This window comes from Dipteris shenzhenensis, chromosome 6 (genome assembly GCF_047967505.1).
Source record: "Dipteris shenzhenensis isolate YYH24624 ecotype China chromosome 6, Dip_SZ_1.0, whole genome shotgun sequence".
Lineage (NCBI taxonomy): Eukaryota > Viridiplantae > Streptophyta > Polypodiopsida > Gleicheniales > Dipteridaceae > Dipteris > Dipteris shenzhenensis.
Window position 1 is genome coordinate 48,338,416 of NC_141601.1, and position 144,179 is coordinate 48,482,594.

A 144,179-nucleotide genomic window follows, 5' to 3' on the forward strand; every position below is an offset into this window, starting at 1 on the left:
AATTTGGCTACTTTACGACAGAGAATACTTGATGTAGTGGATTAGTAAAGGAGATAGAAATAAAGTTGTTGATTTGTCACACACTGTGATTGAAGAGGCTAGGATACACTCTCCAGATATGAATAGACTGATGACAGAACCGATGAGTAGGAGAAGAAAGAGGAGTTCTACATGTTCGATAGCAATCCATGCACTTAACAGTCATCGCCCTGAATACATCACAGTCATGACAAAGAGAGTGATTGATAAAAAATGACACCTTGATTTTACAAACCCAGTCGTTTGTAGAGAGACGAACATTCATGACACTAATTGGGAAAGCAAGAGAATTGAAGCACATAGTGTAGTCACATGCTTTGGTTACTTGACAGAAAGTCAGAGACGATGTGGGGCAATGATCAATGCTATTTGTAGAAGTGCAAGCAATGGTGCTCCAGCACCTTGCTTTAAGGAAGAAGGCAACACTCTAATGGACTGACAGAGCAGCTTTTTTGGTTTTGCAATAGTACTATGACCCATACATAATTCCATTCAAGGTGTTCCTAGGAATTCTCCAAGTGTTTGGAAGGTTGCATGTGGAACATCGACTACTATGGATGAGAGCAAGAGCCTAATAAGGGCAAGAATTGTATTTGAGGCTAATGATGCTATTGGTGTCATTGGGCCCTCCATCTCGTATTCAACAAATCCATACACCAAGCCATGTGCGCCCATCTCGTTGTGATGGAAAGCTAGTGTCATGGGGAACTAACTTGAATACAAAATTCAAAGAAAGGATAAGGCAGTTACAGAGAATGGGGAGGTTGTAAGGTGCATGTATTCCATGTTCATACACTAGGTTCAATTTCGAAGGGGCTTACATATTCTTTCTCAATTTCAGAATTCCCATGGTGTACATGTCTTGGTTTCACGCAAAGGGAAGCAGGTAAAAGTCCTTATTTACTTAGCAAGCACATATACTTTGTATTTATTGTAGTGCAAGGCTTGAGTGATACAGTGCATCACTTTATGCATCAAGCAACCATGACAAAGATTAAGTTATTTCGAGCTCTAGATGGCAAAAGAAGCCCATCTTCCACAGACTAGATGATGTGAAAGACCTTCTGTTGTGCTTTATTGAACATGCGGATTATAGAGATAGGGCTCCTTCCATGTTTTTGTAATGGATGTGAGGATATAATTCTACAAGCATTGGAGGCAAGATATGTGAGCCTGTAATATGAGCAATCCAAGGGGTAGAAGATGTGGTAGATGTAATGTGCTTTTTGCTCTACATGTTTATTACAAAGTTCATTTTGCTTCCATGTTTTTGGATCAGGTGTTTGGAAGATGTGCCTTCTACAAGCATGGAAGGCATAAGTAAATGTAGGATACGAGCACATTTTGGCTATTTTTGAACCATCTATTTTACTTGCTCCTTTGTCATTCTCTCTCCATAAGAAGGACTTTAATGTGTTGTGTAGTCGGCATACAATTCCAAGACCTAGTGGAGCGAGGCCATCAGGAGCAAAGTATGCTAAACGGGGCCATCGAAAGAACAAGGGCCGAAGGAGGAGCCAAGGTAATGAGAAGGAACAGACTCCAGAGGGGAACATTAGAGCGAGGGCACCTCAAAGGAGCAACTAGCACTGGAGCATTCTACTAAGGAGACAGATAAGGGTGATACCTCCAAGGAACAATGGGCAGCTGATTTTGCTTAAGGCGATAGATAAAATTGAGCAAGCTAGTCAACACCTACAAACAAACTATGAAAAAAACCAAACGATAAAATCAAGCACCAATCAAGAAGCACGAAAAAAGATGGAGCCACAAACATTGACGTAGCATGAACACCAAAGTTGATCCAATTCATTACAAGAATACAAAGGAAAGGAATCAATAACTAAGCACAGAGAGCAAATCAATGAAAGTGTATGAGATCCAAAAATAGATCTAGGTTCAATCATGAGCAACAATACAACAACACAACCAACTGCAAGTCACTCCCCCCACATTTGGACAAACACAAAAAAGAAGAAAAACCTAAAAACCACACATACCCTAAAATTAAGACAAAACTAGCAGGTGAAGGAGAACCAACCACAAAGTATGGTTCAACAACTCCAATTCAATGTTAATGGCTTGTTTCTTCTCCAATTTCAAGCCATAGGCTTGAGCATGCCCAACAATGGGAATCAGAGGCACTTAATAGGCTTAGGAAGTTGGAGATAACAATAATAGAAGGAAGAAATCCTTGCATACAAAGTTTGCTTGTCCAAGGGAGTATGCTTGTCTTACCAACCACGGGCATACGAGGCATCCCTCACTAGCCATATGTAAAGAGGTAAGAGAGAGGCATTGTAAACATCAACCAAAACGAGCCACAACTAAAGAGAGGAGAGGGTAGAGTTGAGGAGGAAATCAAGAATGCCTAAGCCATCTCTCCTGAGCAAGGCTATATGCCAATGGTAGGTAGGCCCTTGGCTCCTTGCCATGATGAGCCAACTAGCCTCCATGGGCAACAACGCCCCAAAAGGTGTAATGTGGAGCAATGAATTCCAAAGACACATAGTAATCAAAATAGAAGCTTGGGAATTTTGACACAATCTTTTCCAACACATGGAGACCCAATCCTAACCCTTGCTCCATGTCCAACAAAACAACTTGACGATGAAGAAAACATGAGGAAAGCTTCTCACACATGAAAGCAAGCTATAGCATTTGATTTGTGCAGCAAAACAAAGCAAGCAATCATTAGTCGATGCTCATGAAGGTTGAGGTTATCAAAGCAACCAAGTGACTTAATGAGAGAAACACATACTATATCAAATAGAGGAAATACTCTCCCTATACCCACAAGCAAATTTTGTCATATCCGTTACAGAAAAGAATGTCAATAGATCGATAACAAGCTCAAAAGTTCAAGCTCTAATGTTGCAAATCATAGACGAAGTGCCTTGCAAGTGAAAGGGGTTATATTATGCAAAGCAACAAAGGCAAAGCATCGAAGCTTTCAATATCAAACCAAATAAATGGGGCCTCGAAACTGTCATAAAAGTGCAATCAAGTTAGATAATATTCAATATCTTGGTCTGCATATAATGGCTTCGTGTAGATGGTACAAATACAGCAAATTCAAAACATTTACTTGTGAAAGCTGCAAGTTTTAGTTTTTCCCAAGCTGAAATGCTCGCACTCAATGGAGGAGTATCTCCATACATTGAGATTTAAGTTCAGGAGCCTCAGAGAAATGGGACTCATGTCATCTGAATAGAAGAACGTTCTGTACTCTTGCCAAAGCTCCAGTACCCAAGCACAAACAGAAAAAATGTATAAATCCCAGTTCCCATCCAGACAAATCTCAAGTACCCCTAATCCGTACAGATTGTCGAGCTACAAAAGCCTCATAAATGTGCTACATGAATAAGAAACAAATACAAGAATGCCACTACATTTTGTGCCTTGCCAAAGCTCCGGTACCCAAGCACAAACAGGAACAAACGTTACAATTCCAATTCCCATCCAGACAAATCTCACATACCCTACCTACATAATATGTCGACTGCTAATATCAACCACTATGAACACGAAAGCTAAAAAACACTTGGAAAATAGATTGAAAGGCGAAGTCTGATAGGAACTTCCTTTCCCTCTTCCTCAATTAAGTAGAGATTTCTTTCACTAAAGGAAAAAACGATTTTGGCACATTCTCACGCCGATTGCTATTGATACAGCAAAAAATTGGGGGGGTTACACAACAGCAATGTCCATCATGGGACCAAGTCTCAAAATTGCCTGAAAATATTTGCAACTACAGTGTGACAAGGACAGGACGTAAAGGAAAAACTGTACATTTTTAAAAGCCACAACACATGCTTCTGGGAGCGTGTTTGCACATGCCTGCTTCTGACATGCCCGTGCAGAGAATCCTTTCTCGCTGAAATACAACAAATTTAGTTAGCTTCCAGTATGAGAACCTTCAATCAAGAATAGAAAAGTTTGGAGTATAGCATAGCTATCATTCTGAATTTGAGAAGTATACCAGCAATCTTCTAGAATTCCTTCAAAGATCACGTGTTTTGGACAAATTTAAAGTGTCAGCTAAAACAAAAACAGATCTATCTCACCTTGCTATCTTGCTGCGTGTTCTCACAGCCAAGCTGTGTCATGTATGGAACAGAAATCAAATCCCTTGAAAGTCCCCGTTCCCCAAATTTTGCTTTGCAAATACTCCTTAGGCGGGCAAGGAGCACATGACTTGTGTGCACCAATGACCCAAGAGCCCATAGAAAGAAGACCTGGTTACTCCAAGCCAGGCACATGACACCAATGCCGGGAAAAAAATCAATTGCACATCCAACCCTAAAAGTGTAGAGCAGCAGTAGCATTGCTTGACTTGCTTTTCCTTTCCAACTATAATTTACAGGATGCCCCGTTACATATTCAATTGTGAAATCCTTTGAAGGATTTGAGCGGCTAGCTTATGTATCTACTCACAGAAATGGATGATTGCAAAATCGTGTGCCTGGGCTAACCATGTGGCAGCAAGCCAATGACCACAAATTGTCAAATCCAGGATCAGTGATACCTCCAACAGGCAAGGTTATTCATGTGAGAGCTGGCTGTAACATCTGACAACTGTCATATATCCAAGTCACAAATTCACACGAACTGTTTTGGATTGCTGTATTTCAAAATCACTTGCAAAGCTGAAGCCCTTGGTCTGACAGTACCATGGCCTACAAAAGCATTAGCCCATGCCTGCAGAAGTCTCTGCTGTGCGCTGTCTCATCATTTCCATTACAGCAGCTCTACGGCGAGATTCCATCTGCCGCTGGAGTCGCCTCAAATGTTCTTTCAGATCTCTATATAACAGTTTCCACATGTTAACAATACAGAATATTCAAAGACAAATTTTGTACATACAAGCAGTAAGGTATAATTATGTAAATAAAGTGGAAAACTCACTTGCAACGAGGTACTCGACATTCAGATTCCTTGCAGGCACGAGCATGCAGCTGCAGGAGATACCACATCTTCTTGCATAAATGGCACCCTCCTGATGCACGGGTCTTACAATTCATGCCATGCCGAAAAAGCCCTTTGACTCTACGGCAATTGGGATAATGACATTGTGAAGAGCCACACTGTGAAGCGTGAACTAACAGATCCAACATCTTGCGAAGCTGTCCAAAATTCAAGAGCCACAACCTGTTAGTCTCTCTCTCTCTCTCTCTCTCTCTCTCTCTCTCTCTCTCACACACACACACACACACACACATTGTGAAGCATGTACTAATAGATCCAACATCTTGCGAAACAGTTAAAAATCCAAAGCCACACTCTGTTAAGAGCCTCTCTCTCTCTCTCTCTCTCTTCTCAACATGGGGAGACAGATCACTTGAGTGATGATATCACTTGTCAAACAGCGGGCCACATCACGGAGATTACAGAGGAGGGATGAACTTTGACAGGCCGAGCACCAGCAGTGACCTATCACTGCCTTTCTTTCTCCACAGCCAAAAAACTCGGAAGCTACTTAAAAGAAGCCTTGGAACACCGCAACAAAGTACTCAGAATAGTGCACAAGCTAGCTCAAAAAGTACTCACTACATAACAAGTTTGTAACATTTTTCTTTTACCACATGTAGAAGGCCACTATTAGCTCATAGCAGCCACCAGTCCCATAGATCCTGGAGGGTTTCATGCAGACTTTAATACAATCATATCATATCATCTGATCCTAGAGGGTTTCACATGGACTTAAATACAATCATATCATATCATCTCTCTCTCTCTCTCTCTCTCTCTCATATCCTAGAGAGAGACCTAATAATCAACCTTGGGAAGACCAAGGTTATAGTCTTCAACGCCTCACATGCAATGCTCCGTCGACTCAGCTTCACTTATCGAGACGAGCCAATGGAGATAGTGCAGCCCTACACCTATTTAGGAGCAGTCTTCACAGGACCCCTTTTCACTATGACACATGCAGCCCGTGCACGACTCACACACGGGCGAGGTGCTCTAGTCCGATTGGAGAGACAGTGCTTCCAGGCACACTTTCAGGATCCACCGACGAAGTGCTGGCTCTTCGATACACTAGTGCAACTGACTGCCATGTATGCACAACCCTTCTAGGGATGTGACCTACCGATAGCAGAGTGGAGGAGATTCGAGTGGCTACAGGTGACTATGAGATCTAGGATGATTCGTAGCAAACCCTCAGTCCCGCATGAGATAGTACAGGCAGAATTCGCCATGATACCACTTCAGATTGATGCCATCTTCCAAACAGTGACATTCATTCACTGAGTCTGGGACTTACCCCAGTGGAGACTACCGAGGTTGGCTCTGGAGTCATACAGATGACTAACATGGTATGCACGTATATCCACATGGTTTGCCAAACACGGGATTCAGATGGACAAGCTCCCTCCCTATTAGTACAGTATGGATGCATCCCCTGAGTCGATCCCACGAGATGAGATTAACGTATCATACGGTCAAACCTCCTCCAGCTCCACACATCTCCGGCTTTGGGGGGAGATCAGGAGCTCCCCACCAAGACCCAATTCTACCGCGACCATTTCTTGAGTGTCTCGAAGGAGGGATTCATCATCAGACCCTCGTATCTAGAGGACAGAGGAGTCTCACACGCACTGAGGATCGCCATTGGGTAGATGCGGGTTTCATCCCATCAGCTGAGGATTGAGGAGACCACGCCCTCCTCCGCCACCACAGCGTGAGACGGCCAATAGACGCAGATCCGAGACATTTTGTCGCTCTTAGACGAGCCACCAAAGTGCCGGGTTTCGGATTCTGAGTTCCAGTCCCAGTTCCAGATCTCTTCCTAGTTCAGATAGTACATGATATGACATGACATGATATGATATGATATGACATGTCTTGTATTTGATTTTGCTTGAGCTATTGAGCCCTTTATTTCAGCATAGTACTCAGCAAGGGCCTTTGCTCCTTTGTGGCTTGTACGAGTTTCTTTCCCCTTTTGGTGTTTTCCGCACTTTGTCCCATAGATCCGCGAGGCTTCTGCGGACGTTAATATATCTTTCTTTCTTTCTTTTCTCTCTCTTGTGTCCAGATCCATTTTAAGCATGCTTTGACACTATATAAGTGAGTCACTTGGCCTGTGAGCTTCCGGCTTCACTTGGAGACGATGCAGACCTCATCCGTGCCTCGGACACTCTTGTCTCAATGGTACAAGACGATGCTACTAGATCTTTCCCCATGACTCGATCCGCAGCACATGTCCCAGCTGGAAGATGCCTCAAAACCCTTGGTTCGATGATAAGTGCAAAGAGATGAGATCTCACCTCATACGTGCCTGAGCCTTGGGCCATCTGACAACAACTGAGACACAGTGGATCCCATGGCGGCTATACGTCGTAAGAGGCGGGCTTTCCTCACACACAGGATGGATGAGGTGATCCAATCATTTTGAGAGGGAGATCCTACCATTGGGTTGGGGCTTCTATTTGAGGGAAAGCCGCCTATTTCCATCACAGATCCACGTGTCTACCGCACACATGCGAGCTCACTTTATGATATCTCTATGCAGGCACCACCCAATATGTTCTCTATGCCCAGACCCACTACTTGTCATTTGTTCACTGCACAGAATGTACAGATTGCACTCGATTAGCTCCATAACCACAGAGCCCAGGTTCATGAGGTGCTACGAATTGAGCATTTCACACATGGGTAGGAGGTCATGACTCCAATTTTAGCGCAGATGTTCAACCACGCAATATGCCACAGCTTCCCATGCTTGGAGTACTACCACTATTGTGCCGATACAAAAAGCAAGGGATCCCATAGACACTGGGAACGACCACACTCTTATGATTGGCCATACTTTGGCCAAGATTTACAGGTCGGTACTAGAGAGGGAGAGCACATGGACAGCGGGCTCTAGGACAAGCGGAATTCCAGAGAGAGCACTCCACTCTAGACCACATATTCATCGTGCGGGCTATCATTGAGGTGAAGTCGAGATCCCAGAAAGTCTATGCTCACTTTGTAGACTTCCGGAAGGCTTTCGACACTGTCATACGATGGTATATGATCAGGAGACTCTAGGAGATGCAGATTCCAAAGATCATGATCTGGGCGGTAATGAGCCTATACGAGTTCATCAAAGGGACAGTTCATGCCCCAAGAGGCCTATCAAATTAGGTTGAGAGCACATCGGAGTGGAGTAGGGATCTTCCCTTTCACCGACTCTCTTCAAACTCTACATTGAGGAGATCACATCCTTTATCGACTGCCTAAGAGGCGAGGGATCACTGCTGGATGATTTGATGATACAAATATTTCTATATGCGGATGGCATAGTCCTCATATCATCTTCAGCAGAGGGACTACAGGGACATCTAGAGGCCCTAGAGGTGTTTTGCACAGAGAGAGACTTGAGAGTTCATCTTGAGAAGACCAAGGTTATGATCTTCAACACCTCATTCGCAGTCTCGACCGACATAGCTTCGCTTACCGAGGTGAGCTAGTGTAGTCTTACACATACTTGGGGGCAGTCTTCACACGGTCAGTTTCACGATGATCCATGCAACCAGGGCACGACTCACATGAGGACAAGGGGCTTTGGCCCGACTAGAGAGGTAGTGCTTTCACGTGCACTTCCAGGATCCGCCGACAAAGGGCTAGCTTTTCGACACCCAATGAGGCTGATGCCACGCATGCAGCATCTTTTTGGGGGAGTGATCTCACGGTGACAGACTTGATTATGGAATCTAGGATAATTCAAAGTAAGCCCTTGGACCCCCATCAGATAGTACAGGCAGAGTTCACCATGACATCCCTTCATATTGATGCCATCTTGCAAACAGTGACATTCCTCCACAAAGTTTGAGCCTTACCCAACTGGAGACTGTCAATGCTAGCACTAGTCATCCAGACGGTTAGCAGAGAGCGGGGTCAATGCAGCATGGTATACATGTGTATCCACACAGTTTGCCCCAGTCAGGATATTCAGATGGACAGGCTTTCCCACTTTCACTACAACATGGATGTACCGCCCAAATTGATCCCACGAGATGAATCATACGGTTACATCTCCTCCAGCCCCATACCTCTTGGACTTTGGAGTTTCCCACCAAGATCCAGTTCTATCACGACCAATACTTGCATAATTGCATCGAAACGTGTTTCAAACCCGTAAGAAACGGACCCAAATGTTTCTAAAACGTTTTGCTTTTTGAAATGCGTTTTTATTCATCAAGTTTTCCCCCCAAAAAAAATATATTGCTGTTTTTTTTTTTACATCAACAGCTTTATCTCCTTTTAAGATGAGGGAACTATCCCCAATACGATTCAGCTCAAGTGAGCTGCGAGCAATATCAGAAAACAATCTCTTGAAGCTCAAGCAAAGTTCCTATTTAGGAGCTCATCTACAAAATGATAATTGGCTTAAGTGGCCAGTCAGCAAGTATTGCTTTATAGGTGTTGGTTATTGATTAATCAATATGTTCTCCACAACTTTGAGTGAACCTTATGATGAGAGCCTTCACTCCTTGTCAACACTGTTGTCCATCATAACCCACCGCATTCTTGAAAATCATGTTGTTTCTTACCATCCAGATAAGTACATCACATCTAAGGGTGGGTCACTCCTCTTGTAATGTAGAAGAGTAGGCCTTGTCATCTCCCAGTAGTGCCATGTTCCAAGAGATGGGGCATCTCTCGTGTAAGCTGAAGCTTGCTTGTTGTAAGTCATAGTCCAAAGTTCTTGAGCTTGGTGGCACAATTAGAGACACTTGTATTCTACCATTCTAACATGTGATTGATGGGAAAGGAAGGAAACCCCATTGAGCCTCACTAGGTCAATCATCAATCCACATAACATTGACATTACAAAGAGCGAAGAGATTCCTAAGATCCCTCATGAAGAGAGTAATATCTACTCCATGCTATATGAGGAGCTCATGACAACTCCTTGTATCACTCGATCCTAGTGGAGCTCCACGTTCATACATGGTACGATGACTTAGATATATATGAGGATTGATCCAATGGTACAGAGGATGAGAATGCTAAGGAGGAGGATGCTTAGGACTTGGAGGCTTAGACATTAGTATTTATTAATTTAGTCCGTGAATCGTGATTCTTTGAGAAATTTGGATGGCTATTGAATGGTGTCTTAGTCATAGATTCTAGGTACTTTCAAAAAGTCCTAAGTGCTTCACATGCGTGTACTGTCACGAGGACGTGATGGCAAAGTGATTAAACTAACCGTCACTGAATTTGGCCTAGGGGTAGTTAACATGTGTGCATGGATAAGTGGACCAAGGAGGAAGGATTCCTTTTGGAATGGTCCCAAGTGCAACTATGCACCAGGCTAGGGGCATTAATTAATGTCCAGACTCCAAAGGGTACCTATGATTAAATGTGCAACAAGTGCAACTCCTAGTGCTATTAGCTTGGTCCTATTCATTAGGGTCATTGGTTTTGTTTACTAGGGTCGTGTTTTAAAAAGTGATCCACTAGAGGTCCTATTTACTAGGGTCACTAGTTCTAAACACTAGGGTCATGACGTAAAAAGTGACCCCCTAGGGGCATTAATTTCCCACGTCCAATTTGCCATGTGTCCTGAGTGTGTGCATGCTTGGGCTGTATGCTTGACTTGTGGCGCATGTGTGTCCCATCTGGAAGCACCTGGAAGGTCTTAGAGCCCTACCCTATCCTACCCTACTGTTTTGGGTCTTCATCCCTACCAGGAGAGTCTTTTGGAGAGTGGCGGATTTTTGCAGCTCTTCCTTTGCTGGCTGAAGACGTTTTTGAAGATTTCTCCGCGACGGGCTGGCATGCTCCTTGGGCCTGGGCGTCCCCATTCTGGACCTTTCCTAAAGCTTTTCTCGACATTCTTCAAGACAGAATGCTTCCTTTTCATTGCCTCAGGCCATATTCCTGGACGCCTCTCTCTTGGCTCCTGTCTGGTGCTATGCGCACTGAATTCTGAGGTTGCTGTGAGCTGGAATCCTCACTTTGGTGGACAAATTCATGGCAGAATTAATGCTGATTGCTGGACAACTTCTCTTGTGACCTTTTCTGGTGTTGGAAGGCAGTCTAGGACAGCTCCCTCCTCCCAGAGTCTCCTATCTGCTGGTCGACCATCCTTTGAGGCTGTTTCGAGCCGAAACAGGCTCCATCTACTGGGTCTTCTTCTTCTGCTTTGCTACTCTTGCTGAGTTTTGGAAGGTTGGATGCCCTGCCATTGGCCCAGAACAGGATTGGGGCACTGGCTGTGATATTCTCTTCCCGGGGAAGCAATGGCAAGCCTTGAACTCAGTGATGGCCTTGATTTGTGTGGATGCATTGCTTGGCATGATGTTGGGCTATTCCGCTTGTGATATGCTTGGCTACTGAAGGGAACCAAGAGGATAGCACTGGGAGTTGGTCACTCGCACAACCACGGGTTGGCATTGTACTGGGTTGCACCTGCGGGTGAGTTCAAGGAGGAAGTCCCTTGTAATTGAACTAATCAGTGAATAAATAAATACTGCAAGGGGTGCCAAGTGTTGGGGCCAACACGTGTCACTGTGTATGCTTATTGAGTAGGGGCATTCTAGCCTCCCTTGTTTTTATGATTCAGTGATGCTATGCTGTGGAATTGTATGCTCTAAGTATCGTGTTTGGGCAATGGGAATGGAACATGGTGGTTGTATTTTGGTGTTGTGAGAAGGTAGAGAAAGATATACTGCCCTTTGTCAGTCAAAGGCCGGTTACATGTAGACCTAGATGAATCCAGGAACATTCCCAAACTCATCCTCTAAAAACACAACATAGTGCAGTTTCAATCTCACGATAGTCACTCATAAGATTGAAAACCATAACTCCATCACGCATAGCAGTGACTAGCTACTATGACATCCCCACTGATGTCATCAGCACCCAACAGTGGGTGTAGACCATAGTATAAAAGTATGCTCTCACACATACAAATTCACATACCCACACATACTTGAGCATCCATTTATGCAAAGTCTTCGTACTGAGTTTCTGTCGGCACTCCGGAGGTGAAGGGCAAACTCAGCCATGACGAAGGCTAGCACTAACGGAGAAGGCTAATCAAAAAGTAGTCCAAATCTCTTCATTCAAGCTACAATTGCTTGTGAAGTCTAAACGATTTCATTTTAGTCTCTCCCAAACGAGCATCTAAATCAAAATCTAGCTGATAGGGCAACGCATCATTAAAGATAGAAAGAATTATTGCAATACCAGCAGGCCACAACTTGGACGAAAACCTCACAAGGTGAAATTTGCATGTCCGCTAATACGGCAGAACCATAGACCTTGATGAATCCACGGACATTCCTAAACTCATCCTCTAAAAACACAACATAGTGCAGTTTCAATCTCACGATAGTCACTCTTAAGATTGAAAACCATAAACTCCATCACGCATAGCAGGGACTAGCTACTATGACATCCCCACTGACGTCATCATCGCCCAATAGTGGGTGTAGACCATAGCATAAAAGTATGCTCTCACACATACAAATTCACACACCCACACATACTTGAGCATCCATTTCTACAAAGTCTTCCTACTGAGTTTCTGTCGGCACTCCGGAGGTGAAGGGCAAACTCAGCCATGACGAAGGCTAGCACTAAAGGAGAAGGCTCATCAAAAAGTAGTCCAAATCTCTTCATTCAAGCTACAATTGCTTGTGAAGTCTAAGCGATTTCATTTTAGTCTCTCCCAAACAAGCATCTAAATCAAAATCTAGCTGATAAGGCAACCCACCATTAAGATAGAAAGAATTATCGCAATACTAGCAAGCCGCAACTTGGATGAAAACTTCACAAGGTGAACATTACATGTCCGCTAATACGGCAGAAGCATAGACCTAGATGAATCCACGAACATTCCCAAACTCATCCTCTAAAAACACAACATAGTGCACTTTAGATCTCACGATAGTCACTCGTAAGATTGAAAACCATAAACTCCATCACGCATAGCAGGGACTAGCTACTATGACATCCCCACTGATGTCATCAGCACCCAACAGTGGGTATAGACCATCGTATAAAAGTATGCTCTCACACATACAAATTCACACACCCACACATACTTGAGCATCCATTTATACAAAGTCTTCCTACTGAGTTTCTGTCGGCACTCCTGAGGTGAAGGGCAAACTCAGCCATGACGAAGGCTAGCACTAAAGGAGAAGGCTAATAAAAAAGTCATTCAAGCTACAATTGCTTGTGAAGTCTAAACGATTTCATTTTAGTCTCTCCCAAACGAGCATCTAAATCAAAATCTAGCTAATAGGGCAACGCACCATTTAAGATAGAAAGAAATATCGCAATATCAGCAGGCCGCAACTTGGACAAAAACTTCACAAGGTGAAATTTGCATGTCCGCTAATACGGCAGAAGCATAGACCTAGATGAATCCAAGAACATTCCCAAACTCATCCACTAAAAACACAACATAGTGCAGTTTCAATCTCACGATAGTTACTCATAAGATTGAAAACTATTAACTCCATCACGCATAGCAGGGACTAGCTACTATGACATCCCCACTGACGTCATCAGTGCCCAACAGTGGGTGTAGACCATAGCATAAAAATATGCTCTCACACATACAAATTCACACACCCACACACACTTGAGCATCCATTTATACAAAGTCTTCGTATTGAGTTTCTGTCGGCACTCCGGAGGTGAAGGGCAAACTCAGCCATGACGAAGGCTAGCACTAAAGGAGAAGGCTAATAAAAAAGTAGTCCAAATCTCTTCATTCAAGCTACAATTGCTTGTGAAGTCTAAACGATTTTATTTTAGTCTCTCCCAAACGAGCATCTAAATCAAAATCTAGCTGATAGGGCAACGCGCCATTTAAGATAGAAAGAATTATCGCAATACCAGCAAGCCGCAACTTGGATGAAAACTTCACAAGGTGAAATTTGCATGTCCGCTAATACGACAGAAGCATAGACCTAGATGAATCCAGGAACATTCCCAAACTCATCCTCTAAAAACACAACATAGTGCAGTTTCAATCTCACGATAGTCACTCATAAGATTGAAAACCATAAACTCCATCATGCATAGCAGGGCTAGCTACTATGACATCCCCACTGACGTCATCAGCGCCCAACAGTGGGTGTAGAACATAGTATAAAAGTATGCTGTCACACATACAAATTCACACACCCACACATACTTGAGCATCCATTTATACAAAGTCTTCGTATTGAGTTTGTGTCGGCACTCCGGAGGTGAAGGACAAACTCAGCCATGACGAAGGCTAGCTCTAAAGGAGAAGGCTAATCAAAAAGTAGTCCAAATCTCTTCATTCAAGCTACAATTGCTTGTGAAGTCTAAACGATTTCTTTTTTTTTTTTTTTTTGCAAAAAAAGACTTCTGTTAAGTATTAAAGAAAACCCTTAGAGCAAGCTCCATACGGGATACACCATGCAATGTATGAAAAGCTCAAGAGCCAAAAAGAAAGGATTAGGGCTGATAGTGCCATCTCAATCTGGTAGAAACCTCCGAGAAAAAGGGAGGACCCCTCCAAACTCGAAGAAAAACAGTCCTCCTAGAAGAGGCTACCCGTGAAGGGCCCTACATGCTAGCCCTAATGGCTATCAACGTGTGAACCGTGTCAGTCCAAATACCCATGAACACCTGTGATGGGTGTATCTGGGTGCCATCCAAGGCCTCTGTACATCTGGCTCTCCAAATGTGCCAAGAGGAAATGCTAGCCAAAATCTCCCAAGAGGTGTCCACTGAAGCATGGCAAGCTCTGAAGGGAGTAAGTGGTACATCCTGAAGAGAGCAGGGCTCTATCACCTGCCGGCGGACCGAGAGTGCCCAAGAAGAAGGCTCACCCTCATAAAGGGCCCAGTAAGGGATAACCATGCGACCGAGCCCCAAGTCATGAAGAAAGGGGTAACGATCTCTCCCAAACGAGCACCTAAATCAGAATCTAGCTGATAGGGCAACGCACCATTTAAGATAGAAAGAATTATCGCAATACTAGTAGGTCGCAACTTGGATGAAAACTCCACAAGGTGAAATTTGCATGTCCGCTAATACGGCAGAAGCATATACCTAGATGAATCCAAGAACATTCCCAAACTCATCCTCTAAAAACACAACATAGTGCAGTTTCAATCTCACGATAATCACTCATAAGATTGAAAACCATAAACTCCATCACGCATAGCAGGGACTAGCTACTATGACATCCCCACTGACGTCATCAGCACCCAACAGTGGGTGTAGACCATAGTATAAAAGTATGATCTCACACATACAAATTCACACACCCACACATACTTGAGCATCCATTTATACAAAGTCTTCGTACTGAGCTTCTATCGGCGCTCCGGAGGTGAAGGGCAAACTTAACCATGACAAAGGCTAGCACTAAAGGAGAAGGCTAATCAAAAAGTAGTCCAAATCTCTTCATTCAAGCTACAATTGCTTGTGAAGTCTAAACGATTTCATTTTAGTCTCTCCCAAACGAAAATATGTGCTATAGAAAATATCATTTTTTGAATTTTTGTATGAGACTTTATTGAAACGTTTCAGAAAAATATGGAGCTTCTAAAACATTTTTGAAACCTGTTTCCTACGAGGCGTTTCTGAAACGCCTGGCAACTACGATTAGTTGAGAGTATCGGAAGATGGACTCATCATCAGACCCAATACCTAGAGAACAGAGGAGTCTCAGATACACTGAGAATTGCCATTGGCCAGATGCACCTACATGAATCCAAACCCTGGCTGATACCGCAATGTCAGCTCCTTTGGCCATATCTAACGGTCACCATTTGAAAACAACCTTTCTCCAAGACAAACAGCTCTGCAGACTGCTAGCCGAGCAAGAAAAGGGAAAGGTGGAAGAGAAAGGAAGTGAAAAATAGAAATAAACGTTAAGGGAGGTCTAGGGTTGCTAAAGGAGTCGATTGGAAGGGAAGGGAGGAAAAGAAAGCAGAAGGGCTGATGGATGTGGAAAGGGGAAAGAGAGGGAAGAAGAGGGAGGCTAGGGTCTACAAACTCCAAAAGAGAGCCCAAGCTGACCATGAAAGCCCCGCTGCTGAGAATAGCAAGGAGAGTCCAAACAGGCCAGCCTCATGAGCACTAGTGTGACAGTGTGCATGACTCTGTGTGTGTGCATGGGCTGCTGCTTTGGTTGTGGCTGTGGTACGGGGCAGGCTCAATGTATGTACCAATTAAGTAGGATTTGGAGTCAGGAAGACAATTACATATGTGTACAGACACCGACACATACAGACACATGCACCTACATGAATCCAAACCCTGGCTGATAGTCATTAGTTCTCATAGCACATGTATCCTCATTCTGCCTCTCTGTTTATGTACATGTAAATACATACACAGAGTAGGGACTGATGAGTATTTGAATCCATGCATGCATAAGTGCCTATACTTGTCATAAACACACACGTGCCTACATGGATCCAAAGCCTTGATAGTACCCAGAGTGTCCATCATTGTGAACAGCAAGCTTAAGAAAGCATTCACTATCCATACCTGCAGGACTCGCTGTTGCCTTGCCTCTTTACTTTGGGCCTCACGTTCCGCAATAGATGGATGAGGTGAAAGCTTGTGTGGATGCTTGACTGAATCATCCTTAGAGTAGCAGGAACTGCACAGGTCAAAGTCAGGACATGTCTCACAACGCCACCCTTGGCCTGTCTCAATATCACGGTGACACATATTGCAGGTGGTCACAAAGGCTGGAGCAGTCGGATTGTGTAAATGATAAAGGACCATCATAGAGGAGTGCTTGGCCCGGCGCAGCGTATCATATTGATAATGATTTCCCTGACAAAGGCTTAAAAAGGCTTGTCGAGTGTCAAAAAACTCACTTTCCATAATCTCATCCTTGTCTTTTGTATCACCCACAGCATCAGCTATTTCTACCTGTGATTCCAACCACAAGCACATCAATGCCTGGACATTGAAACTCCTTATCATAAGAGTAAAAGAAACATTATTTTAAAACAAAAGTCCTCATAGAACACAGCTCATCTTGGACTTTCCAGTGTCCTGCACGTTTTCAGATTGTGATGGTTGGGGGCTTTGTAGGTCTGTTCGCATGTAGCCACAGTATTACAATTCGACGATACATATCCATCTTTCAAGTTTGAAAACACCCATGGTTCTCATACATAAACAGTAGAACACATGCACTACTTTATATTTAGATACTCATGATCATCTAAGACAGGGCACCAAGCCATCCCACATCCATACCATGAAATACATGCTATCCAATTCTTTCCAGTAATATGCATGAAAATACATCACCCACATTATTTACAACCAATATAGACCTCATGGCTTCACAAAGAAAGCGCCATGCCATAATCCTCGTTTCCATATGTAAAAGGCAGACCCAGCTAATACTCTGCTATATACAGGCCATCAACATACATATAAAAATGCACACTACAATTTCGCATGTATGCAATTGCATGCAGGGATGCATTTATCTACGTACATACATACATATGTATGTATGCGTGTGTATGTGTACGCGCATACATATGTATGTATGTGCATGTGTGCGCGCATATATATGGAACAACAAAGTTTCCTATCCCAGTCAAGGAAGTATTTCAGATCAAAACTGTGGCTTTTGAGGTGCATAAGTAAACCATTACAGGCATTGGACTTAGGCTTATTTGTGCATGATTCCCTCAAGAGAGGGACTACTATTCTCCATTATGGAGGCAACAAGTACTGAAACATATGTATGTATGTGCATGTGTGTATGCATGCATATATGCATGTAAGCATAGATTGAAGGATGGATGTCCATATGTATGTATATATGTACTATAGATAGATAGATGGATATGTATGTATTCTTTGTGTGCATCCGTGCATCTCTCTCTCTCTCTCTCTCTCTCTCTCTCTCTCTCTCTCTCTCTCTCTCTCTCTCTCTCTCTCTCACACCCGCTCCGCCCTCACCCGCTCCGCCCTCACCCGCTCTGCCCTCCGCTCCGCCCTCACCCGCTCCGTCCTCACCCGCTCTGCTCCGCCCTCACCCTCACCGCTCTGCTCCGCCCTCACCCGCCCGCTGCTCCACCCTCACCTGCTCGCTCCCTCCCTACCCGCCTAGCCTCCCTACAGCTGCCTCTCCCGCCCACTGCCTCCCCCGCCCGCTGCCTCTTCCGACCCTCCGCTCCTGCTGCTCCCCCCACCCTCCTGTAACCCCTCCCCCGCTTGCAGCTCCTTCGCCCACTGCCCCCCCGCCTGCAGCCCCTCCGACCGCTGCCTTCTCTCCCCCATAATGAAGGACAAAGGGGGATGAGGACAGGGGACTCACGTTAGGCGGGAGACCCTTCGGTCCAAATATACATACACGAGGAGATGGGGAAGGGGAAGGGGAACGGTGACAAGGGAAAAACACAAAAGCAACTCAACTTGGAGGACTTCAACAAACGCAGCAACCGAAGCGGTTTGACAGTGGACAGCACCGCGGCCCAGAAGAAAGGGGCCCACCCAAAGCCCATGCCACTAACCACAGCCTCGACCACTATGATTACCACCACCACCACTTCACCCACCATCATCCACATCCGCCTCATCATCTACGCCACCTCTCCCCTCCCCCTCTCCTACATCATCATCACAGGCCTCCTCCCCAGTAGCCCCATCAACCACGGCTCCACAGTACTTCTCCCTCGTATCCCCTCTACCTCTCAGTCAACCACCCTTCATCGCCTCGTTCGGCCTCGCTACTCCTACACACCACTCCCCCGCCCAGATCACGTTGTCCCCACCCTCAATACAACCTCTGCAGCCCACCTAAATTCCAACCCCTCTCAAGATCCAGTTCCCACCCGGACCAAAATATCTTAGGCCCCCACCAGATGCTTGGGACTCCCTATTGGCTGAGATACATAGCATCCGGGCCCGTCAGGCAGATTTGACACATTACGCTCAGGAGCAAGCCTAATACACCCAGGAGCAGGCCTGCATTATACACGAGCAGGGCACCCTTATCCAAGGGCTCAGACACGAAATCACACAGCTCCGAGAGGAGCTCCGGACCCTGGGAGCAGTGCCTGGAGGGACCCCAGTCACAGAGATGGAGGCACATATAGCCACGATACTACCGAGACATACAGTTTGATCACAGCCTCTCCCCTGCCTACTCTAGATGCCTAAATAGACTCCTCACCTACATCGATCACATATCACTCATAGAGGACCGTGCTGCCCTGATTAGTCGCACACTCCATGAGGCTGCCCTCCAAGTCTTTCCCCACACCACACGGTCCACTAGACTGCCACCTCTTGGTTCTGTACCTTGCAACAACTGGTACAATGCGGAGTGCAAGGATACAGGAGGAGTTCGAGGATCACACGGGGTCGCAGTATTGTACGGGTCTTCCCTCGTTGGAGCCATCTCCGTTGAGAGGAAGGATAGACACTCCCGATTCATGTGGATCCGGATCCGACGCACAGCCACTCGTGACCTTTTCATAGCAATATGCTACTTCCCGCCAGACACATCCCACTTCGCCAGAGTTGCGCGAGAGGAGGGAGAGACATCGCCATATGCACCCTTACATCCGGATATCCTAGACCTTTCAGCTCGCGGGAAAGTTCTCCTTGTTGGGGACTTCAACGCCAGGATGAGCACGCACCAAGCACCACTCCTGGACTTCCGAGACGACTCCATCATGCTACCAGAAATGGACCTAGATGGAGCAGGTATGACCAGGATCTCATCGGACCAACACGGGCCCGTTACACCATATGGACACGCGCTCCTTGACTTGGGCAGGATGCATGATCTCATCATCTACAACGGGCTTGACCTATGGCCCTCCTCAGGTGGTTTTACTTGCTTCCCACATGGGGAGGGCACTAGTGTAGTAGATTACATCATGACATCCCCTACCTTCACCTCACGTATCACCGACTTCACCGTAGCACCATTCCCTCCAGGAGCTGATCACACATACCTATTCTTCACTATCACCACCTCACGCTTAGCCACACCAACCACCACATATGACGCACGACACCTACCACGACATACACTTTGATCACAGCCTCTCCCCTGCCTACTCTGGACGCCTAAATAGACTCCTCACCTACATCGATCACATATCACTCATAGAGGACCGTGCTGCCTTGATTAGTCGCACACCAACCTACTCCAGATCTCTTACGCACACCTCGCCCCACCACTTGCACGTTGTTCACCACAGGGGGAGTCAAGGACGCGACATTGAAACTGCACAATGGCCGAGCTAAGGACCACGAGGGGCTATGCACTAAGTTTATCGCATATGGGATCGACACGTTAGCCCCGATCCTAGCAAAGCTATTCAATGATGCTGTTTGCCTTAGCTTCCCTCGTGGCGACGGGGCTTGGCCACACCACCAGACACCTCTCAGAACAAGATCACAGAGTTCTCCCCATCGAGTGATATTGATCGTCCAGTCTCTAGCCGCAGACGTGATAGAGACCCCGACCCAACAATCGCAGCATGACACACGAGGCATCGAGGAGACACACAGATCACTCTAGGGGACCTCCCGTCATTGTTTAGACCCGGGACACGTCCCACGAGAGTCACGATGGCTCTGGTCTTGCATCGAGCCTCCTCCAAGAGACCGAGACGCACGGCACCCCTTGACAGACGCCAGCGCCCCATCACCGGCTATGCACTAGCCAGGGCGACATGACATACGGAGGATTCCGCTCCGCTCCAGTCTTTTTCTTTTCATTGTCACACCCAGATGTATTTGATTATGTATGATCACACTTAGGACTCAGCACGGATGATGATGCTCGTTTAGTAGCTCCACCCTTACTGTGATTTGTATCAGGTTTTCTTTCAGTCTCATAGACCCATCGGTCTTCCGAAGACTCCAATAAACTCTCTCTCTCTCTCTCTCTCTCTCTCTCTCTCTCTCTCTCTCTCTCCCCCCCCCTCACACACACACACACACGCGTGTGTGCGCACGTGGGTGTGTGTCGTTGGTTTGGGACGGGGAGGGGAAGAAGGTAGAGATTCAATAGGAGCTAACAAAATTTTCAAGAGAAGAGCAAATATTCTTGCCAAATCAGTCAAGACTCTTGCTTGGTCGAAGAAGTAGCATTTGTTCAAGAGGAAGCCACGTGTATGAGACCGGTATCGACCTTGAGTCTTGCACCTCCTTTAGAATCCACAATAACCGTAGAGGGGAAAGGGGACAAGGTAGTGTTAGGAAAGGGGAAATGCCCAAACAGAGTACAAGTGTGCACTGTGCTCCCTGTTAGGAAGTAGGAGACGATTGAAGCTCAACCAGTAGCGGGGAGCTTACCATCACCAACAAGCAGAATATTAGTGGGTGATCACCATTCAAGAACCAGAGACGTAAAAAACCCTTCAAATTTTAAAGTGGATAGTTGTTTTTTTTTGCAAGAAAGCGGATAGTTGTTACGCGGCAACCCTTTGCTAACTATGAGGGAAGTTACAAGAGAGTTAATGGTGCAAAGGAAGAGGGCAATAATATACGAAGGGATAGCTATGAAGGTGCGTCAGGAGTGGGACTACTAAATAAAGACTAAAAGTGACATGATAGCCTGCCTGCAATCATGAATACTAGTGCATTCTCATCTGACTGCTATAGGGCAACTTGCGCTTTTAGACTAAAGAGGGTAGATTATTAGGAAGTAAGCTAGTTGGTTTAAAACTAGAAAAAGATAATGCCATGTGTTATCAAATCAAGTGACAAACCAAAATCTTTGTTGAGTTTAACCTCTACCACAGGTGTGGGTGTAGATATATATATCTCAATGTGTATACCTTTCACAATTATATTACATCTTTCTCCTCTCCCTAACATAATTTTCCACTAGGAGGATCTTACAAAAAGAAAAAGAAAAGGTATTCAGACACTTACTGAGACTAACTGATGTGCCTCTTTGCTATTTATGGGATGTCGATCCAATTCATCACGGTTCTGCTCTGCGTCATAGCACCTGAAAAATAAAATACAGAACTTAGCAACCCATCGTGAGATTACGCTCCTTTGTTCTCGCAGAAACCAATGCAAGCTCATCTGCAACTTAACCCTGTTGATGTGGTGGATGCAAACTCATACATCAATGCCCATCTACCATTTAAGATCAAGTGAACAATGAATAAAAGAGAATGCAAAAACCAATGTGTACTTCAGAAGCCAAGGGAAGCCCTGCTGAAAAAGAGATTAAGATCTATTCCATGAAAAAGAGATTAAGCTCTATTCCTTGAATAAATTCCTATTGTCCTTTCGGATGAAGATTTGCATGGTATGACAACTCAAAGGAAAGGAAACATACTGGCATCCACACCCCGTGGCGTCCTGTCTACAGGCTGCAGACAGCCTCACCAGCCAGTGCAGGTTAAGAAACAGAGTTGACTTTTTGGTCCAAAAGTCAACATGTGGACTTTTGACCGACTTGGTCGATGGACAGAATTGACCAGCCAACCAAGTCGACGGCCAGCATTGACCAGTCGACCAAGGGTCGTCTAATCTTCCCTAAAAGCCTATATAAGAAGCACCCATGGGCCTCATTCTTCATCCACTTCCAGGACTGGTTTGGAGCAGCAGGGATCAGCAGCATACTAGGTCAGCATCAGGGAGCAGCAGATCTGCCCCATACCTGGCACCTATAGGTTCATCTACAGGTCCCAGTTCAGCTCCGGACAGCAGCAGCAGGGGTCTGCATCAGAGCAGGCCCTTTATTCCTTCAGCTCTCTGGTCACATCAGCCTGGTTCAGTCCGGTACAGCAGCAGACAGGGACTGCACCATAGCATCCCTTGGTTCCAGATCTACAGTGCCGGTTATTCCCCTATACAGTATTCTTTATGTCCTTTTTGCATTGAGGGTTATTCCGTCCATACAGTATCTACTCTTTCAGTTGTATTCAGCCCCATTGGGCATACATTTATTCAGCGTTTATTTTCCTCTTCAGAGGCCCTTATGTTCCTCCCTCAGACTCACGCCACAATTCCACTTGTGGTTTGAGTGCATTATTCTATCAGTTCAGGTCGTAGTGAGCAGGAGAGAGAATGAGTGAGGCTTTCTCCCTGTTATATTGGTATCAGAGCTTCAGATTTCCTTTCCTGGGATAGGGAGGTTCAGTTTAGGGACATCCACTGTTTTATGGTCCAGCCGATGTCCGAAAAAGACACCATGAGTTCCAGTGACAAGTCCAACACCAGTGGGGAGGAGGGGTTCGCTTCCCAAGCCTCACCACCACAGAATTCTGTAGAGGCCCTGATGCCAATTTTTGCCATGATGGCGATGATGCAAATCCGCTGTTGACTTCATGGCTCAATCAGAATGAAAGCTATTTTTCAATTGTACCTACGAACGACAACAAGAGGTGCATTTATGCATTGATGCACCTCCGGCAAGGCGGTCACCTCGAGTGGCAAAAGGACCACTATGATGCAGATAAGGACGCACCTCTTTATAAGTGGACGGAGATCGTGAAAGATATCCGAACACGGTTCCTGCCACCTCAGTACTTGGACTGACTTCGGAGTCAGTTCTAGAGCTATGCTAGAGGGACACTGACACGGTGAATCATTATGCCAATAAGTTTCCTCAGGTATTCATACAATTGCAGCTGGAAGAAAACCAGCAGCTGAGCAAGTTTCTCCATGGGCTTCGTACACCTATGAGAGCAGCAATGAAGGCGAGTTGTGGCGGTAGTAGGCACGCTGAAAACGGATGCAGAACTAAGGAGGATGTGTAGAAACCCTAATTGGGTATAGCAGCTGAAAGGAGGCAGCTAAGGACAAATTGGCATGGCAGCTATGGCAAGTTTAACCTAGCTCTGATACCCTGTTAGAAACATGGTGTGAGTGAGAGAGAGAGATAGGCTACGGAGTGAAGAAATGGTAGACAAATGTAGAATCCATGAAGGCTTTCATTCATTCATCATCAGTAAATGAGACAAGTGAAGTACAAGCCTTATGCATTCACACACTTGCACCAAGTGCATATGTGTAACATGCAACGGTTATTTGATCGTGTAATTCACAGCAAGACCTTCTTTAAACCTTTAGTCAGGAATGAGCGTTGTTTACCATAGAAAGAAAGAAAGAAAGAAAGTGTATTATTGTCCACTAGAGGCCAAAATGGGCCCATGGGACATCAAGAACTCTGCATACAAGATAGCACAAAATCAACGTGCCCCAAAGAAGAGGCATCGTCGAATATCATCTAAGTGCTACGCAATATAATGCAAGTGAAAGTACATAATGTCAAATCTGAGCCTAAATACAGAGTAAACTAGATGCAAGGAAACCGCCCCCGGGTGCAAAATGGGGGGATGAGCACAATATGCCAATGCAAAGATACAAGTCCAGGTGTCACGGAGTCTGAGAACCAAAATAATACTGGAAATCCTGTCCATCGACTCTGCCTCCTGCTATGAGAGTACAAATCTGGGCAAAGGTGAGGTGAGCGGCTGGTGGGGCGAGATCTCCATGAGTAAGTCTCCTCCGAAATGCTGCCATCATCCTGGATCGTCTGGAGATGAAGCGGCGAGTACGTCCCCTATGTAACAAGATCCTGCGGCGTCTACAAACCATCTCATATGTACATCCACATGGTGGAGGCATGTGTCCTGTGTGGGCTCTGCCGTCCTCGTGCTCCTCCTGGTCTCTGTCCTCTGGTATGGCGTGTGCCTGAGCTCTATGAGGCTGGGCTCTATCACGCTCCGGTCTGTGCTCTCTGAGGCAGTCTCGCCGAAGCATAGTGGCCTCCCTGACATAAAGGGCTAGGCAATGCTGATCCTCGTAGTCCATCACTCGTGAGAGAGGTCCAAAGCCATCCGTGAAGAGACAGTGGAATCTACCTCTGATCTCATAATATAGCGGGCATCTGCAAATGAAGTGCTCCTCTGACTCCACCTCTCCCATGGTGCAACAAGGGCAGATCCTGGTCTCTCGGCCTGGTCGCCGTCCATCCTCCATGCGTCGCATCCTACCAGCCTCTATCTCGAGCTGATGCGAAGAGACTCTAAGCTGGCCGAGGGCAATCCTCAGTGAGTGGGACATGTGGGTACCTGTATAGCCTGGTGGGATGACAAATCCATCCTCTGAGATCCGAAGGAAGTGGTCACGATATGTGGCCATCTTCACCGGAAGCTGCGTGGGATAAATCCAAGTGCGATACGTATGAAGCTGCAGCAAGTCTGCTCTCGTGACCTGGCTAAGCTCGTGGCGAGTCAACTCGAGATGAGGGGCATCTATGCTGTATCGGAACGGAGGCAGTCTATCCATGTCTAGTCCAAGAGATGTGAGCCACCTAGTGAGTCTGAAGTACCAGCAGTATCGGGTCCCTGATCGTGCCAACTCCATAGAAGATGTAAGTGCTAACCATGGCAACCGAGCTCTGCCTGCTGCTGAGTCTCCAAACTCCCTGACCCTGTCCAGATACATGACCGACTGAAACGCTGCATCCAATGCAAGGGGAGTAGCTCCAAACTCTGCTAGCATGATCTCGTGCGGAACTGTAGCCTTGGCCCTAATGAGCCGAGAGAACATGATGATCTGTAACCTCTCTACTCGTCTCCAATCTGCAGCGCCGAGGTCTCCTGCCCAGAAAGGAGCTGGTCTCACCACTGTATCAAAAAGCAAGGATTTCGTATCGGGATGCTGAAAGTGGGACTGAAAACACTGACGCTCAAGATGAGCCAACGAAGCATACCCTTTACTAATCCTATCTCGTGCTGCATATGTCATGGTGAAGACCGGTCCCCTGAAAACTGCCCCCAAATAAGTGTACTCTCTAACAAGCTCAATGGGCTGTCCGTCATAAGTGAAGCAAAACTCATCCGTGCTGTAAATACGATCAGAGGTGTTGAAAACCATAACCTTGGTCTTGCCAAGGTTTACGGTCAACCCCCTGTCCTGGCAAAACCTGTGGAGTGCCTCAATATGTGCCTGGAGGCCCTGAGCAGTAGAGGAAATGAGAACCACATCGTCCGCATACAGGAGGATAGGAATGGAGGATCCTGAGAGAGTAGAGCCCACACCGCCTGTCATCTGTACAAACATCTCTAGCTCATCAATATATAATCCAAAGAGAGTAGGAGAGAGCGGGCAGCCCTGCTTCACCCCAATCGTGTTGCATACCTCCTCTGAGAGCCCCTCACGTGTCCGAGCCCGACCAGTGACCCTCTCATACAAAGCCATGATAGCCCACTGTATCTCTCCACTAAAGCCCATCTGGCAAATCCTCTGAAACAATCTGAATCGCGGAACTGTGTCAAATGCCTTCCTGAAGTCCACGAAGCAACAATAAAGCCGTTGCCTTCGTGACTTCGCCTCCTCCACCAGTGCCCTAAGTGTGAGGATGTGGTCAAGTGTCGAATGATCCCTACGAAATCCAGCCTACCCTCTGGCTCTGAGTCCTGTCGTCTCGGCATGGTCATTTATACGGCTTTCCAAAACTGATGCAAAGATCTTGGCCATAACGTGGCCGATCATGATGGTCCTGTAATTCGACGGCTCCATAGGGTCCCCTGACTTGTGGATAGGTACTATGGTATTGCCTAACCAGGACTGTGGTAGGCCTGTACAAACAGACTCATTGAAGAGACGGGAAAGAACAAAATCTAAGGCATCAATCCCATGGATTACATACTCCGCTTGCAATCCATCATGATCCTTAGCTCTCCCGTTCTTCAATCGGTGGACTGCTGCACGGACACTCTCTGGTGTGAAAAGACTAGATGAAGCTGGCCTAGGGGAATGGGATAAATCGATAAGGGTAGAAAGGAGAGAGGAAGGAGATAAGGGTAGAAAGAGAGTAGAGTCGACAACCCATTGGGTCCCTGTACCCACTAAGGGCCCCCTCCCCCAATCAGGGGAGAATTTGCTTTATACTTGGAGAACTGAGAAATACAAAGAACACTCTTCAAGAGAGCACGGAACACGCTTCTGAAGAGCTCACTGTGCACACGTATAGCGGACCCAAAGACCTGAGAGGCAACGCCGACCAATACCGAGACCTTGATGCTGTCCACACTGACGATGTAGGACGCTTCTGCAAGGCAAGGAAGAGGCTTGTGCTGTCTAGCAGAATGCAGGGTTACTGCGTGAGTGAGAGAGTGAAAAGCTAGAAGTGATAGATCCTATGAGAGAACTGAGAGATGACGGAAATATAGAGCTGAGAGTGAGCTGTGTAAACTGTAAAAGAGAGCTAAGAAAGCTGAGGAAACAGTGTCCAAACCTCTCTCCGTTTGCTGGTCCAAACCTCCGACTGCTGTGCTACATGGTCACCTTCAGATCAGGCTGAACTGATGGCCAAGGGACTGAGGCTAGAGCAGGGCCAGATCTGAGGATCTCAGGGGCTGCACAGGAGGCTGAAGTGGAGCTGTAGGACGACTGAAGGCAGGAGCAAACTGAATGAGAAAACAGGGCAGCCAAGGGGCCCTTTTATAGCGCTGGACTGAGCCAACCCAGTCTGTAAACAGACTGACTCAGTCTGTTTTACAGACTGGCTGGCCTACAACCAGCCTATAAAAAGCCCTCCCTCGCTCATTTGCCAGGGGAGTTTTTGGGCAGCCATTGCAGGCTGCCTTCCCTGCTTACCTGTCCAGCCTTTGGGGACCCTAAAGGAACTCCTAAGACCTAAACTATAAGATGGAAACACTTAACCTACTATTCTCCAGTGGGTACTAGTGAACAAGAACTGACTACTGACTTGACCTAAGGCTGAGAGACTGACCTACGTAGCTTGTGCCTGACTGTCCCTGGACGAGGGGTCACAGCATACGACAAAATCTCCTTATCTGGGAACTATAATACACTTGTCGATGTAGCCAGTGTGTCACCTTGCACCCAACTGCAGGGGTGCATGTGACAATATGGGATAAGTCCCATAGTACCATGTGGCACTCACACATGACTCACACAAGGACTAGTACTAGATCTCCTAGTACTACACACCAAATCATCACAACACACTATTTGGCTATGATATCTCCAATAGGATCAGCTGGGCCAACTCAGTAGGCTTCCTTATGATAAGGAGGTTCAGGAGATTCGAGATTGGGGACGGTCCTTGATTTCAAATGGATCCCCTGGGGCAAACAGTGCGGTATCTCACGTGCCAAGTGGGCATAGATATCTCAGTGGAGCAACAAATAGCCCTAGTCTTGGAGAGTGTGCAGCGCAAGCTTCTCAATAGGAGCTCAGCCAAGCTCTCTCTAGCAGGCAAGGCTCTAGTGGTGAACCACGTACTCCTCGCCACAGCCTAGTACATAGCTTCTTGCTAGTGCTTTCACAAGGGGGGCTGCATGGGGCAGCTAAGGCGACTGGTACGCAATTCCTTTGGGCAAGTTTGGACGGCACCCGAATTACCCGACCCAGAGTGGCATGGCAAACTGTGATCTTGCCACTAGCCCAAGGGGACCTCGGCATTATATTAGTAAAGCAAAGAACAATCTAGGTTCCTAGCACACAAGCATGCTTGTGTGCTCCAATGCTGTTGTATCCAGGTTCATTCTACCTTTCTGTTGTGAAATAAGGCACGCAATGTCCTAGGATTAGTTCATAACAACATTTTCATGGGGCGCCCTCATAACTATTGTCTTTCACATTGTCCACAAGCACAAAATGATGTTATATCCAGGTTAATTCTGCCTGTCTGTTGGGAAATAAGGCATGCACTATCCTAGGATTAGCTCATAATGACCTTTCCATGGGACGCCCTCAGAACATACATTATATTAGTAAAGCAACGCACAATCTAGGTTCCTAGCGCACAAGCATGCTTGTGTACTCCCCCCTCATCTTTCATATTGTCCACAACCACATAAAATGATGTTGTATACAGGTCATGGTTGACACGTACGATCACGTTCGATGCGTACCGTTCGATATTAGTGCGGTACTAAACGAACTAAAAAATCTTAGGCGTACATCCGATGGTACGTTCAATACCCCAAAAAAAAGACAGATTTTAGAGTTTTGGAGTAGGTACTTGTACAAGATTTAAAACTTGTACAAACATGCAATATAGGTGCTTGATGGAGATAAAGAGGGAGAGAGATGAAGATGCTTGATGCAGCTTGAGCCTCGTCACTTGTTGGAGATGGAGAGGGGAGAGTCGAGACTCAGAGTTGGAGGTAGATGCTTAGTGTGAGATCATAGTGGACTCAGGAGAGAGGGGGTTTATATGGAGCCTTGCCATTTGGGAGGCCCAAAATCAGTTTGGCAGAACCACCACCAATAACAAAACCAGTCATCCAAAACAAACGAACGCAAATAAATAAATTTTAAAAAACAATTAAAAAGAACATAACATACGGATCGTACGGAACAGTACGGAACGTCCCATACGTTGAATGAGGGCAACTATGATACAGGTTCATTCTGCCTTTGTTTTGTGAAATAAGGCATGCACTATCATAGGATTAGCTCATTACGACCTTTTCATGGGCCGTCCTCAGTAGTAAGTACTGTTGTCCTTTCACAAGCCTTCACAAACAACTTTACCACCACTCTAATTTCCAACAGAAAAAATGGTGATATGCATGCAATTTTTTTCCACACCGCCAGATTTATCCAATGGGCTTAAATGACCATTACTGAAAGGCAAACATGTATTGTGTGCTGGAGAGAACATTCCAACACAGAATGATCGAGGGTAAACTTAAGAAAAACATTGTAACATACCGGTCACATAAGTGGACGTTCTTGCACTGTTTGCAGACCCAACGACGGCCAGAAATGATAAAACTACAACAATGAGTGCAGGCATAATGCAAATGAACCATGATGAAATCCTCCTTCATTGGAAAAATCGACTCCCCTAGCTGCAAAACCATTGCAATTAGGCATTGACAGTATCAGCATAAAAAGTATATCGGAACTACAATCCTCTACAGTACATATTTTTTCCTGTGCAGAACAAAATATGATAACTAAGTGTAATAAAATGCATCTTTCCTATAAAAGCATTGCTTACCTTCTGCATCAGCTGCAGGTCTTTGGAAGCATTACTTGCCACCTCAGCCTGTGCAGCCGTCTTGGTAGCTCTCTTAGGTGCAGTCTTTTTTGTCTTTCCTTTTTTCTGCTGTCTGCGTCCATCTTCCTCTTCCCGTAGTTGCATAATCATATCCTCAGCCGCACCTGGCCAATAATCTCCATCGAAATAAGGTAAACGAGCTGCTGTAATTTTCGTCTTTGCCTCCCCAGTGCACGCAAAAAAATGATCATACATGTTTGTGACTTCTACAACAATATTTTCACCAGCTGCCTTGCGAAGCATGGTGAGATACCTGCCAAGCAGAAAATGATGTCATCATGTGCAAGCTCCATATCATGCAAATTCCTTACATGTCTACACTTATTCCCTGAATAGAACAAGCCATAAAGATCTTCTTGGTACTTCAGAACAACATTCTAAATTTTATACTAATACGGTTAGTATGTTTCATCTCCAAACATAAGGTCTTCAAATACTCAGAGCCACACTTTCAAGAAACTGCATTTAACATTTCAAACCACAGGTCACTTTATACATTCTTTGCAAGGCAACTTCTTCATCTCTCAGACTTGGTATTAAACAGAGGGGACCACCTTACAGAGCAAAGGCATTGAGTAGAGCGGATGCCTGGTAGGTCCCAGTTTAGACACTGGATGGAGGCCGAGTGTGGCCTGATGCTCAGAGATATCAAGCGTTAGCTGGGGTCCGGATCAGGGATGGATTCCCTATAGGGAGGCGGGGGTTTGGTCGGCCACCGACTAAGCACCAACCGACCTGAGCACCAGCCGACCTCCCAACAGGACTTATAATGATTGCTCACATAGCCCATTGGGATACACTTTCTATCACCCTTGTATTCACCCATCATACAGCCTATTTCCTCTAAAATGCCATCGAAGCTTCTTCACCGAAGCACACGGCTGGGAAGCCGGGTGCGATCTATTGTACTGATTTACGGTAACTAACTCTCTCTCTCTCTCTCTCTCTCTCTCTCTCTCTCTCTCTCTCTCTGTGTGGCGCGCACTAGGAAGTTATCTAAAAGAAGTTTTAAAACTCCACAACAAGGTACTTTAACTAGCACAAAAGCTAGCTCAACAAGTACTAACTACATAGGAAATCTATAGTATTTTCTCTCCCCGAGACCTCCCACTTTGCTCGAGATGTTCGAGAGGAGACGGAGACATCACCATACGCAGCTCTTTACCAGGACATTGTCGACTTCTCGAGCCGCAGGGATGTCCTCCTGGTTGGGGACTTCAACGCGAGGACAGGGGTCCGTTAGGTACCACTTCTCGATTTCAGAGACGATTCCATTTTATTGCCAGACATTGATCTTGAGGACGCAGGTATGATACCCTTCGTCAAGTGGCTATGTACTGTATCTCCTTTCATATCAAGATTGTAGAGTTGATGCTGAAGAAGCAAAATCCGGGAGGTGTTGTCCGTCTCGTACAAATCCTTCAGAGTGACCCACGTCTCTACTGACGTCTCGGCCAACTGGATATGCGGAAGAACGGAGTCCGCCGTAGTCCCTATGATTAATGCCAGGGCATGGGCATCTCTGTCTTCCCAAGCTTCGAGCTCCTCTCTGTCTATTGCCATGACTATCTCCCCTTTCCTGTCCACCATGTCCTCCGGCTTTGACTCCACTCCCGTGGTCAGCTTCCACAACTTCCGAGCCACTAAATGACTCTGGATCTTCACTTTCCACATCGGGTAGTTGGTCCCGTCCAGTTTCCCAGACACTCTAAAGTTAGGGATAGTGAATGAGAGAAAACTGGGGGAGGAGGAAGGGAAAGCGAGGGCTGAAGAGGCTGTTGAGGTTGACATCTCTCCTGTTTATACCACACAGCAAAGTCAACCAAACTCAATTTCAGTAAGCCAGAACTCTGAATGCACCTGACTGAACCTGAGTCACCCTCCTTCTCGAAAGGGCACAATCCTCCAGTCGTGGAAGTCGATTCCCTAGAGCTTCTGAATCAGGGTCGTCCTTCAGCAAGGTCCCTGCCTTCAGGCTCCCACACCCGTGAGTCTCCTACTTGGGCTCTGATACCATGTTAGAAATGACCCAACAGAGGGTACACACAGCGGAAGACTTATAGTAATGCCCAGGAGCTCACACAATGTGGTGTGGGTGTGGAATCACAAACTTCTTTACTTAATGTGCATAAAATAGGTGTGCACACTCATCAATAGACAATGAACCAGCCAAATAGAGAAACCACCAAAATATATATTTAAGTCCAAAACTATGGACACAATACAAAAGAGATAGATCCAGAGTCACACCAATGGTGTGGTACAAGGTCCTTCTCCTATCTGCTGGCTATCTCTAGACTCGAGCCCGCATGCTCCACCTCGAGCGTAAGTAGACTTTCCGTCCAAAGATCTCAGCACCTTGCTGTCCTAGTAGGCAGCCTAGGCTTCAGCCCCAAGTGAGCTCAGTCTGCAGCAACTCTGGCCCTGCTTTGCCTCCTGGATGTAGGCCCAAAGATCAGGTTTCTGCTACTCCTGCTGCTCCTATGTTTGCTGACTTGCTGGATGTGAAATGAGGCCTGTGGCCTCTGCTTTTATAGGCCCCAAGGGCCCCTTGAAGTAACCAACCAGCCAACCCTAAATGGGCTGACTGGCTGGTCTGTTTGGGCCAACCAGTCTGCCCCAAAACCAGCCCTTTAAGGGCTCCAAAAACTAGGGCCCTTTGGCCCACACTTCTAGGGCTTTTGGCCCTCCAATCTAGGCAAGGGCCCAGCCTATTTAAGGCATGCCTCTGCCCACTGGCCGCCCCATTTGCTGCTCCACCAGGCCCCAGCCATGTCAGCGCCTGTTCACCCTGCTGCTGCTGGTTCTGCCCTCTGCCAGGCTCTTCTCCAGCCACGTTTGCAGCGCTGTACTGAACCGTACTGCTGCTGATATCATCGTGCCCTGCCAGGTCAGATCTAGGGCTTGCTGTCCCCGCCTTCTGCTCCTTCCACAGGTTCCGTCCTTTGCAGCATTCTTCTCTTGTGAGGTGCTGCCCATGTGGCAGCCCCCTCTCTCTCTCTTCTCTGGGCATCTTCTGCCCTAGGTCTCCCTCCCCCACGCTCTCCTCATTTGGGGGCTTAGAGATGGGGAGGTGACCTTTCCAAGACTCTTGTACCAAATCTCCCTCATCCATGCTCATGCTGAATAACTCTATCTCGAGGTCTAGAATCCTCGCATCATTGCTGATCTCATACATTTCCTTCACAATGGTCCATGCAACAAATGCAAGCTGTATGTGAGGGGAGCACTAAGTCAGCGCTACACAACTACCGAATCCAGCGGTGTCACAACTGCAACTTGCAATGTCCGAGTTGTAGCCTGTGAAATCAACTCTACTCTAGTAGCAATATCCCATGCTGCTCTCACCACAAGATGGCTTCTAACCTTCATCTTCCATAGCAGATAGTTGATCCCATCCAATCTACCCGTTTCCCCAAAGTTAGGGATTGAGAACGTGCTAACAGCCATGACAATGAGCTTGAAAGAGAAATGGAATGAAGTACATGTGACTGAACCCGATCCACCCTCAAGGGCATCATCATTCACTCGTAGACGTTAATTGCTACAAGCTTGTATTGAGGTCGTCCTTTGCCAAGGTCCTCGCCTACGAGCTCAACCACATGTGAATCTCCATTCACGACTCTGATACCATGTTGGAAAGCTTGTACCGAGGTCGTCCTTTGCCAAGGTCCTCGCCTATGAGCTCAACCACTTGTGAATCTCCATTCAAGATTTTGATACCATGTTGGAAAACAGCAACAAAGTTATACGCGGCAGAAGCTTCTCAAAGAGTAGAGACACATATAAATATAGCACATGCAATCACATAGTGGTGTAGTTAATCTCCTTCTTTTGTACTCAACATACATGTGCAAGCAAGTAAATAGACAATGATCATGAGAGAGATGTAGAACCAGCAATATATATTTCCGTCCTAGAGATGGACACAATACAAAAAGACAAGTCTAGTGTACCACCAAAAACGTGAACCAGCAACATATATTTCCGTCCTACAGATGGACACAATACAAAACGACAAGTCTAGTGTACCACCAAAAACGTGGACCCTGTACTACCAAAAATATGATGTTCTCCTACCTCCAAACCTCCTATGCTAATCCCAAATGCAGAGCCTCTAAGAATCCTCTGTGCAACCACATCGTGAGCATGTAACTGGAAAACGACCAAACCCAAGCCATGTACCCACTGCATGGGCTCTGTGTGCCAATGGCAAAAGGAGGTGAGAGATCTTCCTTGGCCTATAACTGTCCCAAAACCTGCACCAAAAGTCCTCAAGAAACCTCTGAGAGTCCCCCTGTCTATGCCGATCCTCTTGCGGCTAGCGTGCCATCAACCCTCCCCATCAGGATCCTCCTGCCCAATCTCACTGAATAGCTGAAAAAAGGAATATCGGGGGCGTCCTAGATCAATCTCTCTCTCCAACATCACTCTCATGGGTCCCAGTGAAGCCTCTGCAAGGGCCTCCTCTCCCAAACTCGCAACCTCCAAGCCTCCTCCTTTGCTTTGCATGGATCCAGATCAATGTACCACCTCCTCTGATACTGAACTACTATCCTCACTCTATGAGGCGTACATCCTCCACCAAAAGTCCTCCATTCTAACCTCCTCTCTCTACATCCTAGAATTTAGAAAAGTCAAATTTCATTATAGCACCATAAATGTAAAGAGGACCGACTTGAGATACCCACTACCAAAAGCAAGATCTTGTGTCTCGTAAAATACCAATCCATGAATGAGCCTAGAGCAACATGTGGCTCCTGAACTACTCTCCAGTCCTCAGAGACTGCACTCTAAATCTCCTCTACCACAGCTTGGGATCCTCTAAGTACCTATACTATTTGTCTCTGTGCAAGTGGGTGCAAAAAATATCTCTCCCACTGTATTGGCCACGGTCCAAGCAAAACCTCGCTAGGAAAGGTTGGGTCTCTACCATGTGGTGTGTCTAGACGCAAATCTTATAAGGTCGTTGAAAAGGAGGGGTTGTGGCCCCCTCTCTTTAAATGAAGTGGGACTCCTCTACCATGGCCTGGGATCCTCTAAGTACCTAAACTATTTGTCTCTGTGCAATTGGGTGCAACTCCATGGAAAAAAATCACTCTCCCGCTGTATTGGCCACGGTCCAAGAAAAACCTCCCTAGGAAACCTTGGCTCTCTACAATGTGGTGTGTCTAGACGTAGATCTGATAAGGTCGTTGAAAAGGAGGGGTTGTGGGCTCCTCTCTTTAAATGAAGTGGGATGCCTCTAAAAAGGCGTCTCCTTCCCTGCATCCCAAGCCCTGAGAATAGTTGCTGCAAATCTCACCTCTAACGTTATGCTCAATTTGAGATATCATGATCTCGTGGTGGTCAATCGGCATTATTCTTTAAGAAGAAAACATACGTATTCTCTTTGTGTCGCACTTCATGTATACAGTCATAAGGTTTAATGCCAAGATTGACCGCTATCGGTGAATGGCATGACTAGATGCCAAAGGCATTTGTGCACCGGAGTGTGAAATGTGCCTAGGGGCAAGGATTAAATGTTATCCTAAGAAGGGGTAAAAAGAGTACATCAAAGAATGGCCTCAATTATCGGACATATGGAATCTAGATCCAACTGGGGAGATGGGGCTCTACATGAGAAAACATGGAATGAGAATGAAGGTAGATTTTTTATGAACGTTTTTGTATAGGTTGGCTGGGAGAATAATCTACAGCCATCACTCACCATGATGTTTTGGATAGTGAACTCGAATTTGTAATTTTCATGTTTCATTCCGTATTCATCACCAAGGACTGGTGATTTACTTGTTGGAGAAAAGGACCCAAATTAAACATGAACGGATCACTTTTTTTTCCGTCCATAGACGGATGAGACCTGGATGGAAAACCAAATTGAGGCGCTTTCGAGTGAAATGTCTTACATAGAATCAAAGCAATCTGGAAGCTATGCATGTGATAAACCGGACTAGGAATCTCTCTATGCCTTTCTGAAGTCAGCTTTGATTTAAGTTAAGTTTGTTTTGCTTTGGTATTTCACTTATTTAGAGTTACAGATATTTGGCTAGTATAGGAAAATTACTTTATTTAGCATGAACTTATAGATTTATAATTAGGGTACACCTGTGTAGCTGTGATTTTGACTGGTTTAGACAAAATTGTAATTTCAACTTTGGATAGTGCGTGTTAAAAAAGATGATAACTTTCGCCTTTGTATAGATCACAGAGGATTGAACGATATTACATTAAGCACCGGTATCTGATGGCTCGGATTGACTATTTGCTAGACACGTTACATGGAGCCATAATTTTCAGCATGAGAAATCGGCTATCATCAGATCTAGATTAGATGCATTACATGAAGCCATAATTTTCGAGGGGGTTTTGACATTATTGGTTTTTGGTAATGTCATTTGGGCTTGCCAATGCTTTAGCTATGTTTGTCATGCTTATGAATGTGCTTATGAATGATTTACTACGCCCGTATACCGAAAAGTTCGTAGTACACTTTATTGACGACATTTTATTTACAACATAAGTATTCCTGAGCATCGCGAACACTTAAGGAAAGTATTCAATAGTTTGAGGAAAGCCCATCTATTTGTTAATAGAAAGAAAACCATGTTATGGTTAGACTTGAGTATCTGGGATTCTTATTACTCCAAAGGGGGTTCAAATGGACCCGAAGAAGGTAGCTACGATATTAGTGTGCCAATTCCTCAAAACGTGACCGCGTTGCGATCATTCTTAGGATTTGTCCACTTTTATCGAAGTCATATCAAAGGATATTCTAAAAAAGTATTGCTTTTGACTAAGTGGGCCTCAAATAAAGTATCTTTTGTGTGGGAACAGAATCAACAAGACAATTTTAACTATGAAGAAGGCAGCAGCCTCAATTCCATGTTCAAAATCATTGATCCCCAAGAACTGTTTTTCCTAGAAACAATGCAAGAGGCATTGCAATAGAAGCGGTTGTCCTCCAAGAAGGAAGGCCAGTAGCCTTTGAAAGCAAGAAGATAGCGTAATAGGCCAAATCACGAACAAGAGTTGTATGCTATTATTCATGCTCTAGGGGTTTCTCAAGACAACAAGTACACTTCCCACCACTGACTTTGGTCGGTCTCGTGGATTTCTCGCTCCTTCTTGCCAAATAGCTTTCCAAATCAATGGGCAGCCACATGCCCTCCTCCTCACATCTAAAGCACTTGCCTTTAGAAAAAATCCACCTAGTATAAACTCCCAAGGCTTCCTGAAAGAAATGGAGATGAGAGCAAGAGAGTAAACCACACGAATGCATTGACAAAGATAAGGAAAACAAGATACAAGCCTAAGGTTTTGTCTTACTGACAAAAACTTATCCTAACTACTAACTGTAGTTAGGGGTCCTAACTGTGGTAGCGGGAAAAACCTCTAATGAGGAAAAAGTGCCCCTAACCCACTTATTGGTCATACATTGGTCACTGCCATTAATTATGGTGATAATTCCAACACCCCCCTGTAGTGCCAATATGATGAAAGGATCAATCACCAAAAGGAGATAAGTTCAGGGCATCAAACTTCTCGCGTGGAAGTGCTTTGGTGAAAATGTCTGCAACATTGTCATGTGTGAAGACATATACCTTTGTATGACTAGAATAAGTCCAATCATACAAATTTAGATTTTTTGATGTTCTAAAGACCAAAATCGACACAAAAAATAAAAGGAAAAATGAAAGAGAAGAAAAAAGAGGTAAACAAAAACTTTTATGAAAAACAAAAGGAAGACATACTTAGCAAGCAAAGCAACACTTATGTTGTCATCAGTGCCCAAGCATAAGCAGCTATACTGGGTTTCTACAGACCCGCGGAGTCTCTTGGGCAAACCCAGTGCTTACTAAAATACGTCAAATAAACAAAAGAGAAAGAAAACAAGAAATAAAGAAGAAAGGAAGAAGGTGACTAAGCAAAAATAAACAAGCGAGTCAAGAAACAAAAAACAAAATCTTCCAAAAAACTGGAATTAACTCTCTCTCTCTCTCTCTCTCTCTCTTATTTAAAACATAAAAAGCTAAAAGGACCCTTTACACTTATGTATCGCTTCCTACAAAGAGGCAAAATTACACTCCTAACTTAGAAAGCACAAGCATCTCAATTAAACTCTCTTTTGAAACTAAAAGAAAAACGGGCTATTCAACTCTCTGCTTTTTGTTTTCAGCTTATGTTCGATCATCCTAAACATACCTAAGACCGATACACCATACATAAAAGACTTCATATCTAAGATTGTGCATACTTTTTTCATTATTTTCCTTCGATTATACCTCTTGTGTAATAGTAAAGTGATCAAATTACTACATTGAGTGATAAAAGACTCCTTAGTTGTACAAAGGTGGGAAAATCTATGGAATTGGGAAGAAATGACTCCATATTTTGCCAAATCAGAAATGTTTGAGTCAATTTGAAGCATTTTTATAATGTGTAAACCACTATATTCAGGTTGTTCACGTTTATCATAAATATAAACCTCTAATCCTATGGTAGATTGAGAAAGTCTAAGATCTAAGAAAACACAAGAATCCCCCCTTGAAGTGCAGTTCAGTTCACAAGAGTCACGAGGATAGATTCCTTCTCCAAAAGCACAAGCGTCTTTGTACGTAAAGTCTTGAAAGTTAGGAACATCTGGTACAAATAAATCATCTATAAAACGCCTAACTTGGCTTTCATGAAAAGGTCTCTTAAGTTACTAGAAAGAAAAATTGAGGTATCAACTGTGACTACATGTCCTAAATCAGCATCAATAAAGCTTTGGAATCTCTTACTTTTACAACAACAAAGTTCTCTAAGGATAGAAGATTTTGAATGCTCTGAGAGCCGTTTACCTATCTCTCCAAAGTTGAAAACCTTTTGTCCTAAAGTTTTTACATACTTCCAAGCTACTACTAGATGCTTCCAAATTCTTCTCACAAAATGAGTGAGAGAATCCATTACTTCAGGAGACTTCAAAATTGAGTTTAAGCCTATCTTGTCAAGAGAGGAAGAAGTAAAAATACAAATCAAGAGTTCCTTATTTAGATAGACTTCTTTGCTTTGAAAGGAAGCTTTTACTTTTAAGAAGCGATCCAACGAAGTTTTAAGTTGTATGTAATGGAGCTTATTTAGATTCAAATCCTCAAAAGAGAAGTTTTCCAAGGTGTATAGAGTAGTCTTCTTTTATAGTCTCGAGAAGCAAAAACTCTTGGAACTGAGGAAGTTAAAGGAGCTAAAGGAGGAGGAAGTGAGGGAGGCAACTCACGAACAACATGTGAGATTGCAGGAGAGCTAGGACAACCCCGTAACATAACTTTAGGTTTCCATACAAGATAAGGTGTATGACTATGTTGGTAAAGAGGAATGTTAAAGGGCTTGATATGAGTTCTCCACATCAAAGGGTTCTTTCTAGAGGTTCTTTTATTTCTACAAAGAGTTGATTTTCCTTCCAAATTAAAACCTCTTGGGAAGAAAGTGTGTAAAGTTCTCATCCAAACAATTCACGAGGACGAGCAGCTTACGCAGGTACTCTTCTTGATGAGGAAGAGCCTGATACTTTTGAAGAAGCCAAGAACAATGTGCATTGGATGCGTGCTATGCAAGATGAGTTGCAGTCTATTGTGGATTTGCCACCGGGAAAGAATGCCATAGGTACCAGATGGGTTTTCAAAGTAAAAAGGAAGTCAGATGGGTCCATTGACAAGTACAAGGCACGGGTGGTTGCAAAAGGCTATGCTCAGAAGAAGGGCATTGATTATGAGGAGACAATTGCTCCTACTTCTAGGATGACCACTATCAAATCACTTATTGCTATGGCTGCACATTCTTGCGTGTAGCAGGATTGTAGAGACGATAACCTTTGTTCTCTGCACTATATCAATGGCTTAAAATGCATCAGCCCAAAGGCATAAATTCTTCACCAACTCTGCCAAATGTGCCTGTAAAACACTTGCAAATTGGCCAAAAGCCCCAAATCCTGCAAAATGAGTGCCCAAGACCAAAAGCCCCAAATTGTAGGGTGAAATCGACCCAAAATTGAGGCAAATCCATGAAAAGCCCCAAATTTTGCAAAATGCTCAATGCTGAAATCTGCCCTCAGAAAAATTGCTTAAAGCTCAGCCAGACATTGGCTCAATGCAATGCCAAATGCTGGCCCAAATGCAAAATAATTCTACCCAAAAAAACCAACAAAAAAAAAAGAAACAGCCAAGCACTGGCTTACAAAACTGTAGCAATTTCTTGCTAAAATGGCAACCAATCCCACACTGTTCCTACAATTTTCATCAATTACAAGAGCTGGATCCTGCAAATGTGAGCTGTTGCGTGTGGGCGCCGTGCCGCGTACGGCAGTAGGGTCAAGGCAGCAGATCCGTATTGTACAGCAATACGGTCAAGGCAACAGATCCGTACTATACGGCAGTATGGTCAAGGCAACAGATCTGTACTGTACGGCGGAAATGAGAGCAGGCCGGCGTGAGCAAAAGGGTATGGGCGTCGTACAACGTACGGACGTTGTACGGAGTGGTGTACGGACGCTGTATCGAGCAGCTTCCTAGCCCGTGCAACATACGGACTGACAGGAGCTATACAGACGGGAGGCTGAAGTAGACGAAGATGATGGCGGGCTGGAAAGGGCAAGAGTGCTAGTCCAGGAGCTGCTTGCTCTAATAGCAAATGAAGGAAATGGAGATGAGAGCAAGAGAGCAAACCACACTAACCCACTAATTGGTCATACATTGGTCACTGCCATGAATTATGGCGATAATTCCAACACTTCCCCCAACTCTAGCCTGATCTCATTAAGTCTGTGAAGGAGTAGCCCTTCCATAGCTCACTGCCAAGCAGCATGCCAAAAGGTGGGGCCACAAAAGCAAGCATCCACACCCAAAGCTGATGTTTGAGACAAGAATATCAAGAGAGATACAGTCTCTGCAGAAGAGTACACAAATGCCTAACTGTCTGAGAGCCAAAAACACCAAAAAGAAAAGACGAGAGAGGGAGATCCCTGCCAGTAGGCCAGCCTATCAGCTGACCATCTAATTGAGGGAATATATGTATGCTTTCTAAGAACCTATGTTTGTTGTGGTGGCCCAACATACTAGCATCAGTTTTACATTAGATAAAACATATTGGACTTACAATCTCTTATGATTCCTGTTCGATCACAATAAATTACACATTCCCTTTCTTTATTGGCTTCTTTGACTTTCTCCAACTCCATCGGTTCTGCTTCAATTCTCTGACATTCAAATCTTTGTGCCTTACTTTGCTTGGCTTGTTTGAGAAATTCATTCTTCTGTACAGTGATTCAAATATAACAATGGCACACATACCAACTTGGTTAGCTGGCTATCTGATCAAAGCTCGGAGTTCTCTCTAGTATAGCTTCCCATATATTCCTAATGCAAGAGTGGAGGCATCCTTTACTATACCAGTCTCAACTGAAAGGCCCAATATGTTGACATAAAGTGCTTTCCTTTTTCTCTCCGCCTCTTCTGTATAATCATTGTATATCTTCACGTCCACTTCACTGTGAGTTACCTTAACCAGTTTCTCAAGGATTCCATCTTATTAACTCAAGGCTCTCAAGGCGGACATCAACAGGGGTGTTCGGGAGGAAATGGACTCCTAGACCACTTCATGAAATCCTTCTTTTGATGGCTGTAACAGCTATCTGCTCCATTTTCTTCCCTAATTGTTGCAAAAGTGTTTTAAGATAAACAATTTCTTGGCGTAGTGAAGATATATATTCCTCCATGTCTAGTAGAGTGGCATTGGTTTGTAGGACTGCACTAAGGGGCTGAGTAACCTTCAGCATTAAGAATGATACGTGGATACATATGTGGATGCCCATACCTGCATGTGGTCTATTGTCCACCAACATGTCAGCTTCGTGTAGAGAGAGAGAGGCAAAAAGATCAGAACAGTACACAACCTGTTGCCTTTTAATCTGTCGTCAGGAATCCTGAAAATGAAAAAGCTGCAAAACCCAATTTGGAAAGCGAGACCTCCTATCTTTACTATCCAAGTATTTGCAGTTTCACAGAACAGTAAAATGAGAGAAAAATACATTTGACAAACAAGTCTATGCATCCAAGTATGTACTCAAACCCCAACGATATAAATTTTGATATAGAGGGGGAAACACAGGAGGCCAACTCTGCTTCCAATATCATGATTGTTCGAATGCAGTCAATTTTGAAAGTGTTTGGGCAGATTCCTAACTCACATCTTGAAAATTATGGTATTTTGCTGCCCCAAACTTCAATTTGAAGGTTTTTATCTGTCACTACATCAGCATTTCCTACAATGGATAACTATTTTAACTCAAAACAACTCCCACCTCATCTTGAATCAATTCATGGTCGCCTTAAATTTTTTGTCTGTTCTTGACATCCATGGATTAAAAAAATCCCAAATGCCTTCTGATGCCTTGCTGCAGTATCAGCAAGCTGTTGATCAAGCACAACTGTATACTTTCATTCCCAAGTATAAAAGCAGATACAATAGAATCTTGATCAAGCTTAAACCTGCTATACTAAATTTTTTAATATAAAAATTAGCAGTAAAATGGACCACCCATAAAGAGCACAGCTAAGATCAAGAAGAAGCACAGGACACTCATATCAGAAAGCTATGGACCTTGTAGCGAAATTAGGATGACAAAGCTCGATATGGGAATGAAAAACATACCACTCCCGCAGTTTGTCTGATTTGGGTGTTTTCTGTATTTCGGGATGACAATACAGAATGTAATCTTCTCCTTTCAGAGGAGGACATGCCCAGATATAGCAACTGGTGAAACCCCTCTTCTTGCAATAATCCAGGTAACCTATCTGCTTAGTACATAAAGAGGGCGCATAAGATGCAGATTTTATCCCCAAAGTTTACTTAAAACCCAAAAACAAACACAAGAATCCTGGAAACAGCATTCCTTTCAGGAACAGAAATAAGGGATTTGTTTGGTTCCTCCTACTCCCATACCAGGATTTCATGATATACAAAGGTGCGCAGAGCTTCACCAGTGACCGTCTTTACATCTGGTCTAAAATACTTTACAGAGTCCAGATACGAAAGATAGACACGGCGTTGATTTGGTTGAGAACACTCAGCTCCAAACTCTTGTACATACATTCCAAAAAGGCACACCTCTACACCTTCAATCTTCTGGAACAGCAATAGTACCTGTTACAAAGTATAGATTTAATCAGAAATACAAAATTTAATGACTTGGAGAGCATAAGCTAGTTGAAGCTACTGGATTCGACTGTATGGAAAGTTGTGTATGATTTGTTCGTGTTATGCCACGGTTTATCTCCAAAATTAGCATGATTGAAACTAGTAAATGCATCAGCACTTGGCAAGCTATGTGCTTTATAAAACATCCATTCTTAATTATCTGAAATCTGCACCAGGAAATAGGTGCAGGTATCACAGGTTCAGAGACAGCCACTATAATTATCAAATATTAATCAACAGAGCAACATGCTGTGCTTCCGTTACCAAAAAACCAACTGTCAATGACACAAGCAAGTAGTCAAAAGCACAACTAACTGAACATACTCCTTAGAATCCCTTTCATCCACAGTGACTGTTGACAAACATGAACCTTGCCCCTTCAGCACGTTGACTAACAAAATTCCAAGAAAACTACTTTCAGTGGAGGGCTGGTTGGCCAAATTTGTTTTGTTTTGAGACCCCGCTTTGCTGTGTGAGACACTTACACCCACCAGACATCTCATGGAGAACTCTTTTGCCCCACCTTATTTATTCGGTGTCACCTCCAGTGTGGACTCTGTGGACCAAACGAAACTCAGAGAGCAGAGAAGATACCAGGATGCTCAGGATAGGAAAAATCATGGCTGTGCCTGTGGGCCATTCTATGGGCTATCCATAGGTGCCACTTATTCCTTGGTATGTGCCTTGTAGGCCTGGTTATAGTCAATTAGGACTATTGGTACAGTTAGTACATGTACCACCTAGGTTAGTTAGGACACTTAGTCCAGTTAGGGCAGTTAGCCCTAGGGTTTTGTGATGTTGGCTCCCTCTTGAGCCTCGACTTTCAGTTTTGCAGCAATCTATTACAGCATCTCGTTTTTCTCCTTCTCTCCTCCATTTTTGAGCTTCCATTGCTTGCCATAGCCAACAGTGGTATCAGAGGAGGTCGGGAATCCATTCCCTCAGTCATTGACAGCTTTCCCAAGCTGTCAAGCAGCCTCTGGAGCCCTCATTCCTGCTGGTCTTGCTGGTTTCTACACACCCGTGAGTGTTTGAGGCCTCTCCAAGCACTTTTGTCGCGAAAACCATAATTTTGACGCGAGAAGATCACATTTTGGAGTAGCTACCGCGAAGGGAGGCACATTCGGAGCATTTTTCAGCCTGCAGTGGCAACTTCGCCTCACACGTGTGGAATATTGCTGCTGTACGGACCTGCACAGAAGGCATTTGTGACCTGAACTGCTCTGTACGGAAGCATTTAATGCAGGCATTGGACTGTACGGACCTGTCAGACCTCATAATTGCAATACGGACCTGTCAAACCTGCATCTAATGCAGTACAGAATCAATACGGACCTGGCAGCAAGCATTTAATGCAGTACGGGGGTGCGTGCCAGCTAGTTTGAAGTTTTCCCAGCACTTTGGAGCTACTTCGTGAAGCGTGCAAGTGTTTTGGAGCTGTCTCGTGCTGCGTGCCGGTTGTTGCAGCCATTTGGAGCTTTTTCTAGGCACATTTCTTCATTTCGAGGTTCGTGCTTGGCACTTGGAGATACTTGGAGCTTGTTGAAGTGATCTGGAGTCTACTCCCTGAGCCCATTCTTCCTCTTTTGGCTGTCCTTAGCCTCAGGCTGCGAGTACCTCTCCATTGGATCTCTCTCCTCTCATTTCTAAGTGCTCTCCTCCTCATGGGAGCACTTTCTCTTGCTGTAATTCACATTTACAGCCCTCATTTGCTCTCATTTTCACCTCTCCTTCAAGGGTGAATCTCTCTACTCGCATTCAGAGCCTTTTCACTGCTGTCCTTTCGGGCTACATTATTGGGTAAGCTGTTGTTGCATCGGTTCTTTCCAATTTCTGCTTCATTTGCATTTTGAAAAGGCCCCGTGTTGCCTTGAAAGGCCTCATGTTGCCTTTTGGGGATTTTTCTTGCAACAGGTACACCTTGGAACAGCAGAGTCTCTTGCAGGGATAAGCTTTGAAGCTTGAGCAGAATTTTGTCACTTGATTTTGAAAGGTTGCCTTTCTCTCATTTGCTTTGCCAATTGGTGCATTTGTCTTGAATTTCAGCACCATGACTAGCAGCAAGGATGATTTGTTTGGGATGCTTGGGGCTGATGACAAGCTTGATGGTACCAATTATCCCATGTGGTCATACATGATGGGACATGTATTGGTTGCCAAGAATCTATGGCATATTGTTTCAGGTTCTGAGGCCAGGCCTACACGTAATGTTGCTTTCGGTGCTGCACCTACTGCCTCACGTTCTTCTTCAGGTGATGGGTCTTTAGATGATGGTTCTAATGCTACTCCTGGAACCCTTGCAGCTACTGTTACAGGTGCTTTGCCTCCTACACAGGAGCAAATTTAGTGGGATGGTCGTAATGCCAAAGCACATGCCTTGATTGCTCTTTCAGTGAAACGGGTTATTATCCCTCACATCCAGTCTTGCAAGACAGCTAAACAAGCATGGGATCAGCTTGCATCTTTGTATCAGGTACGGAATGAGGCGAGGGTTGCCTATCTCCACAAGCAGTTGAAAGATTTGAAGCTTGATGAACGTGGTAACATGGATGCCTATCTCACTAATGTGAAGGATTTGAAAGAGCAATTGGCCAACATTGATGAGAATAACCAATAGATGCCTTTGCTAGACTGTTCAAAACAGCCCGTTGTTGATGCCCCAGATAATTTTGACAGCTTGATGCCTTTGTTTCCATCCGATGCTCAGGATGATGTTCCATCTGAGATTGTACCTCCTCCATCTACTGGTTATTTGCAGCCACATGTGCAGCCAGATATTCAGCCTGATATGCCTCTCATTGATCAGGACCATTTGCATAGGGCTCTTAACCAAGAAAGAGCTGAAATCCAGGAGCCCAAAAAGGTACCTTGTTGGCTCCTTGACACATTAAAAGACAGCAAACAAGATACTCCTCTGCCAGCCCATACTAGAGCAGCTAGCTGTCCGGAAAGAGCATGCTAGTTTTGTTGCTTATGCTTTGGTTGCTACAGCATGCAATGAAGAGCCCTTATGCCATCAAGATGCCTTTCAGAATGATTGTTGGTTGAAGGCTATGCAAGCTGAATTGGATTCTATCCATCAGAATAACACTTGGGAGTTGTGTGATTTGCCTCCTGGCAAGAATGCCATTGGAACTAAGTGGGTTTACAAAATCAAACGAAAAGCTGATGGTTCAGTGGACCGTTACAAAGCCCGTCTTGTTGCTAAGGGCTATGCTCAGCAGCATGGCATTGACTTTGAGGAGACTTTTGCTCCCACTTCCACGATCACTACTATTCGCATTGTTATTGCCTTTGCTCCCCACTTTCATTGGGAGGTACATCAGCTTGATATCAAGACAACTTTCCTTCATGGGCATTTGCAAGAAGAGGTCTATGTTTCCCACCCTCCTGGCTTTGAGGTTGAAGGTTCTGAAAGCAAGGTACGCCGCTTGAAAAAAGCCCTCTATGGATTGAAGCAGGCACCTCAGGCTTGGTATTCCAGAATTCATACTCATTTGCTCACACTTGGCTTTCAGAACAGCCCTTCAAAGGCTACCCTTTACATCCGCAAGTGTGGGACAAATTTGCTGATTTTAGTCCTTTATGTGGATGACATGCTTGTGACAGGGACACATGCTCAGCAAATTGCAGATTTTAAGCTTGATTTGCAGAAGACATTTGCTATGTCTGATCTTGGTCTTTTGCATAATTTGCTAGCAGTGAGGGGGATATTTTGATGTCACAATCCAAGTACATTGGACACCTTTTGCAACGTTTTCAGTTTAAGGATTGCAAGCCAGTATCCACACCATTAGAGCCTGGTTTTCACTTCTCTTCTGAGGATGGCAGCGGTACATGTGATGTCACTCTCTATCAGCAGGTAGTTGGTTGTTTGATTTACCTATGCCATACGAGACCTGATCTACAGTATGCTGTCTCACAGTTGAGCAGATATATGCACAACCCATCTATGCACCATTGGCATGCCGTGAAGCGTGTTTTCAGATATCTCAAAGGCACATAGCATTTAGGCCTTCTTTATGGGACTGATACTTCACTTGTCATGCATGGATTCACTGATAGTGATTGGGCTGGTTGTTCAAACACTCGTGTGTCACATAGTGGCAACTATTTTATGCTTGGTACTTCATATGTTTCTTGGTTCAGCAAGAAGCAAAGTACAGTTCCTACTTCATATGTTTCTTGGTTCAGCAAGAAGCAAAGTACAGTTCCTACTTCTAGCTGTGAAGCTGAGTACACATCAGCTTTTATAGCTACAGTGGAGTGTGTTTGGCTTCAGAAGCTACTTGTAGATCTTTATGCATCTCAGACTACCCCTACCGTCATCTTCACTGATAGTCACAGTGCTTTGGCTATTGCACGGAATCCTGTTTTCCATGCTCGCACAAAGCATATTGGGGTTTACTATCACTATGTCAAAGAGCGATTATCAGCAAGTGATATTCAATTGTCTTATGTTCCCACTGAAGACAACTTGGTAGATCTTTTTACGACGGCTCTACCTCGACCTAAGTTTGAGGCTTTTCGAAAAGCTTTAAACTTAGTACCTTTTGTAACTTGATCCGTTGTACTCTGTACAATCATAGGTTGCTATATCCCTACAGGACGAACATGTGCAACCATGACATTAGATATTTAGGTATCCTGAGCCATGTCCAGGATACTTCAGCCCATACCATGGAGGGGGCCATTCTATGGGCTATCCATAGGTGCCACTTATTCCTTGGTATGTGCCTTGTAGGCCTAGTTATAGTCAATTAGGACTATTGGTACAGTTAGTACATATACAACCTAGGTCAATTAGGACACTTAGTCCAGTTAGGGCAATTAGCCCTAGGGTTTTATTATGTTGGCTCCCTCTTGAGCCTCCACTTTCAGTTTTGCAGCAATCTATTACAACATCTCGTTTTTCTCCTTCTCTCCCCCATGTTTGAGCTTCCATTGCTTGCCATAGCCAACAGCGCCAACATAAAAAAAGCCCCAATTTAGTTCCCAGACTGGTTTTCCACAGAGCCTAAAGCATCCTAAAAGGTCCTAATTCGTCATGTTTAAGAGAATCTTCCACAAGGCAGTTTCCTATTGACTGTGAAAGATGGAGACGGAGAACAATGCATGGAGCAAGCAAAACATGAAGATCCACCAAAATGAAGTTGCAAGAATGAGAGACTTTAATTAAAGAGTACATGTTGTCAACATGACAAAACCCTAGGTCAACCTCGATTAGGGTTAAAACCCACACACCCCTAAACTCCACCACTAATTATGGTTTGGGAGGAGACCTTAGAAGGAAAAAATGCCCCTAACCCTTCTAACTAGTTATTACACTGTCCATTGCCTGGAATATTGCAATATTTCCAACACCACGCTACAGTGACAATGATCTCAATCACCAAAAGGAAGTAAGCCCAAATCTTGTGAAGAGCTTCAAACTTTTCTTTGGATAGAGCCTTGACGAAAAGATCTGCAACATTACGATGTGTAGGACAGTAGATCCAATCTCTCTCTAATATAATGATAATGGATCTCAATGTGTTTCCTGCAATGCAAACACAAGATCCTATGCCATTGCGATAGCACTCTAATTGTCAGTGAGAATGGGAGTAGATGGGTGCAAACCACCCTGAAGATCTGCCATCAATCTCCGAAGCCATACACATTCTACTGTCGTTACCACGGCCCAATGATGTGACCTCCAAGATGCGGCCTCCCTAATATGTATGGAGGTTTGGAGCCAATAAGCTGCTTTGTACTCAGCTTCCACATGACGATGTTGCCTCCGTGCTGGTGGAATGCCTGGTATCATAATTCCAAACCAAATTTGAATCACTGAAAGCATGCAAATCAGAGGCAACACCCCCCCCACCCAGGCATAGAACAAACCAAGAGACTGAGTACCTACAAATATCTGAAAAACACTTCAATGACGTGTCTTTGGGCTGTGCATGTACCTGCTCGACTAGGATACACTAAACTAAATATCCTGATTGTAGGGATAAATGAGACATCCAACAGCCTGGCTGTATATAACAGCATCAGAAAGGTTCACTACATCATGCATGGACAGCCTCAGCCCTTGCTCCATGGGAGTAGCAATAGGCCTGCATTTTGAAAATTGGACCTCTATAACAGTCCCTAAATGTATTTTGATTGTTTGAGCACGATGCCTTCATCTGATTGCATAAATCGAATACCCAAATAATAGTGTTACAGTCCCAAATCAGACATCTCGAATGAAACCTCAAGATCATTCTTGAAATTTGCAATTTTCTCTTCACTTGGTCCTGTGAGCTCTTGACATAACGGGTACTCTCACTTGGACAATTATGTAAACCCTGGCTGGTCAAATATGTATGAATCTTCTCATACCAAGCCTGTGGAGCTTGTTTCAGGCAATCGAGTGCCTTGTGCAGATTGCATACTTTGACTTCCTGACGAGGCATTTGGAAACGCACAGGCCGACTCACATACACTTCTTCAAGCAAGTCCCCACGCTGTTTGATATCCAATTGATGTACTTCCCACCCAAAATGAGCAACCAATGAAACAACACATCTGATGGTCTTCTTCTTGGAAGAGGGGGCAAAGGTTTAATCATAATCTATCCCCTTTCGCTGAGAATAGCCTTTGGCAACCAACCTTGCCTTGACCTTGTCAATGGTACCATCAAGTTTTCTTTTTATTTTGTACACCCACTTTGTCCCAATAGCTCTCTTTCCTAGGGGCAAACCACCAATTTACATGTATTGTCTTTCAGAATAGAATTCAATTCTGACTTCATGGCTCTCATCCAATGGTCACTGCCTTTAGCATCCTTGAAACTGTTACGTTCATCTATATCATACAGTGAGCTCATCAACGCTGCATCAGCACAGTTGCTCCTCGTGTTCCTCTTGAACCAGCCATTGTCCTAGTTGGAGAAAGGGGCTGAAAGTTTGCTGCCCTGCAAAGTTTGTAACAGCAAATCTGATTGGGAGCACCAAAGGTTTCTGTGCATCAGCATCCAGGCTAGATATTCTGACCTTCTACTGGTGACTGCTCAAAAGTGCCTTCAATTGCCACTGGAAGTAAACTTTCAAACTCGTCCTAAGAACCCGTATCCAGCTGTCCACAACTCACTCATGGATTGATCAGAGTTTTCTAAAAAAATTGTTGGCCTAGCTCAAGTCTTTGCATAAGATTGTATCTCACCCATTGTCCTAAAGTGTCCTACATCTCTCTTGATCCCTTAAGACCTTTAAGTGTTCTGAGAAGCATGGTCTACATTTTGAGAATGCTTTGCCTATGAATGTCACACTCTATGGCCCAATGGAAAGGACATCAGTCTTTGCAAAGTAGTAAAAGATTAGGTCCACTATGACTATGTTAACCATTTAGGAATGCTATGGCTCAATGGAAGTCACCCTTAAGGATCATAATGAATGCAACACGCTTTTGACTCTAAAACCCTCAACTCAAAAGCTTCCAACCATAAGCTTCAGCATACAAAACGTGGACTAGGATCGTCATAACTCTACTTCAGTCACCATATTTACATATAAAAATACATCCATTTGAAAAGGAAACCAAGCAAGGAAGCCACTAGGGCCAAGCAACGATGACTTAAATGATGCTGACCATCAAAGGATCATCTTGACATCTAAAATGCAAGTGCTCCAAATATTTTGCCTTTTTAATTCAAAAAACAAAATAGTTTCAAAGAAAACTGTTTGCCTAACATATATAATATTACAAGATGTATTTACGTTTCAAACACTTCGTATGTAATATGTATGCAAAAAAGTAAATATAATATATATGTATATGTATGTCAAACACTTCATATATTTTAGACATTTCATAAACTACACACACACACATATATTTACATTTCTTGTATTATATTTTCATATATAATATGCAGGTAGGAAATATGCCTGATACAAACACGCATACATACATGTATCGAATGTAAGTATATATGTTACCTAATTGGCACCTTGACCCGTTTTGAAACTCTGAAACCATTTTAGTGAAACGTTACATTGAGACTATGGATTGTTGACTTCTTGAATTCATCAGAGCAAAAGGGAAGACTCAGCCATGGCATAGGCTAGCACCACAGAGCAATGCTAATAAAATAAAATCCTTACCCACATATCCAGATGAATCCAAAACATCCCCAAACTCATCCTTTGAAGATAGACGAAATAGTGTGTTTCAAATACATGAGTCACCCACGAAGAAGAAAACCATAAACCCTACGCATAGTAGGAGCTAGCTACTATAACATTCCACCAACATCATTAGCACACAATAGTGGGTGTAGATAGAGTAGTATACACATATGCCCTCACACATATATGTCAACGCAGCGACGCGCACCCACACATACTTGAGCATTCATTTACACAAAGGTCTTGATACTGAGTTTATGTCAACACTCTGGAGATGAAGGGAAGACTCATCCTTGACAAGTACTAAAGATGAAGACTAATAAAAAGGTAGTCCACATTCTCCTCACCCAAACTACGCTTTCTTGTGAAGACTAGAGTATTTCATCATAGTCTCTTCCACAAATTATAACCTAATGAATCCAAAAGCATGCAAAGGCTCACCCTATAAAAAGTAAAATATACAAACTCAAGATAATCGATAAACCATTAGCTCCATTTTGTATAGCAAGGCTAGATACATTTTCCAACATTGGGTGTAGACCGTAGTATACACACATGCTCTCACCCTGGACATGGTTGTTTAGAAACGAGTGTCTTACGAGTAAGACACTTAAGACCTGTTAGAAAACATATGCTTCTCTAAGATATGCTTAAGACACATGTCTTGTTTTCTTTTCTTGGGAGAGGGAAGGGGGGTACTTTTATATAGAAAATTTAGAAACTAAACATGCCTGTTATTTTTTAAAACCCTATTCTTCAATCTTCCATGTCCACCACACTTGTCATGGCTTACTCTTGACATGTGACTTTGAGATTTTCATTTCAATTATCATCTTGATGTTTGTTTTATGATGTATCAAACTTCAACTATAATACCTATGATCATTGACCTATCATAGGTTTTCAGACTTTAGTATCTCATGATCATTTTGGTAGTAGCCACTTGCCTTGCAGGCTAGCCCTCTTGATTTTGGAATTTCAATTATAAAATGTGACTTGCAAGCTCTTGACTAGAGTCTATTATCTCTAGGATCTTTGATATTAAATCTTGAATGTATATTGTGCTAATGCTTAGATCCAAAATTAAAAGTTTACTATGTGACATATTAAATGTTATGTAATTACTAGCAGATGGCAGCTTCTGGCTATGGCCATGCCAGTAACCAAATCTAAATATTTGTATCCTTTTATATTTTTTAAATTAAAAGTTTGTAATTTAACAAAAGACGTGTCTTAAGTTTCTTACTTTTAAGATGCTTAAGACACCCATGTCTAAAGTGTGTCTGACATGTCATGTCTAACAACCATGCTCACCATACATGTTAATGCTCCCAGACACACTTCAGCATTCATTTACACAAAGGTCTTCATTCTGAGTTTATGTCAGCACTCCAGAGGTGAAGGGCAGACTCAGCCTTGACAAGCACTAAAGAAGAAGGCCAATCAAAAAATGGTCAACAGTCAAAATACAACTACTTCGAAAGACGAGACTATTTCATCAGTCTCTTCCACATGATATATCCAGATGAATCCATGAACATGTAGAGACTCATCCTACAAAAGCACGCTGAACAACACAGTTATAACCTCAAGATAGTCCTCAAGGTCAAGGTATAAATCATCACCTCCATCATTCACATCTGGGCTAAACATAAGCCATTGGAGAAGAAGATGCAATCCCTTATGCTTTAACTTAGCACCATACATATGATGCAGGATTCCCATCACCCGATATTAACACGAGCTTCAGTTGAAGGTCAAAGTGAATCTACCTCCCTTTTAAAAAGAGTGCAACTCACCTTTGACTTGTAAGAAAACTCAGTGGGATAATCCTCCTCCTGAAACACTTCCAGAAAACGTTGTTTCACTTCAAGCTTCTTATCAACAGATGAGACAACTCTAATCACTAAAGAATCTGCTCCAGGGACCTGCATTCCACATATAATTTCAGACACCCTCTCCAATATAGAACATAGACAAACAAACCTTACGAATATAGGCAGTCTTGATTAACTTACTTCATCATAGCCTTTTCCTTGTGCTCGAGCCCGCTCATGTCTTTCATGCTTAAGTCTCCTGCTCAACCATTGTTCGATATGGTCACTCAAAAGGGTCCTTGGCAGATCCTTGGCTCCAAGAACAGCACTTTGAGGTAGAGGTTTTCTTTCCCCCTTTTCAATCTCCCCAATCAAACATTGTGGACATGTATACTCAGCTTGGCCACCCTCGTTTCGACGCATATTAAAGAGTGCACAGACCTGATGTTGCCACTTCTCACATTTGTCACATTGTACCCACTGCACGCCATCAAATAAGCATCAAAAGTTTAGTAGCAGTATGATCAATAGCCACTAAAGATTCACTAGATTTTGACAGTAATGTTGCATACCGGCTCTTCTGTTTCTTCATCATTCTTTCGTCTTTCCAACTTTGACTTGGGATAATTAACCCCATCCACCTCCACCGTATCACTACGAGCATCATTGTGACATGGTATGCAAATGTAATGTCTTGTCTCACCATATTGCATAGTCCAGTAGGGTGCATTGCGCTTGATTCGAGCACCACATGGTGTACAATAAATTGGAGGTGGCTCAAAGGTGAGTGTCTCAACTGCACAAAGTTGGCAGGAATTTTCACTCATACGATGCTCCATTGCTTGATTCTTTTCAGCCTTTGCCTTGCTCTGCACATAAAAAGTGGACCAAAACTTCCTAAGAACAGAAACAGACTTCATTCAACCCCCCCCAAAAAAAAAAAAATGAAAATTAAAAATTAAAAACATTGACAGCAAGCATTTCTTTGTGACCAAGAGCAGTACCTGACCGACCCACTGCCGTAGGCCTACAATGTGCTCTCTTATTTGCTCTGGAGTGAAGAGCTCTGTCAGTGAAACACCTTTTACCTTTGACTTGATGGACTTAGTGTTGCTTGCAAGATCAGGCCCAGGAGATGGTGAAGCACTTGCAACTATCTCCTGCTTCACCTCTTGCTTGACTTGAACAGATTTGTGTGAACCTGTACCGGAATGCTCAGATTTAACATGGGTCACAGGTTGTGCCTGCTTGACTCCTGACTCTGCTTCAAGTTGATTGCTTATCTCAGATTTCACTTGACTCAATCTCTGTGCAGCAACATTTGTAATGGTTGAACCATGATCTTCTGACTTCACTGTTGCATTTCCTGGCCCGCTACTATCGATCTTAACTGTAACTGCAGGACCTTCAGTCTTGATGCCTGATGTAAGGGGTGCTACTGTCTGAGCCTGACGAGGTAAAGAAAAACTTATTTGACTTTTTGCAACCCCAGCTGAAAGACCTTGCTGAATATCCACCTGCTCTGTTGGTTCAACCTTTGGCCGCTTAGCTAGAGGTTGCTCTACATGGGAGGTATCAGTTGGCAAGGCCTGTAATTTGTTCAATGATGCTTCAGCATTTGTCACTCTACTTGCACCACTTGCCCCAGGTTCCATTCCAAGAGAGGGATTATTCTGTCCTTGCACAGTCTGGCCTTGAGCAGCCTGCACTCTCTGTTGGACACATTTTTGCCTGACTGGACCACACACAGGACAATGTAGATCACGGCATTGGTGATGGTGCCTAAGAAGTGTTCTTGAGGCTTGGCAGCGAAGATATTGGCATTCACGATCCGTGCATTTGGTTATGTGCGCCCATAGTTGTCTGGCAGTATGACAGTGGGGCATTGCCTGGCATTGGCCTTCTGCAGCAGTGCACCTGCTCGCATGCCGAAGAAATAAAAGCCATCTTTGTTGTTTGAGGTATTGTTGAGCCCTTTGCTCATCTGTAGTTGGTGTGCTTGAAGAATTAATTGCAGTTCCATCAATACCATTGGCTGTCAGTGGCACTGAGACAGGACCATTTGCAGCAACCTGCTGGGACCTATGTGGCTCCTCTGCATCATCATGTTTAACATCTTGCTGCTGAGGTTGAGAAACTTGGAGTGGTTGTTGAATAATTGTTTGTTGTGAACTCTGTAATTCCTGTGGTTTTTGCTGCTGCAAGTCATGCGGTCCTTGTAGAGATACATCTTGCTGTACTCGATGCTGCTGCAGGTGATTGTAGTGCTGCTGCTGATTCTGTGAAAATTGAGACTGTGGGGGCTGGTGCTGCTGTGAATGCGTTTGCTGTTGCTGCTGCACTGCTGGCTGTGTCTGCAATGGCTGCATCGGCTGCTGATGCTGTTGCTGGGGTTTGCAAAGTTGCTGCTGATGCTGCTCACTTTGAGCTTGATTGTGCCACAGTTGTTGCTGAGAAGCACTTTGTGCTTGCTGGGTCATCTGCTGTTGCTGTAGCACAGTTGTTGCCGTCGGCTGGTGTGATGCATGCTGAGGTTGCTGATGCGCCAAACTTTTAGTGTGTTGCAAATGATGAGACCGTTGATGATCAGTTGCTGACTGAAATGTCGAATTCTGAGAAGAAAGAGAGCCTGGTATCATTTGGGTTTCATCTCGTTGTTGCAATGACGCACCCACTTGCTTTTGACCATACTGTTCCGAGGAGATCTGAGGCTGATACAATGTATTTGCTTTCAGTAACTGCTGTTGCTGCTGATTCCTTCCAATCCTTTGTTGATGTGTATCTAGTCCTTGTGACTGAAGTTGGTGCTGATGCTGTGATTGCACACTTGATTGTTGAGAAGGTAAACCTGGGACTGGTATCATTGTAGATGTTTGCAATCCTTGAGAGTGCATGCCCAGACCACTGGCGGAGAGACCAGTGGATACTTGATTGTAAAAGCAACCGGGCCCAAGATCTGCAGTATTCATGGCATAACCCTCTCCTGGGATTGGAGCCATCTGGCTAGGCAGTGCAGCTGCAAAACAAAGAGTCAAAAACTTCATTTATAAGGCAAAAATAAGAAAACCCTCTTGTTCACACGAAGAAGATTCCCATATTTCAGTAACTCCTTAGGCTCCCAGCTCTAAAGAATTTTGTTTCAAATGCCATTTTAAGACAATGAGGGGTTTTGTGAAAAGTTAAGGGGACTGACTGACATTGCATAGGCATATGCTGGCGCTGCTGATTCATTGATTGCTGAGACTGCACATGTGTATTCCCAAACTGGACCGGATTCATGTACATGGCAGTATTAGGGAACCCTGGATTCCCATTTACTAGGTGCTGCCCATTGCTCATGAGTTGTACGCCAGTGCCACTTCCACCATTAACAAATCCAAAAGAAGATGGACTCTTCCGCTGAAGGTTGCTGGCCATACTCCCACCCAGCTGGCCATTGATGTTCCGGTACATGTGCCCGCTGGATCCAGAATTGTATTGTTGCTGCTGAAGTTGCACGGCTCCTGCAGTGCAACATCAGAATCAGTCATACAGACTGAAGAGTTGGCATTTGAACCTGCACTTGAAAAAGTGAAGTATGGCGTAGACTTGAATCATTTTATCACCCACAATAGCATTGCCCATATCCGGCACAATTTAACAAATTTTTGTCTTAAATTAGGAGCCCATAAAATCCCCTTGCATAACCATTAACTGTCAAGAAACATAAGTGTGAGAGCAGTCTCACCTATTTTACCAGCCGAAGTCATCCCATGCCCTTGCAGCAGAGAATTGCCGCTATTTGAAGGCAACATATTACCCATTCCACTGGGATTGGTATTCATGGCACCAGACCCTGGCATTGGCACAACATTGATCTCATTTCCTGGAGTTGGTATCATGGTGCTCCCATTAATAGCCGAAGGCATTCCTGGGGTTGGAATCATTGAAGATGACGAAGCATTTATCCCACGTGCTGCAAAGTTTGTGTTGTTTCTTGGTGGAGCAATCCGCTTCGCTACAGCTTCAAGCCGGCGCTCCAGTGTGGACAAATCAGCATATTCCTCCTGAGCAATGAAACAGTTTCAAAATAGTAATCTATGGCCCGGTACTATAATATGCCAGTCAGGCCAAGATTAAGAATTTTTAAAAATGAAAAGATAGAGCTTGGAAATCATCCAGCTATCCTCTATCCAGCAATTAGTTCACAAGCATTCACTTTAATAGATCAAATACCTTTGAGGATGCATCCCTGTAAAGAGATTCCTCCAAACGCTTCACAAAATCCGGAAGCCTTTGTTGCCAATCTTGAGAAACACGAGGCTTGCGCTTTTGGAAGAGCTGCAAGCTGGGGTTGAAAACAAAGAATTAGGTCGAAAACAGCTTAACCAGTCCTAGCAGCAATTCCTAACATATTCAAACAAGGACAGCCCCACCATCATGCATGCCACCTACGACAACCCTGACCCTCTTATTTATTAATCACATATACCAGGTATGCAAACTCCAGAATTCTAGTGTTGCTTAAGCATCACTCAGAATGTCGTACCGTTACAGAACAGCTGTATTTGAGTTCATATTGATCTCCTCTTATTTCATTGATCAATGCTATCCCACTATGTTATACCCAAAAATCACGGCCCCACGGCAATGATTGCTAAAAATTCAAAGGATGACGCCTGGAGACTGGAGGTGAAGCCTCGAACTGGATTGGGCTTTGCCCACGTGAAACTCAATTGCAACCTTGGCTCAAGGATTAAGGGCCTGCTGAATGTCAAAGCTTGACCCATTGAAGCATGTGTTCCATGGAGACCAATAAAACAAGGAGCTCCTCTTAAGTGGCACTTAAGAAACAGATGCAAATACTCTATTGCCACCCCTAGAATCATGTTATCTCTTTCTCCAAGTCTGAAAAATAACGATTGAGCAAAGTCCAGCTTAGAGCACATCATGGTGATGGACAATGGAACAGTTCCACATCAATTGGGTCACCTATCTGAACAATACTTTCAGTTACAATGACTGGCAAGCCATTGTTTGACCTCGCTGCAGAATAGGAATAGAGGCACAAACCCAATTGAAATCTAGAAAGGTGGACAGACAAACGACATTGTTTGCAGCCTGAAAGAAGCAAATTCAACCGAGAAATCTTAACCAAATTTAAATTGCAAAGTAGCTAGCATCAATCTCTGGCCTGGCCCTTAAGCATGCATTACATATCCTGACCCATGTCTTCTCTTGATATCGCTGCTGTAAAACATCCCTAACTCGTTGCAGTCCTCACCACAATCCCCTAAAAGGATTTGGAGTACTGCCTCAAAAAGATTGGTATACGTAAAATTTAGAATTCGATGACTGGAGCTTAGCACAGCTGCATATGCACATGGTCATTTAATGCCACAGTGACGATGGAGGATGTATGATATACGCATACCATAACATATATATAGTCCTATTCTGCCCAACTCAAACCTGTAAGACTTGTTCCCAAATTTAGGTCTCCACAAGATAAGTTTTCAACCAAAATGCCTGCAGATTGGAACTTACACAGGTCCATTCATATTCATTCTGCCGATAGACCCTAGCATGCATGGTGAGCGGTTGTGAAGCCACTTACAGAATGTTAACCCAAGCCTCAAGCAATCGCTGTACCATATATAGAACAAACAGAAGAAAACACATATATAAACTTAAAAAAACTAAACTCAACTGCTGGTTGAGATTACAGAAAACAGATTTTAAAGATAGCAAGGTAAGAATACAGGGAAACACCCACACAGTACCCATAATCTGCAAAAGCCATTGCTTGCAGACTGAAGAAGCAAAACTCAAAGCGTGCAGCTGAAAACTTCCAAAACTACAACAAAAAACAGGGAGGAAACAAAGTATACACACTGTAAATCTCCTAGCACACCTTGCCTTACAGAAGATGTGATACTGTGCCCATTGTAACTACATCTGCAAGGGAAAGGGAGCTCAAATTCATCCAATACAGTAAAACTTATGAATGCAACTCACATTTTCTCGACAATCGTTCGCCTGATTGCAACATCTGAATCCGTTTGCCATGTCCGACGCCATCCTCCCTGGGGTGGCAATGAATTCATGTTCTGCTGAGAAACACCAGTTAACTGGGCTGCTACTTGTCCTGGAACCTGGCCTGAAAGCTGTGCATGGGCCTGCATCCTTTACACTGACCTGAAGCGCCCCTGCAAACTATGTAATATGCCTCATCACTCCAAGAAATCACATGCCACCTCTCATAGTATCATTTCAAGAAAAACATGCCAATCCGTATCATTTGGAACCCATTCTCATCCAAGCCTCTGAGCAACAAGGCGAATCAAAGTCCTGGCCAGTAATGGTGGCCCTCCACCCTCAACTTTGTAAACTACTGTTGTGGATAGAAGAGGTGTACTGTCAGGTTCAATATGAACTCTGTAGGCTAACCCTGGCAAGTCAAGAGCTTTAAGCTCAAAAGTGACAACCGCTAATGCGAATTTGTGATCACTGTTCTAGAGTTTGCAGTCGTCTCTTATGCTAAATGGTATACATAAGCACCTGCAACAAGGACGCATGAATAAGCTGGGAGCACGTGCTACTGTTATGCAGTCTCTCCATACACGTATGACTAATAAGTTCGAATTTTGAAAGGTCCCAATTAACTGCAACAACGTTCCATGATTGCAAGCAAATAGCTAGAGGGGAAGCTTACTCAGATTAGCATTCAACATGACCATGAGAGGCCAGTTTAGCTATTCTGAGATCCACGTGGGGAGAACGCAGGACAAAACCTGGTTTGACACCGTCGACGTTTTTAAATCAACAGTATTTTAGTTCCAAGACAAGGCTCCGCGTGAGGTGTGCGGAATTGTATGTGCAATGACACGATTGGGTCATTTGAGGCGTGGTGAAGATGGTCGTCATTCTAATTGGCGAAACGGGACATGTAAAATAGCTCGAAGACAATCGGGACAGCAACATCAGAACAAAAGGGGTTTCAGCTTGAATCAAAAGCCACGGATAAAACCGAAATTTTGATGGACGAGAGAACGGCCGTATTGGAAATTCTAGAAAGCCAATGAAGTAAGCAAGCACATAAGAGACTACACGTGAAATCGAAGCGGGGTGCTCACATCACGCCGGTTCGAACCTGCAGCGATGCGATCACCCAAAGGCGGAAAGGACGCGCATTCTTCGCGGTGAAGCAGCGACGACCGGGTTTCGCCAAATTCAAAAGGCCCTCGAACCACCCTGCTCCGAATTGAAATCCTGAGGATGTGCAACCATTGCGCGACACGATTGCTGATGCTGTGCGCCTGCGGGGACCCCAAAAATTGGTGCGCCGCAGTAGCTGCCCTTCCCCATTGAAGGGCGAAGAGCAAATCTGGGGGGGCTAAAGCAGGGGAGGGGGGGCCATATTCAGGGAGGGATTGCGGAGGAGGAGGGGGGGGGGGGGGGGTAAAAGGGATAAGGAAACAAAAGGCGAAAGATGGTGAGAAAGGGATCGATGGAGATGGAGATGGAGATGGAGATGGAGATGGAGATGGAGATGGAGCAAAGGCAGAGAAGGAGCTCTGTTGTGCTTAGAAATTCCTGCAATTGCTCTGCTGCCTGGGAATTCCTGTTGCTCTCTCTCTCTCTCTCTCTCTCTCTCTCTCTCTCTGTGATTCTGCTGTTATATAATTGATGATGCTTCCTGTGATCCTGCTCCAAATCCTACTCCTCTTCCGATTATGCTCCACATCCTTCTCCTCTTCCGAGGATCCTCCAATCCTGCTCCTCCCACAAAACTGTGATGGATGTGATGTTGCCTCTGTTTCCTGGCTATCCTGTCGGTGGAGAGGAGGAACGTTATGATCAGACAATCAAAAACCAGGGAGGAAAAAAAAAGAGGAAGCAACACCCAAAACTTGGCAGAGAGCCAGATACATAGGAAAGAGGTGCACATTTAGTACACATACATATGCCTCACTTCTTCTTCTTCTTCTTCTTCTTCTAGCAAATTTCATACATGTCCCCTTCTCATTATCCCTACCTTCTTCTTCTTCTCCTTGCAATTTTTCATTCCCTCGTTTGTGAATTCTCTTTTGTTACTACCTCTAGAGATGGTGTTACCCCTCTCTAGGCTCTAACATAAGGCTCTAACATATTCACTCTTCGAGGAAGCCGCGGCAGCCCAATGGTAGGGCTGCCAACCTACCAGGACGGCGGCCCTCCTTCGATTCCCTATGGGAGTAGAGGCAAGGCGGCATCCCCTCGAAGGCCTCAACCGAGTGTGTGAGTTGGGTGGGTGAGTCAAAACAAAACCAACGAAAAAAAAACAAGATGAATGCTCATAAAGCATTCATAAGGCTTGCCTCATATGCGCAGCTTGGAAGAGAGAGAGAGAGAGAGAGAGAGGACTTGGATGTGCAATAAGGAGAAGAGAGAAGAGAGAGGGGGGGGAGGGGGCCTTGCTTTGAAATAGAAAGAGAGAAAGAGGGAACTTGGAAATTAGAGAAGAGCACAAAAAATGGATTAGAAATTATTTTCGCTTTGCCAAGCTCACCCACCGTCAATAAGGCTACCACTCAAAACTTGGCAGGCCAAAAACATATTTACTCTTCAACCCCCCCCCCCCCCCCCCTTCATTCCACTCCTTTGTCTTTCCATCACTCTCACGTTGCTCTCATGCTAGATGCCCTTTCGCAAAGCAACACCATTTAAGAGCCCAAAACAAGCAACATTTTGCAAGAGCAATTCGCACATATAACTCCTTCAAGCGGAGGGTTCTCGTTGAAACAACTTTGCTCTCTGCTCTACTAATACAGCACCCCATTAATGTAGGTGCAAAGAGAAGCCACCAATGGCATTCCCTTGTAAATTCTATGGTGCACCTCGCATAGTGTAACTCCATCATTCTCACATGGTCCTGCTATGTCGCCTCTATCCCAGTCACCCTTAAGAGCTCATGAGAGATCATTCTCATCATTTTTATTCTTGTTGTCTTCTTACCTCACAATTTGAAAAATCACTTACTTTACTTCAATTCGTCCATGCCACAACACTCATCAAGTGACCAGTATTGAAATTCTTCATCCTTGCACTTGTTTTTATCTACTCCCTTATCCATAATTATTCAAAAAACTTGTTAAGAGATGCTTATTGTTGGTGGATGTTTAGGTGATGCTCACATCTCAATTGCTTCACAAAATACATATGATGGCTTTTTTTTTTTTTAATGCCACACTTCTCACTTTCAATGCATTAAGGTATGTGGTGCAATAATCAAATAACAAACTCAAGCCAAACAACCTCTCTACCAAGAATGTACTAGTAGCCAAATGTTTTTTCGTACTCATGAACAAAACTAAACCAATGTGCATTAACTTACAAATTTCTAATGGACTCCTTAGTTATTTTACTACACCCCTTACCTTAATCATGAAGAGAACCAATGTGCATTAACTTACAAATTTCTCATGGACTCCTTAGCCATTAGTCAACCACAAAAAATCATCCCAATACCTATCTTCAATACATAATTATCCCGATCGTCAACATCTATTTTTCTGTCGTGTGCTATCTGCTACACGTCTTTCTCCTTCTTGCCAACTATCATCATCATCTCTCACCTTCCTTGCTTGCCACATGTTCTCTTATGTAGAATTACTTAAATGTATATTCCACAACCTCTTCATCTTGAATGGGAGAGCATTTACAAAAACCTGAAGGAGAAAAAGGCACCTTACATAAGGAGGAACCCAGGGTTATATTATAAGGAGTATGTTTCCATGCTCAAGAGAAGAAGTTTGTGAAATCCAAGGTATCACATGACTTGGAAATAGATGGAATGTAACTCTCAAATAATACTTTCTTATTCTTTCTCCTCAAAGGATTCTAATTTTGAAACTCTCAAATCATACTTTGTCCTCAAAGGATTCTAGTTTTGAAATTTCAACCTAGAAAACTTGATGTGGAGAATTTGTCCTTCAGATCCTTCTAATTTTCTTGTGGAGATATAGGATTCAAATAATGTGACTTCAAAAAAAACTAATGAGTTTGAGAGTGTTTCGGTCAAGATAGATGTGAGTTTGAGAGTATCTCAGCTAAGGTAGATCAAATGAGTTTCAAAGGGTCTTACCCAAGGTAGGTCAAATGTGTTCTCTTAGATTGTGGAATTGATTAGAGTTTTTCCTTATCTCACTCATATTCTTTAAACTTGAGGGTGAGACAAGTATTGGAGAAGGAGCAAAAGAGAGGACTAAAATGGGGGAGAGTTAATCTTTTAGACTAAGAATTTTATCATAATTCTATACTTCAAGTTCTCATTCAAACATTTGCCACCAATCATCATCTTCTTCAAACTAGCACCTTTCAATTTTGCATCCAACTAGTCGCTACCACTCCCTTCAAATGCATTATGTGTTGGTGAATGTTGTATATGTTCTCTACTACATTTTTATTATTGTACAAGTTTCCTCACAAAGCATAAAGACAAGTGTATGTGTATAATTAGATTAAAATTGCAACGACATAGATCTAGTCTAAATATGAGGGATGGCATGTGAGAGATTCAATAATGTTTTGAGAAGATGATCATTGCAACCTTAACCTTCCATTGTGAACCCTTGACTATCCTTGATTGCTTCTTCTTGGCATCAGTTGAACATGTGGCTTGAGTACAACTATTTGTGTGGCTTCCTTGACATCTCAACCTTTAATCTCTTGATTCAACCTTTGCATTGGAGGCCTCATCTATATTGTTGAATTTGATTTCGATCTCAAACCCTATCAATGTCGACCTTCGGTTTCATCATTTTCTACAATGCCTTTAACAAGATCTATCACCAAAGCCATGCAGTCCTAGTAAGATAGATATCCAAACTAGCTTTTGAGATTTGGATCTATGGAGTTGCAATGCATGGTGCAATATATGATGAAAACGATGATGTTAATTTCTATGGACATGCAATGTATGCTAGTGAAACATTGTGCCTAGGTCAGTGTGTGATGACATGGCACTATGTAATCATGTGAATGAGTAGTCATGTGTAATGTTATTGTGAAGCATAGTGTGCCTAGATAGAAAAAGTGATATGGTAATGCAATTCATATGTCAAAAGTAGATTTTCAAAGTAGACATTCATGAAGGGTTGAAATGTGCTCAGGTCGTTTCACAAATCACGTCTCAATTGAAGGAGAAAAAGGCACCTTAACAAAGGATGAACCTAGTGGTATATTATAAAGAGCACATTTCCATGCTGAAATCATAGGTACCACATGACTTGGAAATAGATGGAATGAGACTCTCAAATAATAATTTCTTATTCTTATGTCCACAAAGGATTCTAATTTTGAAACTTCAATCTAGAAAACTGAATGTAGAGAAGTTGTTCTTTAGATTCTTTTAATTTTCTTGTGGAGAAATAGGATCCAAATGATGTATGAACTAATGTAACTTCAAACAAAACTGATGAGTTTGATAGTTTCTCAACCAAGGTAGATATGAGTTTGAGAGAGTCTCAACCAAGGTAGATCAAATGGGTTTTAGAGGGTCTTACCCAAGGTAGGTCAAATGTGTTCTCTAGGAAGTGCCAAATTGTTTAGGTTTTTTCCTAATCTCATTTCTCATCACATATTCTTTAATCTCAAGGGTGAAATGAGTATTGGAGAAGGAGGGAGAGTTCAAAAGAGAGGACTAAAGTTGGATAGAGGCTAGTTAGGATAAGCTTCTAGACTAAGATCTCCTTCCCCCAATGAATTCACCTTCTGCGTATAGAGTATGCAAGTTCATGAGAAACTTTTTAGTGAGTTCACAAAAAGATTCAAATTTACAAATTTTCTTAAACAAGGTCTCTCAATGGTTTTTGTTATTAAATCTGGCTACAAGGGGACTCAAGTCTTAAAAATGCCATAAGCACCTTTAACTATTTAGTCATTGTAGATGATGGAAAATAAAGCTTAAGTTTCAAAAAGATTGTCAAAGAAGAAAAAGGTAGAAATGTAGAAAATACATGCAAAAATTACAAACTAGTAAGTTTTCATGCCAAGTTAATGGGACGAGAAAACCAAGCTAATGTTTGTTTTTCAAAACAAAGAAGGAATCTTGTAGGACAAAAAACAACCGAAAACACATCCTCGTAGGATTTCTTCACACCATTCTAATCTAAGGTGTAAGAAAAGACAATTCTCTCTAAGTCCCTAGAAGACACATCCTTATAGGACAAAAAACAACCAAAACAACATCCTCATAGAACTTCTTCACACCATTCTAATCTAAGATGAAGAAAGAAAGCTTTCCAACCTAGAGTTTTATCACCCACATGCATTTCCCTATTAATAGTGTAAAAGTTTGTTACCACAATGTAGTTATGTCTTTGTAACTATTTTGCAAGCCTTTGCTAGTGCATCCTCCTTCAAAGATGAATATGTCTTAATAGGTCCCATTCCTAGGCTATCACCACACTAGCACTCAGTTAGCTATCTCTCCCTACCATAGTAAATGTGTTTCTCTTAGGAGGGAGCTACACACTACTCCATTCATAACTCACACTCTCCTTTGAAAACATCTCCACACAAGCATTGAGGAAAACCTCATCTACCATTTGAGAATATCATGCATTATAGCCTTCAATTTGAGAGCTTGTGTCAGATGAGCTTGTATTATACCTCTTTGAGAAATAATTTTTTTTAAGAGGTAATAAGGGTCCAGATGGAGTGCTACCATTTTCCCCCTCTAGTAGAAAATGCATGATGTAATTCTAACTCCTAGAATCTATCCTAAATGCCATGGCTTGTCATGAGCATTCCTTAGGGCAAAAAATTAATAAGTCTATCTAAATCTAGTGTCTAGCACTACAAAACTTTCTCTTGGAATAACTTTGAGGCAATTCAAAAAAATCTTGCTAATTGTGCTAACAAGTGCAAAGGGACAAGCAAGGAGAAGTGGTCATGGAGATATACTATATCATTTGAAAGTCTCTTGCTATTGGTAAAACAATTAGTATTGTAGTCTCGTGGTGTACATAAGTTAGTGTGTGGGTTGAGTTAGCGCGATACTAGGATATGAGTTGGTGTGTGCATAGCTTAGTGTGTGTGCATTAAGTTGCTGGGATATGAGGACCTGAACCCAAAATTGGCTTGTATATAAAAAGTTAATGATAATAGGGTATGGGGACCTAACCCAAAATTCCAATTTTTATGTCTCATTTTGTACATTTTGTAGGTCTCATTGTGTGTACTCTACTCTCCATCCATAGTTTCTCACATGATATCAAAGCAATAGTCAAATGTGAGACTTTGTTGTGCTTGGATGTCTATGCTTGAGTTGAGAGGAGAGTTAAAAAAAGCTTAGCTACAAGACTAAGCTAATTTTACCCTTGTTACCATTACAATGATTTTCCCATATCCTTGGGCATTTGATGCATGATTATGTGAATTGTGAAAATCCTTACCCACTATCTTTGAACTTTGCCTTGGGCATTTAAGATTTGGATACATTTCTTACTTTAGATCCTTATAATTATGTGAATTGTCAAAATCCTTAAGATATGTGAATTATGATTTTGTGAATTGATGCATGATTATGTGAATTGTGAAGATTGTCATTACCTTTGAACTTTGCCGTGGGCATTCAAGATTTGGATACATTTCTTATTTTAGCTCCATTTTTTTGAGCTATAAGTGCAGATTGTGAATTGGAATTGATTTGTTTTCCTTGGAAATTAAAGCTCTTATCGAGCTCTTCTTTTGCACGTTCCCACGTGATGCATTCGGTTGGTCCACGTGCTTTGAGATCAAATTTTTTTGTCACAACAACACTTGAGGGCACGACAAGAAAGGAACATTTTGATCCTTCATTATGGCGAAGGATCTCATTTCACTAGCAACAAGCAACCAAAAAGTCAACCCTCAAGTTGATTAGAGACTCTAAAGGCTTCCGAACGTTGATTTTAAACTAGATTGTAGTTTTGAAAAGATGACTAGTCTCAAGGAGTCAAGCCTTGCATAAAGGGCTAGTTAGCTTTCCAATAGGATGGAAAATAATTCTTTTTGCATTGAAATCTTAAGGGAGTTCCTTTATCAAGATGATTAATTATATGACAAGTTGATGCCTAACCATCTTTATGTTTGCACATGATGGGGTAAGAATTCTAAGATCTCCACCAAAATTTCCCATCTTCTAATGCAAAGCCAATCTCTATGATTTTAATTTGAGAAAACACATTTGTGTCAATAGATACATACCAATATATCAAGGAGCTCATAGAAATACATTGTCTATAGTAAGTTCTCTCCTAACTCTCTCTCTCTCTCTCTCTCTCTCTCTCTCTCTCTCTCTCTCTCTCTCTCTCTCTCTCTCTCTCTCTCTCTCTCTCTCTCTCATATATTCAAGTATGCATGCCAATGCTCAATGTATGAGACAACATGAGCCTTCTGTTCCCCCCAATGTTGTGGATATTCTACAAAATCCATAGATTGATTTTACACTTGCAAAGAGAAATGTCTTCCATTTAACTCTCTGTACAAGGTCCTCTTGCTAGAGTGTTCTCACTTGCTAGCTCTCCAATTACTCAAATGGAAATCCTATAGAATTTGAATCAAAAGTATGAAGAAGGTAGAAGAAGATAAAGGTCACAATGGGGCTCTCTTTTAGCTATCCATAGGAGTTAATACTCCAATACATTCACTTTACAACATGGGCTACCACATATCCTGTTCCTTCTCATTGAGGTTAGCACTACTTTAGTCCTTAATTTACAACAAAACACCATAGCACTTCTTGAGCACATGTGCTCCTGCATCAGTAAGGGATGACTTTGGGACATACACTCGTGGATATGCAAGAGCTTCATCATTTTCCACCCCATTGTGAAATGTCATGAAACCCATGAGTTGTTCCAAGTGCTATTGACCCCATTGAATGCTACATTGTTCCCTAAGTATACAAGAATGTGTCTTCCAATCTCTCTACAGAGAATATGGGGTTGGGAACCTAATCAAGGATTAGCAGGGCACTTCCCAAAACTTCTACAACATAGAATTAACCCTGTGCTACACTCAAATCCTTGCAGTGGAAGTGACTAGATAGTAGCTAGCTCAACAAAAAGAATCCAAGGAGGATGATGAATCCACTTCTTTAGACAAACACCATTCATCCTAGAAAATGAGATCATTAGATGAACACCCTTCATCAATTTCATAAAAGCATACCATTGCAAAAGAAGACAGCTAGAATTGAAAGGGAAAACCCCAATTATGGGTTAGAAAATGGTTCAAACTCAACTTTTTCATGACCATCCTTACTAGATCTAGGTGAATATGATCCTCTAACATGGAAAAATAGTTTCTGACACTATGCAGTTCTAGATAAACAATGAGCAAAAGAGGAAGTTAACTCTAAGGAAGCAAAGGAATCCAGAATTTCCAAAATCTTGACATCCTAATATGTAACCCGTCATGGAAGAAGTGGAAAGCTTGGAACTACTTGGATTTTTGGGGGCCACCCTTGAAAAATATACATTACAACATAAAGCCTATAGATCAGACCAAGATAGGTGTAGTACTTGATGGAGGAGCCATTCTTAATGTAATTTCAATAGATCTTTCATGTTATGGGGTAGACCACTCTTAGAAAATATAGATTTCAACATAAATGTTGCATATCAAACAAAAGTCCCCACCTTCAGGACTCATCCATGACATAGCAATGCAAATAGCTAGAGTCCACTTAACCAAGTTCCATAGTGGTGCATATTCCAAACTCCCTAAGAGCACTTCATGCCATCTTGGTAAGGCCATAGATGGAGGTAGCTCACCTAGTTCACAACTAGGCCACTAACAATGTGGCCATCTCTTATAGGGAATAGACTGTCAAGCTTGACCAAGATTCATGGAAGATGAGGCTAGTACAAGTGAGGAATCTTATACCATAGCTAGAACTTTAAACAATAGTATGAGTACGATGGTAAGAACGATCTTGAATGATGATCACATTAAGAATTGGATGCATGTGAAGGCTACCATTGACTTGGACATTGTCACAAAAATGTAGAAGAGCCAAACATTGAGGCTACAATGGTGCTCTAATGGGGGAGAGTTCCCATGGGTGTGAGTGTTGGAGTTGCAAGAAGGATTGAGCAAGTGAAGCAAAAGAGAGAGTTTATTCAAGAGACACAGGCTTAATATATAGGCTCCAGTTACATCCAGTAGTGACATCACATGTGAGCTCAGTAGAGCATCTAGATCCACAAATCTCTCAATCAGTTCCATGATTCTCTCAATCACACACCACACACCTAGATTCACTCAATCACACCTACTGACACCTATCCAGGCACACCATGTTTCACACACTCACAACCTTAGACCTTAGGACTCTAGATCCCATTATATCAATTTGTCCTTCATTCCCCCCACAAATTGATGACCTCAACCCTAGCAGTAGTCCATGGGAAACTTCATGGCTTGCCCACCTCTAGTGGCAACACACATGATCCACAACCTGGTACTCACTCTAGTTGCATCAGCAGTAGACTCATTTAAGCATCCTCATCCCAACATGATCTCACTCTGACTTTGGTTTGTTGGTTTACAATTGGGAGATAGACAATGACTATGCATGGGAATACCCTTAGATCCAACAAGGTAACACATAAGACTAACAATCATTTGAGGGGGACATCCTAAGGTAGAGAACCCTTATTGACCACACACACAAAAACATTCTAAGTGGAAGATGTGGGGAAATACCCCCCTTTGATGGCATATCTTGTCCTTTTCCTCCTTCTCTTCCAAGCTACCATAGTGTGAGGTTCATTGTCATTGGAGAGGTTCTTGGTGTAGCCAATCTTGTAACTCCTTTGCTCTGTGTCCTTCTTTACACTCTTTAATATATCTTCTCCATATTCTGTAATACAAGATCCTTGTAGTCCTTCACCTTCTTTGAGTGTGAGTGTCCAAGCCTTAAAAACATTTTGTGAATTATATGGACTGAAGAGGGTCTTACCACTTACTCTCGTACAAGAGGTGGTCATGATTGTATGGCAAGGTATAGTCAACCAAATGCAAGTACATTTCATACATCATGAAAGATACTGAAACCATAACTAAGGCATCTTTAAAATAAGAATCATAATGGTTGTAGTTGAAACCTTTGTTCCAATCATATGCATTGGAAATCATCATGCAAGTCATGATATATTCTTACTTCATGAAAGCTCTTGTCATGGTCAACCCACACTAGTCAACTAGTCAACTAGTCAACAAGATAGTATGACTTGAAATCCACTTCAAAGTATCATAACCTCAATATAAAAGATGAAAAATGCATTCAACTGAACTTAAAAGAGCATTCTCACAACTGAAAAAGCAATCTCTGAATCTCTGATCTGTACTTTAACTCCTCAAGCATCACCTTAGCATTTAGTGTAGCATCAACCTTCAAAAATAGTCTAGAAATGCTTGCAGAAAACAAAGGAACCTTGGTGGGTTGCTACCTCACTCCACAAAGCATCAATAGAGGGCATTTACTGTGTAATCAAAGGCACTTAGAAGTAGAAGACTCAGTGCAAGTCTCAGACCAAATCAAGCTTCACACCACCAGGGGCAGCAGCATCTTCTCCACCTCCAAAAAACATGTCTTCTTCAAGACCCAGCTGGTTTTTCCTTAGTTTCTCCTCATTCCCTTGACCATTTGCCCTCAAAATTCACCAGTAGGTAGCCCATAGGGTCGCCTAAGTGCACCTTAGACCGTTTTTGAAATGGTGGCTCCAGCAAGCTGTATCAACAAAAATGGCACGGGATGAAGCGAGTATTAGTATGGGCTATAGAAGGACAATTTCCAGAAACCCTATTAAGTGGAAGTGCGCCTATATGAGGGGAATCTATGGCTAAAAGGGTTTGGAGAATGGTCGCCTAAATTGGGAGAACAAGCACTTGGAAATTCTGCTCAAAAGAGGAGAAAATGGAGAAGAAGAGAGTGTGAGGGAGATGATGATGACATGGCACTCAAGGAGGTCTCAAGGAGAGTGAACCAAGGCTCTGATACCACATGTTGGAGTTGCAAGAAGGATTGAGCAAGTGAAGCAAAAGAGAGAGTTTATTCAAGAGAGACAAGCCCAATATATAGGCTCCAGTTACATCCAGTAGTGACATCACATGTGAGCTCAGTAGAGCATCTAGATCCACAAATCTCTCAATCAGTTCCATGATTCTCTCAATCACACACCACACACCTGGATTCACTCAATCACACCTACTGACACCTATCTAGGCACACCATGTTTCACACACTCACAACCTTAGACCTTAGGACTCTAGATCCCATTACATCAATTTGTCCTTTAGTGAGACACATGTGCCCTTGCTATGGACTTCTCTACATGCACATGAATATTCATACTTAAGGGGGTCAATGAGAGAATGTAAGAGAAGGGGGAATGATGTGAGATAGGAAGTGGTACCACCCTTGGGATCCAAGGCCCATGTACCCCATTTCACTGCCTTAGCCTATGACTCATGAATTCCTACCATTCTAATGCACCTAGGTATCCACCCATTTCTACCCCATAGGACCTAGCATGTGTGAGCGCTCATCTTTTATATAAATGTCAAATAGTCAAATACATAATCCATGGCTCTTTGCCATTATACCTACCTAGCCTACCTTCTATTTTAATACTTTTCATCAATTATCATAACACAAATTAAGCCCATAAATATTTTCATGACATGCTTTCTTGCTTAGAGATTAATTGTCCTCAATTGATAGGTCTTCAGCTTGCCATGTTTTCATGACCAGTGTCACAATTCATAGTCCTATGTTGAGCTTCATTAGCTTAGTTCCTTTCTCTTGGTACACCTACCAACCAAATAAAAATTAGTATATCTCCAAGTAATTAAGCCCAATTAAGAAATAAAAAGCATAAACAAAACAAACTCATGTCCAAACATTAAAATTAGTACCAATCATGTCTATAGACTCTCATGCAGTGGTAAAAACTCTTGGTGACTAGCTTGGAACCTTACTCTGGGTTGGTTAGACCCAAAATTACCAAGATCGCAAGAATTGTGATGAATTCACAAACCTAAATGTAGTAAGACTGCATGTCCCAAGTGGATCCTCATCTAGTGACTATGAGTGCATGAGTCAATAGTTTCCTAGAAACATTTTATTTTCTTGTAAAGGCCACAACATAGTATTTAGATCTCACCTATACTTCATATTGGGTTCCCTTTTGTTTCACTAGCAAGGCCCATTTAATCTTCAACTAATCACAAACCCTCTTCCTACACTAGCGAGATCATATAAACTTTGACCAATCATTAATTGTCTTGCTTCAAAAAAGCCTAATAGGCCATGGCTTTACCCATCTCAAGAGTTATTTCTCAATAGACACTATATTAGAGAATTTGGAATCTCCCAAGCCCCAATTTGAAATAAGGGGTTAAGATTCGACCATGTGGCTAAATCTTATATATATAACCCCTTATTTGAAAGTGCAATTTGGAATGATTCACTATTATAATGTCTACATTAGATTCCACTTTCAATCAAGGGGTTAATATTTGACCATATGGCTACATCTTAACCATGTTACTAATTCCCAAACTATTTGAAAATTCTCAAATTTCTTAATATAGTGCTAACAACAATGTATTGTGCCAGCATCTCAACTCCTTAGATGTTCTTCATACTATTTGCATTAGCAAATACTGACATTGAACTTCCATAGAGCATTACATTCTCAAACAAGTTTGAAAATTCCCAAATTTCTTAATATAGTGCTAACAACAATCTATCTTGCTAGCATCTCAACTCCTTAGGTGTTCTTCATACTATTTGCATTAGCAAATCTGACATTGAACTTCCATAGAGCATTATACTAAATGCTCCATACTAAATTTTTCTCATTACTTTAGGTCTAGCTTGTGAAAGAGTTCACATAGCCCAACACTGGACACACAGTCCAAGACACTCAATGCCTGCAACTATGAGAGGATGATAGAGAACACCCATAGCTGGTTATACAAAATGCACACTCTATCATACCAAAAAGATGAATATGATACAATATAAATTGAACCCTAAGTTGGCTGCCCTAAGTCCATCTACCCATATAGACAACATATATGATAGTTCCTTCTCCCAATTGATGTCATATAAAATGGAAGTGGATGTTAATGTGCTTTGACCACTCATGATGGCATTCTAGTTGTCACAAAATATCAATGTAGTACCATCTTAGATTGCACCAAGTTCCTCCAAGGTCCAGAATTGTGATGAAGATCTAGCCAAGCCAAGGCTGCACATTATGGACTCAGAGGTGACATATCTCTCGTATTTCTCTTTTGCACCACATTGTATTTGCTTCTTTCCATTCTCCATTACACCCACCTCCTTCTTAAAGTCTTGCAAGAACAGGTGTGCCCACCAAGACAAATGCTCTTCTATCTCCAATTGCCATATCCACCTAAAGGTGCTTTTGCTGACATATTAACTATTTTGTTTTGGAGCTAGTGAGATCTAGAAAGAATTGATATTAGAGCACCAACCTCATGTCTAAGCGAAGGTTAAGGAGATAGAACTTCCCATACTACCAATTGCAAGGTCTTATGCATCAATATAAGCATGGAACAATGTGGTCCAATCTGTTGGTTGGACATGTTATATATAAAGCTTGATCCTTTTTTTCAAAGGTTGTTTTTAGTCATGATTTGGACCCAGGCATGTTTATACCCACTCTATGAAGGGAGGGGGGGCAATGCCCCCCTACTACTATAGCCGGGGGTTCCAAGGGGGGAAAATGATAGCTATTTAGGCACCCCTTTGTGGGGGTTCATGGGTAGCACCCCCAAAGCAAAAATACATGAAAATTGGCACGTGACTTATGTGGTCTAAATTGTAAAATAAGGGAGTGGCTCACATAGCATGAGAGCAGTGGATATACTGCTTGTCCTATTTTGTATCTTCTCACTGGCTAAGTAATAAAAATGCAAGATTGGCTATTTCTCCATGGATGTAACCCACACTTGGATAACCACGTATATTGGTGTCTCTCTTTCTCTTCCATTCTGTGTGCTTTATATATTGTGTATTTTATGCATTCTGCTTCTCACATTGTTGCTCCATTATCATGTTGCTCCTAACAACCGGTATTATAGCATTTTTTGAGCAATGTCCATCGCTGACTCATTTGGAAGGAGGCTCCTGGTTTGAGTGGGAGCAATGACAGAAGAAGGCAAGTTCAAAATCAAGAAGTTCAATGGCAAGATCTACCAACATTGGAAGATATAGATTGAGAGTTATCTATAAAGGTTGAGAGTTATCTATAAAGGACCTTTTCTTGAAATTAGGCAGGATAGCAAAGAAGCCTATGAGTATGTCAGCTCAAAACTAGAAGGTTCTTGATAGAAAGGAACTAGGAACAATACAACTATGTTGGGAAGCATTAGTGGCTTACAACTCCTTGATCAAAAGACTGTTAACGAAGGACTTGATGAGTAGGTTGGATACATTGTATTAAAAACCATCATCTTCTAGCAAGCTATTTCTTATGAAGTGTTAGTCAATCTAAAGATGTTAGAAGGTGGGTCTATAGCTGATCATTTGAATCAATCCAATACTGATACAAGCCAACTAAGGTCTATAGGAGTAAACTTTGATGTGATGAGGTTCAAGCTCTCTTGATTCTGTGCTCATTGCCAAAAGGTTGGGATGGCTTGGTCATGGCTATGAGTGAATGTGTTTCTCAATCAAACAATTTAAAGTTTGATGATGTTGCTGGTGTTCTCCTTGATGAGGAAATGCGATGGAAAAGCACAAGTGAAACATCAGGTAATAGTTTGATTCTTGAGAAAAGGGGAAGACAAAGAGAGAGGAAAGAGCCCAAGAAATTGCAACAAGTCAAGAAGAAGTAGATCCAAATCTAAAGAGAACCTAGAGTGTTGGCATTGAGGGAAGAAAGGACACTTGAAGAAATACTATTGGCTGTAAAAGAAAAAGGAAGAAGATGGACAACAAGAGATTATGTAGGAAGCAAATGTAGTAGGTACTGTGTTGCAAGATGCCTTAATTCTTTCATTGGATAATATTATTGATGCATGGTAGTAGACTCAAGGGCTTTATTTCATGCTACATCTCATATGAAATATTTTAAAGGTTATGTTCAAGTTGATTTTGGACAAGGTTATTTAGGTGATGAAGCATGTAAGATTGTTGGAAAGTTTATTTTGGACAAGTTTCAAGGATGTTCAAGGTGACTTTGGACAAGTTTATTTAGTTGATGAAGCATGTAAGGTTGTTGGAAATTTCAAAATGGAAACCAATGGTTGCCAAAGGAGGTAAGGCATGTTCCTGATAGAATTGCAAAATGGAAACCAATGGTTGCTGAAGGAGGTAAGGCATGTTCTTGATTTAAGAAGAAACTTAATTCAGTAGGACAATTGGATCAGATAGGTTGCACAACCACATTTATAGGAAATTTGTGGAAGAGACAACGTAGGTATGCTATATTTATGTACCAGTAATGCCTACTCTATTTCTTTAGCTTCTATAGGAGAAGATACAACTTTGTGGCATCATAGGCTTGGACACATGAGTGAGAATGGGATGCAAATTCTTCACTTAATAAAATTATTGCCAGATTTGAAGCAGGCTGATTTGGATTTTTGTGAAGATTGTGTTTACAAAAAAAAAGAGAGAGTCATATTTCTCAAAGTTGGGAAACAAAAGAAGAGAGAAACGTTACAGTTTGTGTATACATATGTATGGGGTCCTATTGATGTATCATCTCTTGGTGGTTCTCACTATTATGTTACTTTTATTGACAATGCAGCTATAAAAACTCAGGTTTACTGCATTCAAAAAAATCTGATGTCTTTGAAACTTTTAAGAAATTAAAAGCTTTGTTTAGAATGAGACATGAGAAAAGTTAAGGGTCTCAAATAAGATAATAGAGGCAAATACCACGGCAAATAATTTTATAGTTACTATTCATATAATGGAATTTATAGAGAGAAAACTCTAAGAACACCACAAGAAATCCTATCAGAGAGGCTGAATAGAAGAGTCATAGAGTGTGCAAGGAGCATGAGACTACTTGGAGGGTCGCCCTTATATCTTTGGGCTAAATCATGGAATACAACGATTTACTTATTGCCTTCAAGTTTCGTGGATGGTGGCATTCTAAAAGAGGCATGGACAGGTAAAAAGGTTAACTTTTATAGGGTCATTTAGCTATTTGGTCATTTTCCTCACACCCAAAATATTTTAAAAGGTGTTTGTATGTTTTAGTTCAAAGTGTTGGGACTAGGCCTTTTGCCTCTTGCATGTCATACCTTGGGTGGTTTGGCCTAAATTCATACTATGGTTCTACATCTTTACCTTTGATTTTTTGCATAAGAACTACTATTGAAATGAGCTTTCAAGTTTGAAGATATTGCAAAGGATTAGGACTTCTTACTAGTTGAGGAATTTGTGGAATGGGCCTTAACACTTGTGTAGTTGGTCCTATACACCAAGATTAGTGCTTAATGATGTTGTTGAGGTATGGGTTGAGAAATCTTCATGTTAAAATGTGCATTCACATCATGACCATGAGTATTGTGACTTGGACAAGATAGCCTTAGTGGAAGACTTGGCATGGTTGCTTCCTTTTCACACTAATTTTGGACTTGGGAACTCATTTATTGTATGGTTGCCCATACAATGAGGGCACACATTCTCCCATCTTAGATACATCAACATCATAAATTGGGACACTCTAAGATTTTTCTTGATAGCCTGTTTACCATTTTCTCCTTCACATTTGTAGCCATTACTTCCACTTGATCTTCATTTATTTGACTTTTGTGTATATTACTTCTCCTCCTAGAAGGATTATCCTTATCATAATTGATTTTTTAATCATCACTGCCTATGTTTGAATCGATTATTCTATATTGAATATCAAGTTTTGCCTCATGAGCATCACCATAGTGCTCATACTTTCTTACTTTTTTATTTCCATTTAGATGGCTCCTTTAGACCAACTCTGAGCCATATTGGTTAAAAAAGTGAAAATTATGGGTTGGAAATAGTGCCTTAACATAGGTGACTTATGAAGTCCGAAATAAAGAATTTTGGGCCAAAATTTTCCTTGGAAATATGAGGGGTTAGATTTTGAAATCTATGTTTAATCAGGGTTTAGTTTGATATCCAAATGGCCAAGTTACAACCTCTGAAACAAGGGTAAAATTTGATGAATTTCAAAAATTTGTTCCCCCTTAATTGTTTAATTTAAAGCTTAAACACTTAGATTTACTTAATTATGGTTTAGAACTACCTAATGTTGTTAATATTAATTTGTTTGGTTCTTTTTAACTAATTTAATCTTAGCTAGATAGGGTTAGTTGGATTTTGTTAAAATAATAATAATTTATGGTTAGGGTAATTAGGGGTTAATTAGGAGTGATGGTTAGGGGATGGGTAGGAATTGCTAGGGGGCAACAGAGGTGGCTAAGGGGCAATGATAGGGTGGCAGCATCCTTATAATTAGTCAAACTAAGAGGGTGGAGGGAAGGGGGATGTGGAAATAAGGGGCAATGATAGGGTGGTGGCATCCTCATCAATAGTCAAACTAAGGGGGTAGAGGGAAGGGGGATGTGGAAATAAAGGAGGGGGATGGGATATGCCAACCAGGGTGGTGGTAGTTAAAAGAGTTCAAGATGGGGCAAGAAGCAAGAGGGGATTTCATGGTGGTAAGGACTGACATTATAGTAATAGCATTTGGTAGAGGGAGGGGGATGGGTAGGGGAAATAGGGAGAGGGGGAGGGGCAATAAGGAGAGGGGGAGGGAAGGGGAGCAGAAATAAGGAGAGGGGAGGGGGTGGCAAGCAAAGGCGGAGGGCTACAAGTGGAGTAAGGGGGGTGGGAGACATGGAAGGGAGTGGAGGGAAAGGGGAGGGCATGGAAGGGAGTAGAGGAAAAGGGGAGGGCATCGAGGGCAGATCGGGGAGGGGAAGGCTAGGAAGGGGAAAGGGGAGTCAAGAAGATGAGAGGCATGGAAGAGGAGGGGAGGGAAAGGAAGGGGAGGGGAGGGTAAGGAAGGGGGAAAGGGGAGGTAAGAATACAAGATGTAAGGGAGTGGTAGTGGCAACATAAAAGAGGGGGAGAGACTATGTATAGGGGGTAGAGGGGTAGTGGCAACATAAAAGAGGGGTATGTATACGCAGAAGCGTGGCAAAATACATGAGGAGGAGGGTGAGGAGATTTCATCATAGTGGGGTGTGGCACTACATAGTGGCAATGTTGCATGGAGGAGGGACTAAGGCAATAGAGAGAGGGTGGTAAGTAAATGGGGAGGTTTGTAGGTAGAGGGCCATAGCAGAGGGGGGGGAGAGGAGTGAAAGCAAGGGGAGGGGGAGGGCATTGAGAGAGAAGGACATAAAAAGGAAGAGGAGAAGGGGGGACTGTAGAATCCCGTAGGATAGAATAGATGCATCTTGCAAGAGGCGTGAGAGCACAATGAAAGAAAGATGGTAGATCTCTATTATGATTGTGAGAGAGAGGACTCTCTCTTATAGAAAAGGGGAGAAGGTAATACCTTCCCTACATAGTGGCAATCAGCCCCTACATTAGTGGGAATCAATCCCTACATCAGTGGGATTGCCTTTGTCTTACATCATCACTTAGGTCACACACTAGACACATCATAGCACTTGATGTGCCTTTACAACACACACAAACACACATGTGACTCCCCTAGATGCACACATGCACCATAGAGCAAGCCCTTGATCATACTTACCCCAACAGGGACATGATGACAAGGAATCACATGCTATGTGACAATTGTGTTTGCCAGAGGATACTGTGTACTGACTGTGTAGTCTGAGGTGTCAATGCTGACATGGTACTTCACATGTGTCTACTGATGTGTCGGTTGATGATGTGGTAGATAAGGTGACATGGAACATTTTCCACATGGTAGGTGGTTTACCATGCAACTAAGCGTAACCCTATCTCTTTAGGGTTTGGCTCCAAGTGTGCCACGTGTGAGACTTGGAGATAAGATTCTTTGGAATCTTTGAGATTCCATTAGGATTCCATCATCGTCTCGTCAATGAGTCCCACGTTTTGTCGTGGATCTTATGCATTAGCTACCAATAGTGGTTGCCTGTAGTCATATTGCTCATCTTATTTGCTTGTTGTGTAGGAGTTTGATACGTGGTCTGTTGGAGATACTGTTGTGATGTTTTTGATTGATGGTCTTGCTATTGAAAGCATCAATGGAGTTTGCGAGTGGTGCTACTAGTTTCAACTTTGTAAGGTATATCACTACATGTTGCTTATGAGTCCACAAGTGCTATTGAAGTGTCATGCTGAGTCATTTGTTATCTCTATTATGCTGCCTAATTGTTGGTTGAGCCATTGCATGTGCTTGTAGGCAACACACCCATCGTAGTGCTAGTGGTCATGCTAGGCTATGTCTACCTTGTGTTTGACAGCTTGCTTTTGCAGCTATCTTATCATGGTTGTTGGGTTGCATGTTGTTAGAGGCTACTTCTACATCTAGCGCTTCTTGCTGCCGCTTTCAAGGAAGTTTGTCATGCTGCTATAGATAGCGGGGCTATGAGCTTTGCTTTGTAGAGTCAATGTAGTCCGTGTCCCTTTTGTTTTGTCTTTGCATTCGCTTGAGTTGTCAAATGCTTGCCTTGGTGTTGCATAGATGTGGCTGTCGGCCATAGTCATCTATTGCCTCTAGTTTATGCCTTGTATTATGTTGCCTAAGTTTGAGTAGCGATGTGTGTCTGGTTGTAGCAAATATCGGTCCATCAGTCATCTTACCCTTTGTCTTGCATCTAGTCGATACAACCCATTGTTAAGTTAGTCTCTCTGCTTCACTAGTTTTCTATGTTTTGCATCATTTTTGAGCATCTATTGCTCACTGCTCCCTCTTTAGTGTGTGCCTTTGAGACATGCTCAAGTCATGTGTGTGTCACCTTGACGGAGTCGGCTAACTACTAGGTCTTCTAATTCATAGAGTAGAATGAAATAGAGTAGAGTAGAACTCAAATCCCGAAGAACATAAATTTGTCTCTCTTTCAATGAACTAAGTGAACAATTAATGGACTCTCTATCATATAAGAATGAATAGCTCTTAATCACTAACAGGAAGAATGCTCTATAAAATCACTTAGCAAACACTCAAGAGAAAATAAACAAGGTAACACTCAAGAGAAAATGACCAAAAACTTCTCATAAAAAATGAGCTCACAAAGAGAGCGTTCACATCTCAACCTAAAGCTAATCTAAGAGAGCTAGACCTAAGCTCTAATACCATGTGAAGAAAGTGGGATCAAGCTCTCCTAATGTAATAATGATTAATGTACTAGCACCAGTGGATCAAACCACACAAGAAATTCCATGAGAGAGACAATCAATCTATTCCAATGCTTATACCAATCATACACTGGGAGGCTTCATTTATAGATAGCCTCAAGATCACCTTTACATATCATAATCCCATGTTTCTTCCTTATCTCACCTCAATACTTATCTTTTAGACCTTTCTCATCACTCCCATCCAATAAGATAATTCTCTCTTCATACCACTCTTCCACTTCATCATTGTGCACATGCCTATGCATCACTATTTCAACAAGGGAGGGTTGCCTAAGGGAAATAAGGGGAACCATAGGGGGATGGGGAGGGATACCAATAGAGTAGAGGGGAAGGGATAACAATGGAGGGGAGGGGTAACCAAGGGGAAGGGGGAGGGGAGGGGGGGGAAAGAGAGAGGAGGAGGAAGAGAGAAGGGGGGAAAGAGAGAGAGGGAGGGGGAGGCAAAGGGAGAGGCAAGAGGAGAAATTGAAAAAAGAAGGAGAGGGTAGAGAGAAGAAGAGGGATGCAAGCAAAGGAGGGTGATAGAAAGAATGAGGAGGAAAGGAGTTCACAAGGGAAAAGAGAGGAAGGTTTCCGGGGGGAAAGAGAGGGAAGCGAGGAGGAATTTGAGTGAGATTAGAGTGGAGAAAGAGGGGAAAGACAATGGAAAAGCAAGAAAAGTGAGGGGGATTCAGAGGAAAAAGGGGAGAGGAGGAGATGGCTTGAGGTGGTGGTGGAGAAAGAAGGTGGGAACATGGAGCAAGAAGGGGAACAATTGGTCGTGGAGATGGGAGGACATGGAGGGGTAAGAGGAAGAAGGGGGAGGTGTGAGGGTGGAGATGGAGGAACTAGTAGATGGGGAGAAGGAAGAAGGAGTCATGGGGATAGGAGGAGGAGGTATGGTGGTGGAGATGGGAGGAGGTGGAGGGTAAGAGGAAGGAGGATTGTGATGGTGGAGATGAGAGAAGGTGGAGGAGATGAAGAAATTAGAGGCAGTTGATGGAGGGAATGGAGTAGGTGGAGGTGGAGGAGAAGGTAAAGGAGATGGTGGAAGTAGAGGTGGTGATGAATGGAGTGGATTAGCTATTGGTGGTGATGAAAAGAGTGGATTAGGTGAAGGTGGTGATGTTAGGAGGGAGTGGAGGAAATGGAAGGGGAATGGGAGAGGAGGGTAAAGGAAGTAGAGGAGGTGAAAAGAAATGGAGTTGGGAGTGGAGGTAGGTATGGGACGTGTGGGAGAGATTCAAAAAGAGAAGAGAGGTGTGCAAAAAATAAATGGGGAAGACATTAGGGGGGGCTAATGATTTATAGAGAGGTGGCAAGGAAGAGCAGATTGGGGCTACAATATATAGGGACGTGGTAAGGCAGAGTGTGCAAAAAATGAATTGAGAAGGAATTAGGGGGGGATAAGGATTTATAGAGAGGTGGTAAGGAAGAGCAGATTGGGCCTAAAGAAGAGCGAATTGGGGGGGATAAGGATTTATAGAGAGGTGGTAAGGAAGAGCAGATTGGGGCTAAAGAATAGAGTGGGGTTGTGGTAAGGTAGAGTGGAGTGGGGTTAAGGAACTATAGAGTGGTGGTAAGGAATAGTAGATCATGGATAAGGATTTGTGGAGGGGAGCAGTCAAGGAAATTTCAATCTAGTCTAACTTTTGATGGGTGTCACAAAGTAGAAAGCCAAAGTACTCACAATTTTGAGCTCTTAAGTCTTGGACTAAAAGTATTGATTCAAGTAACATTATGTTAAAACCAAGATTCTAACAAGAGTTTATGTTAGAATACAAGTAAGTAAGCCCAAATTTCAAAGCATTTTCACTCTCATTACCTTGGATAGATTATCCCCATGAGGGTTTATTTGGGGTTCCTTCTTCACACAAGATTGGCACCGTTGTTGATGAGATTAGTGTCTTCTTTTTTCTCATTTAGTGTCCAAGGTTTTGGCTGCCTGCAACTATGTTTGTTGCTTGTTATAGCATATGAGTTCACAAGGATATCATAGAGACTTGGGTCATACTCCAATGATAATGCAATATTAGCTAGATTGAGAGTAATGGAGAAGGAATGTGCAGCTACATGGGTGTTTAGGAGTCAAGAGGAAGAGTAGATTTGAGATAGGGAGGGTAGGAAAGGGAGAAAAGATTGGGGAAGTAGAGGGAGGAAGGATTGGAAAAATATAAGGAAGAGGAGTAGGAGAGGAAAGAGTGGGAAAGGAGAGGAAGGAGGAGTGGGTAGAGGGTATGGAATAGGAGAAGAAGAGGTGGAGAAGGGTTGGAGGGAGTAAGGGTAAGGGTTGCAAGGGTGAGGCCATGCCAATACAATTGATAGTGCAAGGAGCATGGACACAAAGAGATGAAGTACATGGGCACAAAGAGATCAAGTAAATGGTCATAAAGGGTGAATTAAACATTGAGCCACACATAATGCCAGCTTTATTGTATCAAGAGGTGTTTATCCATGCTAAAGTAGTCGAGGCATTCCAATGCATACCACAAAATCATGCCATCATCACATTTAAGACTTGAGAGGATCCATAGGTTGGCAATCCTTTAGCAAACCAAATCCTTAAATGCCACCAAGATCTGGATAGCAGAAGAAATTACCCCTCAACAACTCAAGATGAAGCCTAATGAACTCCAAAAAATGCGAGAAGCTCAAAAGAATGGCAAGGGGGAAGTATATTGTGAAGGCATAATTAAAGATTTTAAATTAGCTAAGATACGAATGTAGATGTAGAGACACTCAGTCCATTATTGATGTAACAAATAAGTCTTTTTTAAGACATTAGGATGGACTCTAAGTCCCTAACTGCTGACATCTTGGTTTTGATGGAATCTCAATCTTGAAATGATTCTGGTTCTGCTTAGTCTCATACAGCTTGTGGTCTTTTGTAGACTACAATACTCTCTCTCTCTCTCTCTCTCTCTCTCTCTCTCTCTCTCAAGCATGCAATAATGTTTCCCTTGTCTATGTGAAGCAGTGGTACGGATTTCCTCTCAACTCTCAAAGCATGTGGTAAGGATTCCCTCTCTCTATACATATTTGTGAATGTTCTAGAGATGAATTCTTGAGATGTTTTGATGGCGTTACACACTTCTCCATGCCCATACATGCTCACAAAGAGTCTTATTGAGAGGTATCCTCTATTACAAGAGGTGCCATTACTCAATACAGATGTATGAGCTGGACCCTTACATTGGTGCACAAAGAAAGTGGCAATCAAGACCTTGTCATACCATGATTTGAATGGAGTGAAGTGGGATGTGATGTAGGTGCAAGTGAACCTTTTTGTTAGAAAAAATTATGGAGAACCTGAGCCTATTGAGGTTTTTTTCATGATAGCATGAAAAATCATGTAGAAAACTTGTCCACCTCTTTGAAAAACCACTATATCATTGCTTTCTAAACAATGAAGCTTACAAATTTCTCAAGCAAGTGGATATAATTATAGATGCTTGATGGACATCAGTGGTGGTCAATAGTGAAATTTTCAAGCAAATATATATATATATTATAAAGGCCTACATATATGTTTTAATGGATGCTAGAAGTTGTAAACATCCTTTTCATGGATCTCGAGTTGCCATTTCAAATTATATTGTGGTGGATATTGTTAACATGGAATGGATGTTATTAATAATGCTACATTGAGGTGTGTTGTGAATTTAAGTACTAAAACATCAAACATGGATACAAATTGCACTAATCTAGATTTTCAATTTGTAGTTTCCATTTCATAAAGGTACCATGAACAAACAACTATTAAAAAATGCATCACACAAATTTCATTTAGATGACATAACTCCTAGAGAAGATTGATTTTTTATACACAATACATTACATCATTTCATATACATGTTTGGATGTATATGAAGGTACCAATAACAAATGAGGAACATACAACTATTTCATAATACATTGCACAATTTCCATTTCACCACACAACTCCCAAAGAACATTTCATATGGATGATTTTCTGTACACAAATACAACATATCTCAATGACATATAGATGTATGCTTGTACATAATACAATACACATGTTTAACATCTTCTTTAGTATCACTATCATTGGAGCTAGGATTCTAGATCCTCAGGTATATGAGTATCATGCAATGGTATGCAAAGGTGGTTTTCAAGATGGACACAATCTTTCATGAAGGCTGGATACTTCTCCTTTTGTGGATGCCATGGCCTTTAAAAGATCAGATTCTTTTCAACATGTATTGCACAAATGAATGTTACGATTGTAACGAGAAATTAAAATACATACAAGAAATGAATGTTAGGATTATATAAAGAAATTAGAAGGTATACATGAAAATGATAATATAATATAATTAGAATGCTGTCATCATTTTTCTAAAGATATATGAAACGTCATATGTAGCTTCATGCATGCATATCTTTCATGAAAGACTATTTGGATACAATGCTAGAGTGTGTGAGGGGCTAGCATCTATTGGGGAAAGCATGATGACTCAAGTAATTATGGTTTGAATTGGTTCTTACTCAAGATAGTGTGGGACATCTAAAAAAAGGTAACATTCCATCGCAATTTCACAATTAGATCTCAATTAGATACCATGTCTACAATCATCCAACTATGTTGGGAGGGGACATCATAATTGGATGGTTGCTCAATCACAAAGTCCAACTCACCTTCGACAAAAGGTAGTGTTGTCAACTTAAAACTTCATAATAAAAAAAGTAGACAAGAAATGATAACCCTAGATAGCCTATAAGAGATGCAACTTTGTACATATAGGTCTTTCATGCAAATGTTATTGGCCATCTCATTATTAGCATGAGAGAAATAACAAACATTGGCAAAGCATGATATTGTGAATGATCATTCATGGCAAGTTCTTTCTGAAATAGAGTGGGATGTGGAAAAGTAGCACACCATCCTACACCTATTCTATAGGTATACAAGAATCATTCACCGATTTCATAGGTATCCTAGAATTATTCAAAAGGGATAAGACAATTGGATGATTCCTCTATCTTGAGATCTAACCAACCTTATGCAAAAGGGATTGTCCTACTAGAACTTTTTTGCCAAAAAGTAACCAAAAGATGGTGTAGGTAGGTCCTTACTCTAGATTCTTACTCTAGGTTCTTACTCAAGATAGAGTGGGATATGTAAAAAGGTAGCATGCCATCCTACACCTACTTTTAAGGTAGGTTCTTACTCTAGGTTCTTAATCAAGATAGATTGGGATGTAGAAAAGGTAGCAAGCCATCGTACACCTATTTCATAGGCATAATGGAGTGATTCACCTGTGTTAGGAGGGGAAAAGACCATTGGATGGTTTCTCTATCTTGAGATCTGGTCAACCTTGTGAAAAAGCGAGTGTACTTGACATAGAGCTATGCTATCAAAAAGTAAGAAAAAGATGATTACCCTAGATAGGAGATGTAGCTTCTTGCATAAAATCTTTAATGTTATTGTTGCTAGCTACTACATTAGAGTGTGTGCCAAACCAACGTCCGTTGGCAAAGAAATAATTGCACAAATGAGGATGGTATAGATAGGTGCTCATGGATAAGTTCTTACTCAATATAATTTGAGATATGGGAGAAAACAAAACCAACCATACTGCACCTCTTTCATATGCAGATTACTGTGTCTACAATCATCCAATTATGTCAAATTGTATTATGGATCTCTTTAAAGGTTACATTTCAATGTCCTCATAAAATGGAATCTTTTGTATATAGTTTTTGGAGAGTTTTTGTGCTCACACATGCCTTATTTCTAATATGGACTTGCATATTAAATATCATGGATTGTATGCATGATGGATTATTGAATTAGTTTAATTTTCAATATCTTCATGGAGCCAACTGTTTCAAACATAATTCATACACTTGTACCTATTTTGTTTTCCAAGCTTTAGTTCTATATCACTTGTATTAGCTATTACACAAGAATAATGTGGATGTAGATTGAATTCATATCAGTCATATGTGACATCTATTCAAATAGTTGATTGTGACACTGTTTGCATACACTACTACAATTCACCTTGCAAATCTTTTTCCATATCCAAGAACACTTTTGATGTTACATGACTCAAAATTTTTTTTCCACAATTTTTGGATGCACAAAAAATAATGTTAGAAAAGTGGTAGAACCAAAATTTAAGTGTGGAAATTAACGTTGCTATTTGTGGATGCGCTTGTAATTTTGATGCTTTTATGGATGCTTTTGAGAATGATTTTAAGGATGATATCATGCTGAGATTTTTGGCACTTATATTGACACTTTGTTTATATCAACACTTCAGTTTTGGGGATTTTTTTAAATGGTAGATTAGGGCATAGGTTCAACGTTTGCTTGGGTGTAGCCAATCGCGAAACTATTTTTGGGACCATTTTAGGGCCATGACACGATGCGCTTCTGGGTGAATATTTGAATGTTGCATAGACCTGCTCTCATTTTTTAGATGTCATGAAGGCGCACTGGCATAATAATGAGACGCAATCTATTTGTTTTGAACACCGCATAGCTTGACACATGGCATCTTTGCATTGCTTCGCGCAACACGGTCTTTGTCGCAACTTTGCCACCTGTCACTGGGCACCGCACCCATGCAAATCATTAAAATTGAAGGTTGGCTTGGAGAGACCACTACGCATAGGTTGGCTTGGAGAGACCACCACGCTAGTTTTTGGCATAATAATGAGATGCAATCTATCATTTTGAGCATCGCCTCAGTGCAGGATGACCTATCATTGCTTAGAATTCAAGGTTGTCTTGGAGAGATCACCGCGCTGGTTCTTGGAAATATATCTCCATTACCTATTTTTACATATTACAAAAGGAGGTCTATGATGACTAGCACACTGGGAAATAGAAGAAGATCTATGACAGTCACCACGCTGGTTAGATTGGAGTTATATATTTGTATACCAAGGAAAATGCATTCCGTTGTGCAACCAAGCAAAATGCAATTGACGATATGGCCCTTGAGGGGTCCCCTTTAGGGGCAAGGTCCATATTGACATGCCATTTCTGTCCAGTCGCATCTTGGATATTGTATAATGCACATCGATATGGCCCTTGCCCCTAGAGGGGACCCCTCAAGGGCCATATCGTCAATTGCATTTTTGTAAGTTCAATTGTATTTTTCTAGATGTATCTCCATGCAACCACAACGGTGGGTTGTTGGAGTTATTTTAGCGCTATTTTGGTCATAAACTAAGGAAATTGTAGCCCTTCTTTCCTGGTATTTTAGTCCTTGTTGCAGTAAATATAAATGAAGTCAAAAATATAATTTATCAATGAGTGAAAATTGAGCAAAATAATTTTTAGGGAGCCAAAGGAGGATATGATGGAGAGGCCGAAGACCATGCACATTGCCAGGACTCAGATTACGGCCTCTCCAACAAGTCGAGACTACTATGCTCTGAAAATACTGAGGCCTTCATCAACATCTAGGGGGAACCCATACATCACAGCCATAAAGAGGCCCTCTATGAGCATGTCATCTAAGGTGGTGACATGCAAATGTGTGGGGAATCCACTAGTGTTAGCACTTCTACTCTAGGTGAGTGCAATGCAATCACAAGTTATATGAGAAGGCAGATAACATTGGGATCATAGAGCATCAAGGGGGGGTGGTAGTATGCATGCTGAAGATGAGTGCTTGAGCAGCAGATGAGCAGGGGAGCAGATGAGTGATGAGAGTTGGAGGAGGGAGCGTGGAGCAAAGTAGAGCAGGGGCGAAAAAGAGGTAGAGGAGGGGTGTGGAGCAAAGTAGCAGAGCAGGGTTGGATGAGACCAAGGTAGTCAAATGCCAAATGCCATGGATCTTATATATATTATAAAATTTAAGCCACCGTGGTGGTTGGAGCCCAGCGTTCCATCCATGGCCAACACGGTGGAATCTTAGGCACCACCACAGATGGACTGGTAATCATGAAGAAGATACCATGTGGTGCCACTGTGATGGCTGGTAATTAATTGCCAGCCCGATGGAATCTTAGCCAATGACAAACGTGGTTGATGAGAGCCACCACCATTGGGCAGTAATTTCCACAAAGGTAAATCATGAAGCTCTAATCACTCATTACCATGCACTCTAGTTCTCTACTAAGCATGCAAGCCCAGTGACTACTAATTTTTACAGCACTTGTAGTGATCATGCATGCTTAAGCCCGGTGGTGGTTGAGTGGTGGCTGGTAATTTTAACTGCTAGCCCGGTGGAGTTGTAGCCATGACAGATGTGGCTGTAATCACTCATTACCATGCACTCTAGTACTCTACTGAGCATGCGAACCCAATGACTAGTAATTTTTACTGCACTCGTAGTGATCATGCATGCTTAAGCCCGGTGGTGGGTGAGTGGTGGCTGCTCATGCATTCTTAAGCCTGGTGGTGGGTGAGCGGTGGTTGGTAATTTTAACTGCTAGCCAATTCTGATGACAGCCACCACCATCGGGAAGTAATTCCCACAAAAGTAAATTGTGAAGCCTAATCACCTCTAATCCCTCATTACCATGCACTCTAGTACTCTCCTAAGCATGCAAGCCCAGTGACTGGTAATTTACTACACTCGTAGTAATCATGCATGCATGCTAGCTTGCCAACAAACCTCCAAGATGTGCTAAATAAGACCATTCACTTCTTTCCTGATATGAGAGGAGCCTGCAAGTTCTGGTAGGTTCAAGCAGCAGTAGAGCAACTGAAAGGACGTGATGTATCTTTCTTAAGGGTGATCTCCAAGAGTGTGTTAACCAAATTGAAGAATTGCATGGATGGAAAATCCCAATTGTCATCTTAATCCACCAGAGTTGCAATGCACCTGATGGCATCTACCCTCAAAGGGATTTTTGAGCAATACGATAAGCATATGTCTCAGAAGGTGACTTTTCTACAAGAGAAAGCCATGGATGCAACAAAGGCAGTGCAACTTGAGAAAAGTCTCAGGGAAGGTGCAGAAGCCAAGGTAGAGGAGGCACAAGCGAAGGCCTTGCAGGCACAAGAGCACAAGCTGAGGCCGCTACAAAAATGGTTGACATGGAAAGGCATAGAAGAGAAGAAGTAGAGAAGTGCATGAAGGAGCTCCGAGATAGGTTCGAAGAAGTGAGAAATGATGGGGACATGGCAGACAAGGAGTTAGAAAAGATGCGAAGGGATCTTGAAGATCAGAGCACCAAAAAGGAGGGTCTTTACAAATGGCTCTACAACATGCATAATGCATTGAACATTGAAAAAGACCAGATGAGAGCTGAAAAGGGAGAATGCAAAAACCAGAAAGGTGATGCAGGAACATCGAGAGAGCTTCAAGGCAGGAAGGATGGGGCAGAGAGCAGCTGGGGTGAGAAGACAACACAAGGCAGCTCCCCAGGCCAAGAAGGATGCAGAGAGTAGCCACAGTGGAGCAAGTTGTAGCAGCCACAGTGGAGCAATTTGCAGCAGTGGGTTGTTTTTTCGAAACACTATTGGAAGTCCAAAGAGTAAGCTACAAGACCCTGCAAGAAGATCACGATAGATGTGTGCACGAGCTTATCGTGGCTTTTGACAGTTATAAAAAGTAGTCCTTTGTCTTGAGAGATTTAGAAACTAGAGTGGAAGTCTTGGAAACGGGCCATGAAGATGTGTTTGAGCAATTTACATAGCTTCAATAGATGCTGAGGGATTCAGATGAAGTTGTTGCACACAGAGTGAGCAAAAAGTGGAGGAGATGAAGGAGAACATCTGTAGCCTTAGGATAAGGGAGGAAGGAATCAAGAAGTAAGTTCATCATGTACAAAGCAAGACTATGGTATTGACAGCTGCAATAGTTAAATCGGATGCCTATCTTGCTATGCAGCAAGGTCCAAAATGCATGGTTTGCCATACCCCCATCATAGATGACTCTGTTGTATTCGATGGCCACCCTGTGCATGTTTTTTGCATTGGGGTGTTTGTGCATACAAAATCGCTATGTAGAGAATGCCATTTTCCATTGCCCAGGTCATGGACAGATCAAGTGTGCCTACTTGATACAGCTATCTACGACAAGAAAGTAGATGCTGCAGCTCAATTCGCCATATGGGCAAAAGATACAAAAGTCAAGGAGCTCAAATTGAAGAAGGCCAAGATCGAGCCTGATTGCGAGAAAAAGGAGCTTGAAGGGAGGAACTAGCCCCCTTCAGGATAGGAGCAAGAAGGGCCGAGCCTACAACCAGGAAGCTCAAATCAAGGAAAGAGGAAGTGGCATGAAGGGAGGGGTTGGGCCCTTGCAGGAAGGAACCAGCCCCATTCTGGAGAGGAGCAAGGAGAATCGAGCCTGCAATCAAGGAGCTCAACAAGGAGTCCTTGAGATGTAATCTGAAGTAAAGGAGTCTTTGAGATGTAATCTATGTAATCTATGGGTGTAATCTATTGAATTGTTAATCTTCTCTAGAGTTTACTTGGGCAATGTTTTCTCAGCTATGTGACTACTAGATAGTGTCCTTTGATCCATGCTAGCACGGTGATAATAATGAGATGAAAGATTTCAATTTGACAAGTAATGTGAGACGAAAGATTTTGATTAGATCACTAATGTGAGACTGAAAGATTTTGATTAGACAACTAATGTGAGATGAAAGATTTCAATTAGACAACTAATGTGAGATGAAAGATTTCGATTAGACAACTAACATGAGACTGAAGAATGAGAAGGTCGGGCTCAATGAACTCAAAGATTTCGATTACCAAACTAACATGAGACTGAAGATTGAGAAGGTCGGGCTCAATGAACTCTCTCCCTATTTAAGTGCAGTGCAGACACAACTAAGAGCCCATTATGAAATCTAGCCCCAAAACTATGTACACGGATCCAAACTCTGTACACCAATCCACCTACTACCGATCCACCTACAACGATTATATGGCATACCCAAATAACTTTGGAATGCTTTTTTTCTATCTGAAAATGATGTTGGATGGCATCCTCACAGAAATAGACTCGGAGAAGGAGGAAAATAGCTGCAAGGAAGACATGCTTTGGTGGTGGGTGTTTTACCTGGAGTTGGCAGAGACGGTGAATATTAATTTCCTTGGCTATTGTTTTTCCTGCTCCTTTAAGGTGCTTGTCAAGCTCATGATGTAGGTTTCTTTTGGCAAAACATGATAGAGGCACGAAGATGTATAGAGCGCAAAGACCAGGATGAACAGGACCCCCAGCAAAAGGAGGAGTTAGTATGGGCATATAAGTCAGTAGAGTCAAGCAAGTAGTGTGTAATCTGAGTGTGTGAAGAGGTCTGCCATTGTGCATCAGATTGGCCTAAAGAGCTGGGAGATGCTTGCCATAGAGAGGCTGATAAGATAGTTGGGAGTCTGGAATTTCCTTGAGCTGCAAAATGTCGTTGTATTTTGAAAAAATAAAAATCTTACAGACATTTCTTGGACTTGTGGACTTTCTCATGGTGCTCATAATACCTAATTTTGTATTGACTTGCTTCCATTTTAGTACTTAAATGTTTTAAGTAGCCCGATGGTTGAAATCTGACGGTTAACGATAACCAAACTAAAGGGCACTATTTTAGTATAGCACTGTGCAACAAATTTTAGGATAGCACGGCAGTAGTGTAGGGATAGCACAATAGTAATGCAGGATAAGTTATCGCCAACGTCATGGTTGGTTGCACTAGGATAGCCACCAGCACGATGGTTTGCTTCTATTATTACAAGATGAATGGATTTGTAGGATGTGTGGATTCATTATGGAAAACCAGTGTGGTGGTTGTTGGGATATACTAAAAACAAGCATGGGATTTACTGTTTGAGATTTACAAAAATAATTTAATAAAACCAACATGGTGGTTGTTTGGGATATACTAAAAAGAAGCATAGTCTCAAATACAAATTCCATTTTCTAGGACAAGTGGACATATTATTTCCTTGCAATGAGACTACATGCATTTTCTTAGTACTATCTCAGTCATTCTTGTCCATCGCTCGTAGACACCCCAAGATGTGCTCATGCGTGTCTAAATCCGATTTGAAGACACTCTTGCCCTTCTTTTATTGTGGCACAGGTTGCATCTGGAACTTAATAGCTCTTACTAGATGAGAGTACACACATGTTTGTAGACTCTTATGTAGCAGTTCATAATTGCGGTCTCTCTTGGATGTTTTTTTGTACCAAAAAGCTCCGATTACTACATCCCAGTTCTCATAGGTTGTTTCCCAATTATCCTTGAATGTTTCCTCAACCTTATGCTTAGGTTTTGTGCACTACAACAAAAAGTATGGGTCATCTTCCTTGTTCTCCCTAGAATCTGTGACAACTGCAAAGTTATCCCCCTCTTCCAGATAGTCAGTGAGGTCATCGAAACTCTCCCCAAACTATGGCAAGTCATTTGTCTCTCCATTGTTTATCACTCCATCTGAATGTAGAGGGAAAACTTGAACTCGCTCCCATGTCTTCACAGTTGCAATGTTCTCACAATCGTCATGATCCCCTATGATGCACGCACTATAGAAACAAGAAAGTTCTCTTGTTTTAATCAGTTGGTTGTTTAAAAAGTACCATATGTTGTGCAGACCACGAACTCCTTTAATTTTCTCACAATCGTGCCAGCTTCTCCTCACTTTCACTTCATGGAACATTCTGCATACTACAATTTTCTTAAGGCTTTGTTTATTATATGTTGAATGCATGCTTGTGGAGAGGTTGGCTGTAAGCCATGTTATGGCATCATGGGCATCATTGAATTTTTCTTGAGGGCATGCTAATTGGTGTTTAAATAGAGCTTCCTTAATAACAGCACCGCATCCATCATGTTCACCCTTGCCATGGCTAGACCCAAAGAAATTCCACATCATGTCTAGACTAGTCAGGGATTTAAACCTTGAGATGAAGTAGAATCCACGGGCTGATTTAAATTGAGAGGCAGCACCATTTGACCACACCCAATGTTGTTTTATATTTTTTGCATGGGGATTTTCCTTTTTCAGCCATTCCCAATGCAGTAGAAAAGCATGCTGCACAAATAAGGTGTCATGTTCCCTATCATCTGAAATGTAGAAATGGTACATGCGTTGCACTAACCTGGACTCCTGTGAGTCAGCAAGTAGATTGACATCAGGCATGGAAGAATCAAGCAAATGACTGTACGTGATATGCACAAGAATTGTTATCTGCTTGTTATACTAGTGAGCACTTTGTATCTCATCTTATTCTTGAAATGAATAATTTTTTGCAAAATCTATGACAGATACAATAGTGTCATAGGGAAAATTAGCAAGGCATGTCCTGAATTGCTTATCCTACTAGTTGGCCATGAAATTGTGAAGCACAAATTTTGGGATGGATTAAACCACGTGACCTACAAGCTCCCTTAGCTGGGTACTCTTATATGATAGTAGCCATCTCTTTTTATCGGATCCTTCAACATTGACATTTTCAAATCTCCTCCATTTTAGAGCAACATGGTTATCTTCCCTCATTTTATTTGGACAGACATTGAATGTCTTCTTCTTCAACTTCAAACTGCAATGCTTGCATGTGCCACGAATGCATTAAATCCTTTCTCCCTTTGGATAAAAACCACTGGCTCCCACAGAGACCTTAGGCTACAGAACTTGTCCTCCCTTGCAACATACAATGAGGATCCAAGTGGCCTACAGAGAAGGAGACATATGCTCATGCTTATGCTTATCCTTATGCATGAGCATAAGAGAAGGAGACATATGCTTATGCTTATGCATAGGCAAATACATATGCTTATGAAAAGAGATTGAAAGAGGGGAAAGAGGGGGGGAAAGAGAGAGGAAAGGAAGAAAAGAGGAGATGGAGAAGGAGAAGGAGAAGGAGAAGGAGACATATGCTCATGCATAAGCATAAGCATAAGAGGAAGAAGAGGAAAAGGAAATAAAGCATATGCTTATGCTTATGCATGAGCATATAAGCATAAAAGAAAAAGAGAGACTTAAGCATAAAAGAAAAAGAGAAAAAAAGAGATTGAAAGAGGGGAAAGAGAGGGGGAAAGAGAGAGGAAAAGAGGAAAAGAGATTGAAAGAGGGGAAAAAGAAGAGGGGAAAAGAGCATAAACATAAGAGAAGGAAGAGGGGAAAAGAGATTGAAAGAGGGAAAAAAGAAGAGAAGGAAAGGAGGGAAAAAGAGATTGAAAGAGGGGGAAAAAGAAGAGGGGAAAAGAGATTGAAAGAGGGGAAAAAGAAGAGGGAAAAAGAAGAGAAGGAAGAGGAGAAAAGAGGGAAAGAAGAGGGAATAGGGGAAGAGAGGGTTCCTATGCCCGTCACAATGCAAATAACAAAAATAACAAAAGGAAAAAAGAGGAAGCACTTTCTTACCTAAAATAGTCCCGCTCGGTGTTTTGTGGATTGGCCCTACAAAAGAGAGGAAACATACCATTTTTCAAATAACTAGTTAGAGGAAAGAGGAGTTTAAAGAAGCAACTTCTCAAAGGGATTGGATTGAGGAGACAAGGAGAAAGAGGAGGAAGAGAAATACAAAAAAGACTAGAAGAGGTGAGTCTTCTTTTTTTCACAAAATCTCGTTTTTTGTCTTTAACCCTTGAAAATCAAGCATGAAAACTAGCACATAGCCTTAGCAATACAAGGAGAAACATGCTTCAACATTCACAAAACAAAATCTCATAAAAAACGAACCTACATTGCTCAAAGAGACTCACCTTCTTGAAAAACTTCTTTTCACACAAGCAAAGAGGGAGAAGGGTGGAGAGGGAGCACAAGTCTTAGGAGAGGGGTTGAGTAGTGGTGAGGAGTGGAGTATAGAGAGGAGGAAAGCGAGGTTGTCGGATATGAGGTGGGAGGAGAGATTACTTTTCCCACAATAGAGATGCTAAAGAAAGTGCCGCGTCGTGGGGTTTCGGGTTTTAGCCCACAGCGTCACTATATAGTGACGTTGGTCAGTCGCTATATAGCGATGCTTATATTTAAAAGCGTCACTATATAGTGATGGAACAAAGCAAATCGTCGCTATATAGCGACAGAACAGAGCAAAACGTTGCTATATAGCGACGCTTTAGGGCACTTATTGTTTAAAGCTAAAAAAGAAGCTCATAGGTGGCTATTTTATTACTGTTAATATATTTCCTTGCAACTTATGTTGTGATTTTAGAAGTGTGCAGATGGAACGGACGAGTGGAAGCTCGTTAGATGATGCTCCAACACCTTACGGAGAGGTTGTATTATCATTGCACTCATTGCAAGCGAGAAGTACGACATCAACGTCATATTATCATGCGCCACTTACAGATGTATGGGGAGGAGTCCGAACCAGTACCCACCGTTGGTGTTGCACGTGTTGATGGATTATCGGTAAGTCAAAGCTATTTGAGTTTGTGGTTAATATTGGATACCATTATGATACGAAACCTTGAGACAAGATCTTATATTTACACGAAATCTTAAAACAGGATGAGGAGGCTGACAAGGATACGCATATACCTTCACACTTTGAGCAAGACTATAGTCTCCCGGATGATGACGAGGGTATGGTCGACATGATGGATTCTATTTTTAGGGACACTACATCCCATGTACACGTGATGTCAGAGTCTAAGGTCAAAATGCGAGAGTTGCAATCAACACAGTTGTACGAGGGTGCTAGGATATCTAAACTACATGCTTGTCTCTCAATCTTGAATTTGCAAGTAAAGTATGGGTGGTCGGATACAAGTGTCTCGGCCTTAATGAGGTTAGCTCCTGCATTAATTTGACTCATTATTTGGATATTGTTTGTTTTGAGAATCATGTATGGATTAGTGTATCAAATCATCATTATTCGAAGCCTATGTATGTTTGAATTATGATAGGTTGCTCCAGAAGATGTTGCCTACACCAAATACCATGCCCGCATCAAGAGATGAAGCGAAGAAGATGCTAACAATGGTGGGTATGGATTATGATACCATCCATGCTTGCCGTAATGACTGTATTCTCTTTTGTCGTGAGCATGGAGATTTGGCTAGTTGTCCAAAATGTGGAGAACAACGATATAGAGATGACTTGCAGGGTGAGCAGATACTGGTAAAGGTCTTGAGACACTTTCCCATCATTGCAAGAATACAGCACATGTTCCAATGCAAATCCATAGCAGAGTTAATGACATGGCATGCATCTCATTGGTCCATTGATGACACATTGAAGATTCCCGCAGATTGTGCAGCTTGGAAGTACATAGACAATCAGTGGTCAGACTTTACGAGGGAGCCACGCAACTTACATCTTGGGCTCACCATGGACGGCATGAATCCTTTCAGGTTACGCTCGACATCTTGGTCAACATGGCCCCTAGTCATGGTGAATTACAATATCCCACCATGGTTAACAATAAAAAAGGAACACCTCATGCTTGCACTACTTGTGCTAGGGAAGTACAAGGCAAAAAATATGGACGTGTACATGGCACCTTTGATAGAGGAGTTACAGATATTATGGAGAGGAGTGTGGGTCTTTGATATTTCTAGAGCTCCTAGACATACCAATGATATTTTGGTCAGGGGTATCTTGATGTGGACCATGCATGACTACCCAGGATATGGAGAGTGCGTAGGTACGTGGTTGTGTCTCTACATGTATAATATAGGATTATGCTTTTATGAGTCTCTTTTGCACGCATGTCTTATACTAACACATTCATACATGCGTGAGGACTTGTTACAAGTGGGTACCATGCTTGTCCTGTTTGTGGACCGGGTTTGAAATCTCTTGCATGATACTCCAAACATATGAGGAAAAATGTTTATGAAGGTCAAGCTCGATACCTTTCGATGGACGATCTCGTGCGTGGAGGTCAGCTTGATCCACCACCATCATATTTGAAGGCAAGTGACTGGATTCAGGCTTGGAGGGTGAATGGAGAGGAACCTCCTCCTGGTTTGAAGAGGCTATCGATCTTTTACGAGCTTCCTTATTGGGATCATTTACAAATTAATCATCTCTTGGATCCCATGCATATCTTCAAGAATGTGGGGGCTACTATTTGGGCACACTTGGTTGGTTCCAAAGACTCGAGAGGAGTGCAAGAAGACTTGCGTGCTATGAATAGGATGTCTTGTTTGTGGCCCCAAGTGCATGCTTCGAGAAAAGTTGTCCTCCCGAAAGCAACGTGGATCCTCTCTACGAGGGAGGAGGCAGCGGTCAAGGCGGACATTGCCTCTTTTCAAACACTAACAAGGTACATGCGTTGCTTGAAAGGAGCATTTTCAAAGGACAATAAGCTTAGTGGGCTCAAGTCCCATGATTGGCACAAGGTCTTACAAGTATTCTAAGCTGTAGAATTAGTGTACCGATAATCGTGATGTGTTAGCGTAATTATGATTATGTTATATTGTTGACATGACTTCTTTGTTGCTTTGATAGTTCATCCTCCCAATTACAATAAAAGGGTGCTTACAAGAAGATGTTAGAAATGCTATATTCAAGATCAGTGGTATTGTGAGGTATGCTTACTATCAAATCGCATTGATTGCATTTTCTTCAATTTAAGCTGAATAATTTGTAGACTGATTATGAAAATATCTTACATGGGCATGTGAATTAGGTGGATATCTCAAAAAGAGATCTCCATATCAAGCATCGAGAAGGCTAGGGTGGAATCCATCAAAGCCGTATGCTTGCTTGAGAAGCACTTTCCCTCGAGCATTATGACAACTCAAGTACACTTGCTTGTGCACATAGTTGATGAGGTGGCTATTGTAGGTACCGTTCATAGTCGGTGGATGTTTTTTCTCGAGCGGTTTATGAAAACTTTGAAGGGATTTGTAAGACAAAGAGCAAGACTAGAAGCAAGCATGGCAGAGGGATGGCTTGTGCAAGAGTCATTAGTATATATCACGGAGTTTCTTGCATCCACGGATCTCGATATGCTGCAAGCTTGCAATAACAAGGATGATGATCACATCGTTGGCGAGGTTCCCCAAGGAAAAGGGATTGAAAGAAAGATGAGTGAAGAGCAAATTGAGAAATTCAATAAGTTTTGTATCCTCAATAGCAAGGAGATGCAGAAGTGGATTGAGAGATATGAAGCAGCCAAAGCAGAAAGAATAAATGCAAGGACGAGATTCAGAGTAATGTACAGGCGATCGCAACCGTATCCACAGGATTTGGCTCTTCTCCCCACTCACATGTCACTTGATTGGCTACAACTGGCTCTACATAAAGCCAAATGCGATGGAGAGACAATAAACAAGCGCGAGCGAGAGTTATCATTTGGATGTATGATGCATGTAAGTCTCTTACCTTTTGACGTAATTAAGTAATTATTTGTGGCAATATATGCTATAAAATAGATGCATCTTCATTGTTTTGATGATGGTCTTTTATAGTACAAAAAGTACGCTGCATTATGGTCATATGGACGACATTTTTGCATGGAACGCATCGATTCAAAGAGAGTCACGTATGATTGTGGAGTCATGGCTAACTTCACACAAGATAGCCAAGCAAGTGCTTCAGATACCAATCTTCTCTCCTCACAGTTGGATTATTGTGGAACCATACACGAAATCTATGAAGTTGATTTTAGACGATTTAGTATTTTCATTCTTGATGTAAAATGGTTTAGAACTGTTTACAATGGTCCCCATGCGACCATGAGAAAAGATAGTAGCAGTTTCTTTGCAATAGACTCCACTAAACATTGGACCGATGAAAGTGATACTTTTGTTCTTCCCGAGCACTGTGAGCAAGTGCATACTAATGATTTAATTAATCGAAGCTTTCATTTTTAAAGATCCATTGATACATGTACTTAAGCATAATTTCATATATATAATTGACGACATTTGGAACCCATCTTCAATATAGGTGGTTTTTCATCCGGATCGTTTTGATCCAAGATGGTGGTACGTGATCCAAGTTGCACCACGAAGTAAGCAAATTTTTGAAGATAGAGATGTGGATATGGAGATGCCACTACCAATGCCGAATCTAATTAATCCAGATGAATCTAGCAAAGAAGATGAAGATCACAATATGAGCCAAGAGGAAGATGCGCATAATGACATCAAACGGGAGGAAGATGGAGATCACGATATTGAGAAAGAAGACAACGATCATCAAGAATCACCACACTTTATTGAAGAAGATGATCAAGTACTTTTAGGTAAATGTACGATGCTAGAGTATGATGATGATATAGGAGATCAACTCGGTATAGAGTTAGAGATAGACTTGTTTGGCGCGTTAGACTTGGCTTAAGATGAAATCGTTGATGTAAATGCTCTTCATTGATTTTTTTCATCTCAAACTTGGACATGAATATATGAGCATCAAAGGCTTTACGTACATGCTCTCATACTTTTATTCTCTCAAAAGATCAAACATGTATGAAAATTTTAAAAAAATTACCATTGGAGAAAACTAACTTTTAAGGTCGATATGAGAAAAAAAACTCTCTGTAAAACGTCGCTATAAAAAAGTATCTCAGTGTCGCTATATAACGACACTTACAATTTTGATAAAAGTCACTATATAGCGACTTTAGAAATGGTCGCTATAGCGACGTTTGACTAAAGTCACTATATAGCGACCCTTGATGAGGCGCTCTTCCAATACCGATGATTAGCACCCCGCACGCGCTAAACGTCGGTACTTGAACGTCGCAATAGGATCCGTGTGTAGTAGTGCATGTGGATGAGCCAATAGTAGTTGATGAGGAGGAAGTTTCCATGAGTCTAGATGAATGAGAGATTACAAGCACACATGACCACAATGCTCTTTGAAGGGGCAATCTAATCTCAACTTGCATCCATTGGCCTGATTCTAAATTTGCAAGAAAGATATGGATGGTCAAACCCAAACATGTATGCCATCTTTCAATAAGTTTTTTAAATCATATTTGCCTTTCCTATGCATTTGACTAGCAAGCCCTCGAGGGGGTCACTATGTATAAACCCTATAATATATCACGTGCGTTCAAGGCTTATTTGTAATACCCCTTATCTGTGAAAATTTATCATGAATAAAACACACCCTTTATTAATTCAATCTGTGAATACCCCCTTAATATAGTACCCTTATCTATGCGAAACATGTATAAAAATGGTATTTTAAATACTCCTTCTATTGAGCCCACGTGCTATGCTTACATATTTATGAGTGACCCGCCAAGCCTTCTTTAAATATTCTTATCAAGTTTGCTTTGCAAGCTACTTCAGACATTGCTTGCAAAAAGAAATATCATTGCATCATTGAGAAACAAGGCAAACAATTTAAACTGCATTGGGAATGGTTTGTAGCTTAATTCATGCATTTTATAAGGATTTCATTCATTTATGGGGTACATACAGGCACTTTAGAGTCTTTCCAAACTATGGTAAATCATGCTACATGGAAGACATGCAAGGTTTAAAGGTGCCTAAGAAGGTTTTGGGCCAAATTCCCATCCTAGCACATAATACATGTGTTTTAATTTTTGCATCAATGGCTCAACATATGGATTGACATGCTTAAATCTGCATTCCATGGATGAACATTAAGGTTGCTAGATGATGGAAAGACATGGAAACATGTGGAGAAAAAGTGGCTAGAATTCATTTATATATAAGTTATACACTTGATATATACAAATGAGATACAAATACTTACATGTAGGCTGATCTAGTGTAGCATATAAGTGGACCACACAATTGGCCGCACAAAGAACATTAAAAAACTCATGATATATAGCATAAATAAAAGAAATAATATTTAAAAAACATATAAAGTAAAGGTTAAAGCTCTACTAATTTATCAATTTTAGGCCTTTTAGAGATCTAGCCAGCTTGATTTAGGAGTACTTGTTCTTATAGATATAGATAGATTTGTATTCTAAGTATAAAAGTACCAAACTTGTTTTATATTGTTATCTATGTGGAAAAACATTGTCGCATACATGGTATATATTCTTACCACATGGCACTTCACTTTACCATGTTGTAAATATACAACTATTGTGAGGTGAAATAGTTTACCATATGGGAATTTACTATAACCATTCCCCTTTTTAATTTGTGAATTGACAAAATTTTGAGATGATCTTAGATATACGTTTGACTTAAAACCAATTAGATCAAAGTAAACCACTAGTATTGATCCAACAATTTAAATCTCCCATGAAACCTTGACCATCTTTATGTCAATATAGATTTTGTAGACATTTGCTGAGATAAAGTAGCTTTAAAAGTCCTTCCATCTCTTTCCATATAGATGCACAATGCAGCTGTGAGCCAGAATATTAGGTAGTTATCTCAAGTCTAGTATCATCACTAGTCCAAACAATCTCTTTAGCACACCCGTGTATGCCCATAAGTCCTCTTTTCTTAATTTTCTTGATATTGCTAAAGTGTAGGCAATGTAGCTTAGTTGACTATAATCTCCTAATGAGTTGTGTGTTAAGGTCCTCCTAGCATGTTCTCACTTTGGTAAAAGTCAAGGATCCAATTGCACTCTTCATTAGTAAGGGTCCTCTAGCATGCTTGTTCTCTTGGTAAAAGGTTTTCCTTGCATGGGTGCTCTTTCTATAAAATTCAAAGAACCATTTAGATGCTTCATCAATAAAAGACAAAGAACCATTTAGATGATTCTCATGGGAGGAGAAGCTTATTTTGATTGGAATTTGTTTATCTATGTCAAAATAATGTAGAAACCTCAAAGGTGCCTAAAATTCCCCCCTTCTCTTTATACTTAGGTAATTTCAATTTAGCAAAGTTTCTCAATATCCAAGTTCTTATAGCTTTGTGGGAACTATCCTATTGCACATTTGGGACAATCCATAGAAGTACTCTTTTCTATGAGTGAATTCGTGTCCACTGTCCCTTCTATGGATAAAGTTCCATAAATAAGGATAAATTAGGGTCCATAAAGACTTCTTAATGTGGTGGATTCTTATGCTTGTAAGTGCTCAACACTTGTTCTATTCCTTGTCCCTCCCTAAGTGTGCAATAGCCTTTGATGCAGCATATTGCAAAGATAGTGGGAAATGATAATGATCTATGAAGATCGTGACTAATCAAGGTGATGTTTGCAAATGATGGGAATGGTACTTTTTAGATCAAATATTGTATAAGGAGTAGGTTTTAGCTTTTTGGAATCTATCGTAATGTAGGGTCAGCTCTAGTCATACTTCAAGCAAGATGATCATGAAGGAGAAAAGAGCAATGCATTTGCGAAGGATACCAATCATTGTATGACTCATTTTGGGCACCTTACCCTTACTTTGCACTTTGCAAAACCTTACCCTTACTTCCTTCCAAAATATTTTTCCTAGTCCTTAAACTAGAGAAGGGTTTGTAAATAAGTAATTGTAAATGGTGTAAGCCTAATGCAATGGGTCACATACTCATGGGATTAGCTCCAATTTTCTTTCTTGCCATCATGAGAGAATTGCAACTTCTTTAGGATTAAAAATTATGAAAATTAGTTATTGGGTGTGGTGTTTGGTTTCATTGTTGGGGTTGCATCTTGATCTCTCGACATAACTATGTGGGAGTGGTGCCAAATTGTTCACCCTACACTATCATTGTATGCCTGGGTTTGTATCCTATGGAGAGGGTAGGCAAGGGATGTTCAAGATTATAACCATAGGGGGATGAAATATTGTCACTTTCCCTAAGGGTGGGGTTAAGAAACTGTAAGGTCAATGGAGGGAGTTAAAGGGAGGTCAAGAGAGTGTAAGTTGGTTGGGAGAAGCTCTAGGATTGGAGGGAGGCATTGGATTGAGTAATAGTGTAGGGTTCGAGGAGGGTATGGATCACCATGACCACAGCTCTAGTCGATGCCCCATGCTCATAATCAACCCCTGACGCTTGGCCATGAGAAGAGGGTACAGGGAGGCAATGTGAAGCTGATAGTTGTAGGGTTAGGATTAGGTGTAGGTGACAGGAGATGCTTAAAAACATTGACGGTGATGTGAAGGATATGGTAAGTGTGAGGGATAACCTAGAGGCTGATCCTAATGTAGAGGCTGGTCCTTAGGGTGTGGGTGAGTTGATGCTTAGAAACATTGACTACGAGTGAAGGATATAATAAGTGTGAGGGATAACCTTGAAGCTGGTCCTTAGGGTACGGGTGGAGCTGATAAGGATAGAGCATGCCACTATCTACTTGTCTTTCATGGTATGTTGTGAATGGCATTGATGGGGTCTAGAGACATATGATTGGTGTAAGTAAGGAATTATGCGAGCGCTGTGATTGGTGAAAAGTATGTCAATGATACAACAAATGCAAATGATGTGAAGTATGCAAAGCTTGTGGAGGACACCATGTAGAAAATGCTATATTCTATGAAAAGCAACATGGGCAGATGGGCATGACAAGACATGGCTTTTATACTAGAACAATCTGAGAGCCTTTTCATTCATGCGCTCTCCTCTTTACACATGCTCCTAGGAGATTAGTAATTGTATTACCTTAATCTCTATCTCCCATACCTTATTCAATGTTACCATGATGCTAATGAAAATTTATAATGGAGTGTTATCTTCACATAGTGTACAATACAAAATATATCACATGGTAGCTACCATTAATCACATTGACTTCTTGCTATAGAGAGTGTAATAGTTAAACAAAGTCAAGTTGGGCTTGCTGACTCAAAATAAGCTAGTGAGCTAAATGATGGATAGCCATAATCTTCTCTTGATATGTATATTAAGCTTTACATTACATATTCTTAGTCTCTAAAGAGCCTAGGCTTGCAAATACATAGGTATAGGAGTAATGGAGTTAATTGTGCACCCGGTGATTAAGTGCCACCATACTACTTCGTGAGGTGAGACTCATATCAACAATTTCAGCATGATTATTTGTACTCTTGTAAGCTACTTAGCTTGCTTGTTAAAAGTCAATCGTTTTGTTACTACTCTCAAGCAAATTCTATCATTAAAAGATATATATTTTATTGCCTTTCAAAATTGCAAAGCTCGATCCAAGAAAGCCACGTGAATGACATTGTAATTTATTCCAAGTTTTCCATTCTGTTTTGTAACGAAAGGATTGAAGTTTATCATTTGTCGTGAAAGTGGGTTTGTTTGTCAACAAAACTACGTGGGTTCGTCTGTCTCTCCCCTTCTGTGAGAACTTTGCTGTGAAAACTATACTCTCAACTTCCACTTCAACCCAAACCTGTGGCTATGCCACGGGTCAACCTGCTAGTCATTGTAAATGCAAACCAAAACAACCTCATCATCACATATACTTTCTTGCACAGGTTAGTTAGCAAGAGGAGACACGCGCTTCCATTGAAATATAGCACACTTTATTTGAAGAATACAAAAGCTTGATCGATACATCTTCAGGTTTTTGTAAGAAAACCACGTACTGATTACGCATTCTACGAAAAGGCGCGTCTTCGTTGTCTGTCTGCTCCTTGCGACAGGACTCCTTCAGCTACCATCAAACTTTGGCGTGGACTTACAGTACTTACTACAGTACTGTTTGTGTAGGGACGAAGATCTGTAGATTATCATGTACTCCTACGTCGACAAGAGAGACGGGCGGCTGTGAAGCCGACAACTTGCTGCTGGTGCTTCCGATGGCTATGATCTCAATCTTTTTCAGGGACTCGCCTTGTTTCGAGCTAAAACCATCCAGAGTTTTGTCCATGACCTCAACCTGGACGCCATAAATTCTGTAGAAAATGTAGAGTGCAAGCTGAGCTCCTCCTAAACTGGAGCCGATAGCATTTGGTATCTACAATTGAGAGAGAGAGAGAAATCCAGCGTCAGACTATCGTATACGATGCAATCTGAGTAGAATAACCTGTAGAGTTCAAAGAATCTGTGCAAGGACCAACTTACCGCGAGAAACAGATCTTTTATGGACAATGCATAGCCTAGCCAAGTTGCTCCGTTCAGAAATAAGAACAATGACAAGGTAAACGGCATGTATTGGACACTTCTCGTTTTGATTACCCGACGCTGTAACAAACCGGAACAACCATCATTACCGTGAGACTCACGTTCGAAGCACAGGATGCTGCAGAAGACATGCAACAAAAGAAAAAAGATCCAATCTTCAAAGTCTCGGTATCTTACCATAATACTCAAAGGAGCTGCAGTCGAAAAGACGGACGTGATAGTACACAGTATGCCGAATACGACAATAGGTTCGTTCCCATGCGCTAGTCTCAATGTCGATACTATAGTTGCAGCGTATGAAGTAATGATCGCCACCAAAATGCACGCAGTTTTTTTCTGTGGGAAAGCTATGTCAATACAATTTGGACCGTAGTTTCCGGAAACCTTGAATAGTAGAAGTCACTTCAGAAAAAAAAACATTTGGTAGGAAGTCCCATACCCGTTGGGAATTGCTCCCGAACACGAGATACAAAGAGATATAGAACACTTGGAAAGCGCAACTTGTTGCGCTTATTATAATTACAAACGTTCCACCTTTCTTGAGCATCCCATAATACGCCCAAAACATGCTTGAGAGGAGGCTAAACAAGTATGGCTGAGGAGAGAATGCGCCGGTAGTCTTTCGCCGGAAGATGAGCCAAAAGGTGGGCCTGGAAAACCGACAAAAGGTGTAGAAGGTGTCCGGGTGTAAGTGCGGCTAAGTTGTCCGTGAAAAATACGTAGAAACAACAACAATTGTCAAATACAAATTGGTATCTTGGCTAAGCTGTCTAGAAACAACACCAGTTGTTGGAGCTTCCCAAAAACTTTAAATAGAAATTGGTTTCCTGTAATAAAAGCGTGATCAGGCAGACTCACATAGGAGAGAGGAGACCCAGAATCGCGGTTGCATTCCCTGGGCCAAAACAAGAGAGTAGAAGAATCAAGAAGTGTTCGATAGCAACTGTTCTTATGAATAAAATGACTTTTGTGCTACTGTTTGTATTTTTTGGTGGGGAGTGTGTGTATATTATTGTGTAGTTAGAAAGCGATACTTTAAAAACTGTACGAGAGTAAGGCAAAGAGACATAAGTCCCAAGACCGTTATAGCGCCTGCTGAAAACGAGATCCGCATACCTAAGATACCCAGAGCGAAGCTAAGGATAGACATGTTTCCTTGTTTGGGGGGGGGGGGGGGGGGGGGGACGTGGTGTGGGTAATGCAAACGTTGAAAGCACGAGTGGGGCAATTTACGAGAGCCTTTTAAGTTTCAGGAGTGGCCGGTTGACAATGCTTTCGACCAGGCGGGAGGGCTTTATAGGCTTTTGCAGCGGTGCTGGAAACATTGAATTTGGAAATGCGATGAATGGAATCAGTACAAGAGCGCCAGCCAGGGAAGCATTTCCTTAGTGCAGGCGACATGAGATGGAGATGTACGTATTGGTACGTAACAGATACTGATCTGATCCAATCCGTTGTGTATAATAATATGTTGTATTAGTCCAAATGAGCTACATATGGGAACGTAACTGATAGTGAGACTGATATAATCCAATCTGTTGTGTATAGTAATATAAGTTCAAATCTGTTATGATAATTTGTTTGGGAAGGTGCCATGCATGTAAGTTGAGTACTCATACTGACTGCGCCAACCTCAACTACATGACAAGCTCGCCTGGCGTGCACAATCTACCTTTGTCAACTTGCCCACCTTGTAAAACTTGTAAGCCTTTGCATCATTGCCTCTTCAACCTTTCCATCCCTCCACCTAGCTTCACCCTCTCCACACATTCTCCTACCTCATACCCCTATACGCATGTTGGCCTCTCATTATATCTCAATCTCATCTAGGTTTTTCACTAGACTCATAGACCCTTCACTCTTTCCAAGATTTTATAAACTTTCTTTTCTTTCTTTCTCCTTGCCACTATCCACCATCTAGGCACAAACATTTTGAACCCAACTCCTCCCCCCCAAAACACCCCTCCGGCCTTCCCCCACCCTCTCCCAACTTCTTTTCCTAAGCATAACAAAGATATCCTCCGTAATTTTAGTCCTATTCACGAAGCCAACACAGGCTCTTTATCCTGTCATACCTAGTTAGACATGACCTCATGCTTACCTTGTCCATCTTGGATATGCAAGAACCTAGGACTTCGCGTCCCTCAAACGAGAGCCATGATCCATGCCCTAGATAAAGATCAAGCTAACTAAGATTGTGGGTAGCCTTCAATATAATTGAGTATATTCCATATGTATCTTCGTGCATGCATATTGCTACACTTAGCTTGCATATCTTATTTAAGGAAGTGGCACAAGGAAAGTGAGGCTATTTAACAATTTCTAGCATGAAATCACGACTCTATTCATTTCTCTCATCAACTTGAGGCTCTAATTAGTTATTTCTAGCATGAATATCATGGATAGCATTTGTCTAGAAGCCACCCATTCTAGTCAAATTATATCCGATCATTTCTCAACCATCTTGAACTAGCCCCTACTTAACAAAGCACCATTCATCATATTTCTTTCCATAGCTACTAATTATTGCCTTATAAATGTTTAAACACAATATAGATCATGATTGAATTCTAGCATGAATATCATGGATCAACTTGAGACTAATCATTTGTTTAGAAGGCACCCATTCTAGTCAAATTATATGTTATCATTTCTCAACCATCTTGAACTAGCCCCTCTTTACTAAGCACCTTTCAACATATGTTATTTCTTTTAGTAGCTACTAAATATTACCTTATAAATGTTTAAACACAATATAGATCATGATTGAATTTTTATACATTCTAATAATCTAAACATCTTATTCAAGCACCACCAACAAGCCTTTCACCAACTCACCCTTCACCTAAATATCAAACCATAATTTGAGTTAGGGCTAGAATAAAATAGTATGATGAATAAGCAACAATAAGATTTTAACTGATCAAAGGATTGTAAACACTCACTTAAGACCACATCTACTAGAAGCTAAGAAAGTGAGGGCGTGTATTAAAGTCAATTGAATAGAAGTTAGTGATACTAGTTGCTTCCTTATCTAAAGTTATCTCACTCTAATACTAGGACACTAAAATAGTACTCCATCGCCTTTATCCATGCACAAATTGTCTAACATGCCAATTACTGGTCTACATTAGTTTTCAAATCAAAATCTACATGCTTCTCAATGTCTCCTTTGACAAATATACAAAATGGATCCATGAAGCTTAATTTACTAAGTGGGTTCTTTATAAACTATACAACTACGATCCATCCATGCCCAATTATGCGAATGCAAAGGATTGGCTTGTCAAAATAAAAAATTATTTTTACAATGACTACTTTTTGACCCTCACTCCATTTTAATATTGGATAAAGTGGAAAATAATACCATATGTTAAAGAAGTTCTTACAACTAGTACAAGTACCTACCTTTTCACAAGAAGCAAATAAGCCACATGGTAAAACAAAAGGGCCACTTGAATCCCAATAAGTCACTAGATGAAAAGCCCATGAAAAGAGTTCATAAAATAAGTAAAAGTAGAAAATATATGTATGAGGTCGTCCACCAGCTGTTGCCTTATTTTATGACTCCTTTGGTTCAAATTTTATGCATGATCCATCATAAACAAAAATACTTAAAACATCCTAAGCATACTTAAATGTCCCAATCACCTAACTTATTTTTTATATACTAAATACCTCCCAAGCATCTCCCAAGCATCTAGGTTATTTTAGATCCATACTTAATATCTTGCATGTTTAGACCTATTTTTGGTGATATAATAACCTTAATTGGTTAAGGATTAAGGTGCACCAATATGACATGAAAATAATGTTTTTATGGATGGATTGAATTTTCCACCTAATAGTTCAACCATCAAAATTTCTTCAAGAACACTAAATGACTAAAAACTAACATATAAATTCCATTTTAAATACCAACATGCTTTTAAAAAGAATTCAAATTTAAAATTAAAGTATTCATTTTTTAATCAGTTCATCCTTGACAATATGCCATACATGCATGTTGGACTTTAGCAGTGGCACCTTTGCACATGCATGTTGCACCTTAATCCTTAACCAATTAATTGAAAAAAAAAGATGCTACCCTTGTTCCTCAACCTTAGAGACTTTGGTATTCATATACTAATGTGTATTATGTAGGGTGTTTGCTTCATTTGATATAAATATGGTCTATAGTTTTTCCCATTAAATTCCACTTGCAAATGCCCATCTTGTCTATAGAAGATTCTCAAAAGGGAAAATGTAAGAAGAAACCCAAAGCAAACATTGGGACAACGACATCAAGTAGCTAGTGCAATATAAGTAGGATAACTACATGGAACTAATACTTCTTAAGAGGGCTACATAATTATATCCATAAAGAAATTCATGTCATGATTACTCTTGTGATAAGGTGGGTCTTTCATATAAACAAAGAAATTCATGTTATGATTACTCTTGACATGGCCGTGCACACTATTTATAGGCCATCTAGATTCTATTCTAAGATTAAAGCTTCTTTCTTTGTGCAAGCACATATAATCATAAGTGTGTCCCACACCATAAAAGAGAAAGAATTTAGCATCCTTTTACCATGTTCTATCTTCCTTGATGCTAACATAACATGTAATGGACACAAACACCCATGATTATAATTATAGATACTTTTTAGTTCAAGACAAAAGAGGCTTGTCGAAGTTTTATGAAGAAGACGGCTTTGATAGTGATGTGGCATAGGGGTTCACATGATGCTTACAAACTGTGCTTGGCAAGAGCTATGTGCTTGGGTGGCACTACTGACTGTGCATGCTTATGTGGTAGTTAATCAATCGTGAACCTAAACCTAACCATGGTCTAGTGTGGGTTGAGACTTGGGTCTACATGCCATGTGGCAAGCTATTGAGACCATTGACCACAGCTTGACTAATCAAGGTTAGCTGGATGGGATGCTCAACTCTTGAAGTTTATTAGCTATATCTTTTTTAAAAACTTAATTGAAATCAACAAATAGTTCATGATTATTAAATCCTTTTCATGAATTTGAAAAGATTAGTAAACTTCACTTTTTGGTTTTCGATGGACCGATTGAAATTACGCTCTTTTTTTAAAAGTGCAAAGTGTTGGTGTAGGTGTCAAAAGTACCATCGGTAAAAATCCATCAGTATTAGTTTTGGTATATACCAACACTTGTAAAACATTGATATATACTGACATTGGTAAACTGTCGGTATATACCAAGACTACACATAAGCTTTTTTTCTTTTTGTGGGGCAGAATAGGGCTTGTTTCAACCACATTTTGCCCCACTATTATATGTGTTTTATTAGGAGGTAAGTAGTACAACATGCCATTCGAGGTAGAAATGTGTAAATTTGCCTAAAACTCTCAAATTATGTCTTATTTTGCAAAGATACACAATGGCAAAATTGTCAAAGGTATGCCAAAAACAAGTAAACTACTACGTATCCTCCTCCGAACCACTTGACCCATCCTTCGAACCACTTGACTCGTCCTTGCCCTCATTCATGCCTCTACTTGATCCCTCAGCCTCCCCGCCTTTGCCCTCCCTCTCCCCTATGTCCCCACCTAGAACCGCCTCCTTTTCGATGTTGCCTCTATGTCGACGGGGTCAAACTGGCCACCCTAAGAATGAAACAATGTAAAAATGAGACTACAACTTGATTGTCAAATTAATGGTATGATCAAACATGCTTGAGAACAATGATGATTGGAGTAAATTTACCTAACAAGTGGCCACCATAGCCCAATCAATGTCATCATATCCTCGATGCTCTATGTCTCTGAAGAATGGCTTCGCTCCTACTCCTCGAGTGTGTTTGTACTCCTCGTCTATAGGACATCGTCTAATCATAGATTGCTATGGACCCAAATTAAGAGAGTTAGATGAAGTGGCATATAAGGGTAATTAAACAAATAGAACAATAAATTACAAGAGAAATAGACTTACCACCCATGCCTTGTGGCTTGCCCTTCCACTACTGTCGAGGTGCAAAGTCGAGGTGCAAAGCATCTACGATGTCGAGACATGTCCTCGTTGCCCACTTTTGATTTGCCCACTTGTCTCGTGTTTCTTTGACCTCTTTCTTGGCAAGCTTCTAATCGTCTTTGTGCACCCATGAAGACCTACACTTTCCATCCCTGAGCCTATCTCTATCTTTGACCTACAATGTTGGAGTCCAAGGCCCATGCAAGTTTTCATGTACTCCTTATGAAAATCAAATCCCAAGGGGTTTAAAAATCTCTCCTTGAGTGCTGCTATGAGAGCATCCTTTGTTGTATTATGCTGCATGTGCCAGTTTGCAAATATACACTTGGAAAAATATGAGGTCATCAGGCATCTCATATGAGTGATGACTTTAAGCCCCTTCACATCCTCAATAATCTCATGCATCTCATTGATCTAGTAGTGAAGGTCCTCGGGTGCGAGAAAATGTCTCTATGAGGTCATGAGATGTCTCGTACGAGCAATGACTTTAAGCCCCTTCCTCGCCCTTCACATCCTCAATAATCTCATACATCTCATTGATCTGGTAGGGAAGGTCCTCGGGTGCGATAAACTCTCTCTGCCTAAAGCTTGAGCTCTTAGTGGGAGTGGCAGTGGTGCAAGGGGCGGCAAATCAAGTTGGGGTAGAGTAAGGGGTGGTGGAGCGGGTGGGCAAGGGGTAAGTGGAAAGCTGCATCTCATCATAGGTGATGAGGTGAGAATGTGTAGATTCATCTACATTTGCACTTGCATGTGAACCACAACAAGCACTCCTCCTAGTCTTCCTAGGGTAAGAGTGTAGCTAGGGGTGGTGGAGTGAGGGGTGGCACTCCATGTAACAAGGGTGGAGAAGGGGCCATTGGCAAGCTGCATTGTCTCATCTACATCTATGGCTACACCTAAACCACAACAACCACCCCTCGTACTCTTCCTAGAGGCACGCCACACCCCTAGGTGATATTGCCTTACTAAGTGTGGCATGCAAGCCTTGTTAGGTAGGCATAGCTATTGGTCTTACACTAGGGAGAGCCGATGTAGTAGGAGAGGCATGCGATAAGGCAATCTGAGACTGATATCTCTCTAGATCAACTGGGCTCATTTGCAAGACAAAGTACTCTGGACTCATCAGTCTATGGCCTCCCCTCAAATGGCTGGATTGCGCTGAGTGGAAGATGCTCAGAATATGTGCATTGTGAATGATCCATGCTCTATTACATTCAATAGGCAAACACAAACACAAACAAAAAAAGAAAGTTGAATAAATAAAACTGCCAAAATAATAAGAGAGAAAGGGGAAAGAGGAGAGGAGAGGAAAAGAAAAGAGAGAGAGAGAGAGAGAGAGAGAGACAGAGACAGAGACAGAGAGAGAGAGAGAAGAAATGAATGTGGGAAAGAAGAGAAGAGAAGAATGCATAAATGCAAAAAAGAATACGAAAATGTGGAAAAGGATGGAAAAGAATGTGGAAAACGGAAAAGAGTGCAGAAATGTGGAAATAATGTGAAAATGCATAAAAATATGAAAAAGAGAAAAAGAAGGGAGGAAAGGAAAAAGAGAGGAAGAGAAGAGTAAAACGAGAGGGGAAAAAGAGAGAGGGAGGGAGGGGAAAAGAGAGAGGAGAAGAATGCAAAAATGCAAAATGAATGTGGAATGTAAAAAAATGTGAAAATATAGAAAAGAATGGAAAATACTGGAAAAGAATGCAAAGATGCAGAAAAGAATTAAAAAAAAGGCAAAAATGCAAAAAGAATGGAAAAGAATGCAAAAATGCAGGAAAGAATGTGAAAAGAGAGGGGAAGAGGGAAAGGAGATGGGAAACAAGAGGGGAAGGGAGGGAAAAAGAGAGAAAGAGAAGGGGGAAAGAGGGGAAAAAGAGAGAGGAAGGGAGAAAAATAGAAGAGGAAAGAGAAGATAGCCTTCTTGGTCAAAGAACTAAAGGATGAAACGTTAGTTTATATGGATAGCCTTCTAAACCTTCTGTATGGGTAGCCTTTCTTCCTCCTCAAGTTTCAACTCATCCTTTACTTTTGTGAGGAGGAAGCAAGGCTACTGGCATATACTCAAAGAAGGACTTGTCTTTGAGTCCTTTACGTCTTTGAGTGTATGAGTAGCCTTACTTACGCCCTAAAATTGCAACTCTTCTGGCTTTAGAATACAAACTAGCTTTTCATCCTTTCCTTCTTTGAGTGCTTCAAAAAGAGAGTAAGAATAGAGAAAGAGAGTAGGAAATAGAAGAAAGAAAGAAAGAAGAAAAAAAGTAAAAGAAAGAGAAAAGGCAAAGAGGAAGAGAGAAAAGAGAGGAACAGAGGAAGAGAGAAAAAACTAAAAAACCTAGTTTCTCAACCAAACTTGCTCCATTTGTCCTAAAACCAAATCCTCCCATCCCTCTACCACACTCCTCTAATTCTCTCTCATTCCTCTTCCCTTCGCCTCATTTATGAGCTCCATTATGAATTTCTTTGGCTCCAACCTATTTTCAAATCTATTCCTTTCTTTTGAGAGGGCATTAGGGGAGAATTGGGGTCCCCAAAGGGTCCCCAATTAGTGTTTCCTAATTTTAGGGACTAGTGAGGTATTTGAGGTGTACCAATGGGAGTGCTCCTTTTTGTGGGGCAATGCCATGCTGAGGTAGAGGGTGGGCAGACCTGCAAATAGCCCCTATTGGCTACTCCTCTTACACCGGGGACCACTCAAACCATCCCCCCCCCCTCAACCCGTGCTTGACCCTCCTCCCATATGCACCTCCCCCAAACAATCCTACAAGTCATTCAAGAGGTAGTGGGCTCTTTTGAGTGAATTTCCCCCCCCTCTCAGCTTGTTTTTTAGGCTTGTGTCCCTGCCTCTTCTCTGGTCCCAGCTCCATTCTCCCTCCACTTTTCAAATGTGGGAACTCATTTGGCAGCTTCTTTGCCCCCTCCTGCTCTGGTCCATTGTCTTTCTTCCTCTCCAACACCTCCTGTAGTAGTTGCTCATTCTCTCTTCATTCCTAGCTATACAGCACCTCCTATAGCAGCAACTGCTCATCCCCCTCTGCTCTTTCTCCAGCCATTCCTGGCTATAGTACCTCCTGTAGTGGCTGCTCATCCCCCTCTGCTCTTTCTCCCTCCATTCCTAGCTACAACACCTCCTGGAGCAGCAGCTCATCCCCCTCTGCTCTTTCTCCCTCCATTCCTAGCTATAGCACCTCTTAGAGCTTCTCTCAGCCTTCAGTTGCACCCTCTATACCTTCTCCCTATCTCTCCCTCTATGGAGCTGCTCTCTCCCTCCAAGCTGCACTTTCTAGTCCACTATTGCTGTTGTGACTTCTGTACAAGCATGGTGAGGAGACCATACATGTACTCTGTGTCCCACAGGAGCAAAAATGCACTGGGTGAATGGGTGCCTTTGCACCTACAGCTTGAATGATTGGACAGTCATGAGAGGATCTGCGAAGGGTCCACATAAGCTTCCCAAGAGCAAAAGAGGTGATCTTTTGCATGAATGGAAGGGCCGCATCATGAAGTTCAAGCTTGGGAAGAAAAAATGGCTTGCAAAGGTGCAACACATCCACATGGGGAAGGACATGTGCCTTCCTTTGTCAAGCAATCAATCGACAATACCATTGCATTGTAAGTCTGCATTTTGTGTAAGATTTCTAAGTGTAATGAGTCAGTTTGAAATTGTATTTTGAAATAGCACTTGTGCATAGCAGATGTATTTCCTTCAGACTTTGAGGAGTGGGAACCAATCGAGTGCTTCTTAGGTAAGTTTACTACCATTTATGAGGATTTAGGAAGGCAAATGCATGTTGGAGAGAAGTCCTCTGCTTTGAAACATAGAAATATCTATTGGTATAATGTCAAGTACATTACTCCAAGGATCAGGCTATGGCCATCTTCAATGCATTGCAACACCACAACTTGAAGACATGGATTGCACCATGGTGGACACAAGAGCAGTGCAATCATACAAGGAAAAGATTGCAAAGGATGTGGGCATCGCCATGAAGTCTACATTTGGCACTAAATGGGTAAGGTTGTCTTGGTTTATGCCTCTGCACATTTTTGCTTCTTGTTTTCAGAATATCCAAATGCAGAGAACAAAAACCATGTGGTCATGCAAGTGCCTACATGAGAATGCCCTTGAGGAATTGCTTGTGGTGAATTGGGGAAGCAGGTTAGGTGAACAAAAGGGTGATCTGTTTCAATGCCATGTATGTAAGGACAATGTGTTTGTCAAGTACCACATCTCCCGCCAAATTTTGCTTTCCAATATAGGTGCTAGAAGAAAACAGGTGGCAATTGGATCCCCCTTGACTCTAATGACGATGATGATAATACAGGGGTAAGTTTATGTATTGATTCTCATTTAGGAGATGTCAAGAATGTGACTGTCATGTCACAGTGGACTCTCAGGGACATGCAGGAACACCTATTGGTCATGGAGGATGGCATCTCTCCTTTCACTTTACCTTAAATGGTGAAAAGGTAGGAAAGCATGCAGAGAAGCGCATGCATAGTGCCACTTTTATCCCTCTTGCAATATTGAAGATGGTAAACAATGTGGGGTGGAACGATTGTGGACTTTGACGTTTTCCAATTCATAGTGGTGCAATTAATTTTGATGTTTTGAATGGTTTTGTTTCATGTCAATGTCAAGTTTTGCCCCAAAAAAATATAATTCATTTTATTATTTATATTTATAACATTTGGGTATATATAGGTTATAAAGTTACTTTAGTTTCAAAGTTTGACTATCATAGCCATAGTCCTCCTAAGCTACCAAGCTACCATGGATTCTACTAGGTCTGCCTTCCACGATTTCATCTGCCGTACTCCATTAGTTGATAGAGAGGAAGAGTTATTTCCAGTCTTTGATAAGAGCATAGATGTCCTAGGCACCTACTTGGGAGCCCGAGATGATTTTAAAGACCTCATCAAGTACATGCAAGACCACATCGCGAGTTTTGCATATCAACTTGATGAGTCTACAAAAAGATGGGTCCCGATTGATTATTTGAAGTACTTGTTCAATCAATAACCTAGGTTCGTGAAGTGTTTAGATCGCTTTCGAGCCCAGCTCACACCCCTAGGGTTTAGGGAGGTGGACACTGATGACCTCCTAGCATGTGGAGTTGTCAAAAACACAGGAAATAGGTTCCTATTCTGGGAAATGACCTTTATTTTCCTTCTCCAGGAGGGACAAATAGAAGAGGAGGCCTTGACCTCAAGCCCTGACCCTGCCCCTGCCATTTTCGATCCTCTTATTTCTATACATGAGCTCAACATCTACTATGAAGAGCCCATTGATTAAACATGCAAAGTACACACGTGTACTCGCTCTAATGGAATTGGTAGAATGGGGTCCCACTTAGGATCCTTTTTGTGACAATTAGGGACTACACTTTGGTTGCAAGAAAGGATGCCATTTTCCCACTGTAGGCTTCCCTTTTACATCTTCTGAGAGTGGGTGCAATACAAGCATGTCCATTTTGCATCTGCACCTGTATCACAACCATACAAGCACTTGAGGGTCTTCAAATCACTAGCTAGATGCCATTCAACTTGAAACGTTCCATGCCTATCCACTATTAATGTTTGCCGTGCCTCTTGTCTTCGAATAATTGATGGGATGCTGGTTCTCTCCAAAACCCACTTCAATGTCTCATGGCACTCCTTTGGGGTCTCAAAGGCTGCAAGCCACCATATGTCCTTCTCATATTGGACTGAGAAACCCTGCTCAACTTCCTCATCCCCTTGAGCAAAACGCAAGGCATCATTCATAATACAAATGCTCACCCTCTCTAGCTTGTGCTCTTTTACCAACTGAGCTTCATCCATTTTTATAACAAATACTAGCTTGCCATCTGTACAATGAAAGAGAAATACAGCAAGGATATAGAAATGAGAAGAAATAAAGTTGAATGCAAAGAGGGAATTTCTCTTAGCTTCTTCTCTCATCCCATAGAATTTGACCATGGCTCTCTGCAAATTCTCTACATCCATGTAAACATTATTGAAAGCATTCATCTCAAACGTTTGGATGCCAGATTTCTTTTTACTCTTCCAAGTCATTGTGCCACTTACACAATGGTATCCTCCAAGCTTTTCTCTAGCACATTGGTTTGTTTCTTGACGTGCAAGCCTTACAGACCACGGTGTTGGCAATGGCATCATAGATATCTTATACTTTTCCTCCATAGCAGACTTGAAAATTTTAAAAATAGAGCTGTAAGCTTCACGACTTACACTAGCAACATCACAAGCTCCAAGCACCTCCTTTGCTTACACGAGGCCCTTGAAGTCCTTCATTACCTCTCTAGCAACTTGTTCACGTAGCCCTTTTTGTCTAGGGTCCTTCAACACTTCAATGACATTACTTGGCTTTATTAAACTTCTTAGAACATATGAAGGATCACTATCATCCATTTCCATTGTTCCCATCACATCCTCTATGAAATTCCTAAAGTAGAGTACAAATGAGTCTTAGTGGAAACAATGCAGCACCACGAATATTTTGGAGTAAGAAATTCATTGATAATTTGGGAAACTGACCTTGCAGCCCGTACTCTCCTCTTTCGGGCACCATTATTGGTTGACAATGCATCCATAGATTGCAATTGTCTTTTCCTCTCCTTCAGTCCCAAAGGTGTTCCCTTCAACTTTTGTACTTGTTCTATCAACTTCTCTCGTTCCTTCTCCACAGCACGTTGAACTTGGCCATAGATAGACCTTTCCAAATCTTGTTTGCTTTCAGCAAGCTTCTGGATTATTTCCTCCAATTCATGTCGCTCCAAGTCCGGTGCACGTGCTTTGTCACCACACCACTGAGTTCTTTGTTTTGCAATTGAAGATCCTGCATACTACTATGCATTGCAACAATAGTAATATTTCCCAAATGTGCAAGTTCTTATGCTTGGGTTCTTTGCACCTCGCTTGCTTGCATAGCCAACATTGTATGAGAATGGTTCAATCGATTGCAATAACTGAGCAATCTAGCATGTCCATTGCCAACAAACTGAACAACATCATGCACTGTATGAAAAGGAGGAATCTTTTGGGTGGCAGGGTCTAAAGGGTACAAGTTTCCATCCACCCAAAGGTCAAGATGCTTCTTCCCTTGCAATCAAAGACTGTGGAGCACACTTTAAGGAGTTCCACTTAATCCCAAATGGCGTGTGCTTGCATATTCTACCTCTAGTTGTAGGTTCACATGGTACTTGTTGGATATGTCCTCGAATGGTGCCATGATTACTCAAAGAGAGGTATTAGTGATGCAAGCTAAAATGTAGGGGAGATCTGGCAAAGATGGAGTAGTAAGAAGGATAGAGTAGCAAGGAAGAGGGAGGAGGAGAAGCAGGTCAATGCAAGAGGAAGAGGAGGAGGAGAGTAGGGCAACTGGTGTAGAAGGGAGGGAAGGAGCTGCTGCAGAAGGGAGGAGGAGGGGAGAGATGTACAGGAGGGAGGAGGAGGGGAGAGCTTCTGTAGGAGCAAGGAGCAAAGGAGAGGGAGTAGGGTGGCTAGAGAAGGAGGGGAGAGGAAGGAGGGAGGAGGAGCCAAAAGGAGAAGGAGGAGGGGAGAGGGAGGAGGGAGGAGGAGGAGCAAGAAGGAGGAGGGGAGAGGAGGAGGGAGGGGGAGGGAGGGAGAGGGAGGTTGGTGGAGGGGGGAGTGGAGGGAGGGTGGGAGGGAGGAGGGAGGAGGGAGGGAGGAGGGGGAGGGAGAGAGAGGGAGGGAGGGAGAGAGAGGGAGGGAGGGAGGGAGATTCGAAATTTGAAATTCAAATTTCAAAATGTGGCCCCCTCCCCTCATTGATGAGGGGAGAGGTGGGCTAAAATGTGGGCTTAACCCACCTAGGTTGGGCTGGTTAGGCCTCTTTGGGACCCTCCAAGCCCCTTGCATAGCCCACTAAGCATTCCCTAATCCATTCCTTATGAGGCCCTTTTGAGACCCCAATTCTCCCCTAATGAAGCTTCTCTCTTTGTTCTCCCTATCATGGGACGGAATCTCATGCTCAAGTCTCGTCATTTCCCTTCTTCAATTGCATTCCCTCTCATTTCACTCTCATTCTTTCAAAACTTTCAAGATTTTCATATGAGATTCACTCTACCTTCTTCTTGCTCTATCTTAGTCACTTTTCATTCAAATCCCTTCACTTCTTCTTTGATTGAAGATTCTATTGTGATCTCAAATCATTTTTGTGAAGAAACTCGAGGCAATCAATGTTCTAAACAAACCATGAATGATGCAAGGTGTTTCGAGCTTAGAAGGAGCTACTGGATGAGATTCTTTGAGAAAGGTTAAAAGAATAATGATTTTCAGGCATTACACTTGGCTATGCATAGCTTTGTATACTTGATCATTGGAATGACCTTTGCGTGCATGAATCGCTTGAGTCCTGAGTTCTTCACCATATAAAATTGATTGTTTGACTGGAGCTCTTCTAGTGTCGGAACTTGCCATTGGATGGCAATACTCTGGACTAGATTCTTGTATCCCTCTCCTAGTCCATTCAAGATAACTTGAACGATTTCCGTGGGATTCATGGTCTCTCCTGCTACTTCGAGTTGTTTGTTGTAATCTTTAATCTTGAGTACGTAAGCATGACCGCTTTCACTGATATTGTGAAAACTCTGGTTTATCTAGTTTCTCAGTGTGAGAATCTTGGAAGTGTGCTTGGACTCATAGAGAGCTGCAAACATATCCCATGCTTCTTTAGATGTCTTGACTGTGTTGAGTTGTCCTAGTAGGGCATCTTGCACATTTTGCTTGATCAGACGATATCCATACTTATCTTTCTTGTCCCATTCTACATGTACTCGGGCAATGGCAGGATCTGCTACAGGTGCATAAATTATTGGTGTAGCTATAATTCCCACTGTAGATCTTGCTGCTGGTGTTGCGACAATAGGTGGAGTAGAGCTACTGCTGGCTGGATCGTCCAATGGTCTAGGTGTAGATCCATCGAGATACTCCCATTTTTCCTGAAGTATAAGAATGGTCTCCATTTGGTATTTCCATGTGCCGTAATTGGAGTTGTCTAACTTAGTAGATGCCTCCAAATTGAGGTTGCTTGTGTCAAGCGAAATCTAAACTCTCGGTGAATATAAAACTGTAATATATAATCCAATCTGTTACAAGGCTTGTGGCAAATCATGTTGGGAATAGCCAAGAGGCTTTACAAGGCTTGAAATGATGTGCACAATGCTGAAAAATAGCCAAATAGGTTTTACAATGATGGCATGTGTGTGTGAAATCAAATCATGTGCTATCCACCCACTGATCAGTCGATCAATACGTCTGAACCCTTTGAATTTTGCTCACTGAACTGATGAACGTTAGGTTTCAGGTAATGTGATGATGTGAAACTGCATGTGAGCGAATGGACTAACTCTAAGTAGGAACTATTTAGGGATTTTTGGCATGGCTTCAATTGGTTGCTTTGGATTTCTCTCCGCTATGGATGGTCTAATCTACTCTAAACTAGATCTAGACCAACCGCTATTGAGTGATGAAAAAGCATCAAATAATTTCTTTTTCTTTGTTTGTTTTAGGTGTTGGGTTAGATGCATCAATGTAGATGCTGATGTGCATAAAGGAAGTGGATTTGTTGTCGGCGAGGCTTAACAGTGAGTGATACTTGTGCCAAAATGTGTGAGAGATGTGACAAGCACATAGAGCACAATGGAGCGCCCTCAAATTCTTCCTAGATCAAGAGATACGACTTGATCTAGGTGGAGGGGCAAAAAGGGTGCAAATGTGCTAAGTGAGGAGTCACATATAGTGACTGTGCCTAGTAGGGATTGTATCTGTGGAGCAGTGTGCTGATGTTTCACCTGTGAGCACATGCAATGTGCATAGTCTGGCAGGAGGTAGGGGTGCCTAACTGGCATTGTTGACTGGGCAGGTGAGGTGGTAGGTGACTGGTACTACTGAGGTGGTAGATAAGATGATGTGGCAGTCGACTACCACATGTCATAATCTTGACCAACAGTGACCCAATTAGCCTTAACTTGACCAACCCTATCCTCACCTGATCGTACCCGAGTTATCTTGACCCAAGATGGCATGAAATAACCCCTTATCTGCAGGAGGGGTCAAGATATGGCCACATATCAATCAATTGACTACCCTTAGGTGATAAGGTAGGTGCCACATGTCAATCGCTAGCTCACTAGAATCTTTTGCATACTGACGGAATCTTGGGATTTTGATGATAGACATTTCGAGGACCCGGACTGCTGCTTGGAAATTGGCTAATGTTAGAGCTACGGATGGAGCTATGGGCATCGATTCTATGCAACTCGCTTGACGTTGGGATCGTAAGGCGGCTTGTAAAGGTGGTTGTGGGAGCTAAAGAGTCGGCCATTTTGCTTGATTGGAGGCCTTTTGCATGCATTGGAGAAGGCTCATCACACTGGAGGCTAGAGCACTGGCTATCTGGTGCTTGTCACGATGCTTGTTTAGCTGAGCAGGCTCGTTTAGACGTTGCGCTGTCATTTTTGGAGCCTTGGAGACTGGAGATTGGGCTAGCTCGTTTGGATGTAGGTGGCTGAAGAGCTCGTTGAATGAGTGTTAAGCTTTAGAGGCGCATAGGTAGCTCAAGAGCTCGTTGAAGGAGCTTCATTGACGTTGTCACTGTGGATGAAGGTGGCGCATGAGTTGAGCCTTAGAGGCACTAGTCTGCAAACTGGGCTGCAGAAGCCGTGCATTGGAAGTAGGAGCAGCAGGTGTCGATCCTTACCTTACTACTGTTGGAGGCCGTTCAAGCTATTTTGGAGTGCATCTTGTAGCTTAAAGGTTTGTCACTGCCATTGCAGCGTTGGAGAAGCTGTGTAGATGGTAGGCTCATTAAGTCGCTATTGCACTATGGCGGCTAGGTCATCGAGCATTGGAGGGATACTAAGAGCTTAGAGCTTGTAGACACCGGGTCATGGACACTTGGGCCCCAGCTTGCCGAGGGCCTTAGAAGCCTTGTTGTTTGTCTTGCTATGGGCTACCTGTTGGAGCCACGTAGGAGCCATCGGCGTCGCTATGGTGTAGTAGTTGCATGGAGCTTGGGTTCCGCACCTACTAGAGTAGTTTGGATGCAAGAGTGCCCTTGAGATGAATGCAAGATAGTTTGATTTGCTTTTTCTGCGTCTCCAACAAGCACAGAAGAAGACTCTCCCTACCTAAGAATTTTCATATCAGAAGACTCTCCCTACCTAAGAATTTTTCTCTCTCTCTCACAATAATGGAAATGTATGAAGCAAAATGGAGAGTTCAAGCTTTGGACATGTGCCAAACCCTCTCAATGAACTAACACTGAAAGAACTCTCTCTTTCAATGGAAATCTCTCATTATCTCATGAACAGAAATCTTCTTTCATCAACAGAATGAAAGGATGGAAACACTCGATCTCTCAATCTCTCCCCAATCTCTCAATCACTCTCTCACACACTCATAAAGATGGCACCTCAGCAGAAGGCAGAACCATGCTCTGATACCATGACAAAATATGAAGAGGGGAGAGGAGAAGAGTGGAGATGAGGAGAGAGGGAATAGCTAGAGAGCACACCACAAATGACTAATTGTACACTAGATTTAGTTGAAAATGTAGAATATATACAAACCCATTTAGGGTTAACCCTTTCCTTTATAGCACTCTATATGTGTTAGTGCTATGCACATGTAATCACATGATGTTGAGCATGGTCTCTCATCACAGGCACATAGTCCACGTGCACCCCCCAGGGAGAGCACAACAGCCACCTCTACATCTAGGCCAAAGAGATCCTCCTCCAAGAAGATGGTATAGGTTTAAACTAGGCACCGTGGCACTTTGAGAGATCAACAAGTATCAAAAGTCAGGCACCTTGGGCGATGGTTAGAGATGGTGTATGTATTGCGCCTTTGGCGGTTCTCAATGTTGTATTTTGCTCCTATAAATTATATAATAAGGTGTCCTTTTTAACAATGTTTATAGTCTATGTCTTTGTCATTGCAATCTCCAATTTCCTTATAGGTAATATTAAAAAAGAAAATAATATTTTGCATGTCTTTGCAACTTCAATTTAGATTACATGCAATTCAAAGAAAGGAAATAATAATAGAAAATAATATTTTGCCTTTGTCTTTACAACCTCAATCTATATTAAATGCAATTCAAAGAAAGAAATGAATTGAAAATTGTAGTCTTTATTGATTTGGAGTGCATTTGCAAGGATCAACCCCTTAGGGAACATTTACAAGGGTCAACCCTTTAGGAAAAATTTGACTCTAGCCTACACTTCTTTTTGTTGGGTTCTGCACCCTCTGTGGCTTGCCTAAGAAGAGAGGGTTGAATTATTTCATGCTCAATTACTTGGGGATCAATGACACCAGCTAGCTCTACAATGGCCATGATGCTATTGAGGGGGCCAGACTATGTGTCTCAAAACAAAAATAGAGCAATGCTATGCCTTATCAAAACAACATGATCTGCAATGTGATGGATAGGCTTCATCTTCACCATCCAACTAAGGACACTAAACTTCATAATGTTTAATTTTCCATTTGGCGATAATTACCGATGGAAGATCAAAATATGCTGAGCCACTTTGTCAATATAGTGAGCGATTGAAGCCATCCCTCCCTCAAAAGGTCCTCTGGTTCCACCGGCCTTGTGCATAGCATACTCATCAATCCACAAAATATCATGGAATGAACATCACATCAACACCCTAAACCTTGATTTGTGATTCTAACAACATATTTAGGGTAGGAAAAAATTAGGAATCTGATGAAAAATTTTTTAATCAATTCAAGATTCAAAGCAAACAATTTTATTTTTTATTTTCCTTGCACCCATGTGCTCCAATGGCAGAGACTATGCATAGGGTGAATTTTCAACCCCAAAAAAGCCCAGGAAGAGGGAAATTCAACATCATGCGACCAAGGTGAAAAAAGTGGGCCCTGGTTGTATGATGTCAAACTTCCCTCTTCTTGGGATATTTTGGGGCTAAAAATTCACCCATTGTCTCTGCTATTGGAGCACCTGGGTGAAAGTAAAATAAAAAATAAAATTGTTTACTTCAAACCCTATATTTTTTGGTAGGAATACTTTCTTCTAGTTTTGGGGTATGAAAACTCACAATATTCTTCAAATGTGTTGCATGATGACATGGATATTAAAAAAAGAGGTTTTTTGGGTGTTTCGATGCTAAACCAAAAACCTTAGTTTGATTCCCTAAACCATGGTTCAATCTAGAACAGTGGTTTTTTGCATAATTTTTATCAATGTTGCACAAAAATCTTAAACATTGATGTATTCTATATAGTGGAAGAATATTTTGGTGGAATATTGGAAGATAAGATCCCACCCTAAAAATTTAGGGTTCCAAGTGAATAATTTCTTTTTGGATTTTCCTTGAACCCAAGTGCTCGAATAGCAATTCTTTTTGGATTTTCCTTAAGCCCAAGTGCTCAAATGGCAATGCTAGTGCATAGGTTTAATTTCCAACACCAGAAAAGCCCTAGAAGCATGAGATCTAACATCATGCAACCTGCTTTTGCAGGACCTTGTCACATGATGTCGGATCTCATGCTTCTAGGGCTTTTTTGGTGCTGGAAATTACCCTATGTACTAGCATTATCATTGGAGCACCTGGGTTCAAGGAAAATCCAAAAAGACATTGTTTACTTGGAACCCTAATATTTTAGGTTGGAATCTTATCTTCCAGTTTTCCACCAAAATATTTATGAGTTGTTGGGTTTTGCTATGCTAAGCCCTAAAGCATAGTTTTAATTCCCTATTGATTGAAGACAGAGCATGGATTTGGCATTTAAAATAGAATCTACCAAAGTATAAAGATGATATGAATCAAATGATGAAAATAAACCCTAAACCCTAAGCTATTAAAAGTACATACCTTTTTTGCCTCATCACAAAGGGTATCAACCGTAGTGTCCAACTGGAATGCCTTTTTTAGTGGATCTTGTACTTCTTGTTGACTTGAGGTGTCAGCTTCTTCATCTTTGTCCTCGAACAATGACCTTTGCAAATCTAGGAATTCCTCCTTCCACATTTGGTACTCTAGGTCTGCATCCTCAATTGATTATTGATTTCTATGTGAGATGGATGGCCTCTAAATCACTGAGGCTAGAGTCATTGTAGCATGCTATCTCATTGACTTTTGGATCGATGGGAATATTGAAGTCAATGACATCCTTGTAGGCATCATTTGCTAGCTGGCATAGCACCTCATCCTCTCAAAGACCGATTTCCTCCATCACTTCTAAGAGGGTAAGGTATTCCTCACCTGCAATAGTGATTGGATCAATCAATGCGAGGTTCTTATAGGTGGAGGATGGATATGCACAACTCGGATAGGCTGATAGGATGACTTGGCTCTCAACTTGCTCTTCGGCTAGGTCTATCGCATGCTCCTCAGGTTCTATGTCTAGGTTCACCTTGCTCACTCCATGACTTATGGACGGACTTGCTGCACCATTGGTGGATGTAGAAGGACCCTCGAGTTGTTGTTCATCATCCTCATCAAACTTGCTAGTTGTAAAGACAACGGCAAGGCCTACATCTCTCTCTATCAAATGAATTAGAGGAGATATAACATCCCCTAGGGGAGTAGCGTGCACACGGAGAGATAGAGGGACATTTTCCATGGCCCTACCAAGAGTCTTCTTGAAGTTAGCACTCTGGTCAAGAGAGCTCAAAATATCCAATGGGACCCATTGGTGAGGGGAGTTAGCAATCATGACAGAAGTATATCAATAAACTGAAGAGAGGGATTATGGGCAGGAAGGGAACATCTCAAGTGCCGAGTGGCTTGTAGAAGATAGGGTAAATCTATTCTACTAAGGCATGAGAATGAGTAGATGAAATCCAATGGTCAAAGGCTTCTCTAGGGGAAGTTATGAGTGTGGGAGGATGCTTGGGAAGACGAAAAAGAAGGATGCTTGGGATAACAAAGAAGGTTGTGAGTAGGAGTGTGAACACTGAATGTGAAAATGACATTTAGTAATGCACTTTATATATAAGGGGCCATTGCCCTAAAAATAAAATAAAAACTCTCCCTCCTGGTTGTCTGGGAAGGAAGCATCCTCCTCGAATTTATGCAGCTGTTCTAAGAAGACCACATCGCAACTTACTATTACCTTCTTGGTAACAGGATTATAGAGACGGTAACACTTTGCCTCTTCACTGTAGCCCAAGAAAATACACTTCCAGCTCTTCGGTTCCCATTTGGTCTTGTTAGCATCAGGGACATGCACAAAACAGTCACATCCAAAAACTCTGAAATGTGTAGCTGAAGGTTTCTAACCAGAAAAGGCCTGCAATGGAGTCATGCCGTTCACATCCTTCATGTAGCTATGATTCAGAATGTAAACTGCCGTGTTACATGCTTCAATCCAGAAAGTCTTTGGAAAATCTTTCCCTTTCATCATACTCTGGCCCATTTCGTAGATGACGCACATCTTGCGCTCTGCTACTCCATTTTGCTATGATGTATGTGGCGAGGGTTTCTGCCTCTTGATCCCGTGACTTTTGCAGTAACTTTTGAATTCAATTGATGTGAACTCACCACCTCTGTCTGATCTCAACTTCTTCACCTTCCTCCCCGTTTCTTTCTCGATCATTACATGCCATTCTTTGAACTTACTAAAAGCCTCATCTTTAGTCTTCAGGAAGTATAATAACCATATCCTTCTACTGTAGTCGTCGATCAGCATCATGAAGTAGTAGGAACCACCCAAAGCTTCCGTCTCCATCTTTCTGCAGAGGTCCGTGTGAACGAGCTCTAGAGGAGCGTTTGCCTTGCTGGCCTCTTTAGGAAAGGGCTATCGATGCTACTTGCCCATCATGCAAGCTTCACATACATCGGGTAGATCTATAATTTCTGGTAGGTCTGCAATCATTCCACTTTTATGCATCTCCTTTAAAGAACTAAGGTTTAGATGACCAAACCTCTCATGCCACAGCTTAGTGTTGCTCACATCAGCTCGAGCACTGAAAGCTGAGAGTTTGTAGATGTTATTGCACCGTGTACCTTTACCAATGACCTTCCCTTGAAGATTCAAAATATGTGCGCCATTCTTATCGAAGTGAACCATGATCGTAGAAATGGACAACAAGTTCCTCTTGATATCTGGCACATAAAGAACATCGGACAACTGTTTTACAACTCCATCTGACTTGAGAGCAATCGTACCTTTTCCTTTTGCTGGACATTTTGCATCATTGCCGACTGCTACCAGGATGTCATTCTCTACCGGATGTGGAGGTATACCAATCCTTCCGACTAGTCATGTGGCGCGATGCACCACTGTCAGTAATCCAAGGTTCATCTGCAGGTTCATGAACTGCCTCCATGCAAATCTCCTCAATTGCTACAAACAGCTCTACTGGTACTGCCTGCGCACTGTTGTTGGACTCTTTCTTTACTCCGTTCTTCTCATATGCAATCTTCTTCTAGCACTCATTCTGCTTGTGCCCTGCCTTGTTGCAATAGAAGCACTTGATCTTCTTCTTTCTCTTTTTATCATCAAAAGAAGATGGGTTACCAAAGTCCTTACCCTTACCTTTCTTTGATCCAGCCGAGAAAGCCGAATCTTCTCTAGTCCTCATCTTTTGATGCATCTCCTCCTCCAGAAGCATTGCGTTGAAATCCTCAAAGTTGAGGGGCGGATTTCTGTTCTGCGTATTCAGCACGGTAACAAGACCATCATACTTTGGTGGGAGAATCCGTATGCACCTTCGTGCTAGATTCTTGCTGGTGATGGTGATGCCAATCGCAGTCATCTGATCGCGTAGATTCTTCACCCTGGTGATGAACTTCTCTGCCATTTCAGACTCAGACAGTTTCTTGTTCGTAAGTTGAGTCTCCAGATTCTAAATTCGCATCTGATTCGTGGTTTTGTACTGATTTTTCAAGACCGTCCATACCTCCTCCACTGTGGTGACATGTTGAATTAATGCCATGACAGAATCAGTTACACTGCAGACAATAGAACACATCGCATCTGCATTTCTTCTTGTCCATGCGAGAATCTGATCTGCAGTTGGTGCTATCTATTGTCCTGCATTGGCTAGATTCGGTCTCACAATCGGCTTCACGTCCACCCCAGTAGTAGTATCCCAAAGCTCGTATGCGCTTAGGATGGTCTTCATCTTGAACTTCCAGAGTGGATAGTTAGTGCCATCCAACTTTTCGCTTTCGTCGAATGGTGGGATTCGTAGTCTTCTAGGCTGGGCCATCTCTCACAATCTGCTCGCAAACAGAAACACACTACCAAATCTTCTTGCTAGAGCCAAGCTCTGATACCATGTAAGAAAACAATACAACATCTGTGCTCAACAGATAATAGGATCTCGTATGCAAGAGAGAAAAGCAGATAGTATGGAGAATCAAAAATTTGATTACTGTAAAACTGATATAATAGATGGCGCTGCCTCCCAGCCGTGCGCTCCTGTGTGAGAAGCTTCGATGGCGTGCTGGAAATAGTAGAGGACGGAGGCAGGATGCTAAGGAATCAGGGTTGCTATGGCCAGTGATGATGATGGGCTTCATGGGCTTGCTCTTATAACCCAATTGGGAGACCGACCTAGTCGGGCCCAAAACGGTCGCAGTCTCGAAATAGGCCACCGACCATACGTTAGAACTATGGCGCAGAATAGAGCAACTGACCTATGGATGCCATTCCCATCCGGGATCATCTGGGGCTCTAAACAGGCCCTGCAGCCTGAGAGTGGGCTGCCTGAGAAATGCACCGTCTACCCTCAGTGCGGTCAGTCATGAGATGCCTTCCTGCACTTGCACGTAGCCTAGTTGGCAGTGTGCCAACTCTATTTGAAGCTCCCAGCCATCAGGCCACACATGGCACCCATTTGGTGTCCAAACCAGGACCTACCGGATAACCGAGCTACTCAAATGCCTTCTCCTCATATGGGGGGTTTACAAGTAGAGTTAGCTAGTTCCCGCGTAGTTACACGAGAGTGGAGCATTGATATCTAACAAAACTAGTTGGAGCAACAACACGAGGAAAAGGAGCAACAAAGAAGGGAAAATCCCTATTACAAGCGAGAAACTAGAGCAAAAGAGAAAGCAAACAACCAAAACAAGAGGTATGGTCCTTTAGCACACCTTGCTATTCATTATGGTTATTTTTAGAGGAAAAAGAGAGGGAAACTAGAGGAAAACTTAAGGGAAAAGGGAAAATATAGTAAAAGAATAACTTAGAAAGCATGAGCTTAGAAATAAAAGAAAGAGGGGAGAAACACATACCCTAAAGGAAAGGGAGGAAGAAGTTTGCTGCAAGACCAGGAAGTGGAGAGAGAGATTTGTGGAGACATGTACACATGATGTCCAAGTCTGAGACCTTGGTGTAGGAGTTTCAATCAACATGCTTGCATGATGGTGCTTAGATGTCAAAACTATGGGCTTGCCTCTTGATCTTGAATTTGCAAGAAAAGTATGGTTTGCCAAACACAAGTGTCTTGGCCTTAATGAGGTTATTGCATAATTTATATCAATTGATGTTTGGATCTTAATTGTTTTGACAACTATTAGTATTTGATTCTTAAAGTTTCTTGAATATGTCAATTGCAATAGGTTGCTCTAGAAGATGTTGCGTGCCCCAAATACCATGCCCGCATCAAGAGACAAAGTTAAAAATATGTTGACAATGGTTGGGATGGATTATGACACCATCCACGCTTATCCTGCTGCTGATTGTATTCTCTTTCATCTGAGCATGGGGATTCTATTAGTTGTCTAGAGTGTGGGTCATAGCATTATAGAGAGGACTTCTAGGGTGAGAAGATCTTCATAAAGGTCTTGAGATACTTTCCCATCATCACCAGAATACAGCACATGTTCATATGCAAGTCCATAGTGGAGTTGATGACATGGCATGCTACACACCAATCCACTGATGACACTCTGAGGATTCCTCTAGATTGTGCTGCTTGGAAGCATATACACAACATGTTGCTAGACTTTGCAAGGGAGCCATGCAACTTACGTCTTGGACTCACAATGGACGGTGTGAAACCCTTTTGGGTTACGCTTGACATCTTAGTCAACATGGCCCATAGTCTTGGTGAATTACAATAGCCCATCATGGCTAACAATAAAGAATGGACACCTCATGCTTACCCTACTTGTGCCAGGGAAGTATAAGGCTAAGAATATGGACATATACATGGCACCTTTGATAAAGGAGCTCTAGACCCAATGGAGAGACATATGTGTCTTTGATATTTCCAAAGCTCCAAGGCATACCCATGACATTTGCAATAAGGGAATTTTGATGTGGACCATGCATCAATTTCTAGGATATGGGGAGTACTCAGGTACATGCTTGTAGATCTAGGCATGCCTAATGATACATTTATGCTTTGTGTTGTGATCTATGCATGCCTTATAATGACATTTCATGTAGGACTTGCTATAATTGGGTACTATGCTTGCCCTATTGGTGGTGGTGGTTTGAATTCACTTGCATAATACTCCAAACATATGAGGAAAATGGTTTATGAAGATCATGCTCAATACCTTTTGATTTACTATCCTGTAATTGAACGTCAACTTGATCCACCACCACCCTCTTTGAAGGGAAGTGTGACTGGATTACCTCTTGGAGCGAGAATGGAGAGGAGCCTCCTCATGCTATTTATAGTTCATGAGCTTCCATATTGGGGTCAATTGCAAATCAATCATCTCTTCGATCCCATGCATATCTTCAAGAATGTGGGGGCTTCTATTTGGGCACACTTGGTTGGTGGCAAAGACACAAGAGGAGTATGAGAAGACTTGTGAGCCATGGATATGATGCCTCACTTGTGGCACCAAATGCATAGTTCAAAATTGGTCCTAAAAGCACCATGGATCCTTTCCAAGAGAGAGGAAGCAATGGTCAAGGTGGACATTTCCTCTTTTTAGACATGGATGGGACACATGCCTTGCTTGAAAGGAGAATTTACAAAGGACAATAAAATTAGTTCCCTCAAGTCCCGTGATTGGCACAAGTTCTTACAGGTATTCTACATGCTTGAATGCTTACTAGAGCTATGATTATCCTCATGCTTAGTATAGCCATGGTTGTGATGCATTGTTATCATTACTTTGTTGCTTGGATACTATACCCTTCCAATTACAGTGAAAGGATGCTTATCAAAAAATGCTAGAACAACTATCTACAAGATAGGTGGCATTGTGAGGTATGCTTACTATCATATGACCTTGATTACATTTCATTCAATTTTAAATGATCAATAGAAAATTGTAAATCTTACATGGGCATGTGAAATAGTTGGATCTCTCAAAAAGAGATCTCTATATCAAGTATCAAGAAGGCTAGGGTGGACTCCATTGAAGCTATGTACTTGCTTGAGAAGCACTTTCCCTCAAGCATTATGATAACTTGGGTACACTTGCTTGTACATATAGGTGATGAGGTCACCATTACAGGAACCATTCAGAGTTGTTGGATGTTTTTCCTTGAACAATTTATGAAAACTTTGAAAGGATTTACACGGCAAAGAATAGGACCCAAAGCAAGCATGGTAGAGGGCTCACCTATGCAAGAGTCAATAGTATATATCACAGAGTTTCTTGTATCCATGGATCTCGATATGACACACGCTTGGCATAACCAAGACAATGATTGCATCATTGCTAAGGTTCCCCAAGGAAAAGGTATTGAAAGAAAGATGAGCAAAGAACAAAGGGAAATTTTCAACAAGTCTTGTATTCTCAATAGCAAGGAGATGCAAAAGTGGATTGAGAGATATGAAGAGGCCAAAGCAAATAGAGTAAATGTGAGGATGAGATTTAGAGTCATTCACAAGCTAACACAACCATATTCATGGGATCTTTCTCTTCTCCCCAAAGACATGTCACGTGATTAGCTACAATAGGCTCTTCATGAAGCCAAAGATGATGTGGATATAGTTACCAAGCAAGAGTGAGTTTGCATAAGGATGTATGGTACATGTAAGCTTCTTACCTTTTGACTCAATTAATTTATTCATGGTCACAATGGCTATAAAATGCATCCTTATTGTTTTTATGATTTCTTTTGTAGTACAAAAAGTAATGTGCATTATGGTTCATATGGATGGCATTTTCATGTGGAATTCATCGATTCAAAGAGAGTCACATATGATTGTGGAGTCATGGCCAACTTCATACAAGATAGCTAGGCAAGTGCTTTTGATACTAACGTTCTCTCCAATTAGATTATTATGGGACCATATGCAAAATTTATTAAGTTGATTTTAGACAATTGTGTCTCTTTATTCTTAATTTAAAATGGTTTATAACTATCTACAATGATCCCAATGCTATAGCTAGGAAAGATAGTAGTGGTTTCTTTGCCATTGACTCCACCAAACTCTGGACCAATATAATTGATACTTTTGTTCTTCTCAAGCATTGTGAGTAGGTATGTACTAATGAATTAATTAAGCTAATGCCTTTGTTTTGAAATAATTGGTACATGTTCATATATAATTAAGCATAAATTAGTATGCCTTTCCATGGCTCTTACTGTACCATCAAAAGGGAAGGGTTGTCTATGCATTTTTTACATCACATATGCCTCACAAAAGTTTGAATTATGTCCATGTATTTTTTTCATTCCATTAACCAACACATGTCTGGACATGAACACTAAACTTCTTTTAATGAACATGATCAAACTATGCATGCCATAATCAAACACATGAATGCCTTAATGAATACCCGATGGCAACAATCTAAACATTATTTTTATGAACCCTTGATCTAGCAATCATCATCTTAAAATTATACTAGCATGTGCTAGTCATATGCAAGAGAGATGCAACACTAGGGATAGACATCAAAGTGCATTTTTGACATAGAACATGCCGTGCATTTTTTATAAATTATGACTTGCCATTGTGAAACTTTATTGGGAGACCTATGCCTAAAACTTCTTGCTTGAGTTGTTTGCAAAGTCACCCTACTCCACTACAATAGCCCTTTCAAGGTCCTAGTATGGATATGCATGGCCAAGGCACTGATTTTTAGAATTTAGATCAAGGGTACCAAACCTTTCCCCAACCCTTCTTGCATCCAGGTTATTTTGGTGGGGGTTGAGTATTTCAAGCAATGGCTGGTCAAGCTAATGATGGTCAAGGAATGCTTGGAAATTACCCTGTTGGTCGTCAGCATGGGATGCAAGGGATGCAAGTCAATGCATTTGAGAATATGCAACCCGTAATGCCTAACATAATGTATGGCAATATTGACTTGCAGCCAGGAATGCAAAGTGGAAGGTCATGGACTTTTGCAACTCCTATGGGTATGTTTGGTATTTTTGGGGATGGTTTGGCAAACCCTTTAGTGGGTAGTGGTAGGCAGGACAGTAGGCTGGAGGAAATGCAATGCAACCTCCATTTTTGCAACCACTTGTGTATAGGACAATCTGACACCCAAAGGAAAGGTCAAATATTACAAGGACGGTGGGGCAACAGCAGTGAAGTTTGAGACCTTTAATGGGGCTCAAGATAGGTTGAAGGCTTTAACTTTAGTGCGACAGTTTGATGGAGCCTTCTTAGGGGGAAACTTCACTGAGTCCTAAAAAATGCATAAGACGGCCACCTTCTTGAAGGAGAATGCTCTATAGTGGTGGAAAATCTTGTTGCTCCAAATACAACACCCACAAGTTGGGTTCAATTTAAATAGGTGTTTTCAACTACTTGGTTGATCACTACCTTTGAGGTGGATGTTATGATAGCATGGCACAAGTTGGATGTAGCCAACTATCATAACTAGGAAGAATACAGTGAAAAGTTTTGGGAAGCCCTCTTGCCAGCTAGCTCTTATTGTCATGTGCCTTAGATAGTATAGATTGAAAAATATTGTTGTGGGCTAACAAAGGAAATTATAGACAACTGCACGAAGACAAGGGTCACCAACATGTCTTAGCTCATTGACAGTTGATGCATTGTTGTTGGGAAAAACCAATGGGTATAAAGGCAGTAAGTTTGAGAATTTTAAGAAAGCTGGGAAGCCAAGGAATAGTTCATACGCCATTTCGTTGAAATTGCTTCACCCCTTTATGCAATGCAGAAGAAGGGAGCATCCTTCATATTCGTTGAGAATCAGATTGCACCATTTGAGATGCTAAAGAAAATCTTACCACAAATCCAATGAGATCTCCGGAAAGCTTTTCATGTCCCGGCTTATGCATGTGGAAAGAATGGCCGTAGAGCGGCCATAATGCAAGAAGGACGGGTAGTGGCTTGTGAGAGTAGGATTTTGGAGGATGATCAGAGACATTTGGGCATTTATGAAAAGGAATTGTTAGCTGTAATTCATGCCCTTGCTACATGGAAGCACTATTTACTTGGGGCTAATTTCACAGTGCATATAGATCAATAGTCTCTAAGATATTTCCTCACTCAGACAAAATTATCTAAGAAGCATATGCGTTGGGCCAATTTCTTATCCATACTTCACTTCCCGATAGTACATGTGGAAGATAAAAAGAACATAGTTGTCGATGCATTGTCAAGGAAGCCTCAGGTTTTCACAGTAACCATTGCTTACCATAGTGAGTTGGATGCAATGAAGGACCAGTATGCTCAAGATGAGGATTTATGACCAGTTGTCTTATAATCATTGGCATGACCGTTATACTCTTAGAGATGGCTTTATTATGATGCATGGACACCTTTGTGTCACAAAGCAGTTAAGTTCAAAGGTTATGATAGAAAGTCATGCTCCATCATATGCAAGGCATAGAGGTATTGATGCCACAGTGAAAGTAGTGGATAAATTTTTATATTGGCCAACTTTGGTGGGAGAGCATTGCCATGGATTTCATATTTGATATTCCTAGGACACCTATAGGGAATGATGGCCTCTGCACTATTATATGCCAATTCACCAAGCAGGCACATTTCATTCCAGTGAGGAAGAAAATTAAAGTGCATCACATGGCAAGGTTGTTCCTACAGAACATTTTCAAATATCATGTGATGCCTTAGTATATCATGAGTGATAGAGATCCATGCATGACGAGCCTATTTTGGAGAGGGTTCTTTGAGAATATGGGCACTACATTGAGATTTCATCTTCTTTTCATCCTCAATCAGATGGACACTCTGAAGAGGCTAATTCCACTGCTCTTGACTTGGTGAAATGCTATGTGTCTGAGCATAAGAAACAATAGGAGTAGTATCTACCCTTAGTGGAATTTTCTTACAATAATACTATGCATACTTCCACTAGGAAGGCTCCTTTTGAAATAGTGGAAGGAGGCAGGAAGGTCTATCTTGCATACTAAGGATAAGATTTTTGAGGTTGATAAGTATGTTGAAAGTATGGATGTGGCTTATAAGAAGGTGAAACAGGCTCTCCAGAAGACTCAAGCAAAGCAAAAGAAGGTAGTTGATCGTCACCATGTGAATTGATATTTAATAAACGTGATTGGGTTCTTTTATGCTTTGAAAAGGCAAGGCTGAAGAAGAAGAGGGGCAAAGACTGGTTGTTTCCCAAGCTTAGCATGAGATACTATGGGCCTTTTCAAGTTTCATAGATCAGCAAAGTAGCTTACAGGTTGAAGCTACTGTATCATTGGAGGATTCATAATGCTTTCCATGTGAGTCTCTTTGAGCCTTTCAAGGGCAATGTGCCAAAGGATATGCCTTTTGAGATGGAGCCAGAGGTTGAGGAGTTGGATGAGATCATAGTTCTAGAGCATATTATGGCACATAAGGAAAGGAAAATTGGAGGTAGAGTTTCCCACCTCTACTTGGTGAATTTAAAAAATTACTCTTCATTGCATGCAAAGTGGCAGGAAGAGGAGGATCTGGCAGATACTCCTCAGTTATTATAGCTCTATCTAGAAGCTTTTCAACTTGATCCGACTTCGGTGGTGGCTCCTTCAAGCTCAACAGAGCATTGGTCTAGAGCATTGCCTGATGCTCAAGAGAGGGGTCGTACCTCCTCTACTTTTCTACAGACATGCTCATATATCTAGAGGTCGCTTGGTGACATTGTATGTTTCACCCAAGGTACTACTTGTTGACAGTATATCTACCTTGGGACTTCTATGATTGGTGCACTAGTCACTATGGGATGGTTTCTACAGTTTATATGGATTGCTATCCTAGGTTTTGAAAAATCATATATGTTGTCTCAAATGGGAATACATTCTTTCATGATGGTATATTCACATGAATTTCAATTATTACTGCATATCTTTGTAACATCCAAATCCAATCAAGGTCCCTTGCCATGTTTCAAGAGAGGGGTATGTCACGAGGGTGTGAGCTTTGTATTTACATGAGGGCAAGACTCTAGAAAACTAAGGGGTAAGGCCTTGGGATGTTGGTGTGCAAGTTTTTCCCTAGGGGTTAGTGCCTTAGGGGTGAAGTAGTGAATAAGTCCAAAGAGGGGGCAAACCACCCTTAGGACCCAAGTTAGCCATTGGTTTGGCCCCACTAGAGGGGGCAAGGGCCAAACTAAACTTTAAGTTGGTCATTGGTTTGACCCCATCGGAACTAGGGGCAAATTAAAGACGTTGGGGGCAATTCAAAACGTGCGCTGCCATGTGGCATGCCCATGCAAGTGAATTTGGCAAGGAAGACCTTGGAAGACTCCAGGCAAGGGAAATAGGCAAAAATGTCACGTAAGGCAATGATGGGATCTTGCAGGGAGTTTTAACTTATAGACGATGGATCATTGCTGTCGGAAGGCTGTACGAAACATTTACTATTAATGGTCGTACGGCTGTACGGGATCATTAATCACTCCTAATACGGACTGTCGTATGGAGTATTAATTGCTGCTGAAGGGGTACTGCTGTGAATAGGTAGCTACACAGGGGGTTGTTCAAGCTCTCAGTCATAGCATGGAAGCCTGGGCTATAGCAAGAGGCTCTTTTAAGGCTATATGGACAGAGCTATACGGAACAGCCGTACAATCTATATGGACATTCGAATGGGTTGGTGTTAATTATTCATACAGCTCATGTGGGCTATTTGTAGTTGCCTTGGGCTGTGTACATGGGCAATTAATGCATGGGCAGCTAGCTGTGTGGTAGTGTGAATAGAAAGCTCTGGATGACCTAGCTTGTGAATGAGCTTGACCGAGCTGGTTAAAAGCTCACCCATGCTTTATAGTGATTGCCATTGGGCAGTGAGCTTTGTTTTTTGAGAGACTTGCTTAGCAAGGTGATACATAGTAAATGCTTGCACAGCGAGTTCATGCTTCTAAGGATTGTGGGTAGGCTAACTATGCTTTCACCCATTGCTTGGGTACTCCAGTGAGTTAGTGGTCACTTGTGGAAGTTGGGGGAGGTGTGTGCCCCCACATGGGCTGCTAGTAATAGCTCCCAAGTTTTATGCAGATGCTTGCACTGAAGTGGATGCCTATTGACATTGGGGTATGAGAGCAAGGCTTATGTTTGGGATACTAATGCCTATTGAGAGTGGGAAGAGCACTGAATGCAAGTGATTTTGAATTCATGTGTACTCTATTTGCACGACTCTCCAATTAACAAAGAAATACCAAAAGGGGGCGCCAAGAGTTTAAGGCCAATCTGTGTCCTTGTTATTGAGTAGGAGCACTTTATCTCCCCCAATCTATGTTCTTGTATTGAGTTTGGGGCCAATTTGTGTCTTTGCTATTGAGTAGGAGCACTTTATCTCCCACAATCTGTGTTCGAGTTACTTGTTGTGAATATCCTTGTGTGAAGTCTTTGACTAGTTAGTTGTCTTTACTTCCCTCTTGTTGGTCTTGAGGCTGGTTTCGTGTGGTCACCCACTATTTTCCCCCTTTTTTTACCCTCTTAAGGGACTATGGGGAGATGGATGGTTTTTAGTGCAAAGGGCCACGTTTTTCGTTTTCAATTGGTCAAGCTTACTTTGTTAAGGAGGTCATTAGTGTTTTAAATGACTTTAAAATGTTAAGTTGGCTTAGTCTTCTTGCTATCCATCTACTCTTCCTTTCATTAAAAACTCCATTAAAAGCAAGGCCATAGTGGTTTTGCCACCATGGTTTCCCACAAAACTTCTCAGCTCTTGAGGCCAATGATTTTGTGGGCAAAAAGGCTTTGTGATGCCTTTGAGGGTTGAACATGGCATAAAATCCATTTTCACCAAACATTAGGCATTTAACATAGGGAATTAGTTTTTACCATAAAAACTCTTTTCCCACCATGTCATTAGGGCTTTAGAGTGGAAAGCCAAAAACTAGCTACTCCCAAAAAATTCACCTCCCTTAGTGGGATTGGAGAAGTTCTAGCTAAAATGGCTAACTGTGTTGGATTTTAGTGGTGAAATACGGAACCTAGAACCTTTTGAGTATTTGAGCAAATGGAAAGCTCATGTAGAGTTTGAGTAAAGATGGAGAGCAACATCAATTCCCCTAGAGAAGATGAGTCTATAAGGTGCAAATTATCCTTTATCTCATTCTAGGCATGCATTTCTGGCCCTTTAATAGTTGAAACTCTACCAGGTTGAAATCCCCCTCTAGACCACACAATTTCCCCCCATGACTTCTTGTGAGTCCCAAGTTTGCACTCTTAACTGTGAGCCATTGGGGGCATAAATAGAGAAGTTAATTCCCTTAATTTCACACTAAAGTGTCAAAAAGAAAGTCTTGACCCCCTCCTTGTAGAAAGAAAAGAGAGTTTTGACAACTAACAAATAAGGGAACAAGGAGGAAATGAGGAACTAGAGACCCCTCCCTATGATCAATTGTAGCTATAAATTTTTTGGCAAGGCTTTAGCTCTCAGCATACAAAAAAGAACGGACGCTTGGATTCTTTAGGAATAGAAAGGATTTATCAAGGGTAGACACTTACTTGAAGCAATCATTAATGTTTGGGAAGGGTGCACAAAGGACACTAGACATGATATATGCTTCCTCAAGTCTGGAATGGGATTTTCGCATTCAGCCCCTACAAGACACGGGACTAGGACCATTTTTTGTTTCACAGGTTAGACTTCTTCTCACCATTGCCTCAGCCAAGGTTTGTGTTAATGGAGAATTGGCTCAACCCTTCCTTCTAAGAAGATCCATCAGACAAGGGTGTCCATTAGCTCCATTGCTTTATGCTATTACAGCTAATGCTCTTGGTTGGTTGCTCCACAAACAAGTACATGAAGGTGCAATTAAGGGTATTGAGCTCCCCTCAAGCCAACGCCTGCTCAACCAGCATTTTGTAAATGTTACAAACCTCACACCCACGGTTATTGCGCTATGACATTCTCTCTCATAACTTTAGAAAAGCCTGTGACTGTCATATATTAAAATTCAGCCATGACTAGCTCTGCAGCTTTAGAGAAGCACTGCGGGTTATAAGGAGTTGTTTCATAATGTCATTCCAGTCGATGGATAATTGGTTAGTCCCATATGGGCAGCGACAAGACTAAACGTTACATGAATCCCATGAGTGTAGGATGAATGGGTATTTCAAACGCTAAAAGGGAAGACCATCAAGTAATAATGGAATGCATTGTACTAAAGCTGCAACCAAGGTTGCCTACAGCGTTCCATAAGGTGTATCGATTGTTGGTCTACAACTTGTACTACAAAATAGGATGGGAAATCACATGGGTTCGAAGGAAGAAATCTTCCGGTAGTACAAGCACAGACTGGTAATGATCCTATAGCTCGTAGATTTCTTACTTGTCTGGGCTTCAAGTATATAAATGGTGCTCTTGTCTTTGGGAAACCCGGTACGACATGCAATAAGGCTGCGTTGAAGCTATGCATTCTCGCAATGCTCCAGTGAATGCAAAGTCCTGGCGCCTGAAACTACTACAGAGCAGAGGTTTCTCAGGAGCAGAGGTCCCCTTAGTAGCTAACGTGGGCTGAGCGGAGGTCCTCGCTAGTATCCTCATGCATTACTTCTGAAAGCTAGGCGACAGGGTGCTTACTCCGTCGTTGTGAGGCAATATATATATATTACTTAACTAGTATATAAGCCAACAGCACCTAGAATTTTAGTGGTAGCACGTAGAAATTGAGTGGCAGCCATTCGACAATCTGCAGCCATTCGACAAACAAAAGACCAGCACATAAGAATATAGGAGAAGCAAACAATGTGACTGAGCCCCCTGCGTGGGCTTCCCAGAGTTCTGAGATCTAGGACAGTTCAGGATAGTTCAGAGAAAACATCGATCTCCCATCCAATTGGCGTGATGCAGGTTCGGGACAACATCCTAAAGTATATTGGCAATAGCCAGAAGCGAGAGCTCAAGACATCCCTGTGTAAGTGCCAGGGACTGGACGTCGTATATGAGGAGCTAAAGATGTGCACTTGAAAAACACGATTCCATGTATTGTTTAGTGTTGTGGTTAGTTCTAGGTATAGGTAGAAGCGAGAGCTCCGTTAAAGCTAGACAACCAGGCGGTAGAGAGTATACGAGAGGAGGTTAGCACAAAATATCCGCAAATCCAAAGAATCAACAACCTAGCCTTCAACTGTGCAAAAAGAGTGACGGACTCACCAACCGAAACTCCCAAGTCATAAAGGATTCGTCTAGTGCTTCCGCAAGATTCGTAGGAGTCGTAAAACATGCAGATTTGCATAAAAGACAGTGGGTACTATCGACGGCCGTTGGAGGAAGTCTAAGGCATGTTCACTGCGGCCTGACGAACAGAGACAAGTAAATAAGAAAGAAAGGTGATCAAGTCCTCTACCTTGGTTCTGTCTTGTAAATGAGTCGTGACAATGAGATTGATAATAGCTACGCCACAAATGCTCCATCCACAGTCCGCGTGCACCTCTGACTAATCGACCTCCCATAATATAGTCACATCCAAAACTGCGCATAGTGGTGGAAGGGGGTGAGAAGAGCTCGGGAGTAGATGAACCTCCTTGTGAACAAGTGGAGCATGAGATTGGGGAGGTATGGCAAGAGTTAGTGCGCCGCAAACCATTACTACCATGCTTACTCCTTGGATATGGTGTATCTCGTGGTTGTATCCTTCCCATTAAATCATAAAGATTTTCATAGAGAGGGGCATCTAAGTGACTCCGTTGTAAGGTAATTTCCCTTGGTTACTTCAATTGCCCTACAAACATTTAAGTGGCTTAGTTGTAAGGTAGGATCACCCACATATTGTCCAAGCAATATATGCTTGGTCATCCAACCCACTCACTATAGATGATGTGACCTCAAATTATTTTCACTACTGAGGTCAATACGAAAGAGGAGGCAAAAGCAAGATCAATTAGGTCTTTTTCTGTAGTCCCCATACAAGGAAACTACAAAGATCCCCAAGGTATAATAAATCTACAAGGTCTAAGCATATACTACTTTCTTCCCACCCATTATGGTTCTGAGGCAAAATCCCTCTCCATCAGTGCTGCCTAACTCATGGGCAATATATATATATATGTATATATTCTTCTCTTAAATCCATAATAAATCCATAGGGTCTAAACATATACCATTCACATCCAACCCATTTATGTTCCGAGGGAAAATCCTTCTCGATCAATGCATACCTCATAGGCTCCCAATCAATAGCCAGTCCAAGGAAGCTCAAATCCTATATAACACATACATAATCATGGTCATGCCATAAAGTTATACATTTCTATCAAGTCTATCCTAAAGCACACAAGGGTCCCCGAAGGGATGTGTGTGTGTGTGTGTGTGTTCAACCTATATTTCAACTACTATTCTAATCATTGCAATAAATCAGAATCCATTTCTATATGCCCTCAAATAATTTCCTACAAAGTATTTTCTTAAATATCAATCCACCCTTCCAATCTCTAATACTCACCTTTCCAATTTTTGTAATTCTTTCCTGATATTCATCTCATATTTTTCCTACTTATCCCAATAATAACAAATCTAGATGTATATCTCAAACCCATAGTAGACTTATCATTGTGAAATCCAAAAAACTAGTGGAATAAGCATCCATATATTAGTTGGCATTTGAACTATAAGTTGTAAAAGAAATATTAGTTTATTCTCCCATATTCAAAACTTCCAAGCAACTAGTTCTTGGGTTAGACAATTGAGTCAAAGGATAAACATGTCTTCTATACAATCTGTCCAAAAACAAGTATAGTTACTTCAGAAATGCTATGGATTTGGGATACCCCTACACAACATTGTCTGACAACTAATATCTCAATGTTGGACCCAACAGTCTAATAAAAAAGGAAGAAAACCACTAAATATCTAGTGGTATTCTGAAGTGGTCCTCCAATCCTCCAGTATCAACTAGTGTGCCAGTGTGTTACTTTGAATCATTCAGCTGCAAATCTGGTTGAGAAGTGTATCAGCTCACCTGCATCCATCCACATAAAAGGTAAGTTAGAACTAGAACCTTTTAGATGTGGGATTGCAGGCATCCATGCCAATATGCAGTTGTTATCCTTGTCCCTCAAACTAATTTACAACAAATGATATTTTGGCACTTAAACATTTCAATTGTATTTCATCATAAATAACTGTCAAGTTTCAGAGTGTAGAAACATAAAAAATTTAGTAAGTCGAGTTAGTGTAATATTATTGTACTTCCCTTGAATTCTTGGAGTCATAACAGGGTTTTATAATTCTGTTGAACATATCATCCACATAACAGTAACATTTTGAAAAATAGATACTAATGTTGCCTCTATCTTTGTGGTAATTCCTCTTAGGCCGACCCATCTGTGGATTCTGTAAATCCTAAAGTATGCCATTTCGTCTCTTTGTCGATATCCTCGTATTCACATTATTACTGTAAGTCTCAGTTCGGGTTATCCTTGGAGCTTTTAAGGACTGCTGAAAGATATGTCCTATGGGATCTGAGTGCGTCATGGTGCCTAATGCCAGGCAAGACAACTGTGATTTTCGAGTAAGTGTTCCAGAAGTGAAGTGTATTTTAGCTAGCTACGGTAAGAAGATCGTGGTCTTGAAGTAGATGTATATGAACACTATTCTATTTCGGCGTAAGAGAGCTAAGGAGTTAAAGTGCCTGCCCATCTATAGGAAACTATATCCTCCTTTATGAAAAATTTCCCTCCTCAAGACTATCGGCGGTGATTGCTAGACGTCTATCACAGGGATTCTAGTAATAGATGGTCGTAAGTCTAATGAAGTTTAGAGAAATGTAGGGGAGTGAGGGCCGCGACTTAGTATGGTCTGCTTCAGGTTTATCTCCTAGTCTACTCATTGCGATCCGTGAGTTCCATCATTAGAGAAAGGTTGTGTCTCACCTAACGGTTTTTAGAGCGGCAAAACTCGTATACATGCTCGTCAGGCTGGATGGCGGGCAACTAAACATGGCTTAGCCTCTCATGCACATATATCTTCTGCCTATTTGTCATTTCATCTATCTTTTTCTTGACGTGTAAGCTATTATGGATATAATCGACGTAGTCTTATCCTTTTCTCCAGGGGTGGTGGCTTGTGACTTCTATCCATATGGGTAGTTCCCTTGCTCACTTACCCTTCAGATTACTCCCAAGGATCAATATGTGTAGAAAATCGTAAGATATCATTACGAGCATTTTCCATATTGTCAGTCTATTCGTGGAGGTGCATCCATCCGATAGTCATGGTCCTTCCAAGTGCTTAGTTTGACTATTAGTGGGTAGTTTTCTTAAATCATTTACAAACACCAGTCCATTGGCGACTGCTCTAGGTTCTCCTCGGTTGAGTATCTCACCCTCAACCAGCACGGAAGCGGTTCATGGTGGAGGCTTTGGGCTTCGTTCCTTATCGAGTCTAGCCTTCAAGTATATAGCCCATGCAGTACGTGAGCGACAATCTAGTGCCTTTTGCAAGTTCAACATCTGTGATGGCTATTCTACTTCACTCTATATATCATCGCAGACTGCCATTTCACTTCAATCTCAG

General features: G+C 42.1%; 2 protein-coding genes across 4 annotated transcripts; both read right to left on the minus strand.

Annotated features, from left to right (window-relative positions):
• Positions 1–3,635: 3,635 nt before the first annotated feature.
• On the minus strand, positions 3,636–60,602 carry LOC147901270 (histone acetyltransferase HAC1-like). Of its 3 annotated transcripts, XM_087375788.1 has the most exons (19): positions 60,365–60,602; positions 59,247–59,789; positions 57,465–57,576; positions 56,977–57,295; positions 56,447–56,752; positions 54,254–56,265; positions 53,822–54,118; positions 53,451–53,729; positions 53,232–53,360; positions 43,022–43,222; positions 42,731–42,873; positions 29,990–30,302; positions 29,698–29,837; positions 21,916–21,994; positions 16,531–16,923; positions 4,948–5,165; positions 4,477–4,844; positions 4,107–4,277; positions 3,636–3,916 (listed from the first exon to the last, which is right to left on the minus strand). In XM_087375788.1, the coding sequence occupies exons 2-17, from the start codon at positions 59,411–59,413 to the stop codon at positions 4,730–4,732; spliced, it is 5,223 nt and encodes a 1,740-aa protein (XP_087231914.1). In that variant the 5' UTR covers positions 59,414–59,789; positions 60,365–60,602; the 3' UTR covers positions 3,636–3,916; positions 4,107–4,277; positions 4,477–4,729. The 3 variants fall into 3 exon arrangements, with proteins under 3 accessions (XP_087231914.1, XP_087231913.1, XP_087231912.1); XM_087375787.1 differs by having other exon boundaries at positions 4,107–4,844; positions 60,382–60,602; XM_087375786.1 differs by having other exon boundaries at positions 4,107–4,844.
• Positions 60,603–104,771: 44,169 nt separating this feature from the next.
• On the minus strand, positions 104,772–106,563 carry LOC147901271 (bidirectional sugar transporter SWEET16-like). Its single transcript, XM_087375994.1, has 6 exons — positions 106,504–106,563; positions 106,246–106,282; positions 105,827–106,037; positions 105,565–105,723; positions 105,328–105,447; positions 104,772–105,220 (listed from the first exon to the last, which is right to left on the minus strand). The coding sequence occupies exons 1-6, from the start codon at positions 106,535–106,537 to the stop codon at positions 104,954–104,956; spliced, it is 828 nt and encodes a 275-aa protein (XP_087232120.1). The 5' UTR covers positions 106,538–106,563; the 3' UTR covers positions 104,772–104,953.
• Between the last annotated feature and the right edge of the window lie 37,616 nt (positions 106,564–144,179).

Bases quoted from the DNA above. Each gene is read 5' to 3' on its own strand.
- LOC147901270 (XM_087375787.1), bottom strand. From the start codon at position 59,413: ATGCAGGCCCATGCACAGCTTTCAGGCCAGGTTCCAGGACAAGTAGCA. The intron at 57,577-59,246 runs GTGAGTTGCATT...TTTCAACCCCAG, and splicing joins CGAACGATTGTCGAGAAAAT to CTTGCAGCTCTTCCAAAAGC. The intron at 57,296-57,464 runs GTATTTGATCTA...TTCATTGCTCAG, and splicing joins ACAGGGATGCATCCTCAAAG to GAGGAATATGCTGATTTGTC.
- LOC147901271 (XM_087375994.1), bottom strand. From the start codon at position 106,537: ATGTCTATCCTTAGCTTCGCTCTGGGTATCTTAG. The intron at 106,283-106,503 runs GTATGCGGATCT...GTTTTGGCCCAG, and splicing joins CTTCGCTCTGGGTATCTTAG to GGAATGCAACCGCGATTCTG. The intron at 105,221-105,327 runs GTAAGTTGGTCC...TCTCAATTGTAG, and splicing joins TAAAAGATCTGTTTCTCGCG to ATACCAAATGCTATCGGCTC.